General features: G+C 39.3%; 6 protein-coding genes across 12 annotated transcripts; 3 read left to right on the top strand and 3 right to left on the bottom strand.

Annotated features, from left to right (window-relative positions):
• The first annotated feature begins 26702 nt into the window (after window positions 1-26702).
• LOC105392875 (sodium-independent sulfate anion transporter) lies at window positions 26703-53185 on the top strand. 4 transcript variants are annotated; one of them, XM_011564559.3, is made up of 8 exons: window positions 26703-26731; window positions 46562-46644; window positions 47043-47148; window positions 47880-48402; window positions 48879-49059; window positions 50119-50589; window positions 50871-51016; window positions 51836-53185. In XM_011564559.3, the coding sequence occupies exons 1-8, from the start codon at window positions 26718-26720 to the stop codon at window positions 52214-52216; spliced, it is 1905 nt and encodes a 634-aa protein (XP_011562861.2). In that variant the 5' UTR covers window positions 26703-26717; the 3' UTR covers window positions 52217-53185. The 4 variants fall into 4 exon arrangements, with proteins under 4 accessions (XP_011562861.2, XP_011562862.2, XP_037964673.1 ...); XM_011564560.3 differs by lacking the exon at window positions 26703-26731 and adding an exon at window positions 38111-38323; XM_038108745.2 differs by lacking the exon at window positions 26703-26731 and adding an exon at window positions 40230-40735.
• A 537-nt stretch (window positions 53186-53722) lies between these two features.
• Window positions 53723-55070, top strand: LOC105392873 (autophagy protein 12-like). The gene is made up of 3 exons (XM_048626679.1): window positions 53723-53974; window positions 54194-54330; window positions 54598-55070. The coding sequence occupies exons 1-3, from the start codon at window positions 53854-53856 to the stop codon at window positions 54718-54720; spliced, it is 381 nt and encodes a 126-aa protein (XP_048482636.1). The 5' UTR covers window positions 53723-53853; the 3' UTR covers window positions 54721-55070.
• A 425-nt stretch (window positions 55071-55495) lies between these two features.
• Window positions 55496-70483, bottom strand: LOC105392880 (cilia- and flagella-associated protein 52). The gene is made up of 20 exons (XM_048626871.1): window positions 70339-70483; window positions 69874-70029; window positions 69578-69684; window positions 68662-68866; window positions 68054-68194; window positions 67511-67646; window positions 67005-67153; window positions 66507-66658; window positions 65981-66160; window positions 65394-65587; window positions 64688-64836; window positions 60076-60221; window positions 58902-59053; window positions 57917-58150; window positions 57613-57754; window positions 57220-57381; window positions 56732-56824; window positions 56317-56460; window positions 56048-56122; window positions 55496-55684 (listed from the first exon to the last, which is right to left on the bottom strand). Exons 1-20 carry the CDS (start codon window positions 70388-70390, stop codon window positions 55511-55513), a joined length of 2943 nt encoding a protein of 980 aa, XP_048482828.1. The 5' UTR covers window positions 70391-70483; the 3' UTR covers window positions 55496-55510.
• Window positions 70484-70841: 358 nt separating this feature from the next.
• LOC105392872 (baculoviral IAP repeat-containing protein 5) lies at window positions 70842-71641 on the bottom strand. Its single transcript, XM_011564556.3, has 2 exons — window positions 71346-71641; window positions 70842-71051 (listed from the first exon to the last, which is right to left on the bottom strand). Exons 1-2 carry the CDS (start codon window positions 71619-71621, stop codon window positions 70923-70925), a joined length of 405 nt encoding a protein of 134 aa, XP_011562858.2. The 5' UTR covers window positions 71622-71641; the 3' UTR covers window positions 70842-70922.
• Window positions 71642-71852: 211 nt separating this feature from the next.
• On the top strand, window positions 71853-107246 carry LOC105392879 (monocarboxylate transporter 9). Of its 3 annotated transcripts, none has more exons than XM_048626677.1 (6): window positions 71853-72198; window positions 100603-102165; window positions 103647-103768; window positions 104515-104626; window positions 106035-106317; window positions 106831-107246. In XM_048626677.1, exons 2-6 carry the CDS (start codon window positions 100693-100695, stop codon window positions 107037-107039), a joined length of 2199 nt encoding a protein of 732 aa, XP_048482634.1. In that variant the 5' UTR covers window positions 71853-72198; window positions 100603-100692; the 3' UTR covers window positions 107040-107246. The 3 variants fall into 3 exon arrangements, with proteins under 3 accessions (XP_048482634.1, XP_048482633.1, XP_048482635.1); XM_048626676.1 differs by lacking the exon at window positions 71853-72198 and adding an exon at window positions 93151-93344; XM_048626678.1 differs by lacking the exon at window positions 71853-72198 and adding an exon at window positions 93448-93468.
• Window positions 107247-113646: 6400 nt separating this feature from the next.
• LOC105392878 (3-oxoacyl-[acyl-carrier-protein] reductase FabG) lies at window positions 113647-114992 on the bottom strand. Of its 2 annotated transcripts, none has more exons than XM_038108720.2 (2): window positions 114881-114992; window positions 113647-114545 (listed from the first exon to the last, which is right to left on the bottom strand). In XM_038108720.2, the coding sequence occupies exon 2, from the start codon at window positions 114502-114504 to the stop codon at window positions 113734-113736; it is 771 nt and encodes a 256-aa protein (XP_037964648.1). In that variant the 5' UTR covers window positions 114505-114545; window positions 114881-114992; the 3' UTR covers window positions 113647-113733. The 2 variants fall into 2 exon arrangements, with proteins under 2 accessions (XP_037964648.1, XP_011562864.2); XM_011564562.3 differs by having other exon boundaries at window positions 114772-114888.
• Window positions 114993-120660: the final 5668 nt, after the last annotated feature.

The following is a 120660-nucleotide window of genomic DNA, read 5'->3' as shown; positions in this document are numbered from 1 at the left end:
TTTGTTTGTTTATAATTATATTTTTTTATTTGTAACTTTTTAGTGGTCTTTATTTTATGAAATTTTATGTCAGTAGTCTGGTTTTATTTTATGAACATTTTTTATTTCAATAATTTTGGTGTTGTGATTTAAATACCTACAATATGCATAGTTGTAATCTGCTTCACAAGCCCTTTCAATTGATATCCTACACGGCATAGTTGGAAAAATATTATTTTTTCGATCATCACTTTATGGCCTCTAGAGGGCGCTATATACATTTTAATTTAACGTCGCATAGCCTATAACCATCGCGCAATCAATACGCTTCTAACGATACCTCATACATAAAAATCTATCAAGCCGTTTAGGCTACATGAGGGAACAAAGAAACAGACAAACATACATACATACAAACATACAATCGAAAAACATTACCCTCCTCCTTCGGCTAACGATACCTCATACGTAAAGATCTATCAAGCCGTTTAGGCTACATGAGGGAACAAAGAAACAGACAAACATACATACAAACATACAATCGAAAAACATTACCCTCCTCCTTCGGCAGTCGGGTAAAAAACAATTAATGTAAATTAAAAACTTGAATGTGGAGATGGATTAGGAAAATAAATAGTTTATCCTAAATATGAAGGTTGTTTTTGCAGTTGCACTTGTTATAACATATTTTGTTTCTTATAAAAGCTATGTTTAGTCGATCTTATAGGAAGGTCATTGGTGGTAAATTTTTAGGTACCTACTCAGGAATTGCCTTTCGTAATCGTACATAAGATATTTGAGTCGTTCTCAAATTACAATAGTAATGTTTCTTGATTGAGACATTACAAGATAAAAGCCAAGCGAAGCGCCTGATGAATTCTTGCAGACATAACACACAACATCACTGCAAAGAGTACCAACACGTAAATGTTTCATTAAAAGATTTTAAGGCGCTTTTTTAATTTTTAAGCCCAAATGTACCTATCTGTACCTAATGACAATGGTATGTCCTAACCTAAACTGCTACTTATTTAGGTATATCTAAGCTATGCCCTTGATTATTAACTTAAGAATAAATTGGTATACGACCCTGGGAGCCTGTGAAACCTAAACACTGAGTACTAATAATAAACATAGTGCCTGTTTTTTCAATGTTGGGATATAAACAATATACACTTTTTTACCTACGCCAGATTTGTGCACCGAAAAACCACAACCAACGAACCAACTTGAGGCTATTCTATTCTATTATCTCTCTAACCTTTCTTTTACCTCTCTAACCTTTCTTTTGTAAGTGTATTGTAACATTTGTACTGTTGATGTACTCGTACCTTATATAAATATCTAAATAAATTATCTGTGGGGGTGTAAGAGCCTGCACCTGGTTCACTTGAATAACCTTTGTGCTATGTGCACGTACCCAGGGTCTTAACTCTTAAAAAATATACAAAGAAATGCTAAAAGTCTCTAAATTAAAAGGAGAAGATCTCAAACCAAAGGCAGACAGGTTCATCCCTTTCCAACTTTTAATTGAAAATGTCACAATTTCTAAACTTTATTAATTGACGTCACAAGATTTTCGCAAAGTTGTTTTCGTGATTGCGCAGACCTCTGACCTCTGAGAAAGAAGAGTCGAGGACAGTGTTGTGTTACGGAACTCTGGACCAATGAAGGTGGATTTACATTATAGATGTCCATGTATTAGTCATGACGTGAGGTTACTGCTGACGCGTTTGGTGAGAGAGGAAAGAATAAGATACTTACCAGATTCAGGAGGGTCACTCTATATCACGAAAAACTAAGTTTTGGAGCGCTACTGCGCGAGACTTGTTGTATTAAATGTGCCGTTCGTTCATTTTCGTCAGTTGAGTAACACTCCAGGCACATACTCCACCAATGTGGAGTTGTCAAAAATGGAGACGAGAAAAGTTGTTTTTGAGTGCAACTCTGCCGCAGTCGGTTTTTCTGAACAAGTTTTGTTGGAAATATTTTTCCTCGTTTTCGTAGACATTTAATGAGTGCTAACATTATTACAAGCTTGGATAAAGGTTTACCTATAGCTTTTTAGATAACAGTATTCCTAATTACATCATTACATTTAGAAATTACAAAAGGACATTATATTTGAATATATAGTGTCTATAAGACCTACGTATTATATTTATTGCTTTTGAAATCTGAATAGGGAAAGTCCCGCAGTCTGCTATTAAAAAGACAGTTTTATCGATTTAGTGTAATTTATATGCAAAATTAGCATTTTATGAATGACTTTTGACTGTCGTGACGCCATTAAAATTAGAGGTGTTTCTTTATTTTGCTTATTAATTATAGAACAAAAAAAACAAGGCACTATAATACCTTCTTTAAACCGTGGCATAACAACCATTCATTGTTGCGTAGTAAAAAAAGTTGTACTATCTCGGTAAATTTAGGTGATAATAATAAAGGCTTCAATGAGAGCGGTGATAGTTCAGTCGGGTAAGCGCGCGCTTCTCACGCCAGATATGCGGGTTCCAATGGATTGTATAAATTGTGCATCGTCCGTTTATCATCCTTGGTTCTAATCACCCCCTCACAGTCAAGTGGCAAGCTTGATACTTTCACCGGATAAATATATAACGAAGATAAGAAATAAATTGACAGTAAATACTTTTATAACGTCTTGTCCCGGGTTATCTTATCGCGAAACAGGATTAGGTGATACGCCGTACGCGTGTTTGTATAAAACCGTAATGATTGACATGACAGATGAAGATATTCGGTTTGTTTTGTTATTGTGAAGTTGATGATGTATGATAATGAACTATAAACTATAAACTAACTTTTACTTTTGTACGGATAAGATATAATATGGAGTAGGTAATGTATCCCGCCCAACAATCCTCTCTTGTTGGACTACCCCTAAACACTTCCTTCATTAATGAAAACCCGTGCCCCAGCAGTGGGGACGTGATGAAGATATAATATGGAGTAGGTAATGTATCCCGCCCAACAATCCTCTCTTGTTGGACTACGCCTAAACACTTCCTTCATTAATGAAAACCCGTGCCCCAGCAGTGGGGACGTGATGGGTTAGTTATTAGTATGATGAAAAGGTATAAAGATATCGCGACCAAAATCCTTAGCGGTTTCTTTTCTTTATTGTATTATTACTTATAATTTTATGCTATTGGGAACACAAAATAATTTTATAAGTAGTAAAAAATGTAAAGAAAAACTACTAAAGTTAACAATTTTTGTATGAAGATGTAAAAATAAAAAGTAGAATAAGTAACGCGTTAGTAAAGTGTGTGCCAAACTCGCTATGACTGGAAACAAAATACTGACCTAGGTAACTAGGTACTTGTACATAAAATAGTCGTTATTGTGATTTGTGAATAAAAATAATTACCTGATTGTTTTGTTTACGTAACCGAAACTCGGGACCATCACGACTTCTGTGCAATTTGAACATTGCGTTGGTTTGTTAAGTATCGTAACTAGCACCTCACACTCGAAGTCAAATTGTTCGTTATAAGTAGCAAATTATTAGATATTTTCGAGACAGACATAACATTCCTTGACTACCTAGTTCAGGATTCATTTTTGATTAGATATTATAACAGGGCCGCATGGGTTAGATTAGGACAGCTCGAGTTATGTCTAGGAAGATAAAGTGCTTTACTTACAAAGTCTATTTAAGTTAATTTGAAAATGATACCCGATCGTTAGGTCCGTTGATATATTTTTGCCAGTATTAGGTATATGTCTAAAGTCGTGTTGTAGGTACTAGTTAGTAATAACTTAATCTAGGACCTATATAGGAATCCAGAGTATCTAATAGTTGAACCAGCCCCTCTGGCTAATCCAGCTATAGATAAGAACACTAAGTTTGATGGCGAAGATATACCTAATTAATGATTCTTAACTAGGCAGTGATCTGATATAGAAGTGATAATTTAGCGGTCTCACATTTAATACCTGGCTAATGTTGTCTTTAAGAAACTGGCCTCATATGTCTACGAATACATAAATTGTACCCATATTGGTGTGAAGTAAATAGGTACATAACCTGTACATATTTATTCAAGTACATAACTTGTACATTTAAGCTCCTTATCATACTCGTAACGAAGAGTTTTGCCGTGGATCACGTGCATTATTACATCAACTGAATAATTAAATTAGTCACATGACATTGTTTTGTTTTGTGGATTTATATCTGGCAGGTGTTTGATCAGCTCTTAGGGAAGATCTGTTGAGGAAGACGTGTTTTTGAGTCTTTACGAGTATTGGCTTGAACCAACGACCTTATTGGCTTGAGGACCAATTCAGTACAAATGAACAATCAGATCTTGCCTCTATACGAGTATAAGATTACTATCTGTACCCGCGAGCTTCGCTTCGCCTTAAAAAGTTTTCCCGTGGGAATTCCGGGATAAAAAGTAGCCTATGTTATTTGTTAGGGTCTAGATCTAGACCATATGTAAACCAAATTTCATTCAAATCCGTCCAGTAGTTTTGGCATGAAAAAGTAACAGACAGACAGACAAATACAGTTACTTTCGCATTTATAATATTAGTTACGATGTAGATTCAGCAGTGGCTGGATGTAGAATGCCACAGCTACCGACGATCTTTGAAAATAAGGGAGAAGCATGTGTGTCTAGAGCACGTATTTTTGTCGATGACAATGCATAAAATAACTGTAAAAAAGTAATACATTACTAAGCCCTAAGATACGGAGTGCCCAAAAGTCTCGAAACATCCATTTCATATTTATTTTTGTCTTTTCAGATAGCGTACTTACTTTTTATCTTAGTAACTACAAGAGGTGCTAGAGCCTCCTAGATGAGATCTTGCACCTTGTTCAGTCAGCGACTGACGCTAATTTAACTAGCTTATCCTTAGTGCCAATTTCTCCATTCTCGGTTAGAGCATAACCAGGGAGTAGTGGTTAACTTTTGACATATCTGTCATGAATTTTATATGGAGATAACGTTTATTTTATAGATCAATCCCTGTCGGTTAGATAACCGACAACTGAGAAATTGGCACTTAGTCTCACTCATTCACTATACTCATTGTCATCGACTAAGCTCAGAAGAAGAAACAATTACCTTCTAGAACCTTCTTCAGGCGCGTGCCTTATTCTTTGCACTGAAATGCTCGGATTAGAAGGCTTAACTAACTACTTTAGATAAATCATAATGTTCTCTGAAGTGTGTGTTTATCTGCTCTGCTCGTAAGTCGTATGTAATTGCCTCTCATATCTCTAAATCAGAACAATCATGGCGGCAACTTTATAATTCCTACCATTATTGTTACGTTTTTGTTGACATTACGAGACGTTTTACCATTAGGAGCATTTTTACTAAGATTAAGAATTAAACTCGTATAATACGTAGTATAAAAACAAATTATGTTCCTGCTTATAGGAAAACATCTGTGTTGCTCGCTGCGCGACCTATAAGCGTTGAAAGTTCCTTAGTCGATATCACCTCAAAGAATCAAAGGACCTTCTATAATCAATTAATCACACCCTGTATTATAAATTTATAAGGATATTAATAATAAATAAATAATAAATAAATAGTCATTTATTTCAGGTAATGCAGTACCCATATTGTCTTAAAACTAGCTAGGTACAATGAAAAATCTAAAATCTAAGTCTAAGGTCTTCTGCAAATAACCAATATAATGTATAGGGTTATACTAGTCACTTGCAAAAGACAGTCATTTACGATTCGCGTCCTGTTGAACAGATATCCAATGCTTGTAAAAAGGATTGGTGATGTCTTGCGATACAGCATTCAAGATTGCATTTCCGGAGCTGCTCAGCCCCGACCAGAATGAAGCGATACGTGACCTGAGGACGGCAAAAAAGTCGGGCACCCCCGCCTCCGCGAACATGCTCGACGCGCTACAGAAGCGTGGCAGCCGCATGAGCGTGCGGTATGCATCATTATACTGCACCCTGATGGTGCTCATCGCCCTTCTGGTGTACTTGATCCACAGATGGCAGGTGTACATATTTTGGCAGTATGCTTTAAAAAGAGTGATTTTGACATCACTGCTGCATCTGTGGAATCTACGCGCGAGCATGTTTATTTATTTATTTATTTATTTATTTATTTAGGAAAATCAACAGCGTTACAATGGTACAAATACAAGGTAAAAACATAACAGTAAGGCCAATTACAGATTTCCTCTAATATTACTGTACTTATATATTATGTGTAGAAGTTAGTTTTATTATTAATTTTAATTTAACAAATTAGTGTAGGTACTACGTGCCTAGGTTTTACATCTTATTCTTTTAATTACTAGTTACAAACATAGGTTAGGTAAAATTAATCGCAGCTTGCTTATAGGATAGGTGGGAAAGGGGGGGGGGTAAATATTATATAATATGATTTTTATAAATATATATATATAAATAAGTGCAATATAACATATAACTACTTTATCCATATATTAGGTACATAATATGCATTATAGGTAATCTATAATTTTCTGCTCACAAGAGCAGAAAATTATAGATTACCTATATGTTACATCTGATTGAGAGTGCCCGCCTTTCCCGTTCGATGTCACACTCGTCTCTCAGGTCCTCTGTCAAAATATGGCCAAGGTACCTGAACCGCTGCACAACCCGAACCTGTGCACCATTTAGAACCACCTCAGGGACCCTCTCCGGACCCCTGCCAGCCCTAAACACCAACATCTCCGTCTTCGATACGTTATACTTCAGCCCGTGAGCATTGGCATAATGCTCACAGACTGAAATTAGCTTCTGGAGACCGTTGATCGAGGGGCTGAGCACCATGTCATCCGCATAACTAAGGTTGTTCATACAAACTCCCCCGACATGACAACCGACCTTGGTGCTCCTCAGACCCACGATAAGCTCATTGACGTACAGGTTGAAGAGGTCCGGAGAGGTGAGCCCACCTTGACGCACCCCGCAGTCTAACCTATACTCGTTAGATGTCAAGTCGCCCCACCTTACACAATTGGTTTGGTTTCCGTACCAGAATCTCAAGAGACCCACAATTTCTTTAGGAGTATCTGAGCGCAGCAATTTGTTCCAAAGAATATTATAATTCACCAGATCAAATGCCTTGCTCAGATCCAGGAAACAGGCATACACTGAGGTTGAACGCTTGACGTAATAGTTTACGGCATGTTTCAGACTCAGTATAGCCGAGTCTGTTGGCAGACCGGGACGGAAACCAAACTGAGCGTCAGCGATGTCAAGCTTACCTACCAGTTCAGGTTGTAACAGCCGCTCAAGCACCTTCCCAATGATAGTACCCAGGGAGATAGGGCGATAGTTGCCAGCAGATCCCAGGTCACCTGTCTTATTCTTTGCCACCGTCACGACCACAGTTTTCATGAGTGCCCTGGGCAGGTAACAAAACCTAACGCACATGTTGAACAGGCTGTACAACTTGGCGTAAACCTTGTTGCCCGCACACAGCAGATGCTCCACGCTCAGCCCGTCCAGGCCCGGCGCCTTGCCGCGCTTCATGCCGCGCACGGCGCGCGCCACGTCCCGCGCGCTGAACTGCAGCTGCACCTGCTCTGGGGCGGGCGGCGGCGGCGGGGCGGCGTGAGCGCCTTCCACCTGCAAGGGCGTTACCTTGAATCTGCCGGCAAACATATCGGCGATCTCCCTGGGATCCTGTAATCCTTCTACCGAGACAGGAAGTCCTTGTTTAAAATTTAGTTTGCGTGTTGAGTTCCAAAATTTTACAAAGTTTTTGTTCTTTCTGTGCATAGCAATGATATAAACTTTAATAGATTCTTCATTCTTTTGACACCATTTTAGTTTATTTTTGAAGTCGACTATTTTTCATATTTCCATACATTGTACCAGACTTTGGTTTGCCGGCGACTAGCCAGCACCGGAAATGCAATCTCGCCAGTTGATGGGCGTCTTTCACATGAAAGTTCCACCCTAAAACTTTTCTTCGTTTTCTACTCGGTTCATCAGGACGCGATCTCGAACTAACAATAGCGGCATTCTGAAATATATTTACAATTTGTGTATATAAATCATCAATCAATAAATTAAAATGTTCTGTCAGATTCATGCAACAACCTTTCATACAATCCACGCAGCTCACACTATCTTTCACACTGTCCAATTTATCATTACAGTAATTAAAATACATATCACATTGACTACTATCTCTATCACCCCATATAATACGCTGAGGTATCACCGTGGCTTGACTAGAGAACTTTTGGGGAACAGACTCACAGATATAGTGGCACTCTATGGCGAGCGGTAGATGGTCCGACCACGCCGCGTCGTACAGCACCCTCGCAGACAGCACGGTACTCCAGGCCGCTCCCGTCGTCAGGCAGTGGTCCAACCACCTACGTGTGCCGTGAGCCTCACTAACAAACGTGAATGTGTCTGAGTCTATTCCTAATAATTGCATATCCGCACAAGTCCATAGCACCTCATTACAAAAATTTGACATTTCATTTCCAAACAAAGTATAGGCGTGAGCGTTAAAATCTCCTAAAATGTAAACACATGGTAATTCATATGTGTCAATAATTGCACTAATCCGAGCTAAACAACTAGTAAATTCAGGCAAATTATCGACACAATCGGTAGGCATATAGACCGAGAATACCAAAAAAGAACGCATACCATTTGTTACTTTAATACCTATTATGCGGTCACAGTCACAGTCTACGATACTTGAGTGGATGAATATCAAACTGCCATATGTCCACCTACCCGAAAAATTTACTTTTTGATTTGGTCGTATTCTCCGTTAAAATGTCAGTTTGCCTATGCCCTTCAAGTTCCAATAAGTGCAAGGCATCCATGAGAAAAAAGCCGTTAAACAAGTAAGTTTTTTTCAAATCCTTTTAAGTCTAACCGTTTCGCATTACAAATTTTCACAAGTCCATTCCGGCCAATCACAGAGCGTATTTTTTTCAACATGGCGTCAGTCTTGGTGAGAATTTAGAGGCTGTGGTGTGTGCTCCCAGTGTTTTATAACGAATATGATTGAAAATGTTGAGGAAATTGTGATTGTGGACCCTGATAAAGCTCGGAAAAGGAACAGATTGAAGAGTGTAGCAAAAAAACGACAGAAAACTATGGTAAAGTAAGTTTAAAACCCCTTTTTTTCCAACCCACGTGTCAATCACAAAGCATTTTCGTAGTAAGCACAGGGCCGTATCGGGTAGAATATAATACGGTAGGTAGGTACTTTTCTATCGATAAATTTTGGTTGATTAACTTCATTGTATTTAATAGAATATAGACTATATTAGCCTTACTGAGTCTGGCCCATGATATTAGTATTTTTCAAACAACTACAAGTCCTTATGACTCATATCAAAACAGCATAAGTCTTGTATGGGCATATCAAACTGTTATAAGTCCAAACTGTTTATTAACTTTTACGCCTTTCTATGAGTGTTATAATGGATTTGTTTATTAAAATACATTCTTAAGGTCACAAGTCAGCTGATTAAATCACGGGGCAAGTTCTATGACCATTAAATAATAGAGAAAACAAAAACCTCCATTTCCCAAATTTTGCGTGGACGTGACATATGGCAGTTTGATATTCATCCACTCACTTACATTTGTAAACATTGATTTGCGCCATAACAGCGCCACCCCGCCGTAAGGTCTCCCGCGCAATATACCCACCGATGTGTCTACTGATGACTTAGCCTTACAGTTGAAGTCATCATCTATTTCGTTAACAAAGTTAAGCTCATGTGGAAGCAACCAAGTCTCCTGTAAAGCTAAGACATCATACGATTTACATAGCTCACGGATATGTTGGGCCGATCTCTTTATATTTTTACAGTTAAACGATACTAGATTCTTGGTCTTAGCTGTAATATCCATACTTAGTTAGTTAGTTGCTTTTTTAGCGTAGGCCGCACTATATTGATGATATTATCGTCTTGACAAATACCTATATACGAGTACATAAGGATAGGATACCTAATAACTGTCATGATTGTGAAGAGATAATTATAAATAAGTGCTAATTATGAACTAGGTCTTCACGATAGATAATTGACACTTAGAGAATGTTACCTATTAATAAATTCATTAAGTATTTTACTATTGTAGTAAACTAATTGATTAGTGAGTTAGTGAGCGAGAAAACTTCCGACTGCGATGTTTTTATTAGAACATCTTCGTCGGTTCCATTAATATAATCTTGCGAAAGTTAATCCCTGACAAGTTTTTTTTTAGATCCGTGTTATGCTACACCTATTATAAACTAATATTTATACTGCGGTTCTAATCTGGCTGTTACCTATATCCACACTAAAAATACTGCAATCCTTTCCTCTTCCAATACGCTTAAACAGTCAGTTCTATTAACATTCTTACTTTGCATCGATCGCTGCAATTGGCGTGTCATTGAGAAGTTAGGTAGATTTATTCTAGTGAGAAACTGGGCCTAAGTGAACTCTCGATTTAATTTTGAATCCTAATAATACCTAGACCTACCACTCACTTCGATGGCCTCGACATTAAAAGTGTATAAATATTCTGTATTAAAATATACAGTATAGTATTATTATTATATATAAAATATATTCCAGTTACGATTTGCGCCAAGAGCTTCCGCCATTCATTTGTTTTACTTCTATCAGCAGACCGCAGGAGTCGCAGGACCAACCTTGAACAAAACTTTCAGGTTAAGTTAAAACTGTATATTTCTGCGGGCCTAGTGTAGGTTTTTCTTAATTCTTAACCGCTCGAGCAGTGAAAATCGACTGTAATTTGTATGGCGCGGAGCTAGTGCAGCGAGTATACCGTATTAAGACGACCTAATGGCTTAATTAACCACTATTAATGACCCTGACTGCTAAGCCGAAGGTTCCGGGTTCGATTCCCGGCTGGGGCAGATATTTGTTTAAAAAACAGATATTTGTACTCGGGTCTTAGGTGTTGATAATTAATATACAGGATGTTGCCTTATGTATTTGTGTAGATATATCAGCTGTCCGACCGATCGATACCCATATTACATGCTCTGCCTAGTTTGGGGTCGGATGGCCGTGTGTGAGATTATACCGCTAGGTGGCGACTCGCCCGAGCCATACAAATTCGCCCGAACGTTGTAAATGCCGGCACTTCCCATGCTGATTTGATTAAAGGGCTACATGTATGATCGTATATTAGAATATTTCCTAGAAAATTCATATCTTCGGATCATCGGAAACATAGTATAGTACTCGTAGTAGATACATGAACGGTGTAAGAACTCGCACTCCGCACGCTGGAAAGGTATCTGTTTTGTTGACTGTACCTACACGACGCATTGTTTACCTAACCCATTGAACAGGCAGACACAATGAAGAGTATCGTAAAACTGGAACAAATGACTCGATTGTACAAGTCACTAAACTTGACTCTAGTTGACCGCTTTGAGTCAAGCTGTGTTGAGTAATGTCGGATATTTAGTGTTGTCATGTCAGAAACATCTAAAATTTTCAGCTTGAAAATAAATATTTTGTTATTTAACATAGGTATAATTTAAAAAATATGGGCTTAAGTAAGAATTTATCTTATAGGTAAACCTATAACAATAACATTATAATACTTAATGAATTTACACCATTTCGCAAACGCCGTACCGAAAACAAAGCTTTTCAGTACAGCCTTCAAATGGTGTGCAAATTTCTAAATGTATTTTCATGAAGGTTCAATAAATATATTTCAATAGTAGTTTATTAAAATAATATATAAAATATAAACACTCACACCTTGTACTAATGTACTCCCTTGCGGGGTAGGCAAAAGTGCATTGCTACACCCACTTTTCGCCAGTATTTATGTTAGTCCCAATGTATTAGGGGGCGGGCCTATTGCCATTTTACGGGCACATCCAAGACCCGAGAACAAATATATGTGTTTAGACAAATGTCTGCCCCAGCCGGGAATCGAACCCGGGATCTTCGGCTCAGTAGTCAGGGTCACTAACCACTACGCCATTCGGTCGTCGTCGTAGTAGTTTATTATGAAAGCGTATATAGGTGTCCCAATGAAATAAGTGTTTGCTTTAGCCAGTCTAAATGTGGGGAATATTTTTTTTCTGGTATCAATACACTGATCGAATCCTTCAAATGAATTTTAATCCAACTACTCAGTTCAGTTTTTATTCATACGAAAAAAATTACGTACAAAAACAATAATTAAAAGATTACTAAAAGGAACACCTGCTTAAAAATCCCTACCTGGCTCAACCCCTGCGCTTTAATACACCGAATACCTTATTTAAGTTGGTAATCTGATTTGTCAAACAAAGTTGATTCGTATTTTGAACGCATTACGGTTCTCGATGTCGACGCAACAATATTAAATTTGGAGGTAGAGCAAAACACTGAGGGTTTCTGTGTACCTAATGTACACCTATTGGTATGCGGTACCTGAGTCTCTACATATATACCTACCTACACTTCATTATATACTTTATTTCGAATGACATTAGATTTTTTTTTATTTGGTCAGTATTTTTTTGCAAAATCTAGTTGAAAACAAAATGCGAACCGAAATGCGTACACAACCTAGTAGGTAGTTCATATTTTGTAACTACCTAGTTTAATAATCTCCTTTTTGAAGCCGGTAAAAAATAGGTAGCTATTTATCACGAATCATGTCATGAAATGATTAAGCTATGATGATTAATTTCTTTATTTAGTCATATTATCAGGTATTTGAGACCTAGGTTTTACTTTACATGTAGTTACTAGTGAGCAATCTAAATACAAAAACCCAACCGGGAAAGCCGCATTAAAATCAGTAAATGGGTAAATCCATAACAGGAAAGTGTACTTATGAGTATTTTTACCTGCTGACAAAGGGCTATTTACTCACCACATTCTATATGCTCAATAACCTTAATGATTGGTCGCTGGATGATATAAATCAAAGACAGAGTGTTGTGGTGTGACACTCCTTGGGAGAGGCCTATGTCCAGCAGTCAACTATTACGGGCTGATACTGTGACTGTGCCGATTTTCCAGAAGCTACTTTCCTAAGCACCAAGAAAACATACCAGACATATGAAGTAATCCCACATAAGACTAAACTTTAAAGAAATTACCGAATTCTTTAACGTGGAATCTGGCCATAACTTACTTAGCATATCAATTGGTGAAATATCGGCAAAGTGACACAAAATTATGCGCACGCGCTGAATCTACGGAAGCCGGCTGTCGCCATTTGTCAACATAATTGTTTATCAACCCTGGTGACTAACTAACAGTTGTGTTTCAATAATATTGGCAACAAAAACGGAACTACGTGTTTGTCATGGCCGCCTGTCAAAATTAAGTTAGGAGAGTAATTACCTACCTTGTTCCTTCCTAATATAATAAATTAAAGAGGATAACGTTCATAATGATATTGACAGAAATTCGAATTGACATAAAAAAAAATATAAGTTACTAAGTAACAAGACTAGAGCCCGACTTACAATAGCAACAGAATTAAGTGTCAACACCAAAAAAGTTAGGGTGACAATTTTATTATTCATTTCTGGTACGTCTTCTTCTTGTTAATGATTTTAGAGATACCGGGCACTTAAAGAAAACGTAAACTACCATATTTTCCCCGCGGCAAGGTTATCATTGCATGCCTCTACTAGGCTACACTCTACACTCATAACGATCAGAATAATATTAAAAAACCTCTTAACAACAGAAGGAGTGGTTACCATACAATTTTCGGGGAAAAACATAGTTATAGGGGTCTCTTTATCGAAAGTGGCAGACTGACAAACATAGTCAGAGGTGTCTGTACAGAAACTGACTGGACTCCATAGTACGTTTAACTTGTTAACATTTTATGTGTACGAGACTTGGCTCGTTAAGAATGAAGTAACCAGTAGACTCCAGGTGTTCGTGAACAAATGTCTGAGGCGCATACTGGGGATCTACTGGCCACGAACCATATCCTATGTAAGACTGTGGGAGATGACTGACCAGACACCCATTGACAAGGAGATCCTACTCAGGAAATGGCGCTGGATTGGGCATGTGCTGCGGAGACCAGACAATCACCTGTCCAAACAAGGATTGAAATGGCAAGCGAAGGGGAAAAGAAGGCCGGGCCGCCCCCTTATCACCTGGAGGCGGTCAGTTGAAAAGGAGGCTGCATCAACTGGTCTCGGCTGGGACGACCTTGAAGATGACGCGCAGGATCGGGAGAAGTGGAAATCCTTTCTTCGAGCTCTATGTCCCTGATGAGGGATAACAGTATATCATCATCATCATCATCAACATTTTATGTGTAGTAATCTAACTAGGTACATGTTATGTACATAATGTTTATTGAATGGTTTGTCAGAGCACTAATAAATAGATCTATGTAAACGACCATAATAAATGGATATCGGTCAATACATACATAATATATCACGTGTATCTACATAGATTGACCACGTGCTTTGTATATTGAAAGATACACTAAATATTATGAGACTTGCAGTTAATTTTAATACTTAAGAGTCACGGATTAAGAACTCAAAATATGTAAATTCTGGACTGTCACATTTAGAGAGGACTGAGGACCCACTGTATATAAATAAGTATATAATTTACCATAACATGTTCTCGTCTGGTTTACCTAAACCGATAAAATACAATAGACGACTAATAATTCATATTAAAATGTCTGCTACAATTTTGCGTGACAGCCTATTGTCTATAAAGTCTATTGTTTTAGTTGAATTCAGGCATGTTGTTATGACTATCGTTCTGTTTTGATGGTACGGTAGGTAAATAAAAATAAAACTTAACATGTGGTCAAATATATTGTGAAAACCCGTTATAGGAACCAAAAAGTGCCTTCTTCTAGACATTTAGTAGTAATGGGAGGCACCACGCACATATAGGTTCTGTTTTAAAATACTCACGTTACATAGTTTACAAAGTGATGTTGGGTTTTTTTGCATGCGTGTTTATATTTATGAATACATAATAATAAATTTAGCCAGTTTAAGAGTTTCCTACCCAGATGCGGGTATTCCCACATAATTGCATATACCTGTTTTTGTTTAGTGCGTGGGCAAATTTTAGTACTAGTCACTACCCTATTTGAAGACCAGTCTTCTTTCGATCTCGTTTGCTTTCCATGCTTTGGTATCGCCGTGTAGGCACTGCGTGGTACTGATAGTTTTTCATAGCTTAACATTCTGGAGATAATCCGTTCTTTATTTTATATATTAAATTATTTTCAGCAAAAATAATAGAATAGAATAAAATTTGGGTCGGGTGCGTCCTGGGACTCCTGGGCGGGCTATTTGTATAATATTTAATTATGGTTTTCTATGTCTTTTAAATAAAATGTGTATTTTATATATATATATATTTTGCGTATATGCGATTTTCACACTGCCACGCAACATGATGTTGCGTGATCTGCTGTATGGTGTTCATGATTTGAGTAATACATAATTGTGTTTTAAACAATATGGAGCATACTGTCTGAGTTTGAAGTCTATTATTTTATTTCAGATACAAATACAACAAGGGCAAGTATCAAGTTGATCAAAATCTGGTGAATTAATTATTTCACAACGTGAAATTTCCACTTGTCAATTTAGTATTTGAGATAAAATAATAAACTTTAGTGAACGCACATGTTTCAAAATTATATGATTCCCATAAAGCGACGTCACGCACGGTAAAATAATTGCATCTCCTCATACTTACGTATTTATTTTAAACAATATTGATCGTACCTACTTATTATTTTATTGAATCATAATTCTGGAATAATTCTAAGGAGCGCCTCTGATACCCGATATTTTTTTTATTCTTATACCATCCATTCCTGGGGCCCTGAAATTATTTTTAGATTAAATACTTACATAAAACACGATACGTTTTATTTAAAAAGAACGTCTTGTTACCGATTTGATACTCACAACGCCCCCGAGGGGTTTCTAGGAAATATTCGCCGTGAAAAGTAATATCGCTGAACAAAGAAAACTTTCCAAGAAAAAATATGTTTTTCTCCGACAAACGAGTCTCAGAATATTCTGGAGAAGCTAACAAAAGATTTCGACCTAAAATAATAATTGATGTCGCTTCCTAGATGTTCAAACATTACCGGAAGGAAAATAATGCTCTACATACATTATGTATACACATAGGGTAGGTACACTTAAGATTTATTGTTTGAAAAGTTGAGGGATTGATAGTAAGAATAAGTCAAAAGCTTAGATCATACCAAACAAAAAATTACCACATCAAAAAAGTTTCGGATCACAGATTAGACAGATAAACCCATCAAACTTATGGGACCCTATTTTTCTGTCAAAGGGTAACAGAGTGCCATAGTACACTGATGTTTCGGTTAACCAGCCTAGCCCCTGTATTTTGTAACTCCAAGTGGAATCGGTTGCTATGAAATGGCTGTCAACTAAGAGCATTATTAATTAATGACTCTTTACAGATAAATCTGATTTTAAATGCGTTTGTGTGTTTGAAGTTTCCTTCATATTTTTTTAATAAGATTTGTTTTGTTGTTTTATTAATAAATAGCTAAAGCTGAGTTGCAGATAGCTGCCTTGCTTTGACAGTATATGGAGAGAAAGAAACAGGCATAGATTTAATTCTGACATTAGCATAAAAACTCTATCTGCAACACGTAAGCATTTGTAAGGTATAACGGCTTTTTAAGGTATAAGTTGGTTCCAGTTATCATGGGTTTCTAACGCCCAAAAAGTTACAGAATACAGGGGCAGCTCATATCGAACGAGAGTAATAAATGTTTTATTCCGGCTACAGTACGCGGCAATTGCACAAATTGATGTTATTATTTTCAGTTGATTGATACTTTCTGTATGACGTAAAGGGGAGTGGCTTTAGCGTTGTGTTATATTAACCTAGACCAAAAAAAAGAGTTGCCATAATTATGTTTGTTGTGAATTTGATTGGACACTTATTTAAACATAAATTTAATCACATGATCTACTGGTCAATCTAGATATCTACGTTGGATTTGGTTATAGAAGGTCATAGAATGTTGATGATGATCACCTGATTTCTAACCATTGATGATGATCCATGCTGTCGCATGGGCAGTTAGGCCTAGCTCTCTCCAGTCGTATCGGTCATCAGGTCATCATGAGGTCGTCTTCATCATCACAACCCATCACGTCTCTACTACTGGGGCACGCGTCTCCTTCTATGAAGGAAGGGTTTAAGGCCCAGTCCACCACACTGTCCTAGTGTTGAGATTATTATTATGAGAGTGATGGAACTGAGAGAGCTAGGGCACTATTATTTACTGCAGTATATTTGTAAACTAATCTTTTTATTTTTATTATTATTTATTAATTTAAGGACCACATAAAAGATAGTTAACACATTTAAATAACATTTGAGTGAAATACAGGACATATGCACTTCTAAATAAAAATGTAGCCACAGCATGTGTAACATTAAAGAGCGTTACCTAACTAAAAATAATAACTTAAATATAAAATAAGTATACAGATCACAAAATATTTTGTATACATTAAAAGTAATGTGTGTGAGCAATTGTCACATGGGCATGAGAACTATATGAGATATGAGTTAGTTTTTTTTTTAAATATAAATTATATAGATTATTTATCATGAGCACAGTTGGATAATTTTGAGTAGGTGGATAGTAGTGTGGTAAATGTCGATGCTATATTTTAAAGTATTATATAAAGCCATAATTCGGTTAATGGGGGCATGGTCTCCAACGTTTGTTCTACATATGGGCAGTGTAAACGGAGCATCTCTTATAACTCTAGCTGAGACTTTGGGGACATTTAGAGATATCCTCTGTAATAGTTCGGGACAATCAATGATACCGTGCATCAGCTTGAAAACGAAAATTAGGTCTGCGCGAACACGCCTAGTCTTCAATGATTCCATTCTAAAGTGATTAAGCCGAGCTGAATAGGATGGAAGGGATTTGCATAAGTTTTGAGAATAAGATAGGTGATACAGGAAACGTTTTTGCACTCTTTCAATACGGTCACTGTGCACTGCGTAGACAGGGTTCCAGGCAGGGCTACAATATTCTAGAACGGACCGGACATAACTATTGTAAAGAAGTTGTAGACAGGCAGTGCTGCGGAATACCTTTGTCTTGCGTATGACAAAACCTAAAATTTTGTTTGCTTTACTCACGAGGTGTTCGATATGAGCGGTGAATTTAAAGGTACTGTCCACTACAACTCCAAGATCTCGAGCAGTTTTAACACCCGGTAATATTTGGCCATTAATTATGTAGGACCATTCTGTTGGATGCCGTTTACGAGTGAAATTTATCTCAAAATCAAAATCAAAAATATTTATTTAAACACCTATGAATTTAAATGAGTAAGTACAATATTATGAAATTGAATTGGAAGTGTGTGAGTTAGTAAATTTACGAGTTTTGGTGGCTTCCACACTAGGCTCGGCCTGTGTCGTGGATGCCGGTGTACCGGTTATAAAAGGTATAATATTAACAAAGAAGGTAGGTAGCACTTACAGTAAAAACAAATGTAAACAATGTTTAAATTACTAAGACTAATCTGAAAGCACTTAGATGTGTTGAGAGTAGGGAATACAAGCCCGGGATCCCGCTCCCCGGGATCCCGGTCATTTTCCAGTCCCGAAATTTTTGGGATTAAAATTGGCTAATCCCGGGATTTTCGGGATTGACAAAAAAGGGTAAATTAGTATGTAAGGGTATTCTCGTAGCTTTGTTGTCATTAGTTAAATGTAAAATGATTGTTTTCTACCCGTGTGACGTCACAGATATGATAATTTATAAACAAATATGGCTGACACCGTTTTCGCCTGTTTATGAAAAGTAGAACTTTTAAGTTAAAGTTTTGCAATTGGCAAGGTCCAAAAAAATTATAGATTATTTTGTTTGGTCTAATACAGCAATTATTAATGATATTAGACCTGCTTTAGGGGCGTCTTGCACAACAAAGTTAAATAAAATTAAATAGTTTGTCTCTTGCTCTGACAGTATAATGTCAGAGCAAGAGGTCATAGATTTATTTTATTTAACTTTGTTGTGCAAGATGCCCTAAAAACTAGCCTATTGTTTATCTATATTTTTTTTAAGAAGTATATTTTTTCAACTAAGTATGGTCTGACAAAGTTAAATTATAAATACTGTGTCTCCAATAAACTTAAAAACTTTGATTCGTTAGACGTGTTTTTGTTAGTGACCTTAATCCCGGGACTATCCCGGGATCCCGGGATTGTCTTCATCCAGTCCCGAAATCCCGGGATCCCAAATAAAGGCCGGGATTGTATTCCCTAGTTGAGAGTCATGTTATTCGCCTCACACCAGTTTGCTAAGCTGTTGATGTCAGTCTGCAGCTGGTGACAATCTTCAGGTCTTTTTATTTCTTTATAAACTTTTAGATCATCAGCATACAAGAGAGATTTCGAGTAGGTGATAACTACTGGGATATTATTGATAAAAATGGCGAATAAAAGAGGTCCTAAATGAGAACCTTGTGCAATACCGGAAGAGATTGGAAGCTGCTTAGATTTATATCCGCAGAGTGCGACCAATTGAGAGCGGTTATTTAGGTAGCTGGCTATCCATCTAAGTAGGGAACCGTGAATGCCCAAGTAAGCTAACTTATTTAAAATAATATTATGGTCAACGACATCAAACGCCTTGCTAAAGTCTGTATAAATAGCGTGGACTTCGTTACCTCTATCAAGCGTGGACATTATATCGTCTGAAGGTAAAGCCAGCTTAGTAAGGGTTGATTTTTTGGGAAGGAAACCATGCTGTTCGTATGCAAGAAATGGTTTAACCTGCCAGTAAATTCTTCTTACTACTATGCTTTCTAGGAGCTTACTAATAGCACAAAGAATAGATATTGGCCGATATTTCTGAATGTCAGACGAGAAGCCGGATTTTGGAATGGGTACTACATGTGCTAATTTCCATTGTGCTGGGTATTGCCCTAGTTGTAATGTAAGATTAAAAAACCGGCCAAGTGCGAGTCGGGCTCGCGCACAAAGGGTTCCGTAGCAGCAAAATTACAGTTAAATCAACCTATCTCAAAAACTATAAGAGATACTTTGATCAAACCAAAAATCGTTGAAAGAGTTAATTAGCATGCATCACCTCTATTTTTTTTAGAATTTTATACCCCGTAGTTATAAAAATAGAGGGGGGGGGACATACTTTTTACGACTTTGAGAGCTGATATCTCAAAAACCGTTCACTTTAAGAAAAATATTTTTTAGAAAACTTTATATCATTTTAAAAGACCTTTCCATTGATACCCCACACGGGTATGTACATCGAAAAAAAAAATTTCATCCCTCAGTTACATGTATGGGGGGCCCCACCCCCAATTCTTTTTTTTACTATTTAGTGTCATATTTTTGTAGCGGTTCATACAACACATATTCCCATCAAATTTCATCACTGTAGTACTTATAGTTTCCGAGTAAATCGGCTGTGACAGACGGACAGACGGACAGACGGACATGACGAAACTATAAGGGTTCCGTTTTTGCCATTTTGGCTACAGAACCCTAAAAATTAGCAGAAGTGGTTTAACTAAAGTAGTGCGGCATTGTTTAAGGAAGTATGGTGGCAAAGAGTCTGACCCGGAACCTTTGTTTGCGTCCAGTTTGTCCAATGCTCTTTTAATTTCTAATGATGTGATTGTAATTGTTGAGAGAGTATGATTCGCAATACATTGTTCGTCAGTTGGCGGTGTTATACTAGCAGCAGGTTTAAACACAGAGTTGAAGTATTCACAGAACAGATCACAGATGTTTTGACCACCGGAGGCTGCTTGTTGCCCAAATTTCATTGTATGAGGAAATTGATGACTATTTTGTTTTGTGTTTTTAATAAAGCTCCAAAATAGTTTGGGGTTTTTGTCTAAGTTATTTTCAATGAAATTTTTGTACTGAGTGTAGCAATGTCTGGTTAATTTAGCACAGCGATTGCGGAGTAAGTTATAAGTTAATTTGTCTCGAGGGTTACCGAATTTCTTAAATTGACGATAGTATGAGTCTTTTTCTTTTAAGGATTTTATTAAAGCTTTACTGTACCATGTGGGATAATTAGCGTTTTTACGAGTTTTGATTGGAACGTGTAGTAGGAATAATGAGTGCAAAATGCTGTAGAAGTTATCTATAACTTTGTTGATATCGGTAGCTCCTTTAATCTCAAGGGCATCATGCCAGTCAATTAACGATAGTTCAGAGTTAATCGCTTCATAGTTAGCCTTATAAAAATTGAAAGATTTAGTGTAATTTGCCTGAAGGTTTTTTTTTGGCATAGCATGAACGATTATTTCTAGTGGAGGGTGAAATTTGTCTACTGTAGTGAGTGGTGCAGTACATAAGTCTACCTTAATGGTATCTGAGGAGTTGGTTAAGACCAAGTCCAGAGTTCGACCAAGTGAGTTTGTGACGCCATTACACTGTTCCAGGATATTATAATTGATACAGTCTAGGAAGCTGTTTTCAACTTGTGATGAGGAGGGTGCTGGGACAAGTGACCGAGAATCCGAAGACTGTAGCCACATAGTTTGAGACAAGTTAAAGTCACCAATAACAATGTTCAATGCATTTTCATGGACGCAATAATTAAGAGTTTTCGACAAGTTATTGCAAAGCTCATCAGTGTAGGATAGGTTTAGCGGTGGAGGATTATAAGCTACACATATGTTTAGAGTTATAAATTTGTGACGACTGTTGCTTTGTATCTTATTATCATTTATAGCCAATGTTACCCAGAGCAGCTCACAATTACACTCCCATTCAACATTTCTATTAGCTTCAATATCTGAGCGAACTGCGATCAGCACCCCGCCGCCATCAGTCTTATTTTTGAAATTATCAGTAGGTCGATCGCGTCTATAAACAGAGTATCGATGGTCAATAAATTCATAATCGTAAACAGAATCGTTAAGCCACGTCTCAGTAAAGACAATTATGTCGTAATTTGCACACAGTATAATTGTTTTGATTTTATCAGTTTTAGTTCTCATGCCTCTAAGATTTTGGTAATAAATTTTGACATTGAATTTAACTAAGATATAGGAAAAATATTTATAGAGTAAGGAGAAGTTACAATTGGTTTATCATTACATTGCTCTTTATAAGAATCGAAGGAGACACGTCATTTTTACGCACAAAAATTTGACCGTTACGGATCCAGCAGTATTTGTAACCCTTTTCTTTGACGGCGAGTCGAGTGGCAGCGTGCAGTGATTTGTTCAATGGGTATAGATGTTCCGAAACATAAATGAGTCGCTTATCCCCTTTCAGTCCCACATGCTTAGAATTGAGCCTCTCAGCCGAAGGTGTCTTAGTGTTGAACGACTTGACTGCAGCCAGCAGGTCATCCCTGCACCTGGAGCTCGGAAGTTTAACTACAATAGACCGAGGTCTGGGAGAGTCCTTGTTAATTTTGCTCACACGGTAGCAAGAACGTATTTTCTCTTCAGCAAGTTCATATGAGACGGTGGATGCAATCTGTTTAACGATTTCAAGGACGTTTTCATTGCGGTGTTCCGGCACACAGTCAATCTCCACGTTGCATTCCCTGGCGGTCTGTTCCGCAGATGCTACCCGAGAGGTTAAATCTGCAACCTTAAGTGACAGAGCGGAGTTCTCCGTCTTTAGGTATTGAATATCTTGATGAGCTTCAGCCAGTTTCTTCAAAGCATCTTTCAATTCAGCGGACAAAAATTCGATAGAATGCGAAAACTCATAAGCTATGGAGTCCAGGCCCTTTTTAAACTCACCCAAAACTGAATTTCTGAGCGTATCGACTAAGCTTTTAAGTTTGGTATCAATAAGATTTTCGAACGTCTCGGCATTCATCATTGTAGGATTTGTAGGTAAAAATAGGTAGGTATGTTTATTGGTGATACTTATTATGCTTGTGCTCGGTTCTGTTTTTCCATTCCGCCAAGATCACACGTCACGCCGTACTTAAACAAAGCAAACATGCTCAATATGAATGGCAGACAAAAACTGTATCTTGCGCTGATGTTATTTGAAGTTATTAAATCTAAACTACCGGAATATCTATATGAGAAACTCACCTGGCGCGCTAGGACAGGTTTCATCCCACGTGGCTCATCTTATCTCCTGTCTGTTCCCGAACATCGCACTGCAGCTTTTAGGGGCAGTTTCCGCTACTTGTCTTCAAAGTGCTGGAATGACCTTCCCCCACCACTGCGAGACCTTAAATCAAAACCAACATTTAAGAGAAGGTACCAAAGTTATTTACTTGATTTGCAAAAGAGACTCTAGTCTGTAAGTATGTAGCTAATCAGGAAAGCATTGCAAAAAGCACACAACAACACAACGTTTTCCCTAGTTTAATATAATATATTATTATATTTTTTTTTATAATTATTAATTATTACAATCGGATTCCAGTTTATACATAATATATTCTTATCATATTATATTGTACCTGTTATATTGGAGGAATGGAATTGTATTTCAATTACTTACTGTATTTTTTCTGAATACAAAGTTACATTGATACTTATAATTATCAATTTAATTTGGTACCTGAATTTTTAGATTTTTGTATTCCTCATAAGTGCATATGACAGCATGGATTATTAAAACAAACAACTTTGCCTTATCACAAATTTTGCATTGTAAAGATAAAAATAGAAATGGTTTTTCTTACTTACCTTTAGTTTATGTCCCAAATGCTTGTTATGTAAGTTCTTTTCTGTGTTCCCACTTTAGCACTTTTGTTCGCATTACAGCTACACTATTTCAACAACATTATTAGTGCATGTTTAATATATGGGTGAGAATAGTAATAGCACATACACAATGTAAATGTACATAAGTTTTCCGGTTCGGGCTAGCGACAGAATAACAGCGTCACGGGGCAGTTCTGTTCCGTGACAACAACGCTGAGTCGCCCGGCCCATTCACACTAACCACAACTACTGTAAACCGCCTGTTACAGTAATTCAGTAATTTATTTTACAACTACCCACACAATTGTGAAAATAATTATGTGTATTTATATTTTAATAATGTTCCAATTTATTAACTGTGTTCATGTCATGTATGTAGGTAGTTAGTCCAGTACAAATTTAATGTTTATGTTTTGTATTGTATTGTGTATGTTTGTGAATTAGTGTGAATAAATGGTATGAATTTGAATTTGAATTACATGCAGTATTCAGTAGGTACTAGGCGTTGACAATTATACTTGGGCTCGAGTCACTTGTCTTATCTGAGAGTTGTTGATCTATGCCCACTTGCTGTGACGTCGTTCGATTGCCTGCGAGCGGGCGGCTGCAGAAATTGCACGCAGATATGGCCCGGATGTCGTAGCGCGGCGTGTCAGAACAGTCTGGCGTACTCGAAGCTACCCGTAGTTCAATAATGTTTTGTCAAAAAGTAGCACGATCACTTTTTTGTTAATTAGTTCACTTGAAACCACTTTTCACGATTGTATATTATCGTTTTAAATATTATGTTAACTGGTATATTGTTTCGAGATAACTTTGGTGCGTAAATACGTTTAGAAGTAATTTTAATTCTGTGATCAAAGAATAGCGATGTTTACTACAAACAGTTCAGGTCAAAGATCTTATTGGAATCTATATCCAGATCACGAAGGTCGCAACTACACCAGGAAAACATTATTATTAATATGTCTTTTCCCTGATACCGGATAATTTACTATATTATTTAAACGGACCTTTTTACAGACATTATTGTTTATAGCATAGGGCAACTGAAAAAATGTTCACACGAAAACAATACAATGGGTCAACGTACAAACTTACAAAGGTATAAAGTATACCTAATCACATTTCTTTGAACTTAAATAATTGTAATTAACTGCTTAATTATACTGCCATTATTACTTACCATATTATGATAACTACTGATTTTTCTGTACCTCATACAGATTGACTCATCATCATCATCATCCTTCTAACCAAATTGGCAGCTATCGGCTGCACGACACATTCGCTGACCTTCAGGAATTACTTGCATAATAGACAGAAATACGTGGACTTTGGAAACAGATACTCAGAACCTTTTTCAACATACTCAGGAGTAAATCAGGGTAGCAACATGGGACCATTAGAATTTATTATAATGATCAATGACCTTCCCGAAATCCTGATGGACGCTACTTGTCTGTTGTTCGCAGATGAACTCAAACTGTTTTGAGAAATTAGAAGTGAATAAGACGCGATTAGGCTGCAGCAGGATATTGACAGGGTCGTAGCATGGGTTGCGACAATAAGCTAGAGTTTAATGGTTCGAAGTGCGTGCAGATGACGTTCAGAAGAGTGCGCGAGCCGCTGCGACACCAGTACACGCTGGGTGGCGGCGCGCTGGCGCGGGTCAGCTCCGTGCGGGACCTCGGCGTCAAGTTCACCTCCACTCTGTCAATTTAGTAATCACATTGTGAATATATGTAAAGGTGCTTTTAAAACTTTAACTAAATTAAATATAATCTCATGCTGGAGCGTATTCAAAATAAATGTTTAAGGTATCTTTACCTAAAAATGTACGGAGTGTATCTGGGCTATCCTTTGTTGTACCCATCTTTATATATTTTAGGTATGGTGGGGTACAGCAAGATTGAAGTTAGGAGAGACCTGGCTTTGACCAAAATGATATTTATGGTGTTTAGAGGATGGTTGTGCAATCCCACTGTGCTGGAGAGCATCGGGCTCGCGGTGCCGGCGGGCGGGCGCGGGCTGCGGCGGCGCGCGGGCCGGCTGCTCGCGGCGCCCACCGCCCGCACCAACCTGCTACATGAGGCTCCAGTCACTAGGGCTATTAGGCTTATCAACAAGGCATCTGAGAGGACTGACATTCTCACATGTTATTTGGGTGAGTTCGTAAAGGTTATGTTAAATATGTTAAGTGTTGGTTAGTTTATTGTGTTTATTATTATTTGTATATTTTTTATGAAAGTTTTTGTTATTAAATAAATAAATAAATAAATAATCATTTATTTCAGGTCATCATTTGTTACATTAAAATTAAAATCACTAAAAGTAAAATCAATAAATACCTACAATAAAAGTACAATTTTTAAAAATTGTTTGATGTTTCTGTATTATTGTGTTAGGTGTATCCTGTTAGATAATATAAGTATTAGAAATAAATAAATAGTTTTAGTTCCACAATTGATATAAAAGTATCAGGAGAGGGCTATCAAATTACTATATTTCTAAGATAGTGAGCCCTAGTTAGAAGCCGAACTCCGAACGTCCACTGCTGGCTAAACTAAGTTAGTTCGCATAGTTGAGCCAGTTTTTCATACATACGAGTACTTAGTGCATAGTTTGCGGTGCACATGTATATGAAATATTATGAAAAACTGACTTAACTATGCGAACTAACTTAGTTTAGCCGGCAGTGGACGTTTGGCTAGACGCTTAAAAACGTTCAAAGACGGAGATTGGTACCCTTACATACACGTACCTCTATAATGTATTCTTAGTACCCTAAGAACTAAATTTAAATGACTTGAAATTTCAAGGCTCCCATTGACGATGACTCACGGTTCTGCAATAGAAAATCAATTTTACGCATATTATGAACACTCCGTTGATACAATTTATTTTCAGTAGTTGGCTACATATACATATTGAGTTGGTTGTTGTTGGTTTGACTGGCTGGAGCTGCTTTCGAATTATTTTAAGTTATTATTATCAGTGGTTTTTGAACAAATGATTGTGAAATCGCAGAATTCCACCATGGGATATGAGATGTAAGTAAAAAAATAATCAGATTTATTTACATTTATTTATTCCAATCATTATGACTGCCGCGTTCCCAATAGTATTACATATTTACTTTTAAAGTCATGTCATGTGATGTAAACTTTACTGAAAAACAAAGATTGTGTAAAATTACTAAAATCACTGTGAAAACTCTTTTTCTTTGTAGCCCAAAATTATTTGTTACTGTTTTATCGCAACGCAAACAAAAGTATTTATTTTTTATGGTTCGATAAAACATAGTAAGTATACATGCTTAGGCCACGTGATTGTTTGTTGTTTGATCACATAATACGCACCAAGTTTGCAGAAAACCGTTTATTTAGTTAAAAGAGTGCCTGAGAATGAAACAGTTAAGCCTATAATTGCGTTGACGTTATTATATTCCACATTATTTAATTACTATAATCTGTATAAGTACTCGTGTGTTGTAGGATGTGCTTAGAAGCTTATCATAACATATTGGACGGTATTATGCAAGAATGGGTAATTGATCTTTTTCGGAATTATGTTATTTTATCATTCGTAACAGGTAATAGGCAGGTAATGGCAGATTGCTAAAGTAAATTTGTGCACACCTTACAAAAAATTCATTTGTAAAAATGAAAAATGCTATATGCATATAAGTTTCTAGGTAATTGTTAGTGGATTTCATGGTCCACTATTTTGTACATGAGTATTCGGATATTCTCTGGATATCGCATAACAAATAAGGCAAACTTCTTAAAAGACTAAAGTTACTCACATAGTATAAAAAAATCTCCAAGCTTTAAGCTGATAGCGGGAACAAAAGATAACATGGAACGCCCGCTAGACCGAGGACCTTTTTAAACTGGTCATTGATGACGAAGGTGAGAGAGAACTGAGCGGTGAACAATGAACATGTAGTCATCGATAGGCAGGTATGAAAGATTATTGGTGCCTGACAGTGATGATGACTTGCTTAGTGTTAACATCATGAACGTCAAAGTCCTGAACAGTAATGAAAGAAAGGAGGAATACTTGGAAAATAATGAATACCTGACTGACGACTACATGCATAACGCCCTCCATTGCTAAGAGTCTGCATAATATTTGCAAAGTTGTCACTCTCAGGGCGCATTGCCGCTCGCGTGGCGTGACTCACTCGGTGAAATCTACACCAAATAATACGAATGTTACATACATAACGCCTCTGTTTGCCAAACACAAACACCGTTATTATTAATGGTTCAAAATACTTTTTTTGTGTGAGCAGGGCAGGTACGTATGTACTTACCCACTTCCTTTGTGCGTTGTCAGTCTTTTTGACAACTGACGAGCCGTTTCGTTAAGCTGATTTGAATCTGCTCAATGCAGTGTTTTTGCCGTGATGTTTTTATAACTTCAGGTTGCTGACCTTTATGATAGGAATAGTAATTACAATATGTAAAGTGTGTATTACCATGTGGTCTTCTTTTTTACTGTAATACCGTAATTAGCTCTGAAGATAATCTTGGACGACGCAGACTTGAAAATAATCATACACTTGGAATCAGATAACGAATGGTTTTACAATGTTCCTTTGAATTAATTTCCTATAACTAACAATATTTCCTCATAGATCTTCATCTGAGTCCATTGCCTTATTCATTGGGTAAGGCAATGGTCTCCGGTAGTCATTAAATTTATAAACAAACCATCGTCCAATCTCGATGATAATCTAGCGACCTTCAGTGTGAGCTCTCTGGTTGTGTAAGTGTGATTCATAGTGAACGAGAGAGCACGTGTGCTTGTTGACATGGGGGCGGGCGAGGGGGGAGAGAGGAAGGCGCGGGGGGAACGGGTGCGCCGGCGCAGGTACCGGAGAACCGGTCCCAGACACCCCGAGCCATCTGCCCAACACATGGGTAGATGCTCCTGATCCTATGCCACAGGATAAAGGTTTAAATTGGAACGAAATCCGAAGCCAAAACTCGAGTTAGTATAGTGGTTGTAGGGAATACCCACAGACATAATCTTTACAATGCCGGTCCCAGACAGGTGCTGGCATTGAAGCCAAATCTCATGATGAGAGTGAGGGCGAATGTGTCTATAACTATCACGACCTATCTTATCTCCGCTTGTCTCCTTTGATTTCACTACCGGAAAGTTTTAGACTGATCAGTGTCAATGTAAATGGGTTTGTTTACGATTCCGCGGGCGTCCGATGGAAAATTTACATAGACTTTCTATGCAAAGAAAGGGATCTATCTGCGAGTCGAGATCTATAGTCGTAGAGTGTGTCAGCGATCTGCGCCGGCGCAAGGTAAGGAGTGTGGTGACGTCACAGAGCCTCAACCTGTGCTACACTGCTGACGCACTCCTAACTATCTTTATTGCTAATTTAATATAAAAACCGGTCAGATACAGATCCAAAGCGATAAGCATCATAGTTGCGCAAAGGAAATCATAATTAGATTGCAACAGTCAGGAAAACCTGATGAAGATGACCAGATAGAACACCTCAGCATGCTATCACCATTGAACTCTGCAAGCAACGACAATGACCCAAAATGGCGTGAAAAAGGGCTGCTAACTTAAGGAAAACGAGCCGCCAGCAGTGTACTTGCATATGTCACGTGACAAGCTTCAATGGAGTAAACCAGTCCGGCCTCACCCCGCGCCTCTCCCCCGGAGTCACATGACTGCGACCCTGCCCGGGTCAACGGCCTGCTGTTACACAAGACGAACCGGTCCTACGGGAAACCCACTTCTTTCACTTGCGGCCTTTTTCCCGAGCGGCGTGTCTCGACGGCTTCCTTAAACGAGCAAGGGCACCAAATTGACCCAATGGTCTATTGAACGCGAGGTGCTAGCGTGGTAAGGTTCAGTGTCTTTAGAGAGTTGTAGGTCAGGAGAAATTCTGTATATGACTATTTTAGCGTGAGCTTATTGAAACATTAATGCCATTTATACTTATAACAAAAAAAGACCAGGGATATTATTGGGTTAGTAACTCGTATAGTGGTAACTTGTTGGTAAAGTTTCTTGTTGCTCATTCAATATACCCATCGTAAGTATATGGCGAGAAGAAGTGCACGTGGTAAGTTCTGTACTCGGGGGGTGTTGAGGAATGGGGGGGGGGGGGGGGGGGGAACTTTCACATGCGAATAGCGCTTTGCAAATAGGGCTGCGTAAGTGTTAGTGTAAGCTCGAAATGAACTTAGGCTTCGTCTAACACGAGTAGTCACGGCTTTCGTACCTCAGTCAGCCATCCACTACTGGCGAATTGGTGATAACTGATAATAGGAAATGCTTTTTTTATAAAGTGTATAAAAAACTGTATTCTTAGATATACCTACTTGAGTTCATTATAAAAAATAAAAAGTAACACTATTGTGATACTAGTTAACAACGATTTTTAAGTTAACTATGATATTTGTAGTACAACATTGCTAATTGGTATATTTGCGTTCTTAAATACCTTCAAAAAGACTCATCAATCACTAATCAGACAAAACATATCGATATCACTACGTCGAAACCATCTAGAAAGCAGTATTGTTCATCAATATTTAAAGCTCTATTCCTGACAAGTTCCTCGAAAACCATTAGATCCCGACATCCCTAGCACGAGCCATTATTATCAACTGACGTAACTTGTTACCTTTCACGATAAGTACAGTAGCAGCAGTGTTGTTTACCACTCAGAACTTTACATCGATCTTATTTCTACCGACAGAAGAGTGCAAATTGAAGAGGGAATGTCGAGTGTACATTACACGAGTATAATCAAAGTTCAGCTCATGTCTACACCACACTCGACAGTTTGACAGTGAATGACTGATGCTTAGCTCAGGCTATCAATATCTTGAAAAGCAAATACTATTGACGATTTTACTGGTAGTCATAAAATAGAAAAAATGCTATACATTTTCTCCAACGATTTTGAATTCTTCTATGGAACTGCTCATAATCTAGCAACAAATTAGCAAATAACATCCACAAGCACACAATAACAATCCATAAGCACCGCCTGTTAGACATCTGTCAGATCCATACAAGTAATGTCAGATTTGACAAGCGAGTGAGGCTACTTATATACTTGCTTAGTGATTGTTGATTGCTAATGTTCGGTGATGGTAACCCAACTGGTCATCATCATCAGGATCGGTTGTTCTTCTCGATATCATGTATCTAAGCGGACCACTGCAACTTTAGCTTGCAGATTTTATAAGCTTTATCGGTAGCCTTCGTTTTCTGACGTTTGACCTAATTTCTGATAAGATCCTTCAGAGAAACAGCATAGCTCTTAACTATCAACATATAGGTAGCTATATGCGTTAAATAATTAGATTTCTTATCCAATATCAAATAAATTATGAAAATTACACAATCTAAATTCTAGATTGTAGGACATACTAGCCCTAGGGTTAAAACTCTCCTACTGTAACTGAAATCATATTAATACCAAAGTAATAAAATGAATTCTGTTGCCATATTTACAGAGAATCCTAGAAAACAATTATAAATACACATTTAAACCATATTCGAACCAAGAAACCAACAGGGATCAACGGGCTAAAAGTCGCCGTTGCTAACCAATGGGCCATCCAATCTCTTACTATATATACCTGTATGTTTCCCATGAATTAAAACGAATGTAAAACATAGAACCTACCTACATACATGCAAAGCGTTAAACGAGTTTTATAAGCGTAGCAGCGTTTTGTTGCTTAACGCCTGGCCTGTTGCGTGCAACCTTACCAATGTCACCGGGCGGGGGCGGCATCTGGGGACGAAGGGGGCGCCAACTGGGCACGAAAGGGGGGGGGGCAGCTAAATATAGCCCCACCTCGTACCTGAAGTTTATTAAAATATGAATAGACTTGACTCGGGAGCTTTGATGCGGTTATTGGTTATGTCGTTTTCAAGGCTTCAGCTATTAAGTTCGGAATTGGTTTTAAATGTACTTGGCTAGTACACTAACGTAGGTATGATCTTGTGCTTTGGCCTGAAATAAATGGATTTATGGTTATTATAATACCAACATTAAAACTTCCAAAATGTATTTACAATTGATTTTGATTAAGTGAAAACTTGAAAACTTGCGTATACCTACTTAACTGCAGTATTTATAATATTTTTAAAAACGTTTAACGATGATAGACCCTTAAGGGTGGGTTGCACCATTTAACTTTAACTATTACAAACGTCAAATGTCTTGAAGATTGATCTCTCTCGTCAAGGGATTTGACGTTTGTAATAGTTAAAGTTAAATGGTGCAACCCACCCTTAAGGAATCTTCGATATCACATACATACACACTCACGGGCACACACACATCAAAACACAAGTCAACATAAGGACACCCCACACCCCGCTTTTCGGGTGAAAACCGGACTTTCATCAATGACAATAAAACAGCCAGTAGTAATACTATGTGACCTGATGAAAATGAAATAAACACCATACATACATACAGAGTCATACCTACAGTACCTTTAGCCTTGAACGCATCAACACATCTGTGGAATATTACACTTATTGTTTCAATAGATCTTGTATCAACATCATAATCTTTCCGTGTATCTGTTTATCTATTTGCGGGACTCAGTATTGTTATTCGCTATGAATTCTGTCCGCGGGTTTTTATGCAAATAATTGCATGCTATGGATTAACGGGTTCACCTGCAAGCCAAGTCATAGGTTGTTTATATAGGATAAGTAATAAAAATAAGGGAATACATAAATAAATTTAATATAGGCACTAACATTTTCTGCTTACCACTCTGGAAATTGTGATTTCTATAATAAAAAGTTTTTATTATAGAAATCACAATTTCCAGAGTGGTAAAACGTAAAAAGTATAAAATTAGTAACCTTGTTAAAGAGAAACGACTGATAACAACGGTTCATTATGCTGTGCGTAAACTTAAGACATCAAGGTCCCAGGTTCTTCTTTAAATAAGTACCTACGAGTATTTGTTCTGTAGTCCTGGATGTGCCTGAAAAATGACACACAATTGCATTGCTTTAAAATAGAAACCAACAAAACTTGCGGTTTTCGTTTATGTACAAGTATTCACATCCATCAATGAGCGGTCACATAAATTGTACCATTTTATTTCCCATTATTCTATGTGACCATTCAATGAAATTAGTAACACTTCCTTATTGTATTCTACACTCACGAGCAATGAAACAGTTCCAGAGACAAAACGAGTAGCACCAAATTGCTCCTAAACGGAAAAGGCTGCTTAATGACGCTGTCTGTATAGAAGTAACAACGGATCAAAATACTATCAACTTCTTCTTCTTCTTTCGTGTCAGTGAAATGCGATTTTTTATATTTGTCCAGACCAAAAAGAAGCAACTTTGATAGCATTCTGGTTGGCCTGGAGTAAGTCTTCCCGTGTGCAGGTGGAAGGGCACAGGGGACAGGAGAGTAAATGCTCCATAGTCTGGGGGGCGGTACCACAGTCGCATAGGTTGGTACCAACGGTATAGCCCCACTTACAGAGATTGTCCTTGCAGCAGCCTACCTCTGCTCGCAACCGATTTAGAGTCTTCCAGATGTGCCAGGGAAGACTGTTACCGGGAGCAAGTTTTTCCTCAAGAGGTAGGAAAGGATCCTGGGGCTGCTTTTCCTCCGTAATATATCAACTGAAACGTAGATACTGTGTTGAAATTGTTATTTAATGTTTAAAAAAATTGGGCCCTTTGTCGACATTTTGTACCTAAGTAGATCTTTTACATTGCTCAGCCAGTATAGCACAGGCCGCTATTAAGCCGTGACAAAAGTTTTCCGTCGCGCTCGCTCTTGAGGCTGCGTGATGTGAGTGAGCGCGATGCAAAACTCTTGATGCGCCCCGTACTAGCCCTTCAGTCTGATTGTGCTGTAATACCCCCCATCTGTACTAAGGCCTATGTCCAGTACCTATAGTAGACGCATGTTGGCGCGTTGAAGGCAGAGTATTATTCAGTAACGTTTTTTCAGTCACAAAAAGCACTGATATTTCCAATTATCTCAGTGTAATAGCAACATAATGACGCTGTACATTTTGTGTGAGTTTTTATTTAATTCGCTACAGTAAATGGGATACAGATAATTACCATCGAATTATTTAACTTTTTGCTCTAAGTTATTTTATTATTCTATATCAATATTTATCATCGTCAACCTTGATAGTGGCCGGGCGGTCCATGTTGTTATTTAACACGTTAACAGTTTTGTGACTCCAATGAGGGTTGTCCGGTAGTGATTGCTATAAGCAATAATGCCGCCTCTTTGTATATACTATATTTATTTTTTTGTTCTTGGTGAAAATTATGTATATTTTATTGTAAGCATGCTGGTTTACCTTACAAGCCCACATTGAGTAATAAATAATACTCATAATTAACCCAGTATGCATTTCAGTTTTTAATTTTGAGTTGCTGACCTTTTGATACTTTTTGCACTGTCGTCTTGTAGGTGTTGTGCAAACCTTACAAATAACTCATGATGTATGTACCATCGAACAAAAAAAATTGGACCATCTTAGGCATCAGCCATCAAGTATACATGCCAGGAGGCTCAAAACAACTACAGGAATTTGCTAATGCTTCTCTACATGGTGTTGCAAAAATTGCTGTAGATTCTCTGCGTACTTGGATAGTTGCGTGTTGCTAGCTTTCGAGTTACGAGTTGAGTCCAATAACGTCTATCATCCTTTGTTTTTTGAGACAATTGCTTCATACATTTGGCTATCATTATCAATGTACGACTAACGTAGGTATTATTTCCATACTATAAAGTGAACCTTGGCTACTATTATCGTCATAAGCATCATCAATAAAGCATATCTGAACGTAATCACAACATGTAATGGTCATGTTTTGATTCGATCACAAACAGTAGCTCTTTATCTGCGTCATGTGAGAACAAGAGGCACCAAACAAGGCATCCGTCGTAGGAACTCGCTATCTCCCTCAATAAGACATTCAGATAGACAAACCAAATAGTCGTTGTGATTAAGTGCCTATAATATTATTTAGCTCTCATATTTGCCTATATCGGCGATACGGCTCGCGAGCTATCACGTGAGTACAAATGCACAGCGAATAGCGGGCGGCTCGCTTCCGATTCACCTCTGACTACTCCTTTGGGGATTACAGTCGTAAGCGTTTACCACTTTTTTGAAATAAAAATAAAAAAAGAGTCCAGGTGTTAGTACTCTGACTGAGTTTCGAATACCCCGGGTTCAAATATTAACAGTTTTTTTTTGGACAGATACAAGTGAAAAGATGCAAATGAATCTTGAATGAGATATGTATCGTGCAGTAACCTGAAGAAGAATACTATTTGTTTACTTTATTATATTTTTATACATACCTATGTTAATAATATGTATACTTACTGTAATTATTACACCTTTGCCTACGTATGAGTATTATTGACGTGATGACTTAACTTTAAACAAACAAAATGTTCTCGTAAAATAAATTAGCGTTTTTTAACAACAAACTGTTTAAATTTGATTATGTTTATGTATAAGTTCTATTTTTACCAAACCCGGCAATTATTTTTAGTTGATGGAGATGACGAAATTGTGAATAAACAATATGAGTCTTACTTTGTAATTAATGTTACGATGTTAGATTTTAGATTAGTTATATTTCTCGTGACTACAAATGTACCTACAGCGAAAAGTGGATGGCTCGCTTGCGAATCACCTCTGTCTATCCCTTTGGGGATAACAGTCGTGAATATAAGTAGGTATGCATGTTATAATTCTACCAAAAGATTTAAAATAAATCTGCTAGTAAAACTAAAAACCAAGGATCCTATGAAAGAGTTCAAACAGAATGGGCCCCGCCGCTACGTCGTAGCACTTCGTAGCACGTCGTAGCGCGTAGCACCCGGGTGCACCCTCAGAAGAATTCAACGCACGCTGCGCTTTCAAATTTAAATACTATATTAAACGAGCATTAAATTTTATTAATTAATTAAGCGGGTCAAGGAACATACTATAATCTACTGATGAACTTCGAGGCGATCATCCCGTCCTACTAATATCATAATAGCGATAGTTTGTAAGTATGGATATTTGTTATTTTGTCTTAATTTCGTATAGAGAAAATGGCATTTAACAATATTGCAGTGTCTTTCTTATAAAGTTAATTGGCCTTTTATACATATTAATATGTTATGTAAATGCATGTTACTTACGTAGTAGTGAATGAATGAAGTGAGTAGAAGTAAATGGCCTGAACATTGACGTTCCGATAATAATGTAATTTATGAATAAATTAAGTATCTAACACGTGCTGTTGACTATACTGTGCTATCCTAATATAAATAATGGCGGACAATACCTACTTGTGGTTTTCTATGTGTCGCAGTCGTATTATATACTCCTCTCAACCACTTTTGATAAACGCTAGCCGTTATGTAAAAAGAAAGAAGAAAGAAAGAAAAATGTAATACAATCCGACTGAAACAGTTAACTATGGCATTCTGCTGTACACATTTTGTGACATACTGGATAAAGTAGCAGTAGTATAAGTCTGAAAAAATATACTAAGCATTTATCCTATATGTGTTTACCTATACTAAGGTCTAATCAGATTACAATTTAATAGTAATCGGTTATAACTGCTTAGTTGTATTGTCTTTTTCCTTTGTTAGAAAACACCTGTCTATTCATTACCCAGAATTATTATTGAAAAAAATCGATCCGCAGACAAATACGTAATCAATAACTAATAAATAAAGACAGTTTGCTTTCGTCGTAATGATAAGTAAATAAATTATTGCATGTTGTTTGTTCATGTAATGTTTCACAGTAAACCTTTCAATCACAAAGAAACGGATGGAAACTCCACAGGTAATAATTAAGATACTTAGTCTCTATCTATTATATCATCGAAGTGTTACTGGAAACATTTTTTTGATGAGTTGACACCAACATCATATTTTGGGCTTAGCGTAGAACCGAAAATAAACAATGTGCCTCACTCATTGTTTATGTAAGTACTCCTCTTCACATCTCTCCCCAAAGTTGCTTCTTTTTGGTCTGGACAAATATAAAAATTCGCATGTTCACTGACACAAAAAAAGAAGATCTCTCCCCGGGAAAATAACAAACTTATTAATAGTTATTTATAACAATAAAATTTATTAATGTAGGTACCTATATTCGTTTCATGGATGAAGGTATTTTAAATCCATACTGTGATTACTGTTTTAGTTTGAGTAAAATACGCGTGGTAATTTGAAATCATGTAAATTAAATTGCGAGACAACTTGAAACTTTTCCACTTATGACAATAAATTACTTATAATATTATCGTATGTGTGCGTAAATAATACCCCAGTATTAGGTACATCCATTCAAGTTTTATTTACGTCGGAATATGAGTAATCTAACGTTATTAGAGTATACAAAAAATATTTAAATGACCGTAAAATTTAAATTTTTCATATTATGAATACCTCATGTGACTTAATATACCTACTATTATTATTAAACCTGAAAACTTAGGTCTTCTTCTTTAAGTAGGTGGGAATTATCATTAAAATACCAGTCTAAACTGGCAAAATGAAGTAAAATTTTAAAATTAATTATACATACTTAGTATACATGTAATAGGCTATATCTACATAATATCTAGCTCATTATAATATAGGCGTTTTATTTTACGAAGTTGAGTAAAAATTCCTCACGATGCATATCATCGATGACTACCTTTAGACATATTAGTACAAAATGTATTGTTTCAATGAAAACGTGAATTGTCACATACACGCAAACGTGAGACTCAGATACATGTGTGTGTAATGTAAATAACTTGTCAGAATAATCACCAGAAGCCAAGATTACTCCGAGACATATGGATTTTGTCCGAGTGTTTGAGATTAGATCAATTGTCTTGTCCTGCGTTTAAGTACCCACTTAGGTGTTATTTCGTAGTAAACCTAGGGATAATCTTTTTTCTTTGTCTTGGTGATATCTGTGTCTGGTTAGTATCTCTGCCTTCTATTGCTATCAACATGGCTTTATAGATACTTACCAAAAAACGAGTATCACAATGACGCTTACAATAAAAGCTTGTAAACTTGAAGTTCTTTCTATAAATTCAGAGTTATTGCTTTTTAGTAATTTATCTGTACATATTATATCTGACTGCTGAACATAGGCCTGAGTCCGGGTCTTCCTCATACAGCCACGGCCGGTCTATCGTGGATTCGCAATTTCTAATTTCTACCTTCGTATTTCTTTTTTGCGATGTGACGATTGTGGAATGTGATGTATCGTGACGTCACAAAGCCCGGAGCGACATTATAATGACAGCTGTCGCGATAAGCGCCCGCGCACTCCACCTACTTGACGTCTAATAAATCTCTGTGTGATTTTCTAAGACTTACGGGCTTACCGGTTTCCTGTCAAAACGCGCTCTGATAACAGACGTAATGTTTTCATTTTTTATTTGATCAAATAAACCTACCTTCTGACTGCAGAAAAATAGTGTACGCCTTATAAGATATGGTAGTTTCGTTTGCAGAGTCAAAGTGTTAAGTGCAGTGAGTGTTGTGAATAACGTTAACAAAACCGTCGCCATTCATTTATTGATTAGCTTCATATTTATATTTTTATGTAAGTGTATATTTTTACGTTATTTTATTTACAAAAGCTTTTTATTACTTACTTCCGGCACAATAATATAGTGATTGTACCTATGGTCATATTATATTTTATAAAAAAATATACGAGTAGGTATCCACATTAGCACATTCCCGATAAGGAATCAGTAAATATTGCAATTAGGGCTGATTTAAAAATCACTTACGTTTCGCGCACGCCTGGTGTTCATTTGTTGCTGTCGAATTAGTAATTACTAAGAGACGGTAATTAAAAAGAAACTTACACTCGCGAGCAATGAAAGAGTTCCACCTGTCATTACTGTTTCATTGCTCCTAACTATACATATTATACCTACATCATGTAAGTAGGTACCTACTTTTGTCATAGCATCTACCTATGTTGTTGTATCATGTTCTGTCGTCCGCCGACCACAAGCGTTCGTATCGGTGTATCGCTATCTGGTATTCCTGTTTCGTCACCACCACGCTCCTTCCTCGTGATTAGCGAGTACCGTCAGCAACGAAAACTAGTTTGATATTTTATGGATTTTATTAAAATGTATGTAAATTAATTTCTATACGTTTACGAGTTTTACCTAGCAGTTGCCGCGAGCTTCCTCTTAAAAAGGGGAAATCTTTTCCCTTTCCGGGAAAAAACGCCAATGTGTTCTAATCCAGGTTCTTGCTTACCAAATTTCATAAACTGCTCCTATTTAAGGTTTCTCAGAATAGGTAGATAACATTTTATTTTGGCCTCATTGTTAAAGAATAAAGGGGTGTCAGGACAAAGGCCTCTTTCCGATATATTATATGAGCGTAGATAATTCGAGTTAAGTATGATAGTTCCTATTAGTTAAGTTTAGACAAAACCTACCAAGACAAGGATGTACTAGAAATGTCTATTGTTTTTATGAAAATAGGTGAAACATAAGTTATTTTCGGTGATTTTTTTACTGAGGTCATTGTGATGTTTGAAGAGTTATAATAAGAAGAGACTTATTTTATTTATCCGACATATATTTATTATAGGTTATACTAAAGAGATTAAAAAGCTTAGGTACAATAAAAAATATTATGAAACAAAGAATCTGTCTTGTAAAATGTAAAATTATTGCCTTTTGAATCCTATTTATAGTAGGTATTAAAAAAACTATTTGCTTATCTGTGTAATGGTTTCAATAATTCTTGATTTTCTTTATTTAACTTTCTAATCAGACAGTGCGGTGTTAAAAATAAGCCGTTTACTGACCTGGCTTCATATTCAGAAGTGATACCGTTGGGTTTCCAAAAATAATACTCAATGAATTTGCGATTGTGTATAAAGAATAGTTAATTGGTAAGATAACTTATTGTTTACAATAAATTAATCGGTTTTAGCATTCTATTAATTGGTTGAAGAATTCCTACAATTAATTTATCAGTTTCAGTTACATACCTACTTTGGAGTAGTAACAAATAGATAAGCGGCCACTTCAGATGATGTAGGTACCATGTACCAACGGGATGCATATGGCATGCCCAAAAAATTAACAAAGTGATCGAAGGGTCATGCTGAACAACATTATTGAAAAATCCTCAGAAAATTCATAAATATTGCCTAAAAAATCATTGAAATTGCTGTGTTTTTATTCTATGACATTCTATTCAGTGTGGATAAATTACAATTTTAAGAACCCACATAAAGATACAGGAGTAAAATCTATTAATTATGAGTATAAAAATAATTCAATAACTACCTACATACAACGTTGCAAATCAACGTTGGCAACTTGGATACTCAATTCACTTAACCATTCCCTAACTCAATAGCATTAACACGTTTACTGCCAGCGTCGGGCGACCCCTCCGACTTCACAATACGCATTCGGCTACGACAGGGTCCTATAGGCGTGCGGGGTGGCTATACGTACATACGTACTCAACGTTGCTCTGTATAGCTACATTTCGCTACACAAGGTCAAGGCCAGCCGCCATGCGCCTGCAATCGATGATTGTGCAGCGAGCGCGGCACTGCGCGGGCCGCTGCTGTGCCGGCTCGGACCAGACACCTCCACGGTCCACGTGTCTCCAGAGCCACTCGTCATCGTCACCGATAAGCTCGAGATTAGATGGAGCTTGCGGCGGGAGAGAGGGGCGCGGGGGCGCGCAGCCTCCTCGCGCCGCGCGGGCTGCGAGCCGCCAGTTCACTGTCAACAGTGCCCCGCGCCGCTCGCCCGGCGCCCGCCAGCACGACGTCCGCCCCGCCCGCGCCCCGCGCCGCCGCCCCGCCGCCCGCCTGCCCCTGACACCGGCCGCGGCCTGACAGCCACCACTCGCAGTACAAGTGAGTGTCTGGACCCTGGCTCTTACCTAACCGGAGCTTTCGTTCTAATTGGCCGGAGAAATTGCGAGAACGTGCCGAGCTAAAACCTGCAGGAGTATTCAAGTGAGTCTGTGGCCGTGTTGGTGGTGAGGTCCTCGAGACGGGGAGCCGCCCCCGCCGGCGAGACAGCCGGGACGTCGCGCCGCCGCTAAAAATAAATTCGAGACCCTTTGTACATACCTAAATGTATCTGCCGATAATCTCGACCGCACTGCCTGCGCAAAAGCTTAGCCAAAATATTATCATGAATATTTTTAAATATCAAAGAAATTCTTCCAACTCTTTTAAATACTTAAAAGCTTAAGAATACGATTTCGAAAAAATATATTCGTGAATATTTTCCTCAAAAAACCGGTACTCCCCGAGCTACGTTTACATAAACTTTCTTTAAACATGGAACATTTTAGCACTCTGCTAAGTTTGAAAATATTTTTGTAAAGGCATAAATTTTACTGTTCGAAATATTATCTACGTATTAATAAGCAGAATATAAAATATTGATAGGGTTCTATCGACAAAAATAAAGTTTTGAAAATTCATCGAAAATATGAAAATGCTATATTTGTTGCCAAGCATCATTGTATCTATCAATATATTCTTATTAGTCATTACAATTAAGACACGGGATTAACAATTAAACTAATTACCATTTAATCATTTGTGTTCCACTATAGAATAAGCTCCACTCTACTTTCCCCGGACGGAGGTCATTTAAAAGCACTTTTCATTAGTTCTTACAATTGATTAATGATGCCTATTTAAAAACCTTATTCAAACGAATTGACAAATTTTCCTCAAACTCCACATGCATATATTTTTATTATTACTTGAAACTACAGCAAGCGTAGAACAAGATACATTACATGTGTGTGATGTGTGGTATGTGTATGAGTCATTAAAAATATGAACTAGCAAATAAACACTTGCGTCCAACTGATTATTAGCAGTGATAGCCACAGAACCGGCTGCGACATGGAGCGTGTACTGTCACGAACCTCCTGAAACATCGAGTTATTCATACGCTGGCTCGCAACGCGTAAGAGAAAAAATATGCGCATCGTAATGTAATCCGAAGCAAATTCAGTCTGGAAGCCTCGGAAAAAAGGTTCAGACGTAAATCGCCTAAAAGATACAGAAGAGAATGCAGAATGAGATTTTAAATGTGAAAGTAAACACACTAGGAGTCCAAGAAATTTTGCTGATTATTGATAAATTGGCCCTGACACAGAAATCGGCAGATGGACACAAACCAGTTCCGAGCAGCACCTGGCGAAAATACGGACAATGCTCCGAGTTGTAGAAGTGGTCCCGATTTACTGTCAACATAAACTTTAAAAGGGCAAGTTAAGTACTAAACAACAGCCGTGCCGAGTTGATTTAACAGAATGAAAGGGTGAATTTAAATAACTCTATTCGGTTGGTAAAATGTTGCACTCGTCGAATGAATGAAACCACCCACAGTTTTTGATAAGAAATTTAAAACAAAACAAATGAAACACACAGATTGAAATAATTAATGCTGAGATTGTGACATCGGTTTGATAGTTCAGTACCTATTTCATTTACATTGAAATAGAAAATCGAGTAAGTAACTACATTTTGTAATTATCAAAGTCTCCGTTTTCATAATGTTAACCTTTACAATAAGAAGATTCGGTAATTAATAATCCAAATGGAAGATTTCGTATCCTGACCTAGGGTAGGTAATTTAGCTAGGTATTATCTCCTACAGTTCCTATTTAGTAGGTTAATTGCTTTCGGTCCCAACGATTCCATAACAACAAATAATCAAATCCTTTATTCCATGAGCTCGCTCTCATTCCGATTCAATTTATTAGTCTTGATTTGTCGCGATCGATAAGAATAAATTATAACCTATTTTCGGTTTTACCCGCGTCATAAAACAGCTTACATATTCCCATGCTATGTCGTAGTTAAGAATTAAACTGTTTCCTTTATCTTACCGTACCAAAAGAATTAATATTAAAAAAGTGAATGTTAAAACAGTAGACAGATTCCGTCCTTTACGTAAATTCCAACTATTTACAACCTTTAATATGTTGATAGTGCGGGTAAGCGGCGACCTTAACCACGCACCGTTTCATTATTATCCAGTTCTTGTTCTAAAATCTTTTACAAATAATTCACCAATCCTATCTCTATGCTTCGATTTTCTGGTTAACTTCAACCTAAACGTTTGTTAGTATCACCACACTTTCTTCGCATGTATATCTTCCGATGTTATCGGGCGTATCGTGTGGCCAATTGAATGCAACATGAACCTCGAATGGGACACGTGGCACAACAACGTAATTATTAGGTCGAAACCATGCTAACTGTTATTACGCTCTAAAGTGTCTTAATACTGTACCATCATCATATTTACGATATGGTTTTATTTTCTTATCGTATCATCTTTTAATCCATTTCGCAAATGAAATTTAAGTAATCTTTGCGTTTGAAATTCTTGGGGATTGAATGAGATACATTTACAAAAGGTTCTTGAATTATTTATTTCGGTTTCTAGTTGCTATGTAGGTATTGTTATTTTGCTGAAAAAGGCAATGGCATTGACTTCTAGTGAATACCACATGAGAAAAGGGAAATAAATAAATATACAAGTAGCTGTCTCTGAGGCTTTTATCTTGATATACATACATATATGTTTGATCCTTTTATCCCTTTTTACACCTGCCCCAATATCTATCTACTAATGTACCGACGCACAACATTTTAAAGTTAAATTGATTTGCGTATGTCCATTTAAATAGCAATTCTGTGACCAGCAACAATAGCTACCGTTCCTTATTTATTGTCGCGTCTCGATCTCAGCATTGAGAGACTTTCATAGTTGGCAAAAACCAGTAGCGATGTGTGATTGTCATCGACAGTCGACACCCGTACAATGAGCCATGGGCGCTGTCTGCTAAATTCAAGCCTCAAGGTACAAAATTACGGTATCGATTGCCGATTTTGAAGAAGAAAAAGAGTCACTTGCACCCCAAAGATAAGAATTCATAACATCTCAGCGTAAACGCTTGCATTTGCATTGATTTGAATTTCGAAAAAGGGTATTTTTCCCTGGGATACATGGATTTTCAGGGACTATTCGAGAAGTTTCAGGACTCTTCAAGTAACGATACAAGATACGCAAAATAAATTCTGTCAACAGCGCGGCTAGTAGGTAGTATAGCTGCCCCAAAATCTTTCGCACTCTTCACATCAAAGAAATGACAACTTCTAGAGACCTATAGCAAGTATTTTTGCCACGTTGCATCCAGAGCCTGCTATCAGTGTCGTGGCAGTGGCGTGTCTGTGTCATTCAATCAGCAGACTCCTCACCCAGGAACAGTGTTGGGTAAGCGCGTGCGCGTCGCGTGGGAACCCCGTTTAGTGCATGGTATCGTACAGTGGGGCACTAGCTGATTGTAACCTTTACACTGTACTGAATCCCTACGTACTAAGGGTTAAATTTCAACTGCAAGTGTTGCCTACAGTGCTCATTGTAGAAGCATGCATGTGCGTTTTTCTGCACAATTTGAAATCCGTAATTGACAGCGCTTATGATAGCTCATAGATTTGCTAGCGGGAACTGTTGCGTTATTATTCAATTGTTTGCATTTCCAGTAATCTTTTTAAGTATGACCTATTTACTGCAGTTGGTATTATAGGGGCTTTAGTTGAATTAAGCAAATGTTAGTGGATTTGGTAATAGAATTTGATTTGGTACCTACGGCTGATATTCTATGATTTTCTTTTTGCTTTCTGCAGCTTCTATGCTTTTACTATAATATGTCTATTATGCGCTTGTGCACTACCTTTTGTAATGAGGAACATAAATCTGATAATATCAAATGCTCTTCAAATGAAGGATAACAGATAAGCATTAATCTTATATTTGTATTCAGTCCCTAAAGGTAGTGAGTATAGCTAGTGAACAAATAATGATAGTGCAGAAATAAACTACTTACCTACATATTATTGTAATGAAGGTTTTGAGATAAAACTATTGTAAAAACGTAACATTCTTAAAATTAGTGAAATTAAATTTCTTATCACGTTGCAGTAAACAACACAAAAATAAGCCATATTTTATCAATTTGCCATGAGAAAAATTTACTCAAGCTTGAGAAAGATTTTATTACTTCAGTGCCTGAATAATTTTTAAAATTATATCAGTTTTATGGTCAGTTAACTTTATACGTACTCATAATATAAACAAATAAATTGACAAAAATAGAATAAAATATAATTTTAATTGGGCTTACCTGCGTGTCTCTAAATTTGAAAATTATAATAATGTTAGCCATTTAAAAACCTGACAGGAAACTTCTAGAATTTAAAACGAAAAAAACCAGCCAGGTGGGTTTTGGGTAGGCATTATCTCGAACAAAACAAACCATAAAAATAACTTTAAATCTACGATGCGTGCCATCCAATCAAACAACTATAAAATCGATTAAACTTCTTCAATACAAAACACCGACCGGAGTGAGTTTAAAATATTTTACTGTCTCATTATCTGAAAATCAACATCGGAATTAGAGATTGATAAAAAATAACCGAATTGATTGTTTTTTTCCGCGACACTAACGATTTATTAATAGTAGGTAGTAGACACGCGCAGCGAATGTGGATGATCGACCGGTGGCTTCTCATCGAGCCTAATTGAAGTAGAAATCCGCTTCTAGGTTCTTAATTGTTCAGTGCGCCTGGTACAACATTTGCAATTAGAATACATTATTGTAAACTTTATGAAGTTAATGATACAATACTCTGGATGTAGTACCTACACCTTATGTTGCGATTGTTACGTTAATAAAAATACAGGCCGTCGCCAAGGTAATTGATTTTGGTGTTATATTTTGTAAAGTAATAGTTACTTAATACTAAACAAGTTGATAATATTTTTATTTATCATTAACACGATAAAGTTGAAAAAGTGCACTACACCTACACTTTTTTTCATACGTAAACAGGTAGATACACCTAGTTACCTATATCATAGGTAAGTTTAAGTGCATAAGTTAAACACCCCTATGAGTAGGCATCTTTTATAATGTCTTCATGATTAGAGGGTAATTATAAGAACTAGGTAGGTATCCAAGCACTTCATTAGAAGTCGACTGAAACTGAAACTTACGTAAGTAAATGTAAGTTTATAAGAACAGATCGCATGTCGCCGTCGTCGCTATACTGCAAAAAGCAATTAAATTACTTAAACGTAATTTTCCAGGGTTTTATGTATGGAATTGCGTGAAAGAAAACTGAAGTAGTATCGTATTTTTATGGCTTTTGAGCAAAATTTCTTGTTAATAGGTCTACATAGTTCTCTGACCTTTGTACATTTGAGGTATCATCTCCTCTCATCTACATAAATATGTAAACTAAGCATTTTTTCGCAATAATCGAATTCCAAAATAACACGATTTTTCAGCTTTCTGATACCGATATTTCCGATGTCAATTCGTACCATACGCTTAGTAGTTATAAGATAATAACATTTCTCCTAAATGATGGTATTGTCTCTTTAGTTATAGTACATCCTTAGTAGGTATGTACCGATACCGTAGGGCCTGCCATAAATATGTCAGGCTTTGATTGAGCATTTACCAGAAGCAGTGGCTCGGGCGCGACCTCGGCATTGGTCGAAGTGCGTCGCGGCGGCGTGTTGACCCGCACTCATTGATCCTCGTTGCGCACGCGCAGGGCTCCCATTGGGACGATTGACTGTAAATAATTGACCACACATCGATACCGTTAATAAGCCAACGTGGCCAGTCTAATTGGCGAGTCACATGACTTTACGAGTCTCGCGTCATGTAATTGAAGCCGCCATTAGCACGCTTTTAATCTTCTCCGGTAGTTAATGGTGTGTTCTTGTTCCAGGATGATCCCGAGACGCAAACACAACGCCTCCTCCGGCTCGCTGGCGCCCCCCGACGACAAGCACGCCAGCAACGACTACATACGTGAGTGTCTCACAACAACCGACACCCACCCCGTGGACTTTGTATCTTTCAAGCGTCGAATTCATAAAACAACAGCGATGCGAATCAAACTAGCCGCAACGTTTCAATATTACCCTCGTCTGGAGCGCCAGTGTTGTTTAAACCTGCGCACGCGTCGGTCGTGTTCAGATTTGTTTGATATTAATTGGTCTGAATCCTGAATTCACGATGGATCTTATAGACGAGGAGGATGCGGCGTCCGAAATCGCAGTTCGCCCGTCTGGTTGGCATTTTTGCTTATTTTCTTTATCAGTTCGATTTCTATAATAATATTTTCCCCATGGAAATATTTTACATTCCTCAAGCAAGGAGTTGAAGTGTTGTTATGAATGAGGGTCTGACGGTGTTGTGTGTTGCAGTGGCGGACAGCGGGGGAGCCCCCGAGGGCTGGTGCGCCGCGCTGCGACGGAAGCTCACGCGCAAGACCCTGTACAAGCGAGTCCCGGTGACGGCCTGGCTGCCTGAGTGAGTATACCTTCTTGATTGTTATGGGCTCCTGGTATTTGTGTCTTTGGTCAGATCTGAATTGCTTTGCGCAATCTAAACATTCCAGGATATGTAGGTGATTTTCTTATCGATATTGGCCGATGGTTGGCTTTTTTATCAATTTAAAATACAGACCTAACAAGGTGAAACTTTTGCAATGCGTATGAGGTAGATCAGGTGACTGAAATAATTCAACTCCTTGAGTTGAATTATTTTAGTCACCTGATCTTCAACTGTCTAAACATGAATTACGGCACACTTACGAACACTAATAAGGCCACTTATGTTTTTTGTCCTCGAAAATACCTCTCTGACTCAATAGTATCGATTTAATTTAAACTAATAACCACATGTCCGTGTCCAAACAAATAAAACAATGAACGGTATAACCGCAATTCCGCTTTGTCATTATTTTATTGCAAATGCCGTTATCCATCAGCTGACCAAATACTTAATTAGAAATGTGTTTTCCTGCAACTGTAAACTGTATGATCAATTAATCATGTAATGCGATGCAATACCTTATAATGCCTTATATTAATAAAGGTAGTAAATAAGTACGACGTAATCGAGAAAATAAGTAGGTTGACTTGAGCCAGGTGATAAAAATAGTTACAACTAGGCACTTAACTTATATTTTAACTACCTTGCAGTGCAAACAGACCTACTTACCTGCCGTTTAACTACAATATTTCCCGTCTCAATTCCAGATACAACGCGGAAAAAGCAATCGGAGATCTCATAGCGGGGGTGACCGTCGGTCTCACCGTGATACCTCAATCCCTCGCGTATTCTAACATCGCTGGCCTGCCGCCCCAGTACGGGCTCTACGGGTCCTTCCTCGGATGCTTCATCTACATCATCCTCGGCGGATGCCGTGCTGTCCCCGCCGGCCCCACCGCCATCGCCTCACTCTTAACCTGGCAAGTCGCCGGTGGAGTCGTCGAAAAAGCCATCCTTCTCACATTACTCGCTGGAATCGTCGAACTATTAATGGGAGTTCTCGGCCTCGGCTTCCTGATAGACTTCGTGTCAGGGCCGGTGTCCTCAGGCTTCACGTCGGCCGTGGCACTGATGATCGCCACGTCGCAAGTGAAGGACCTGTTCGCCATCACGGTTACGGGAAACACGTTCCTGCAGCAATGGATCTCCGTGTTCGGCAACCTGCACATGGCGTCTCTCTGGGACCCGGTGCTCGGGTTTATTTGCATCATCGTGCTGCTTAGCTTGCGGGTGAGTTGCGTCTCATTTGTTTTATTCCATGATTTCCATGATACGTATACTTAAATATAAACCATCTTCCTTCTTCAAAGCCATAAGCACTACCAATCACTTTTTCAACATCACCAAAGGTTAACTGGTAGAAAATGCTGCTAGCATTAAGTTCGCCTTTGTACCAATTTACTTTGTGCAATAAAGAATTTAATAATAATAATAATAATAAATCTATTGTAGTCTACTTTTAGACCACATCTATTATAGCATTGTGTTGCTCTTTATTCCATAATATATTATAGCCATCTGATTCTGAATCCAGCAACTCAGCAATGCAACCACAATGTCAGCAATTATCAATCTATCCCCATGTATTTGACACTTTTTATGTAAGCGTGCCACAATACAATATCATATGTATCTGATTACCTTTCAAACTAGCAATAGCAGCAAAATCCCTGTCAAAACTAACCAAACCCCATGGAATCTTCCAGAAAATCGGCATGGTGAAGCTAGGCGCAAACCGCGAAGGCGGGCCGAGTATCCGTCAGAAGGTGATCATGAAGTGTCTGTGGCTGCTGGCGACCTGCCGGAATGCCATCGTGGTGGTCGCCACCGGCGTGCTGGGCTACTGGTTCGTGGCTACCCAGGGTACTTCTCCTGTGAGGCTTATGGGTAAGTGCATTCATCAAAAGTGATTCAATCTTAAGATACGAGCACGGCCAGATTAAGAGCTGTTCTACTTTTGAATTCTTGTGCAGTTTTTGATCGCTGCGCTGTTGTGAGCTTCTATTCTATTCTATTCTGGTAGGGGGTAAAGTTCCTGTTGTGGGCTTATATCCCGCCATAAATATAGGTACTTACCTATATATTTTTGAAAGTGGCTATTGGGAGCTGATTGAGTCCTTGATCTGGATGTGCCCTTGTAATTTTGGTGTTACGTGTTGTCACGTTGCTCAAATTGTGTTTTCTGTTTGTGCCTTCCTCAGCTGACAGCGTTAGAGGCGGTTAGTAGAGAACTTACTTTATAAATAGTTAGCCATTTCAAGTAGTTTAGTTCTAAACATACTGGGAGTATCGTTAGAACTCATGCATATTATCATTTTAATTTACCTATATCTATGAGTGAGCGACTTGGTCGTTCAACGTGTTATTGTCGAAAATATTTCTGTAATTACGTGAACTAATTAAATATTTGCATACCCATTTCCATCCATATAACATGCATATCGGTAAAGGTACACAAATGAGAAAATTTGCTTAAAAATAAATTATGAATATTTAAGCACGATGCTAAGAATCATCGTGACACATTAAACCGTGAAGAGCATGAATATTGGAGCATTAATTTACTTAAGTAGGTAATAGTTATATTTATTGCATGCACAATCGTATCACCGTAAATTATAGGGAAATTGTATTCTCAGTGAAAACATAAATCTGTTCTATTGTCGGTATACACTGCGATAACCAGCTCCATTTCTAGAGATTGTGAATTTCAACTCTTCCAGTTTTCAAATTGAAAGCGATATATCTAGACATGAATATCAGCACTCTTCCCACAAAAAATCAATATTAGCAAAACAGTTATTTTTGCGTCAAACATCTTTTGTATCACTTTTTTTATAATGTGTTATACATTATACGGCTATTATTAAGCATGGCATTTACATATTTTATGCTAGTTAGTAGACAGTGATATTATCGTAGCCTAACTCCCACCTCCCTCCACAGGCGCTATTCCCTCCGGCATCCCTTCAGTCCAACCGCCTCCGTTCAGCTACGTCCGCGCCGACAACACGACCGCAGACTTCCTCGACATGATCTCCGAACTCGGCTCCGGGATCATCGTCATCCCCCTCATAGTGCTGCTGGAAGACATCGCTATCTGCAAGGCGTTCAGCGATGGGAAGACTATAGATGCAACCCAAGAGATGATAGCCATGGGAGCGGTTTCAATCGGAAACTCTTTCATGCAAGCGTACCCTGGTGGCGGGTCTCTAGCGAGATCTGTCGTCTCCAATGGCTCGGGAGTTAAGACTCCGTTCAGTGGCTTGTACACTGGATGTATGGTGCTGTTGGCTCTCCAGTTCTTCACGCAATACTTCGAGTATATCCCGAAGGCGGCGCTGGCTGCCGTCATCATATCAGCTATACTGTTCATGGTGGAATATGATGTGGTGAAACCCATGTGGAGGGCTAAGAGTGAGTACCGACGTTTTTGTATTACTTTTATTCCAATATAGATAAATAAGGCTGTTAAACTTTTAGGTATTTCTGTCTCTTTGGCCACATAACTCTGTAAATGTATGTAGACTTGAACATATCGTGGCTTATGACTTATGAATCACATAATGAATACAATTTTAATATCTAAATGGACAGCCAGTAAAAAAGTAACTTTTAGCACAACTACCTACTTAAAAACTTAATACCATGTATAATATCACCATCCTTCAATATTTTAACCCCTCACCCGTCTACAGAACTGGACCTGATCCCCGGCGTGGGCACGTTCATCCTGTGTCTGACGCTGCCCCTGGAGCTGGGCATACTGACCGGCGTCGTCGTCAACATCATCTTCATCCTGTACCACGCCGCCAGGCCCAAGTTCTCCGTCGAGATGCTCAAGGTAAGGGTTGTGGCGCCATCTAGTTGGAAAAGCTGGTGATATTATGGCAGTGAAGCTTAAAAACCTGTATTATTTTGAGTCATGATAGCTAGTGCCGATAGCAGTAATAGACATCGTCAGCATGCCAAAATAACTTAATCCAGGATGTAGGCCTCATCTAAAGGGCTCCACAAGTCTTTGTCCTTGGCTTAACTGATATAAGCACTCCATCTTCTGTATCCTTACTAATATTATAAATGCGAAAGTAACTGTGTCTGTCTGTCTGTCTGTCTGTCTGTTACTCTTTCACGCCAAAACTAATGAACGGATTTGATTGAAATTTGGTATACATACGGTTTAGACCCTGGGAAAAAACAAACCCCCTTATTCATAAAAATGTTACTGGACGCTTTAGCTAATGAACTGTTCTGTCACTCTCTGACAGAGAACAAATTGTTCTTTGACAGAGAGGGACAAAACAGTTCAATAGCTAAAGCGTCCACTAACTTTTTTATGAATAAGGGGGATAGGCTACTTTTTATCCCGGAATTCCCACGGGAAAACTTTTTAAGGCGAAGCGAAGCGCGCGGGCCAGCTAGTATTATATAAGATCAGATACGGTGGGCGGGACAGTGTCATAGCTATGTCTGCCTATATAGTTACTAAGAGTTCATCGACATCTATGATCACATGATCAGTTCACTGCTTATTAAGCTTGGAGATTTCTAGACCTATGAGAATGTATAATTCAGAGAAACCTTATATCTCCAAAATACTGTATATTACAAATTACTTACATAATTCTTGACCATATTCTAAACATCCCTTCCTTCTTTACAGACGGAACGCGGCATAGAATACCTGATGGTGACACCAGACCGGTGCCTCATGTTCCCTTCAGTGGAGTACGTGCGTCGCCTCGTCACCAAATGCGCGGGCGGCGCCGGCGGCGGATCCATGCCTGTCGTCTTAGAGTGCACACACATCTACAGCGCAGATTATACTGCAGCCAAGAGCATTGAAAGACTAACTGCCGACTTCCACGACCGCCGTCAACCTCTTTACTTCTATAATGTGAAACCGTCAGTCTGCTCAATATTTGAAGCCGTTGCCAAGCCAGAACACTTCGTCGTGTTCTACGAAGATGAGGAGTTGGATAGGCTTCTAGCGGCTGATGACCGTCTCCCCCCACTACCCAACCACGACAAACCCCCCGTCTGAGCCGTACCTGAACGATATGACGATTATTTTTGAGATTCAGATTCACGTGTGTGATATTTTGAGATGCAGATGTGTATTTTATGTATTTGTATAGACAGAAACTCGTATTTACTAAGTAGGTTCTCCCCCTGTAAATATTTATGTCTTGTAAGTTCGAATTTATCAAGTGAGTAGTTTTGTAAGTCTCCGTTCGGAGAGCGAGGGCGCTGGCCTCGACAATATCAGTATTATGTACTTACTTCAGCGCGCAGAGCGTTATTTTTGTAATATTTTTCGAGCGGGACACCCCTGCGTCCGCTCCCTATCGTTGTGATCCTAGCCAATTAACGTAGCCCGCGTGGCGAGCCGTGTCGCCCCGTCACGTGCCGTGTCGCCGGCGCCACGGGTCCCCACGCGGATGAGAGGTGCAGATTATAAGAAATATTATTATAAAATACGTTTTAGCGTCGATAGTCTATTTATTGTTAAGACGGTGATAATTAGGTGATTACTAAAGTACAAGTCGATTAAATAGAAACAAAATAAAATACTTACTTATGTGTATAGTTAGTTAGTTTAACGTGAAGCTTTAAACGGCCTAGCCAGGGGCGGGCAAGCGTTGCTCGTCAGAGGATAGACAGTAGCAATAACTTGAGTGAAAGACTCGCGCGCGCCGTGTGAGACGCGGCCGCGCGGCCCGCACCGGCGACCCTCCTGACCCACCGTGACCCTTACTGACCCATCCTGACCCACGGTGACCCACCCTACCGTTGTGCATCCCGACCTATCCTTACCCTACCCTACCGATCGGGACCCATCTGACCCACCCTGACTCACTGCGAGTCTTCCTTACCCTCCTGACCCCTGAATGCAACCCCTCGGCGCCGGTGCGGGTGGATGATGCATGTGATGAGAAGCCTATGTTAATGATGTTGATGACACACTGAGTGAGAAATTCTAATAGAATGTAAAATAAACTCTGTGAGAGTCTTTGCTTGTTTTATTTAATCCCGCACTTTATGTGGTAAACCAAACTTGCCTGCTGCCTACCTACGTAAGGTAAACCCTGGTAAACAGAGGTTGGAATGGACTTAAAAATTCATTGCGGTTGCGAATGAAACAAAATGTCTTACCTTTCATTCAGTCAGTCTATATAACGTAACTATAACTATTACAAATAGAGAATTATAAAACGGTCGGATAAAACATTACAGACGAGAGTGTAGGGTGTAGTTAGAATTAGAAACAATTTTATTATCTAATCAAATGATGTAAGTAGCGTCATCTGTTGAGCGGCCACACACGACTGAATAGAATATGGATAAAATGATGTAAGTAGGGACATCTGTTAAGCTATGACATACAACTGCTCATACATTATTGTGAATTCTTAGAATAAAGGTGTCAGGTCACTCAGCCAATCATGCACAGAATCACGGAACGGACCCACTTATACCTGCTGTCAGAAATGTCGCACTGTCAGCGCTGTTCATTTTTCAATGTCAGTGTCAGGTGTCAGCTGTCACCTGTCAGCCCAGTCCAAATTTTGTTGTCAAACAAAATTAACCTGCACTGCAAGATTTTTACAAATTTTCCTTTTTTCTTGTTAATTTAACAGGTAATTCCAAGGTAAACAGGAACTAAGACAAATTAAAACAATGAGCGAAGAAAAAGCATCAGATGACAATCAATCGGATTTGTCAGCCGCTACGGAGAACTTAAAAATTGAGGCCGAACCGAAAGACAGCGGAGACCAAGGAAAAACTGATAAAGTGAAAAGTAAGCATAAACACTTAAATCGGTACCTATTGCTTCGTAGTTTTGTAACTAATTCTACTTTTATTAATTCAATTTTCAAGACTTCAGTGCACTTTTGGCCTAATATCATTTATGATCTAAAATGAAGCAGTTCTCGTTTATTGTTTTTCATAACCCCACTTGTATAAATAGTGAACTAATGACATACTAATTTAATATTTATGTAATGGCTAATTCCAGTTGACATACTTCTGAAAGCCACTGGTAATGCTCCAATAATGAAGAAGAAGAAATGGGCTGTGGACGCAGAGAAACCGATCGGGTGGATCATGGAGTTTGTCAAGAAATACCTGAAGTTGGAACCTGATGAAAGACTGGTAATTTGGCATATTCATATCTAGTAATAAATAAATATGAAAAGACTTTACACAAAACTAAAGTGTAGTGCATTGTCAGGTATGAAAAAGCTATGATCACAGTGTGAATTCTTGATTACTGCTGTTGTTTTGTTTTTAAGTTCTTAACATTGAATTATCATGTATATCTCATAATGTATTGGTACTTGGTAAATCACATCAACTCAATTTAGATGAATAAGATGATGAATGTATGTTCATTAGTATAATAAGTATTATTTTTTACAGTTCCTGTATGTAAATCAGACATTTGCGCCATCACCTGACCAAATAGTGAAGAATTTGTATGACTGCTTCGGAACTGACGGTAAACTAGTCCTACATTATTGCAAAACTCAAGCTTGGGGGTGAGAATATATAATGTATGGTAAATTAAATAATGTAAATATGTTTTAGCCACTGTATAGGAATATGTTTAAAAGTGATGCCTGGTCAATGTGTACATAAAGAAAGTGTCAAGGAAGTACATAAAGCTATAATCAAACTTTATGTAGCAAGATTTAAATAATGTATATTTCACACCATTATTTTATTCCTGCTTTAATATTTTGCTACATGTCATTTGATGAGCTATCGATCATCTTCTAATTTATGTTTTGTGATACTTATTTATTGAGATCTACTTGTATGTATTGTATAGTTATAAGATAACATGTCATTCCTACATTATTTTATGAATAAACACACCAAATAACCCACAATATAGTTTATTTCATAATAGTAAGAAGTATTAAAATTAAATAGGAACACACACACAGTCATATAAAAGACCTATAAGTATTAAGCTAAATCTATTTTCTTTTATCGCCGCCGCCGCTATTGACGGACTCCTTGCTTGGTGTTTTTTTTGGAAGATTGTCTTTAACTGGAAACAAAAGAAAACTAATTACAGCATATTTCATGGTAAGTATAACACTCCATCCTTCTCTACTTTTAAATAAGTACTTAACACAACTCTTTGAAATAGGATATAGGTAGGCACACTCTTGGTAAACAAATCAAGACACAGTTAACCAAACCAACCTAAAGAATACGTGAAAAAATATATGTAAGTATTAGTTAGGGACAGGCTCTTCCACAGCCTATAACCGCACGAAACACATACAAAGGAAATCTCAGGAGACCAAAGTAACACAACAATCTAGCCACAAAACCAGTCATTACCTCCAGAGCCCTTGCTGCCCCTACTGCCTCCAGACTTGGCCGAGTCTCCGCTGCTCTGTACCGAAGCCCTGGACGGGTTCTTCGGAGGCTCGCACGGGCAGCACGCGTGCACGCTGCTGCGCGATGTGTTCATCTTCTCTATCTTTTCGTCCTGGGAAAGGAAGTGTTGGGTTGGTAAATTAGTAGTTTTAAAGCTTATGGTGAGCTAGTGTCTTTTTTGATGCTCTGGAAAGCGCACAGCCTGTTACAATCCACTGCTGGAAATGAGCCTCCTTCAAGATTGGATGCTTATTGCATAATCTCGCGAGTCGGAGATAATGAAATATACTCTGAATAGAAACTGGAATGAATGGTGGCTGTAAAATACCTTATTGTTTGCTGTGAGTAATTATGTGCCGTTGTCAGTATTTCAAGTAAATGTTTCTTTCTCTAATTTACAAGAAATAAACATGAGGATTTAGTTTGGCTCATGGAATACTTGATGTTCTCCTGTTGTGTAGAAATGAGGACCAACCTTAGAAGGCGCTGAAGGTAGTTTTAGCGAAATTTCACTAGCCGGCGTAGGTGGCGGCGTCTTTGGAATATATTCCTGTAAAAATACATTAATTAAGTTGTAGTTCAGAATTATAAGAGAGGCTATAAGTTTTCACAAGCTAATCAGCTCATAACTTTACTATTTACTTTGCACATTGGCACAAATATACTTTTTTAGGTACAAAAGTAAAAAATACGCAATCTTCTGTCCCAAAAGTACCAGGCTCACAGAAACAGCAAAGAGCTCACCGCCGGCATCTTCCATATAACGATGCTGCCGGCCGCGCAACAGCTGACGATGTACCGCATGTCCGGAGAGAACCGCAGGCAGGTGACCGCGCCCGCGTGCCCAAGGCCCGTGTGCGTGTATATGCCCTCCTGGTACTTCCATAGCTGGAATGAGGAATAGTTGGTGTTATAATAATAGTAATAAAAGGTGTTTAAGTCAGCAAAATGGTTTGTCACGTCAGTCAAGGATGCATGGCATCTTTATTGACGTAGATAAACGGCACTATAGAGTGATTCGCGTAAAAAATACGTTAGGTAGAAAACTCCGACCACCAGAAAAAGCGTAAAATAAACTCATAGCGGCAGAAATCGGTCTTGATTATACACAGCCATGTTTAATTCTTGTTGAGGTATACCAGGGAGACCAAATTCTTACCTTCACCATCTGATCGTTAGCGCCAGTGGCAAACAGCTCGCCGTTGTATGAGATGTCCAAACCATTCACCGCACCCACCTTACTCGCTTCCAGCTGGAAAAAAGAACAAAAATAAAATTAATAATCGGAATGATACGAGTTATCAAGTGTAGCATCGACTTTACCATTGAGGAAATCCATGCTGGCTTGATTTTAGAACAGAGCAGATAGACACACCTACACCTTTGTAACACGATGAGTTGTGTAGTCGTCCACCACTTAGGTAGGTAAGTCATTTTAGATAATCGTGTCACCGGCATAGTAACCTGTACTCGTTGATAAGCCATCAAGAATCCTGATATGATTTATCCACCCCTCTAGCATGGGGTGACTCTCCGGCGCATCCTGGGTAGTCAGCGACTGACTGGACAATCCTTTCACCATGGTGAGAAACACATAGTGTGGACACTCTAGTGTTTGTCACCGCCATGCTAAGAAGAACAATATACCTCCCTGGCCAGGGTGCCCGTGGCGGTCTCCCAGCAGGCGACGCGGCGGTCCGAGCCGGCCGTCAGCAGCTGGCAGCCGCCGGGCTCGTAGCGCGCGCACGAGAACAGCGTGTTGGCGTACAGCACGCGCCGCCGCGGGGAGCTGGGGGGGGGTCTCTGCTTCTAGCCGCCCGAAGGCTTTAGAGGACATCTTTGGAAGGCTTTTTGCCAGTCCCTACGGTCTAAGCGTATCGCTCATTAGTAGTCGCAATGATTTATAAGACCAATGTATGGAAAAGCGAGTGTTCTAAGCGTACCTACTTACATAATATTCATATTCAATATAAGCCGCTCCCGCTCCGATCCAGACTCAGCTACAATAAGAATCCTGCAGTCACTATAGATAGCACCCACCTCCCTGGCCAGGGTGCCCGTGGCGGTCTCCCAGCAGGCGACGCGGCGGTCCGAGCCGGCCGTCAGCAGCTGGCAGCCGCCGGGCTCGTAGCGCGCGCACGAGAACAGCGTGTTGGCGTACAGCACGCGCCGCCGCGGGGAGCTGGGGGGGGGTCTCTGCTTCTAGCCGCCCGAAGGCTTTAGAGGACATCTTTGGAAGGCTTTTTGCCAGTCCCTACGGTCTAAGCGTATCGCTCATTAGTAGTCGCAATGATTTATAAGACCAATGTATGGAAAAGCGAGTGTTCTAAGCGTACCTACTTACATAATATTCATATTCAATATAAGCCGCTCCCGCTCCGATCCAGACTCAGCTACAATAAGAATCCTGCAGTCACTATAGATAGCACCCACCTCCCTGGCCAGGGTGCCCGTGGCGGTCTCCCAGCAGGCGACGCGGCGGTCCGAGCCGGCCGTCAGCAGCTGGCAGCCGCCGGGCTCGTAGCGCGCGCACGAGAACAGCGTGTTGGCGTACAGCACGCGCCGCCGCGATAGCGAACTGGGGAATGAGTTGTTTAGCATCAGTCTCGGATGCACGGGTCCGTTATCGGCGTAGATTAACGTTACTATATCGCGATTCACCATGAACACGATTATCGATGCCGATAACAGACCCGCGTCGCAGGGCCAGGATTTGAATTTTACTACTTAGGAAGTAGGTAACTAGCTATCAGGACTTTTTTCTAAAAAAAAACACGCACTCACGCCTTGTACTAATGTACTCCCTTGCGGGGTAGGCAGAGGTGCATTGCTGCACCCACTTTTCGCCAGAGTGTTATGTTAGTCCCAATGTAATAGGGGGCGGGCCTATTGCCATTTTACGGGCACATCCAAGACCCGAGAACAAATATCTGTGTTTAAACAAATATCTGCCCCAGCCGGGAATCGAACCCGGGACCATCGGCTCAGTAGTCAGGGTCACTAACCACTACGCCATTCGGTCGTCGTTTTTTCTATACCTACTTAAACTATACTACTACTATCTATTTTATAGGTTAGACACTCGGTTTTATGCAGAATTAGATACTTAGGTATGATTAACTTTACCTACCACTATGTATTTTGAATCAACAGAACTATAAATAATAAATATAAGTAAGAAACTAAATGAAAGTAGTTACTTACTTAATTAACTTATAAGAAGTTTATTTCTTTTCATGGGTAGTTATGCTATTATAAATTTTCTGCTGCCAATCTTCCACTACAACAACTACCAGTTCAACAGCAAAATCACACATAAACCAACTCACATAAGGTCCCAAATGATGCAGCTGCCGTCTGTCCCCGCGCTGACTGCCTCACAGTTGTTGGGCGACACCTGTATAGCCGACACGGGACTCTTGTGTTCTTTTAGGACCTTCTTGAGCGTCTGGCATTGAGGCTTTATGTCCCAAACGCGGACCTGACGGAGAGATTATATTATAAAGCATTGGAGCAGCATAAGTAGCTGTACATTTGTATATACCTTATATACCTTGTCAAACTCACAAACTGCCTATTAAAGCATTGTCAGTTTGTTATGTCGGTAGTTTGACAATGAATAAAAGGGTATAGGTACTTATGCAGCTGACCATACCTATCTATATCGAATTTTGAAGTTAATAAGTAAATGTTCCACCACATAGCAAGCGGTGTAGAGTGCCGCATGTGACTTGACACAGTGCATAAAGTGGCGCGATGTCAGATCTGGAATTCCATGTACACTTAAACACCCGCTAGAGGCGCCGCTGTCTATGTATAATATCTATAGTTTCTCTCTAGTTACCGCTAGAGGCGCCACTTTCTATGTAGGAAAGAAACTCGGTAACTAAGCTAGGCCCAGCAAGGTTCTACCGACCTGTCCCTCTGTGCCTCCGGAGACGAGCGTGGCCCCGTCGGCGGTCATGTCCAGCCCGACGCGCCCTTGTTGTGTGTGTTGAGGATGCAGTACATGAGCCGTTATGTATTCTACCTCTAGTTTCTGTCTAGTGGCCGCTAGAGGCGCCACTGTGTATGTATTCTACCTCTAGTTTCTGTCTAGTGGCCACTAGAGGCGCCACTGTGTATGTATTCTACCTCTAGTTTCTGTCTAGTGGCCGCTAGAGGCGCCACTGTGTATGTATTCTACCTCTAGTTTCTGTCTAGTGGCCGCTAGAGGCGCCACTGTGTATGTATTCTACCTCTAGTTGCTGTCTAGTGGCCGCTAGAGGCGCCACTGTGTATGTATTCTACCTCTAGTTGCTGTCTAGTGGCCGCTAGAGGCGCCACTGTGTATGTATTCTACCTCTAGTTGCTGTCTAGTGGCCGCTAGAGGCGCCACTGTGTATGTATTCTACCTCTAGTTGCTGTCTAGTGGCCGCTAGAGGCGCCACTGTGTATGTATTCTACCTCTAGTTTCTGTCTAGTGGCCGCTAGAGGCGCCACTGTGTATGTAGGACCGCTGACCTGCCCCTCGCAGCCTCCGGAGACGAGAGTGGTGCCATCTGTGGTCATGTCCAGCGCCGACGCGCCCTTGTTGTGTGTGTTGAGGATGCAGTACATGAGCCGCCCTGTCAGCGGGGTGAAGGCGCGGATGCAGCCGTCGTTCCATGCTGGAAGAGTTATAATAGGTTATGGTTTGTGTTGGAATTTAATACTACTATTATTTATTTAATTACTGTGGTAAATACAGAGAAAACTCAATTAAACTTTTAATAGGTTATTTATTTATTACGACCATTACTTGACGCAGAGAAAAATCAAGAGTGACAGTAGTGACATTGACGTGACAGCTGACATTGACATGACAGCTCATTGACGTTGACGTTTTGTTGACGTTTCATGATGAGTTGCGTTCCATTTTTCCATCATCCTCTCCTGAACGCAAACCCATGGCTTTACAGCAAAACTCATGCTTGGTTCGGTGAAGTCCTTTTGTGAGGACGTCAGCAGCCATCTCATCAGTACTTTTGTAGTGGACTTCGATCTTCCGACTAGATACCTTCTCTCGGATGAAGTGGTACCTCACGTCAATATGTTTACTGCGGGCATGGTAAACATCACTACCTGAAAGCTTAATTGTACTTTGATTATCACAATACATGATAAATGGCTGGTCCGTTTGTTCAGACCAGAGCTCACGGTGTAACTGGCCGAGCCACAGTGCCTCTTGTACTGCAGAAGTTAGAGACATGTATTCAGCCTCTGTGGACGATAGGGCCACGGTCAACTGCCTTTTAGAAGCCCAACTTATAGCAGCTCCCTGAAACAGAAAAACATGACCGGTGCACGAACGCCGGTCTTCTATATTCGATGCCCAGTCTGCATCACAGTAACCAACAACATTTTCTTCATTCTTCTTGTATGTTAGTTTCATGTTTGATGTTCCTTTTAGGTATCTGAGCACTCTTTTTAATGCTATCCAGTGTTCTTTAGTGGGCTTGCTATTGAAGCGGCTTAACATATTCACTGCATATGTTATATCTGGTCGTGTACCTTGAGACAGATATAAAAGACATCCAACTGCTTCATGATATGGTATGTCAGTCCTGACTTCATCATCACTCTTGGCCGGTATCAACTTCATGCTGACATCACAAGGTGTGTTGACTGCTTTGCTTTCTGCCATTCCAAAGCGTTGTAATATTTTCTCAATGTACAACGACTGATCTAATGAAATTTCATCTTCTTTTCTTGTTATTTTCAAACCAATACAAAATCTGGCTTCTCCTAGATCTTTCATTTTGAATTTTTGAGTTAATTTTTCTTTTACAGTATTTACAGTTCCTTCTCTGCTGTAAAAGAACAATAAATCATCGACATACAATGTTATGAACAGTATATCGTTCTCGTTTATGCAATAATATATGCAGGGATCAACTCTACTCCGTGACAAGCCAATATCTTGAAGTGCAGTATTCAATTTTATATTCCACTGTCGGCTCGCTTGTTTCAGACCATAGATGGATTTCTTAAGGTGGCATACACTGTTGCTGTCCTTCTCATACAAGGGTGGCTGGGTCATGTAAAGTTCCTCCTCTACATCTCCTTGCAAAAATGCTGAAATGGCATCCATTTGATGAATTTTGAGATCATACTTAGCTGCTGTAGCTACTAGACATCTGAGGGAAGTGTAACGGACCACTGGGGCAAATACTTCTTGATAATCTATATCTTTTCTTTGCTTATACCCTTTTATTACTAGCCTGGCTTTATATTTTGCAATCTCTCCATTTTCATTTCTCTTAGTTTTATACACCCACTTGCAGGGTATGGCTCTCTTTCCTTTAGGCAAGTCAGTGAGAATCCAAGTATCATTCTCTAACAGTGACTCATATTCTACATCCATGGCATCTCTCCATTGCTGAGCTAGTTCGCTTTTCAATGCTTCTTCAGTACTCTGAGGATCACAGTCCAGCACACTCATTGCGGATTCATTGCTTAAGCACATGTATGACACAGGATCTGATTGATCAGCTTGTTCTCTTAACTGTCTCCGTGTTCTTACTGTGACATTTGTTGATGGTGACAATGGTCTGCTTGGTACATAGTCTGTGTCTTCGAATTCATCTGATGAACTAGAAACTTCTATAGTTGCATCTGCGACTGAAACATTTAATGGGGCTCTATTATCATCATGGGTATGTACAATTTCAACTGCAGCTGGTTTACTCGGTGTACAAGTTGTATTTGACTGATATCTTTCATTAGTGCATGTTTTATCTTTCACGTTGTCTGTTTCTATGGAGATTTTCGTCTGTTGGACCGTATCTTCTAGAAATACAACGTCTCTGCTCATTATAACGCGCTTATTTTTCGGGTCTATGAACCTGTAGCCTTTTGTAGTATCACTGTACCCAACAAAAATTAACTCACGTGATTTGGGGTCCCATTTCTGCCTCCTTTCCTTGGGTACATGTACCATAGCTCGACAGCCAAATACCTTCATGTGACTGATGTTGGGCTTTGATCCGGTCCATACCTCATATGGAGTGGCATCTGACGACAGCCCCCGACAGGGAGAGCGATTTACAATGTATGCAGCAGTCGATATGGCTTCTGCCCAGTATTCTTTCTGTAAACATGCATTAAAAATCATACATTTAGCCTTTTCTACAAGTGTACGGTTCATTCTTTCTGCTAGCCCATTCTGCTCCGGAGTGTATGGGTTTGAAGTTTGATGAATAATACCTGCAGATCTCAGAAAATTATGGAAACTGTGGTTAACATATTCTTTACCATTATCGGACCGAAGAATCTTTATCTTTCTGTTTAACTCATTTTCCACCTGATTTTTAAATTCCTTGAACTTTTCTAAGGCTTCACTTTTGTGGGTCAACATGTATACATACACTTTTCTGGAATAATCATCTATAAAGGTGAGAAAATACCTGGAACCTCCAATAGACTTGTTCTCCATCGGTCCACATACGTCTGAGTGGACTAGCTCTAGCAGTTCAGATGCCCGGGAGCCCCCATGGTTGAACGGTTGTCTGGTCTGTTTCCCTTCCAGACAGGAAGTGCATGCTGCGTCTTCTTTCTGCGTGGATAATTTCATACCCTCGGCACAGATCTGTAATTTATCTAGGTCATTGTAATTAATGTGGCCCATTCTTTGGTGCCACAAGAAGTTACTGTCCCCTTTTGAAGTTACTGATGATAGGGCTTGGTGTAGATTGGTGTTAAGTCGATATGTGCCATTTACACGATCAGCTGTTGCTGCAATCTCACCATTGCTATTCCTTATAATACAGCCTTTCTCATTAAACTTGACAGTACAGCCATTTTCAATAATTTTACTGACAGATAGCAAGTTTGTAGCTAAGTCCGGTACATAAAGAACATCTTTTACCTGTATGTTGTTGAGCGAACTGTTTGGGCCCTTCACCCCTATGATAATGTTCCCAGTTGATATAACTTTTAGCACCTTATCATCTGCCACTCGCACATGGGGTACCTTGGGTGCCGTTTCATTTTCCAGCCACACTCGATGTCTAGACATATGTGCAGATGCTCCAGAATCAATATACCAGTTGTTTTCATCGTTAACTGAAACAGCTGAAAAAGCAGCTACAAAATTGGTATTAGTATTTTGATTACCATTCTTTTTATTCTTCTACAAAACTTGCTATAGTGACCATATTTGTTGCAATTAAAACAGCGGGGACCTTTTGATTTTCCTCTAGAATTTTCTCCATATTTATGTACAATGAGTGCTGAATTCTCAGTCGGCTTAATGTTTACATCCTGTAAAATCTTAGTTTTGACAAAGTCTGCTGTTATGGAAGTGCCCGAGCTTTCTAATGCCATGAGCATAGGTTTATATGACTCCGGCAGCCCAGCTAGTAACAATGTACCCAGCCATTCATCATCCACTTTGAAGTTAATGTTACGGAGCTTGTGTGCAGTGGACATAATTTTATTTACATAGTCCTCAACACTTGAACTGCTATCTAAAGTGGTTGTTATCAGAGATTTTAGTAAGCCAACCTTTCGTGTAAGACCTGAGTCGCTAAAAGCTTGTTGCAAATTGAGCCATACCTCTTTAGAAGTGGTGCATTCCTCGATGTGAACATAATTTATCGGGTCAACTAGCAGGATTATCTTCGACTTTGCCTTTTTGTCCTTCTTCTGGTCAACGTTGGTTCCTTCAACACACTCCCAGAGCTCTTCATGCTCTAAATATGTTTGTACTGCAAACTTCCAGGTCGAGTAGTTGTCACGGCCAATTAATTTGTCGATGCTGAATGCACTTGCATTTGACGACATGTCTTGATTGTATTACAACAAATAACTTAAATGTCCTGTTTGCTGAAATTTCGGCAATCAAGTTGTGCCGGCCGGCGGACAATAATGTTATCTCGTGATATTTTTGCAATCACGCACTTAATACCTGAAATTTGTTAAGAACCACGCTCTGCTACCATCGTCGAAAAGAGGTGTATGTAGCTGTTGTTCAACATAGTCGAAAAGCTGAGAAAGCAGTTCAGATTGACCCCCTGAATCACCCCCTTTACCGGCTTAGTACACCACTTTTGCCACATCCTGTAGACTTAAACCCACACTTTCGTAAACTCACCAGTGACCAGCGACTTCCCGTCGGCAGTGAACAGCACGGCGGAGCACACGAAGTTGGGCACCTCTATCCTCAGCAGCTCCTGTGCCGAGGCCGCGCTCCACACGCGTGCTGACCCCGCGCCGGCGGTCGCGAATACGCCTGACATTCCTCTGAGAAGGGATACAATATGACTAATAAATGGCTAAAGCCATGGCCACTCTAATAACTACCTCTGGAGAACCGGCGAATGAAGATGTATAATGGTTCTTTAATATAAGATTATCCAAGGAACTAGAGAACCGAGTGAGGACCACATAAGTACACCTCGAATACACCAATCATACCTTTGAGGAGGAAAGAGGACTACAGTTGGGCACCTCGAACATGCCAGTGAGGAGCAGGCGAATGGGGATGTAATGGTTCATTAAATTCGATTAACCAATAATAACAATATTTTGTGGACAAAACGTTCCGAGTGAGGGCTTATGAATCAATGGACTGTGGATGAACCGTTTCATGTTCCAGGCAAATAGGGCTATAGCGAAAACCGCGTTCGGAGTTCATAATACGTAATATGTAGGTATGCGGACAAGCTATAGATGTCGGAAATATGGGCAGCTGATTGGGCTTAGATATCTAACGATGGAAGTTATTGTGGGCTACTTTTACGCCAGAATTACCAAGGGAAACAGTTATAACACTATTGTATAAACTATTAAACACTTACTTAGGAAACGCGATATCATTGATAGCGCACCGATGGCACGTCACCACGAGTATCGCCTCGAACGTCTTCACGTTTATAGCGTAGATCTCGCTGGTTCGAGTCCCGGCCAGCAGGATGCGGTTGTCTCCTTGCATCTGGTCTGATTCCATCAGCTCTAGAGACGTGATGCTGCCCGGGAGCTTCACGCTTCTTAGCTGTGGGGTATGATATAACATATACAATTATTATGTATACTGTGAGTATATTCTTTAATGTGAAAGCTCTGTGAAATTGCCACACTATAACGTCTATAACCATGTCAACTTGCCCAAATTGGGGCTAGGTAACTATCTACGCTTGTTGCATTTATTAACGAACGTTAGGTGAACGTCCATGCCACAATAGACGAATGGCGGCGCAAAAATTGTTGTCGTCACATTAGTTGGCGTATGAAGAAGTACTGACAGGCCTACGAATAGGGCGAGATACTATGAGTTCGTCCACCATTTTTCTGTTTCTTTTACCTTCACTCGTTATACAACGTCAACAGCAGAAACATTTTGTCCACAAGAAATCTCCATCCCTTCATCATCACAGTACAAACTCACGGCCTTGTAGCTGGGCGCGGTGGGCTGGCACAGCCTGGTCTTGGGCGCCGCCCTGCAGCCGCCCTCGCGCAGCGCGTCCACCGAGCCGTCGCCGCCGCCCACCACCAGGCACCCGTCAGACATTAGTAGTATTGTACCTACACTAGCGACCGCGGGGAGAGAACAAGATGGCGGCTGTCTCTTTATTGATTAATATTATTTATTTATTTATTTAATACTTTATTATGAGAGGATTCAGATCAGAGCGCTTTTTTGCCGCAATAAGTAATATCTACTTACCCAGTGTCATAAAGCGCGCACAAATGGCGTTATCGCGTGGTAATCCATAGTATATAATCCTTGGATAGGTATAGAAACCAGTGTCCTGGGCTTCATATGCAAGTTTTACTAGCTATTATAGCGCGCGCAGATAAAGAAAAAATATTAAAATGGCGACCGATAGATAACAGTTGATCCGCCATTTTCATATACTTTCTTCATCATCAGCGACTTGACTTATAACACCAACTACCTAGATACATTAGTACAAACTCACGGCCTTGTAGCTGGGCGCGGTGGGCTGGCACAGCCTGGTCTTGGGCGCCGCCCTGCAGCCGCCCTCGCGCAGCGCGTCCACCGAGCCGTCGCCGCCGCCCACCACCAGGCACCCGTCAGACATTAGGAGTATGGATTCTACACCTGCGTAAAAAGTTATAAACCGTGAAGGAAATAGGTTCTGTCGTTTGGGATCGAGTTACGCTACAAGAGATGGCAAACATCTTATAGACCCTATTTTTTCGAGAGGGATTAAATATTTATAACTGGGTTTAGCGTGACTGCAATATACCTATAAGGGAATTGACGGTGCTTAAGATGAACGACCCAATGAACTAATCACGCCACTAATGCTAGTAGGTTCTGGCATTGCTAAGATGCTGTTGTACGTTTCTTGAGCGATACAATAGCCAATTTACTTATGTTGATCCTAGCTTGTTTTGAGTTTTACCGTGCTGCCAATGTTAACATATTTCACATTTATACTCACCCTGACTATAACAAACGGCCTCCGGCTTCTGGTTCTTCTTCTGCCGGCCGCACTTGGCGAGGCAGCCAATGAGCGCCGGCTTGCACGTGTCCACCGGAACAGCGAGGTCCGCCGGATAGTTGATCGAGAACTTTATTATGTCGCCGGACCTGCAAGTATTAGGTAGAAGAATAATATCATGCTTTGAGACGCATGCGGCTTACCTTCTAGCTTCTTCTTAATTTCTTCAGCCTATAAAAGTAAATGGAAATCTGTTCAGCCGTTTGAGGACAACGCTACGGTTTATACTCTAGCCACCTTTCGCAAGTCGTCACCCCATCGTGCTGCACAGGGCGTTTGCCTAGTCACGGTCTCTACTCCAGAACACGTTTATATACCCCATCGGTTTTCGGTCCTGCGACAGATGTGACCAGCAGTTGTTCGGAATGACCCTCTGTCAGTCATCCCCTTTCTGCTTACTTTATGATATACCACTTCTGCAACACCCTGTATAATGTATAACTCACGTGGTACCAGCATATCCGATGCTATCATCATCTGCGATGGCAAGGCTGCGAACACAGCGGCGCAGCTTTCCCAGAGCCACGTCCACCACCTCTAGGGAAGAACTACCCGGGTGCATCGACCACACGCGGAGATTCGCTGGAATATGTGCAGAAAGTTCATTTATTTATTTATTTTAATATTTTACGAAGCCTGTAATGCTAGCACCAGTCACTGGCTGGAAATATAGCGGTACTCTCTTGAAAAACTGTGGACCTATGACCTTAGACAGGTAGCAGGCATTGTCTGGGTGAGGAAGGCCGATGGAAGACAGTCTTGCAGCGCACTCTCGTGATGATTAAGGGCTGATGATGATGGTTGATGATTACTTCTCTATCTTCGTTGCTCATTTAACCCTCGTTAAACTTATAGTTTACAGCACTCTACGTATCTTTGGCTGTATCTGGCTCTGACGTAGGCCTATGAGCGGCGGCGGCGAAGCGTTGAAACAGCACCTATCTAATCTACCTTTCACTCTACAAGCACCCTCAACCCATACCACTCACAATCGCCGCCAGTAACAAAAGCATTAGGCCTCTTATTAAGGCTGGCCGCACAGGTCGCATCCCCAGTAGTCAGTCTCGCAGCCGGGGTGGTGGCGGTGACGTATTCATATTCATATTCACTTTTATGTTCGCATGCCTTTGCTATAGCATAGACTAATTATAGGTTCCTATAATGCGCTTTATATAGTGAGAGGTTTGTTGATATTTGTTATGGCTCAATAAATAAATATAGTGTCTACCTCCTATCTTCTAAAACATAACAGTTAACAGCAGCAAGGCAGGGTTATCAAACTGACTCCCAGCCCAATAGTCAACCCCTACCACTCACAATCGCCGCCAGTTACAAAAGCATTCGGCCTCTTATTTAGGCTGGCTGCACAGGTCGCATCCCCAGTAGTCAGCCTCGCGGCCGGGGCGGTGGCGGTGACGTAGATAAACCCTTATGTTCGCATACCTTTGCTATATTATGAGCTTTATAGCTAAGTGAGAGGTTTGTTAAGGTGGTTCGCACGTTTGTTATGGCCCAATAACTATTTATAGTGTCTGGTGTCTGCCACCTATGTATGTTCTAAAACTCTAACTCCCAGTATTCAACCCCTACCACTCACAGTCACCGCCAGTAACAAAAGCATTCGGTCTCTTATTAAGGCTGGCCGCACAGGTCGCATCCCCAGTCGTCAGTCTTGCAGCCGGCGCGGTGGCGGTGGCGGCTCCGGCCTCGCAGTTCCACAGCACCAGGGCGCCATCGTCTCGACCGCCGAGAGAAATGAGGAAACGGGCGTCGGATGAGAAGGTTAAAGCTTCTACGCGGACCTGAGAGGAGGAGATTGATAGATAGATAGAATACGCTTTATTTGCACACCAACAAAGAATCATATGAATAACAAATTACAACTTAATTAGGGTACAAAAGGCGGTCTTATCACTAAAAGTGATCTCGGCCAGACAACCTTTGGATGGAGGGAATAAGACATAAGATTGGGGATTGAGGTGTAGGTAGTTAGAGATTTTAGTTTAAAGGGGGGTCTTCTTCTTCTAGCACCGTCTCCTATCGAATGTTGGCAATCATCCTGCTGATTTCCGTCTTGGAGGCCGCCGCACGAAACAATTCTCCGGTGCTCAGCTCAGCGCTGTGTAGCAAAATTAATGGCTAGGTACACCAAAACTTAAACTGGTCAGCTTTGCTAATTTATTCATTATGGCTTTATAATCCAGGAGGTGGATAGTGTGATGTAGGTAGATGGAATTTACTCTAGGGTGAAATAGTGCCGGTGAGGTATCTATTTGGGCACAAATGTATTTAGGTACTAGGTTTCCTGAAAACTATAAGGTTCGGCGCAAATTGGGCCACCGACCACAGCCACCGGTGGCCACTCACCGGTTGTATTTAATAGACACGCCGCACACTTGTGGCCGGTGGCGGCCACTCGCTACGGTAGTGTCAGCGCGCGACGGCTGCCGGTGGCTGTGGTCGGTGGCCCAATTTGCGCCGAGCCTAAGTTGTTTAATATTTATAGGCATTACCTTGTGCAGCTCATGGCTTCCAATTTTAATCTTCTTTTGGAAATCCCACAAAATCACCAAAGCTTTAAATCCGATGTGATTGATTTGTCCGGAACCAATGTATTTTCCTGAAATCATAAAAAAACGGAAAAATTAGTGTCTTCAAAGAAATATAACTTGTAAGTCTAATCATAATCTGCCAGGACCTTTAACAACTGGGGTAAAGAGCTCTTTGGGGGTCTATATCCAGCAGTGGATGATTATGGGCTTATGATGATGATAAGTTAATAACAAATAAATACTAATTAAATACACACCATCAAATGACACAGCAACAGTAGAAACACTGTTAGAGTGCCCACTAAGGAAGTGCATCTGCTTCGACTTCCAATGCTGTATGCAGACCTTGTTGCCCATCGGGTAGATGATGTGTTCCCCGTCCGGGTGGACCTTCAGGCCTTTGATTGCTGACCCTGGAAATATTAAGTTAAGGGCGTTAGAGGGTTCTATTCTATTCTGAGAGGGTCGAAGTTCATGAACATGGGTCTTATGACTGGAATCTTTGCCTAGCTCCCGTCCAGTTAGGGTGTGACTTGGTTGGCTTTGGTGCTCAAGGATAAGAAATTTTGAAGAAGTTAGATAGGGATGATGAAGATATGCTTGATTTAGCTAAGGAACATTGTATTTGCAATACAATAAGTTAGGTTAAAATGTTTAACACACAGTAGTAGTTAGGGAAACACTTTCATTAACATTGGTGTAGAAAAAAATATTAAACTTACCATCAAATCCAATTATAGCATGAGCCTCTAAGGATTTCACTTCTTTAGCCATGTTGATATCAAGCAAAAAGTATTTTCAACTAATAAGAAATCACTTAAGTAAAGTAAAAACTATAAATTCACTGATTTCCCAAAAAAGTTTCAGATGTTGTTGCTAAACAACAGTAAACAGGATTGGTTGCCATGGAAACCAAACTAATTTTTTTTAAGACTATGGAATTTTATGATAATGCCCACATTAGGACTAAAGAAGGAACCAGAAAAGTTAGTATGATGAAACTGTAGTGCACCAGAGTGCACACTAGCATTTAAGCAGGAAGCAACTTGCATTTACAATCATCTGCCCTAAATTATCTACTGCAGGACATAGACCGATCCTAACAAGCATCATACAACACCTGGCCTTAGGCCTTAGAATCACCATTGATGTGTCTAATGATGGATATGGCAATAGAATACCAATTTTTAGAATAGGTAGATATTGGTAAAAAGAAAGACTTAAAAAAACTACATACCAATCTTATATTTAAAATCAAACACACTAAATTAATACTAGTATCAGTAAAGTTATTTAAAACTAATGTTCATTTTGCCCGCAAGCACTTTCTCTTCACCAGCTTGCACTTGTCATCTATCTGCCCGATCGCCACGTCTTCTACTCGACTGGTCTCATTCATCATGTACTGCTTCACAATGGACAGGAACTCCGGTGCCTGAAACAGGAACTATAGTTTAATACCTATAACCTAAATTTTAATGTGTAAATAGGCTTTAGGTGGTTTGCCATTATTTTATGTTTATATAAACTAGACACTAAAATCTACAGAAACTAAAGCTCATCTAGGGTTTGCCTCCCAGTGAAATGATAAGCCAGTCAGAATAGCATCATGCATGCTATGCATAAATGTCCAGGGTTACAGTTTACTATATCACTTAGGGACGCTCATTTCGTGAACCCCACAGTAAATCCCTTAAACATTACAATATTACCACATTTCTTTGTTTACCAGTAAGTCATCCTCATTCTTGCCAATTTGCACAAAGGCACATTTGGCGGCGTGGCTCTTGTGCTCCAGCCAGGGGTCGTCGCTGGCCTCCCAGCCGTCCAGCTCCTTGCCGCACAGGAAGCACTTGGCAGCGTCAGCATCATCAGCTCCAGTGGCCACCGAGTAAAAACCAGCTTCGGCCATATTATTTACGTTGCACTTTTTCTTCTCGTCGAACGGCCAGTTCTTGAAAGTTTTCTTCCTCTGTTCTACTAAGAAGAGTGGTCGGACATCCATTTTATCAAATGTAACAAGTTAGGAGTGGTGAAAATTTCGAAATTTTGAATTTACGGGACGTTGACTTGACGTTTGCGTCAGGATTTGACGATGACATTATGACATTGATCACAGAGTACTGGAGTAGGAACAAGTGAAGTATTATTCTGAGGATTTGACAGTTTATACCCTCTTGAATTCATTCATTTCGTTTCATTCACACACAGTTCAAATAATTTCATTCATTCATGACAATCATAATTTCATTCACTTCGGTTTGGTTTTCGTGGGTTCTTTCGCCTCGCTTTGCTAAATTTTTGCATTTTTGACCAAAAAACTATAAAGATAAACATAAAAATAACAGAAATTCATATTTTAACTGTTCAATTATAGTCTATGTTTTGAAAACAGTTAGATTTTAACAAAACCACATAATTTTCCTAGTCGTGTGCTAAGTGTCCCATTTCTCTATTCTTTTGTTATTTTGCCTAATTACTGGCTGCTTTCTTTTGTTTTTGTAAGTGCTTTGTGATTTTGCAAGATCCCTGCGATGTACGGCGCTGTTTTCTAGCATCGACCAGCTTTATCCATTGTCTTGGTGAGTTTTTTCAAACTTTACTTTAGGATATTTATTTTAGGTTACGAATGTTACGATACAAAAGTGAAAGGATATGGACGTGGGTCATGGACCGTAGCCTTATCATCCTCAAAGCATAACCTACCTAATATGATTACTACGCATTCGTTATCATAAGACTATAAAATATTATATCTATTTTTTTATTCGATGAAATACCTAGCTCAGTGAACACTACCTGAACTACCTCTAACTAGATATTTACAAATTTAATTAATTTCTCATTATTATCTTCACTAACCTTATTTATTATTGAGATTCAAAGCCCCTCGGTATAATATTTGTCTTACTAAATGTCTTCCAATGAAATCATTTCCCTTCTGTATGTCATTTGGTTATTAATTAAGGAAGGTTTACCTACTGTTTGAAATTATACGATGAGATAAAGATCACCAGTGGCGGATTTACCTATAGGCCAAAAAGGCCAGTGCCTAGGGCGGCAGATTGAGAGGGGCGGCAAATTTGGCAAATAAGTAGTTTTTTTTAATTAATTATACGTGTATCATCTGTACCATCCATGTATAAATTACTATTATAAAATACGAAAACGATTAATAAACGCTTTGTAATATTTCGTTAAAACCAGATCCTGGATCATTACATAGGTACATTTATCTATCTTTGCTACTGCGAAAACAGAATTTGGAGCATAGGTATAATAATTTATCCAAACTTGGATAGCACTTCGCATTGCACACCGCTGCCCCCCTACTCTTGAAAGGCAATGTATTGCGTCCGTCTTGCGTTGGCAACATTTAGATTTTGGCCAAAAAAGTCTTTTGGCGTTTTTGTAAAATAACTTCTAAATTGTATGCATTATATTCTTGTTTCTAGGTTCTTAAAATAGGCATTACCTAGCTGATTACATAAGTATTTTTAGTATTTTTTTAGTCCTCGAACAGCTCCAGAGGCTCTTCAATTCGGTTCTACAATGGCATTACACCGGAGGCATGGTCTGAGAGCTTCGAGGTACTGTTCTTTAAGAAGGGTGACAAAACCCTTCTGAAGAACTATAGACCGATCTCGCTTTTAAGCCATGTATACAAGCTGTTCTCAAGGGTTATCACGAACCGTCTTGTCCAAAAGTTAGACGAGTTTCAGCCTCCAGAGCAGGCTGGGTTTCGAAAAGGCTTTAGTACAATAGACCACATCCACACAGTAAGGCAGATTATACAGAAGACCGAAGAGTATAATCAGCCTCTGTGTCTAGCCTTTGTGGACTATGAAAAAGCCTTCGACTCCATCGAGACCTGGGCAGTTTTGGAATCCTTGCAGAGATGCCAAATCGATTGGCGCTATATCAAAGTGTTGAGATGTCTGTACAATGCCGCTACTATGACTGTCCAAGTACAGGACCACAAGACAAGACCTATCCAACTGCAACGTGGAGTGAGACAGGGGGATGTGATATCTCCGAAACTGTTCACCAATGCATTGGAAGATGTCTTAGACGTTGGACTGGAAAGGACATGGCATATGTATAAATGGCGAGTACATGTCACACCTCCGCTTCGCGGACGACATCGTTATTATGGTAGAATCTCTGCAGGAACTCAGCTGGATGCTAAGTGGCCTAAATGCTGCTTCCCGACGTGTAGGCCTCGGTATGAACTTGGACAAGATGAAACTCATGTACAATGCTCACATCAAACCGGAGCCGGTCGCCGTTGGTGAGGCAACAATCGAAGTTGTGCAAGAATGTGTCTACCTCGGGCAGACTATTCGGCTAGGCAGAAGCAAACTTCGACAAGGAGGCTGCAAGGCGCATCCAACTGGGTTGGGCTGCATTCGGGAAACTTCATCGCATATTCTCCTCGGCTATTCCTCAGAGCCTGAAGACAAAAGTCTTCCACCAGTGCTTCCTGCCAGTGATGACGTATGGTGCAGAGACGTGGACACTGACGGTAGGACTGGTCCACCGATTTAAAGTCGCTCAGCTGGATGGAGAGAGCTATGCTTGGGGTTTCTCTGATGGATCGTATCAGAAATGAGGTTATCCGTCAGAGGACTAAGGTTACCGACATAGATGTCAAAATATGCAAGCTGAAGTGGCAGTGGGCTGGTCATATCTGCCGAAGAACCGATAACCGTTGGAGACCACGAACAGGCAAACGCAGCGTGGGACGCCCTCCTGCCCGCCGGACTGACGACGTTAGGCGGGTGGCGGGTAGTGGTTGGATGAGGGAGGCCGAGGACCGAGTGTTGTGGCGCTCCTTGGGAGAGGCCTATGTCCAGCAGTGGATGATTATTGGCTGATGATGATGTAAAAACGCTTTTGAAGAGAAGTTATGTTTTTTTTTATGTTGACAACGAAAGACAGACGCAATACATTGCCTTTCAAGAGTAGGGGGGGCTGAACGAATGAACCGATTTTAATTTTATTTTTTTTGTATCACATGTCTTCTACGGGAGAGTGTTCTTAGACAATAAGTTTGCTGAAAATCTATTTTTAAAAGTTACAGATGTTTTACGCTTTAAAGTCTTTTTACGGGTTTTTTATTTGCCTGTCAAATTAAACTTTTTAGGTTAACATTAAACTCTTCAGTACATAGCAAAAATAATCTAATTAAATGACAGAAATATTATAAAGTTCACAATCGTACTAATAACGATAACGGAATTAAACTAACGTTTTGAATTTCAAAAGTCAGTAGGGGCGGCAAAATATTAATGGCCTACGGGCGGCAAATTTGTAAATCCGCCACTGAAGATCACCAAATCGCAACTAAGTTCCTAAGTATTTAAATCACAATCTGAAACTGCAAAATTTAATTTAAAAAAATGATTACTAAATGCCATGTGGCGTGAAGTAAAGCAATTAATTTTAACCTTACTTTATTTATCCGATGTATCGAAATATCGAAGGTACAGTAGAGTACATTAGGAAGTTCTCAGCTTGAGACTTAAATCAGTTCAAATGAGCATAAGCAATTATACCATCCCTCCTGACTGCTGAAATGCCTGGTTGAGGAAAATCAAAGACAATGGCTATACTTCAGCCATAATAAATGTGCAAACCATTTAATCAGACCTCTCGCTGGTACTTATGTTTGAATTCCTTTTTATTTGTAGCCAGCGAACAACACATATATACATATTTAATAATGTTTATACTATTTTTCAAGGTTTAATAATTTACATTGTGTTCAATGTTTTATGTCCTTTATGAACCAATGATTTATACTGTATGGTGTACCGAGAATCTACCATTGTTATTAATTTCTGTACTGTAGATAACAATAATTGTTGATGACAGGAAATATAGGCACATAAATAAATTCATCTGTATTGGTGTAAATTGCAATTTGATTATATTTAAATGAAATATATTTCACTTCTACACATAGACACACATCTGATATTCCTTATTTGGTAACAGAAGTGCATTGCCCTTTTCATCAGAATTTTTAACTATAATAATAGTAAAATAGCCTGGGTAACTGCATCCACCTCCAAGAAAAAAGTCTATAGGTAGACAACCACTTCTAGCATGGCAACAGATATTATGGATTTTTTGTAGGTATTCAAATGAAGTCTACTGAATAAATAAACCAGCATTAGTAATTTAATACACCTACCTATTACCAAATCTTAGGTAATTCAAATAGCCAAATTACACACTTATTATGATGTAGGTACAGGCCATACCTATTTCTGTTTATTTAACACCAGAAGGTTAAGTCCTAGCAAACTGAATCCCTTTAGTAAGAACATGAAATCTTGGGTGAAAGAGTAATAGTCATACTTTTACAAAGTTTAGAAGGTATGAAAATCCTTTCAACAAAAAAAAGATTGTTAATAGTAGGCCAGCTAGGCCGACCCATGGGTTTGGGGAGCTATAATGCTACAGACAGGACAACGATAAAAAAACCCACCACTCTAATTTTTTGTCCTGAAGGGACAGCACAAAAAATTAGGAAGTTACCTACAGTAATAAACAGAAACCAGACACTTGGTTATTCCAACGTCTTTGCTATTCACGTAAACTTTGCTATTTCGAAGTCCTCAGATATTAGCGTTATTAATACCTATTAGTTGAAGAGCAGAACATGAGATAGTACGGAAGGGCTACTCTAATTTGTCGAAATGCGAAGTTTCGGAGAGCTTGTCATGCAACGAGATAGAGTCGCGGTTAGCGCAACGGCGCTCCAAAACCTCATCTTTCTTCGAGCAGGAGTGACCCTCCAGTTTATATTGAGAACACGTGGCATATGGGCTGTGACGTGACGAATATGAAGACCTTGACGATACCTAAGCTAATATCGTGAAGCTACAGACTGCGCCAATATGTCGGAAGACTGGACTAATGCGAAAGCTGACACGCTAATAATGGAATATGGCTCAATAATCGACTGACGGTTATAGGTCTATGGTGGTTAAAGACAAGCTTCTATCTATCATGTAAATCTATAATTAATTTAATTTGATTCGCCAAAACATGCCCAAGGAACATATTCTATTCCTCTGATCACTGATCATGCCTATCGTCCAATTTATAGTATGTCAATTGGCTACTATTAGTTATGCCAAATAGTGTAAAGGCTCAATGGGACATTCAAGAAATACGTCTACTATCGCTATGTTATAGGACTTATAGGCCCTCTCTGATACGTCATGTTAGTGTGTTACTTGCAAATTCCAAAAAAGGGTGCATTGTGTATTGCCACAACCAGATTTCCTCAAAAACTTCAGTTAAATACATACATACATACATCCATCCTGACGTCCCTCAGCAGGGACAAAGGGCCTTGAGTAGATTTCTCCATCTGGCTCGATCTTGGGCAGCGGCTGCGAGATCCTCCCACTTCATTCCCACAACTTTAAAATTCAGTTAAATACTATTTAAAAAAAACAGTTATAATTAACAATGTCTCCAAACTCTCGATTGATTGCTCGTTTAATCCCGCTACATAGAAGGCTGACTCGTGGATATCGAAACCACTAAACAGCTGTGGTTGCGGTAATTGAAACCGCTTCCACAAACTGCCATCTACTGTAATGACTGTGGATCGTTTATGTCTGTTGTCGAGCATGTACGCATCGCGACGTATCACGTGGGTGCAAATCTACAGCGAAACGCGGATGACTGGCCTGCGAGTCACCTGTGACTACAATATCGGGGATTACGAGTATATTATTTTATTTAAATGTATCTCGACCTACAAGACGCTGCCGCTGCCGCTTGTCTGAAACGGATGCTCAGATACGTACCGAATTCAAAAATAAAAATACTGTGAATTGAAAAATCAAACCATAATGCATGCTTACTGTAAAAAAAACTGCATCAAAAAGCATTGAGGTGCAGGGGTTTCATCGCCACACCACAACTCTAGCGGATACAATTGCCGATTTCATTGTCATCAAAATATTCGCTTTGCGACTGGATAGGCCGGATCGATTCCCGCGCCGCACTGCGGCTCATCCCAGATACTGGATTATCTCCACACAACCACGTTACATAGGCCTTCAGAAAGAAAAGGTTAGTAATCCCAGATTAACATTGTCTCTGGCCTTTGCTGCCGAAGTATCGAGTCAGGACACTTGAGACCACCTTGAGACATTTGCGCTCGGCTTGAGAACGCCAAACGGTAAATTGTGAATATTAATTATTTTTGGCTTAGGTTTAACGTACAGGTTAAGCATGTTCAAAACTCTTTGAAACTAATTATACAATTTCTGCGGCATTGTTAATAGTTTGTTAATTCCTCCTCATATTAGGAATACTAACGCCGACTTGGAAGAGGTAGACTTAAATCTCCATTACAACTTTTTTTTTTAAAGCGGGCTCTACGAGGGCTACACCGAAAAGATCGGGAATAGAATACTTAGGAATAAATTAGAGTGAAACCTTTTTGGTGTATCAAATGTAGTGTTTTTTCAAACATAATTCCATTTTCGAATTTTAAAAAAAGTAAAAAATAAAAGAGTATTGACCATTTGAATTTGACAAGTTGAGTGACGTCACGATCGTATACGAGTGATGCTTGCTACTGTTTACTTCCGTGTTAAAAATTAAAAGAACGAAGTATTAAGTAACAAAAAGTTTATTAAAAGCTTTCTGTGGTTACATATATGTGCATCAACTGTTATCTCGAGTTTCTGTGCTGTATATCACCTGTATTTAGTGTTACAAAAAGTGCCTAGGGGATACATTGTGTACACAAATTGTGGGTACCTCAGTTGCTTGCAGTGTGTTTACCCCATAATCGAAATTTAAACAATTCAAAAAATCACTAGCAGCGCCATCTAGGGATCCCGATTCGTAACCGACGCTAGTGACATCTATTAGATTCATAGTGAATTTGCTATCTCGGTGGTAAACTAATTTCCTTCCATTATGACCAAGTGCGGTGGTTGCAAGAAATATATTGCTCGGGCTGATATAGCTAAGTGTGCGAAATGCGCTAAATGCGGTACCGTGTACCACCCGTTCTGCCTTAAGGGAGGCGAGGAAGGTACCCCTAACTGGGTCTGCCCGGGATGTGTATCCGGGAACCCGCCACCCGCGCCCAACATCGATGTTCCCGTTGCTGAAGGGATAGACTCCCTTGAGCTGCCTGAACCGGTCGTGTCCGACGGCCGCCACAACTCCACTGCGAATGACACGACGGAAGAGTTCAAAGTGGAGCTCGGGCTGGAGATCCGCTTGTTCCGCGAGGAGCTGAGCGCCGTGCGGGAGGAGATCCGCCTGTTCCGGGCCGAGGTCAAGGACCTCAAAAGCTCATTCTCCGCAACAGAGGAACGGCTCAGCACCCTGGACTCGAGGGTGGACGTGCTGGAGAAGCGGGTGATGGAAGGAACGGGCTCCCGACTAGAGTCCGTCATCGCTGAGCTAAGGTTAGAGCTCAACGAAAAGGACCAGGAGCTTCTGGGCAACGACGTGGAGGTCAGCAACCTCCCGGAGGAGAACGGGGAGAATGCCACCCATATGATCATGGCGGTGGCAACCAAGCTGGGTGTCACGCTCCGAGAGAGCGACATAGTCAGCGCGGAGCGTGTGGGAGCGAGGCGCCGGGCGCCGGGCGAGGGGGGGGACGCGGGCGCGGGGGCGGCGGGCCGGCCGCGGCCGCTGGTGGTGCGCTTCACGCGGCGCGCCGTCAAGGACGAGCTCACGGCCGCGGCCCGCGTGCGCCGCGGAGCCACCTCGGCCGACCTCAGCCAGTCCTCAGCGCCGCGCCCCTTCTACGTCAACGAGAGGCTCACCAAGTACAACCGCCAACTGTACTACCAAACGCGGGAGGTCGGGCGACGTCTGTCCTGGAGGTTTCTCTGGACCAAGAAGGGACGCATATACGCCCGCCAGGGACAGGACACACCTCGACACTGGATACGGTCAGCTGATGACATTAGCCGGGTATTCGGAGTCGCTTCTTAAACTGCCGGTTGATCTTAATGGTGTAAAAAACCACACCCATACAACCTTATTATACTGGGTGATGATATTTTTATGCCTATTTATGTCTTTGTTCTGTGTTACATGTACTACGTGCATATATAGCTTTGTTGATGTCTATCATTTATCTTGTACTTGTTATTATTCTCTAGTTATTGCTTTAACTGTGTTGCTACCCGGAGATCAAACTGTGCCCCAGCTCACTAATAACTTAGTGGCATTTAATCATAGCAGTATAATATTTATAATCTATACCTATCACTTTCTATTTCCCCCATTACCATGCCCAAGCTCGAATGCAAACTTACGCCATTTCAAAACTGTCCCCACGCATACATCATACATACATACATATCCTATATACAAATTATATAACACCTTATACCCTATATACATCATAATATTTATACAAATTACCTACACCTTCATAAGTACAAAATGACTGGTAAAAACAAGTCATTATTAGTTGGACTCTTTAACGCGGGATCATTGGGCACAGGGCATGATGAACTCATAGCCACTGTACTACGCTATGATGTTGACATAATGGCTATTAACGAAACCTGGCTCAGGGAGGGGGAGATAGACCGCGCGCCCGTCATACCCGGCTACAAACTACGCCACACGCCGAGACCCCCAGGTAAGCGCATGCGAGGTGGAGGCGTAGGTATGTATGTGAAAACGGGTCTAAAGGTAAGATTTCGCACACATCCCGCCGCGGCCGGCGTCAAACAAATGTGGTTAAGCTGTACCGTTAACACAATAAAACTGCTTATCGGAACAGCCTATAGACCGCCGTGGCAAGACTGTAGTATTTTCTTTGATGCATTAACGGACAGTATAACATCTTTCACTAATTACGACCAGATGATTGTGCTTGGTGACTTCAACATTAATCTTTTACCTAATAGTACTGACTACAAAAGGCGTCATTTTGATGATTTTGTACAAACGGTTGATTTAAAACAGTACGTAACCGAACCTACGCACTTCACTAGCAGTAGCGAAACTTTAATAGATGTCGTTTGCTCAGACTTGGATATTAAATGTATAAATGTCGACTACATACCTACCCTAGGACATCATGCATTCATAACAGTAGGACTGAATGTTAAAAAACCTAAACCGTTGCCCCGATGGATTACATACCGGCCATTAAAAAATATTATTTTGGAACAATTTAACCTTGACCTTAACTTAATTAATTGGGAACATATTAAAAGTTTTGATGATGTCAATCAAATGGTAGCCACATTTACTGATTACATGATAAAATTATTTGATCTACATGCTCCCGAGCGCACTGTCCGTGTGAAGGCGGCCGACTACCCGTGGATCACTGATAACGTGAAGTACATGATGAGTTTGAGAGACGCAGCCCATAAACGGTTTCGTATCACTAACTCCGCTTCAGACAACAATTATTATAAGGACCTGAAACATTTAGTAAATGCAGCTTTACACAATGAAAAGCGAGCATATTTTCAGTCCAACATTAATAACAATATTAAAAACTCGGCGAAATTATGGCAGAATCTTAAGAACACTGTACTCCGTAAACATAAAACTGACTACCTACCTGATAGCTTTAATGACCCCGATATGATTAACAAACACTTCCTTGACATTCCCGGTAACAATAAGATAAATTTATCAGATATAATTTATTATGAATCTAACAGACATGGCACATACACATTTAATATTTCACCTATCGACGAGCTAATGGTTGGCAAAATTATCAACAAACTTAAATCGAATGCACTCGGGTGCGATGGCATATCATTGGCTATGATTATGCTGACGCTACCGCGAACCTTAGATATTATCACTTTTATAATTAATTACTCTATTAAAACTTCTACATTTCCGGACCCGTGGAAAATTGCTCTGGTTAGTCCTATACCTAAAATACCTACTCCGAGTCAATACAAGGACCTACGTCCGATTAGTTTGCTGTCATGTATGTCAAAGATTCTTGAAAAAGCTGTGTATAACCAAATGTCGCACTACCTGGAGGTAAATGGAATTCTGCCTGATGTACAGTCCGGCTTTCGTCGAGGCCGCAGCACCTCTACTGCCCTGATTGACGTTGTAGATAATATACTGGCTTCAGCGGATAAGGGTATGTCTACCATTCTCACTTTGTTGGATTTTTCCCGCGCATTTGACACTATTAATGTTCCGCTACTGATCGCAAAGTTGACATTTTATGGTTTTGATGCTAGTACGGTCAAATGGTTTTACAGCTATCTAGATCAACGCTCACAAATAGTTAAGCTGAGAAAATGTGATGGCAATACAGTTGCTTCTGCTGAGTATCCAGTATCTAGAGGAGTCCCGCAAGGATCCACCCTAGGACCATTGTTATTTATCCTTTACGCTAGCGATATCACCAATGAGATTGTAAATTGCAAATACCATGTCTATGCTGATGACTTACAATTATATCTATCAGGATCCCCATCTGACGTTAACAATACTTGTGATCTTATAAACCAGGACTTAGATCGTATTGCGACCTGGGCTAATAAGCATATTTTAAAGCTAAATCCCGATAAGTCGAAGTTTATTATTATTGGCACAAGGAAACAAGTTCAAATTACTAATACAAATAACCCTACCATAAAACTAGCAGGAGTAGATATTGAACAGGTAACCGAAGCTCGTAACCTAGGCCTAACATTCGACAATTATTTACGGTTTGAAAAACACGCAATTGAAATGGTCAAAAACTGCTTCTTCAGACTCAAGACTCTTTATAAAATTAGACGGTACATTAATGTTGACCTGCGTATACAGTTATGTGAGTCGCTTGTTCTGTCTAAACTAAATTATGCGGACACTGTATATGGCCCATGTCTTTTACGGAAAACGGAAAAGCTACTGCAAAGGGTACAAAACGCCTGTATTAGATTCTGTATGGATATCCCTCCCCGCTCCCATGTTACCCCTTATCTCAACTCTTGCGGGCTACTGAAGGTAGCCGCCAGACAGCGGCTGCACCTTGCCGCGCTCCTGTTTGGCGTTATAAAGTTCAAATCACCCCAGTACCTTTACAATAAACTTGAATGGTCTCGTAACCATCATACAATAAATACTAGGGCGTCCACTTATCTTATGGTCACTCCGAAGCACAAAACCGCACTGTTTCGCAACTCGTTCCGTTATGCAGCCAGCTTCATATGGAACACCTTGAGACCACCCCTCCGTGACCTGAAATCAATATCGACTTTTAAATTTCATTACAAAATGATCCTACTTGATGATCAAAGAAAAGGGCTTTAAGAAGTTATACCTACTTCGAATGTATTCACGCGCAGTATTGGCTCCGTGTCCCGTGGTTGGCTGCATGGTGCGGGCTGCACGCTGTAGTACATTATAATCCATCACCTCAACATCCTAAACTCTGGTGCGTGCAGCCATGCTGCTTAATTTGTCCCTGAAACAAAATATAATGTATAGTTATAGTTTATTAGTTATAGTATATTTATAGTATATTTGATAACCTGTAATAACGGTATTACATATCTATTGTCCCACCCATAGTCGTCCACACGTACCTAGTTAATATACTTTATAATATCTATGTATGTTTTTTATCGCAGTAGAAATATAATAATAAGAAAAAACACTTACCTTTTTTTTATCGTAATGCTGACTTAGTAACAATACGAACATTATGCATCACTTTTGCTGCTGATAGTGGTTGTTATTGTGATCACTGCACGCATTGTACGAACTAGGTGTTCGTGGGGTGCTTCATTTCGTATCCGGGCGTGGGTGCGCGGGCGCCGCCTCGTCCCGTTATCTATGAATGGCTTGCGGGATGACGCGGGTACACTGAACGGATCGCGCCCGGTTACTGAAATTTATTTTAGGCTGCAGGTTGTGGGTGCGTTCGCCGTTTCATTATGGCTACCCACTACTTTTTCGCATCGCACTATTACTATATTTATTTTGCTCTGTATTTAGTATTTATGTTACTGATACCTTTTGTAATATTTATGCATTATTAATGGAATTAGTATATATATTATTATTATTTTTTAACAAGTACTATTTATTTTTTACAGAATTTACACACACATACCTATATATTTTTAATGTAAGCTGCATTATTTATTTACTTACCATACACACTCATAACAGTAATTCACACAACACACACGTCCCCTATACCTATACTTATATATTATTATTTTTTATTTTTTTTATTTTTTTTGTTTGTACATAGTTAAGTAGGTACTCGTGTACGTGACTGAGGTCACTTAAAAGGGCCAGCTGAAAATCAGCGCTGTGGCCTTACCGTCCACAGCTCATGCTGAGCTGGTGCCGTTTCGACACTCCGGACAGCAACCCGTTGTGTTATTGTTTTATATTTTGCCTGTATTTTTGTTTTTTTTTTTTTTTTGCCTCATGTTAATTTTTTATTATTATTTTTTTGGCCTTGTTATCTTGTATATGTATTTCTTTTCTTTAAGTCTGTATTTTTCTTTTTGTTGTTGTTGCTGTCTATGTGTCGAATAAATGTTTCTTTATCTTTATCTTTATCTTTACAAGTCGGTGTAAAAAATGGAGCTTATAGTGCCACAAACTTATCTGTTCCGGTGAGAGCGAACTAAATTGGTCCATATAATCTATGTCAATATGAAATTCATTTAGTAAGTAATGAGGTATGGACCAATTTAGTTCGCTCTCACCGGAACAGATAAGTTTGTGGCACTATACGCGGGAACATTTCCGTGCAATAATTTTTCACAACTTTCGTCGAGGTTTATCTCAAGAACAATGTCTCGCCGAGCTTGTTTCTATTTATAAACTTGAAGCACCAAGTAAAACGACTATATATCGTTGGTATTCTGAGTTTCGCCGTGGACGTTCCTCTCTTACCACAGTCCCTTCTACTGGTCGGCCAAAAACAGCGGTAACACAAGATAACATCGATGCTGTACGCCAGTTAATAAAAGAAGATAGACATGTGACATACGAGCAGATTCGGGCTTCTCTCAGCATTGGTATCACAGCCATTCAAACCATTTTACATGAAGAACTGGGTGTCAAGAAGTTAGTTTCGCGCTGGGTGCCCCACCGTTTAACCGAGGAACAAAAGTCGGCTCGTGTTAATTGGTGTCGATCTGCTCTGCAACGGTTCAATGGAGGCAGTTCAAATGCTGTCTACAATATCGTCTCTGGTGATGAATCGTGGATTTATTCATATGAGCCCGAAAGAAAACATCAATCGGCAGTTTGGGTCTTCGAAGGTGAGGTCAAGCCAACAAAAGTTATTCGCTCACGCAGCGTGTCGAAAAAAATGGTCGCTTCGTTTGTATCGAAAACTGGCCATGTGGCTACGATTCCATTACAAGAACAAAGGACGGTTACTGCTGATTGGTACACAACAGTTTGTTTGCCGGAAGTCGTAAGAGAACTTCGTAAAACTAACCCGAATCGTCGTATAATCCTTCACCACGATAATGCAAGCTCTCATACCGCTCGCAAAACAAGAACGTTTTTAAATATGGAAAACGTGGAGTTGATCGACCATCCTCCGTATAGCCCTGATCTGAGCCCCAATGATTATTTTACATTCCCAAGAATTAAAGATATGCTACGTGGTCAACGGTTTAGCGGCCCAGAAGAGGCGGTCGAAGCTTACAAATCAGCTGTTTTGACAGTATCCACTTCAGACTGGAATTACTGTTTCAATGATTGGTTTAATCGAATGAAAAAGTGCATTGAATGTCACGGAGACTACTTTGAAAAACAATAAAAGTAAATAATATTATGATATCTTTGTACTTTTTTCTATTCCCGATCATTTCGGTATCGCCCTCGTACGTAGTTGATTGGGAATAAAAGTATTCATTATCATACACTGATGAATATATTATACCGTAAAAACCACCAAAGCACCGTCACCATCATCAAAAAACCATATACCATCAATGTCACATAAAATGCCAAGTATTCAGGGCATGAAATGAAAAGTAGACCAAGCCTTGAAGGTAGTGGCGTATCATCAGTGATAATTGCCAATCAATTGGCATGATTGTGTCCAATTGCTCTAAATGACCCTTCGCTTGGTCGCTTAAAGATTTGCATAGGAGTGCGTGGGCGGCCAGGAATTCCAGTAGATTATTTTAGCTAACACGTGGATGTTAAAGGACGGTTACATCATTATGTTATTATAACAGTCTTTTCTGTAACTGTTACTAACTTAAATTATTGCCACATCGTTACCGGTACCTATTTAAAGTTTGTTGGTCTGTCTGTACATTAAATACATTGTGCACTTGGGAATAATAGCCAGATTATGATTCTATTTTGAAAACAGTTTACTTGATCACCAAGCAAATCCAATCAGAAACTAATTCCATCAATTTGAATACACCCTAGGGGCGATCCATGCGTGTCTGTTCTAGCGGTCTTCCCATATCTCTTGATTACAGTAATTGGAAAAGCCCCTTTTTTCCAAATGTTTTCAGTCTGTCCTCCAGTCGTTATTTCAGTGAGGTCAGCTCGTCTGGAGCTGAGCTGAAATCAGGTCAAAATGGCTATTTCCATCCGCACTATCGCCATAGCGGATGATCTGAACTGGGACTGTATTTGTCAGCCAAAAGTTTTATGTGACTAATGTGTTTACTACAATGGGTGAGCTGGAGTAGTTTTAAAGAGAGATATACGGTTATATTCTAAAGTTAAAACTGGATCGGTTAAACGATCGGTAGTTGCCAAATGTAGCTTTGTTTTATTATATTCCGTTGCGTATATTGAGTAAGGATGAAAGACTCGTAGACATAAATCCACGAAGTTCAGCGGTAGCGTAGTTAGACGGTCGAAATTGCCTACTTAACATACCATTACAATAATATTATCACTTGAAGTGAGATATCAATTACACATAAGGTGTTGCGTCCGTAAGAAGATGGTGATGTGGTGACTACTTACCGCAAAAGGATGATCCGATAACGTTTTATTTTACGGACTTAGTACCTACGTTGTATGTCTAGGTTTAGGGAAAATTGTTAAAGAAAAAACGTAGTTATATCGAATGCGATTGTTGGCAGACTATTCAATAAACCATAGCAATAAACAGACTTCAAGTATGTGATTAAATTGTTTTCTATTAAAATGAGGATAAAGGAGACGAATCAAAAATATGATTTAATTAGGCTACAACTATGCAAGACAATGCTTCCCTTGTGTTAGCAATTTTAGAATGTAATTTTATTTTAAGAAATGACGAGAAAATATCCTAGAAATAATGATTTCAATGTAAAAATTTGCGTAATTACTTGAGGTTTTCTTTTGTTTTGTTTACGAGTTTGAAAAGAATAAGCAATTAGCACATTTCTTGTTCTTGGTTTTCTTTATTTAGTACTGCATAATGTTCTCGATTGTTTTGTATGAAAAACAGGGATAATAATATATTAAAACACTAGAGTTAGACTAGGGTTTTCCACCGTGGTGAGTCTAGTTAGTCCCAGTCACAATATACAATTTTATAAAAAATTGAAAATGAACGATTTTTACCTTAATTGTAAATTGATTTTTTTTTATCAAGCTACGCTAAGTATTATCTATCTTTGACTTCATCCATCTGACGGTTGCCTGAGCTGAGCAATCGTACACACATACATAATAATACTCACGCCCGTCTCCAGAGGGGTAGGCAGAGGCTATGGACCTCCACGTGCCATCTATTCCTTGCAAGATGCCAAATTCGCAAGAAATTTTGGAATCAATGTTAAAAGCGACTGGGGTGCCATGGCATTTAAACAGCTATATCTAATTCTAACCTTAAGTGCAGTTAACAAAAGATAGTATATCTATATATATCCAACTATCCATAGACTATTATACAGTTCCATTCTAGTTCGGTTCAATGGGTGCTTGACGGGACTAACAATGAATCGTAAACAAAGACGCGGCTAGAGCTTGTTTTTGTGTAGTTTTTTGGTATCATTAATAAAATCCACGTCTAACAGCTGACTGAGCATCCGCATATTGCAATATGCGGATTATCATCGCCAGCATACAGCTACGTAATTATATGAAAATCATCATCGTATATACGCTTTACGAGATCACAACACTGTATCTTCAACGGACCACTACAACTGTCTAAGGTCTAATCTTCGGATTTTTTACGCGTCACGCGTCGCGCCTTGCCTAGTCACTGACGAAAAGATTGCCTACTGGGCAGCCTGAAATAGTATCTGTAAATAATATATAGCAATTAAATAGTTCCACTTACATAATGCCGACACCAGGTAACCCATATTTTTCATAACTTATTTAGAGTTTGATCATAATATTTACGTTTTTAGTTGGTAATATTCTGATGCGCTGTTAAATGTACTTACTTCAATATTGCAGACGGCGTCATTTAGCTAGCCTTTTCCGTTTCGGAGTAATTTGGTGCTTTTGTTACTTGAACTTTTTCATTGCTCGATTCGATCGAATGTATTTGAAAACGCTGTAAATTTTCATCATTTCAGTGAGTTCAATAAAACTAACTCAAAGCAATGGTCCGCTAGGTCCCTCATTGGAAATTGACCTAGCTCGGCCTTTTCCCACATTTTTCTCTTTGGTTTGCGCTGAAGGGGACCTTGCGAGTGACCTTGACCTCAGCCCAGGCGGCCCAGGCTACAATTTACTTTCGTAAAGGGCCAGAGCAGAGCTGTCGAGTCTCGATGTGATGTAAATTACTTAAGCACTGTGACTTTTGATTATCTTTCTGCCATAATTAGATTAAAAATCCGTTGCCACCACTACCTACTTTCCATTCCACTAGGGATGCATCGTATACTTTATTTTCCTAGCCTCCCAAAATATACAGTGACATGTGGAACGTCAATGGCAGGTGGAACTTTTTCATTGCTCATGACTCGTGAGTGCAAAATGTTTAGATTGCGTTTAGATTGGAACACATAATTGAAGAGGGGTACAGCCTATCTTTTATTTTATTTTTGTGAAACAGGCTCTTATTGTGGTAACGCAGTAAGTGGTAATAGCTACACGAGTCACGCTCACGACACACTTACAACGCCGACGTTATCTTATCTCTCTATGGCACTTACGATACAATTATTAATATTATACTCTATTAATTATGATTAGTATTGTCGTACATCAATGTTATGGAATTTGGAAAACCATCTCTTATACATATTTTTACATTATGTTAAATTTACATATTGTGGTTAAAACTAGGTTTACAATGGGTTAAGATTAGAGAAGTAATTTACGAACAATGGTACCTATCTAATAGGGCTCTTTATCATATCGTACAAGCACTAGTCGTTTCCTGATTCTGCTAATGAGAGGGGAGGTTAGCAACACTTATCTCGAGTGTGCCGGTTTCGGACCTCTGACGGCACGCGGCGTCGTCGTACCGCTAACGTCCACGCACGTAGGAATGTGTAGGATTGCCTATTTAGTGGAATAGTCTACAAAAGTTGTACTTAAATGTAATTTAAGGGTCTGCAATAGGGAATCGAGGGTTGGCATTGTCATAGAATTATGTAGTAAATGATGCTCTACAGCCTTGAAAAAAATCACACAGGTAGTTGAAGAGTCTAGCTAGGTGCTGAATCATTCGAATTTAAGTAAATGATTATGGATAACTGTAAATTAATTTCAGAATATCAAGAAAAACCAGTCAATCACACTCCCGTATTGTAACAACTGTGTCGTAATTATAAAGAATTTTCATATGATTTTTATCATATTATAAAGTTAAAGGCTTGGACTAGGCGCTAAATACCTTGTTTTTTAATAAACACACACTTATTTTGTGTAAATTAATCCCAAACTTGAGCAATTTTTTTCCCTCAAATCTTCATACAAATATCTATGGCGGCTTTCTGTGTTATAAAATCATAAACACAAGTGACGTTTGACTCAGTTGGCCGCTGGCCTCCAAAGAAGGGTCACGTCGGTTTAGGCAGCACTGACAGCTCGCGATCTTATCGTGTACAGATACAAAATCACTGCACATTGGTTGTCATTGCACTTTTTCAACTTTTATGACACCAACATAATTTGATTTGAAATTGAGGAAGCATAATTCTTCCAGTATATTCAATACATTAAATTAAATTAGATAGTGTGCAATATTCTCGTGATATTACAGTCTCGTAAAGGTCTGATGAGGAGCAGGAATATAGCGAATGGATCTAAGTGATGACAATACGCACGAACATTAGGTTAGGGATCAAAAATACAGTCTCTTGGTGCTGGTTGAGGTATGGTCTCGTGAGGATCTGATGAGGGCAGTAACACGGTGGTGGCTCAATTTTATTTCAAAGATGTTAATAGCTAAAAGCATCGAGTTTGGGCTATTAAGTATGTTTTTCAGAGAGAGAGAAAGAGATTTTGTTTTTCCTCTGGATGTGTTAGGTTTACTGGGTTTACTAAGTTCATTCTGTTAATGGCATCAAGTTGTTATGTGTTCATAAGTAATAATTATTTATTAACAAAATGCTGTTGATTCTCCACGAAAATGTAAAAATAAAAATAAAATAAATAAAAATAAATTCGTAACGTAAAATTGTCAATGACGGAATTTCTTCTATAGACAGTAGCCACAAAAAAAACAAACGATAGATGGCGTGATTTGAAGATAAAGATACATTTTTTCGACACATAGACAGCAACAACAAAAAAAATACAGATTTAAAGAAAAGAAACACATACTTATACAAAACAACAAAGAAAAAAAAAGGATACACATCAAAATAACTGGAAAAAATATAAGCCCCAATTTACTTGTGTGGGACAGGGAGTACCATAATATTTTTTTTGGGGTACTCCCCATCTATGCGAAATATAAGCTTGATATCTTTACCCGTTTCTGAGAAAAAGGGCGGTGACAGACAGTCAGTCAGACAGACGGACAACAAAGAGATCCTATAACGGTTGCTTTTTTTCTTTTGACGTTCGAAACCCTAAAATTAAGTAAAAATATTATGCTGCCTAAAAATGTACTTACAGGTATTGAAAAAGCGGTATATAAACAAATTATACCAGCAGAGGGTTCACCATTTAGCTGAATGTTACTTAGAAAACGGCCTTGAGTGGCGGTCAAGTTGGTCCCCGCCTGCGATACTTTCCATTAACATTGGGACTCGTTTTCATGTTTTTAGCGTACAGTCAGGTTTTTAGTTTTTTATAATTGTATTTTTTTATTTGTAACTTTTTAGTTGTTTTTATTTTATGAAATTTTACATCGGTAGGTAGTTCATGATCATTTTTTATTTCAATAATTTTGGTGTTGTTATTTACCTGTTATTTACCTTCAATATGCATATTTTTGTAATGTGAAAATCAAGTCCTTTCATTTGATACCTTACACGGCAAAGTTGAATTATTATTTTTTCGATCATCACGTTATGTCCTCAAGAGGGCGCTATGTACATTTTAATGGAACGTCACATAGCCTATAGCCATCGCGCCATCAATACGCTTCTAACAATACCTCATACATCAAAATCTATCAAGCCGTTTAGGCTACAGGAGGGAACAAAGAAACAGACAAACATACATATATACATACATACAATCAAAAAACATTACCCTCCTCCTTCGGCAGTCGGGTAAAAAGGAGTAAGACAGGGGGTCATTCTGAACTTTTGCTCTACGAGTTTTGGAAATTAACAAAAAAAAACCTTTTTCATAGAAACTTTGTTGGACATGTGACTTTTTACCATGGAAAACGAATTTTTTTCGCGAATTTGCGAATCTCGTAGAACAAAAGTTGTTCAGAATGACCCCTTGAGTCATCCCCTTTTGGCTTAGTATAGCCCTTTTGCGACACTATGTATTTACTTTGCTTTGTCGTCGGGGTTCAGTTGGCTGGAGGATGCCCGAAACTTATTATCTACACTTTAATACTTTTAGTTACCTTTCTACAAGTAAATACCACATTTGTTTGAGAAAGCTAATCGGGTTCCGAGTATAGAGTAAAGTGGCACCCCTATTAATATCTATTCTCTTTCCTGGTGCCTACCAGTGTAAGTAAGAATTATACTTACTTACCCTAAAATCACCCAAAATGTACTTGAACATAATTGTCAATAAAGTTGGCGAGTAAAAGTTTATCGACCCACTGTGCAAACTTACATGTGTGCGTGTCACTGCGTGTGCTGTGTGAAGAGCATTGAAAACCCAAAATTGGCGCGGCACGTCACCCTGTACGGGCCCTTAAGCTCTCTAAGTTGTTCTGGCAAAATTAAAAGTTTACTAATGTTATATCAAAATGTCCATGCGTTGCACAAATAAAATATTAGTTAGCTGATCTCATCTCGGTTTTTCCAGCCACATTGTAGATTCTTCGATCTTCGGTAGTCATGGATTTAAAATGACTGACAGGTTATTTATGGCTGAAAAGATAGTGAACCTAAATTTACTTATTTATTGGCAAGCTTAGAGAGACAGTGATATTTATTTGTTTATTATTCATTAATAGAGATACGGCGAGCTGCCTGCCAGCTGTGCAAATAAAACTAACGATAGCTCCATATGCTCTTTCTTTGTTCTTCTCATTATGGATAATTACTCACTGAATTGGCACAGAAATTACATCACGAGTAAGAAGCTATGCTTATCTTATACCTTATATCTGACACAATAAGAAAACGTGAATTCGACACAGAACGTCAGTCGTCAACACAAAATCCGCGCGTAAAAATCTCCTTATATTTATGCGGAGTCGCCGCTTGCGCGTTCCTCGCTCTTACACTCGGTCATTGAGTGATAAATACTTAATTTAATGTCGTATTGGCCGAGGACGCCTCAATAGATAATCTTTTATCTGGCTATTAAATAATGAGGCTCGGAGCCGCAGTCGCCTCGGCCAGTTCGCGAGTACCCTACGCTCAGTGCGTCCCGTCCCGGTCACTACTCGCGCGAGTCTCAAACGTCCGACCGCTTCAAAAACCTTTTGTGCCGCTCGACTGCACTTTATAATAGCCTCAATTGTCCCCTGTGTGTTCCAAGTAGGGCATGCAATACCGGAACAATTTTCAATACCGGTTTTGAGTTCCGGTATTACAACTCAATACCGGGATCCCGGTATTAATACCGGTATTAGACTTCCTTGTAATAAATGGCATATACTGTGTTTAAAGGTCGTATACGTCAAAATAAAACAAGAAAATGCAATCATATTCTGTATTTTGTTGTAGATTATTACGAGAATTAAGTTTTCGAGTTTAAATTTTAGAATAAATTATTTTTTTACATCCGGTGTCGGTTTACGCATGGTCAAAAGTAGATTTGTAGCAGCCGAAAACTGCATTGAACGGTTGGGAACAAGTGTGCTTTCACAGTATATAGGAACACAAGGCTAACTAAATCTTAATCGCTTTATTTATAGCCTAAAAAAGTCCGATTCCGGTATTACTTCAATACCGGTATTAACTTTCAATACCGGTATTGAAAAAAGCGGGAATTTGGTCCGGGATCCCGGTATTACGGATACCGGTATTACGGTATTGCATGCCCTAGTTCCAAGTGAATAATTTGCATTTCAACGTGATCTTTTAAGTGAACAATATTAGTATCTTTTCGTTCGGAATATGACGTGCGATGGTCGCTAAATGAATTTGGTGTTATTGCGTGGTTGGTACAGAATGTGGTTACGTTTCTCCCGGTGACAGTTGGCACGTGGCCCGCTGCCGGTGGTGCCAACATGACGACCCACGAGGTGTGTGCTTCAGTATTCACATTCACCAGTTTCAGACATCACTGTAAATGTAGAGATAGGTGTACCGTCGCCAAAAATATACACGCTCATGGAAAGTTCCTTAGTTCTTCACCAGTTTTTTAAGGTCTTGACGTAATGTGTGATTGGAAAATATTATTGTCGTCACTTTTGCTATCGTTATGAATAACGTAATGTGTTTGTTTAGGTCGATTAATTAATTGCTTTCTACTTTTGCTATATTTCTCTATCATGCATTAAGTATGCTTTCTAAATAAGGCTATTTTCGTATCGTTACTCACCCTATGATTCAATTATACAGTCCACTATCGGGTCAATATTCACTATGCTTACAATAATTCCATAGAGTATTGATAGTATGAGTTTTAAACACCTTCGACTGTACCAAACATAGTTCTATGGCAGTAGTATTTACTATGAGGTCGGATATGTTACTGCCCTCTGTGTTGCGAACAATATTCCACATTTATTATTCCTACCTAGGTTCAAACAGTGTTAATAATTTCCTTTGACACTGGTATCAAGAAGTTATTGTTTTAGGCTAACCTCTTATCAATACGGTTATTTTAAATTCCCGTCCGTGTATCTCCCGTTTAGAAGTTGCTCGAATAAATGTATGCCAATAAGGTCATCGTATCTTTCTATTTGATTACAATGTTTATTCATAGTTATAGATAGTACATAGTACCTACTAATTAGGTATATGTTATATGATAGTACATAAGCACGTACTGTAGGTTGGATGTATATTTAGTCAATTGTTCATCGACAAAGGTTAAAACGTGTCATTGTGATTACTATTAGGTATTACTTACAATACAATGATTAAATGATCATAATGGAATCCTATGAGGATTCGTTGTCATATGTTCTTTGAATATAAATCACATAGAACAAAAATGCGCACAAAATATTACATTAAATTCGTGTATGGGTTCCGCTCATCTCGCATAATCTTTATTGACCAAAACTCATTTCGCATAACTCGTATGGTCTAAACTTTTTTGGCCGAACCATCACTTTGCCAAGACTTATGTGGCATAAGGCTCGTTTCGTCTAAAACTCTTTAGGCACAATCTTTAAACACCTAAGTTTCGTTTGCTCAAATTTATGTTCGTCTATACCTATGCATAATCTTGTTTCTCCTAATGTTATCTTAATAAATAATATATTAAGTATGTAGTAAATGTACAAATTGTGGTATTTTTCTCCTACATCCCGAAAATCACGATATTGTATGATCAAAAAATCGAAAGTTAACGACCAATATAATTATTACAAACCCCATGAGATCGAAACCTAAAAATAGGTGCGACGACGAGCAAAGCGAGGAGGAGCGTGTTAGGTGCACATGTTCATCAAAACCAAAGCGGAGCGCAGCGAAGCGGAGCGGAGCGTTTTCCAAACAGCGGAAACAAAACAAGGCACCAGTTTGCGCTATGTAGGGAGACGCTCCGTCAAAGTTAAAGCCAAACGAATATTATTACTTTGTATAAACCTATGCCATAGCATTATTAGGCTATTCAAGATTTGGCCATACCATTATTAGGCTAAACAATGTTATGTGAAATAACTTTTTACTAAACGAGATTTATGCCATACGATTTTCGACGTAACGAGACTTTGACCAAACGTTACTATGCAATACGAGATTAGGCAAATAAATCTTATGCCAAAAAAGGTAGAACCTTCGTGTATGTATATTGTATACTTATTCTTATCAAATAGTTAAGAGAATGAAATCCCACTTCCCTATATATCAGTTTTATAACAGCATAATGGATCATCTCAGTGCTAAACTGCTAACAACTCAATAAAACAATTGAAGCAACGATCTAAGCGCCGGCGTTTCTAGTCGAGTTTATCTCTATGTGGCGGGCCGCTATGCGACAGGAAATATTTTAGTTTTATTTTGTTCGAAGCGTCCGTAGTCGAGCGGGCCTCAGTGATCGTAACTGATCGCTGAGGTTAAGCAACAACTGACACGGTCAGCCATTGGATGGGTGACCAATTTCAAGTGGTGCTTTTCTGGACGCTTCCGTGCTTCGGACGGCACGTTAAGCCGTGGGTCCCGGTTGCTGCTTCGGCAGCAGTCGTTAAGCCTAGTCAGAGGCCTTCGGGCGGCTTGAAAACATCTGACAGTCGGGTTGCCCACTTACCCGACAACTCTCTCAGCACAAGCTTGCTTGTGTTGGGGTCCACCAACCCGCACTTGGCCAGCGTGGTGGACTAGGCCTAAACCCTTCCTTCATTGGAAGGAGACCCGTGCCCCAGCAGTGGGGACGTAATGGGTCGTGATGAATGTCACTGGATTTTTTTCATTGCTCGCGTGTATACTACTTACTTCAGTTGGTTGTTGTTAGCTATAAATGGAAATGGCACAGATGCGCCATATGCTAATGTCCTACAAAGGTTTTTGATACAGTTGACTTTATGGATAGTAAAGAGCGAACTCTGGAACACATCCAACGGCAAGCCCAGACGCTGTCTAGACGAGGCTGTAAAACAATCACACAATAATGTTATTACTAGAAGTATGTACACAATGTAAGTACATGCAAAAAGAAACACATTTCATAATTATATCATCAAAACTCGTGAAGCTTATCCCAGTATTTTCCAGAAATCCATGTGAACATGTAGAGCGACTGGCTGCCATCCAGATGGCTATGCAAGTTTTGCGTCAATCCTTATAAATAATTCGAGTGTTGGCCAAGAGCCGCGTAAACTGTGCCCACTTTGGTCGCTCATATTTTCACGCAGAAAGATATTATATTAACTTCTTGTTTTTGAGTTAATCTTGGATCGGATTTTCGGTTGGCACGAAATAATTATAGGGATACCTAAGTTTAACGAATAATTAAGTATGATGTCTTCGTGATTATCCTGCTAGGGCAAATTCTGAAGAATCATAGACTATCATGACCTTTGCTATTTGTGACTTTCAGTTAGCTATTAAGATGTTCATTTTCATAATCTATTCGTTGAACCTAGTAGGCACCAAGTGCTAAAAGTTACGGGTACATAAATCTGAAGTTCAGGGAAAATTTGATGAAACAAAATGGCTTTCAGTCTGTTTGTAGCCGCCATGTCTCGTGGGATTGTGGGAAACAAGATTACTCCATTCCACTCTACGTCTCGTATGAGCAGTGTTTATTGTTTGTTCCTGAACCAAACATACCTTACTACCTGTGTAGTCTGTCTATCTGAGTTTCAATTCAAACGGGAAATCGAGAGTAAAGTTTATTTGTTTTGACGAAATCATCGTTATAAAAGCCTATAGGTACTCATCTACTGCTGTACATAGGCCTCTTACAAGAGACTGCCACCTAATTCAGTCCTCGGCCGCTGAACCAACTCATACGGGTCTGCTGTTTATTTTACTTTTATATATTTATTTTATATATCAATAATAGTATCTACATATTTTTAATGTATTTCAATACGAGTATATTCTTTAATGAATAAGCCACCTGTCAGACATTGGTAATTACTTTAGAATTAAACTCCTTAACAGACTACTCACGATACAGGCCTGGCCTAGTGTGAGGGTCACTGACACACTCATAGGAAATACATCACCAATATTATTTTTTGTATAAAGTTCTCTTTTTGTTACTTACTCGAATTTTTATTGTAATTCTTAAGTTTTTTATTTTCTTTTGAATACCATTTCATTTTTAAGCTAAGTATAAGTACAAATTTTTTTAAGTTCTTAAAAGTATTAATTTTTTAAGTTTTATGTTTTAGAATTTTAGATGTTTAATGTTTTAAGTTTCTCAGCTTAGATTTTTTAGTTTAAGTATGGTGTCAATAAATAAATTTTTAATTTTTTAATTTTTTTTTATTTTTTTTGTTCAAAGCCTAACAGTTTACCATGTAATAGCCAAATAACTAATTACCACCATAAACTCTTTAGGTTTCTACTAATATACGTACTCACTTGTGAAGTAACTATTCAGAGGTGCATCATTTGGTGTTATGTACCTAAGCTTTAGGGCACATCTGTGTTTAAACACATATCTTCCCGACCAGAATCGAACACTGGACCATCGGTTCTTCAGTCTATCTCTAACCACTGCACCTGAATTGATGTTCAAACTAATCAAGGAAATAAAATGACACGAGCCGACGACGGTTCACGAGATGTACGGGTCTAGGCTGTTGCCATTATTAGGGTCAACTGGCATTAGCAACCGGTTTCCTTGTGGCATCGACAGTACGGAATACAAGGTCTATCGTAGTATTGTAGACCTAGGTTCTAGCCAATATAGTTAAAAAAATACATGAAATATCTGCTTATGCAATGCAGATCAAAGTGAAAAAAAATTATGTCTATGTAACTTTTGGTCGACTGAATTACGATACTTGCTACTGACAGAAGCACTGATGTGTGCGTTTATAATTATAACACTTCTCATGTTCAATTGGTGCTCCAACACCATCGTGCTCGTGTTTTCAACTTAGGAAACCTTCGGTTCACATAACAATAAATAATAATTAACCCCTCAGAATCCTCTACCTACATACAACTTTTTCCGTCATTAGCTGGTTTTTGCCACGACTCGCGTGACGGTCGCGTACATCACGCGATGTGATTGGCCGGTGGCTATTTTTAGGTCTGTTAGTCCCTGAGCACGGTCAAAGGGTTAAGTAATGTATCATGTTATGAAATAAGTGTAAGTATCGTTATGTGATTTGTGCAATAGTATTCATTCTTAAGTATCCTAAATACTTTTTTTTCCCTCAAAAATACAATTACTGTAGGTAATTCATAGAAAAAAAATGTCCTTTTGCTAAAATGAAAACGAAAACATTCGACCTTGTGCAAATATCAAACCGGTCTATCACTGTTAAAATATCATGCACACTCTATCTATCGTATCGTATCAGATGATGATTCGATTTCCTTATTGCGACTTATATTATAAATTATAACATACTTAATCGTAATTAATTTATTGATAAAGAGTATTTAGTAGATAATAATTTTACTAAAAAGTATTTCATCAAATAAAAATTAAAAGACAGGAGGTGTCCACATAAAAGCTGCGATCTTATCGAAAAGTCGATTAATGAGAAAGGTCTGGTTGCTATTCTGGTCCAGATATCACTCCCATTCCAACAGCACTATCAATCACTACAGACCACTCATGGGCCGTCTCCGAATCAACATTAATTAATAGGACGATTCATGCCCGTTGCACAATCCAATCGAATTCGGTGCTTATTGTACACCGAGTTGACCGACATAGCATCGACGGCGTTGAATTCAATAAATGAATTGGCCAGTTTAAATTCCTTAATGATTGGACACCAAGCACATGTTATACCTAAGCTTCGGATTGGGGTACACAAAATAAGCCTTCTCGATGTATGACGTTACTTATAAACGTCCACACCCTGAGCAATCAGCGAATGAGGGTAATCCATTGACAAAGGAATAAAGAGAGGACATGGCATATCCACGAAAAAAATGCGCCTACCTAAACTTTGGTTTCAATTCAAATGGCGGCTTTTTTCTTGAAAAATGTAAACAAACAAATGGTTTGACAGCTGAAGTACCTTGTGTTTGGATGTCAATCAACATGGCGACCGGTCGCAATGTTGTAATTTTAGGCAAAGACAAAACTACTGTTGTCCTTTTTTACGTAGGATAACACCAATAAGTTAAAAAGAGACGACGATATATTTTTAAGTACCGATTTTTATGCCAGGTCCTGGCCCTGTAGCACAGGGTGCTATTAAGACGTGACAAGAGTTCTCCGTCGCGCTCGCTCTTGAGATTGCACGATGTGAGTGAGCGCGATGCAAAACTCTTGTCACGTTTTAAATGCGCCCCGTACTAGCCCTTCTGGGTAATCTGACTGGCCAATCCTTTCACCACGGTGACAAGCTCTAGTAGACAGCTCTAGTGTCACCAATATAAATATATGCTAAGAAGAAGAAGTAGTTTGAGGTTGAACACTGATGACCATCAAGATTGAATTTAGTGGTGCTTCGTACGGAAGATATCTGTTCCGTTGTGAGCGTGTTTGTTGATTTTATCAAACAAAAGACGGATGGTCTAATTAGAACACTATGTTCGTAACGAAACGACAGATAGGCAATGGTCATTTTATGATGATGGAAATAGCAAAATGTGTAGAGTGAACTCAAAAGCTCAAAAGCGTTATGGAAAAACTCATTAGATTGAAACAGATAAAAGCTATAGATAGGATAGCTTAGCTGCATATGGCCCAGTTTCTCACTTGAGTAAATCGAATGAGTTACGTTACCTACCTTGACGTCCTCTGGTGTGAAATATCAGTTTATACCATGAATACATCATTGATTACTTCCGTAATACTAAAACTGCCATTTATTTTATAGGAATCATAATAATAAATCATAACAGGTAGGGGCGGTGTTCAGGGAAGGAAATATTTTAATAACCTCCATTCCCGCGTTGACCTTTTCTAAAAGACCTATTTTACATTTTGGCTTCGTTTATTACCTACTTCATAATACAGCATTTATACAAAGATAGGTACGGTCAGCAAAATAGATGTGTAGGTATGTATACCCTCCAAATCAAGCAGTGATAAGTGACTCGACTCTTGTGAACCTACGTATACTTCTCTTGAAAACTGATACAGATATTTTACATATGATTCAAGTTCAGACTATTTATGCTGGGGATGGATACATATCTTTTTGTTGACTGTACATAAAGAGTTTCACCTTTGTTCCTGCAGCCGGCCCCCCTCCCCGCCCCCGCGCCGGGTCAGCGGGGAGCCTGCATTGCAGGATGCATATGTTTTCAACGGAGATGCCCTATTTTTGTTCTACTCTGCTTTAGTTGTAGCTGGCAAACAGCTAATGGAAATAAAAGTTAGACTTGGCAAACGTTGCCATTTTATTTAGAGACTTGTTGGTTTTGTTACAATAACAAACTTACATTTTGTAAGAGCAAACAAAGAACAAACTCATAGTTTATCTTTTGCTTTTGTGTATTCTCGATGTACTCATTCTTGATTGACCAACATCCACTTACGTCTATAAATACAGCCTATCTGCGGACTGTCGCAACGTATTGTAACCCAATCAGCCTCCTCGATTTAGCACTTTGTCGCATCCTGTGCGCTCGTAACAAGATGCGTCGCGGTTTCCACAACACTATTGATAACATTATACATACCAACTAATGGTGCGTGCATTTAGAATGATGTGTCGGTAACTGGATGATGTTTTGTTGCAGCATGAGGTCGCGACGGCGGTCCCGTTCGCCCCGCATGGCCGCGCGCGCCGCTAGCCCCGCGCCGCGCCCGCGCGCCCGCCCGCTGCAGCCATGGAGCGCGCGCTCCAGCCGCCGCCCGCGCAGCTCGCGCTGTGTGGGCCGCTCCAAGGAGGACCCGGCCAAACCGACGAGACCGCGGCCCGCGCGGGCGGACTGAGCGTCCCCGCGCCCGAGAGCCAGCCGCTGCTGCGCGACAAGCGGCCCGGCGCGCTGCACGTGCAGTTCGACGCCGCGTCGCCGCCGCCCGCGCCCGACTGCTCCTCCTCCTCCTCCAGCTCCTCCGACGACGAGGATGTCTGCCTCGCCGAGGCGCGCCCGCCCGACGGCGGCTGGGGCTGGGTCGTCGTGTTCGCCTCCTTCATGGTCAACCTCATCGCCGACGGCATCACCTTCAGCTTCGGCGTGTTCTACCCGCACTTCCTCGAGTACTTCGGCGAGGGCAAGGGCAAGACGGCGTGGATCGCCGGCATCTTCATGGCCATGCCGCTGCTGTCCGGCCCCATCGCGTCGTTCCTCACGGACCGCTACGGCTGCCGGCGCATGACCATCTTCGGCGCCATCCTCGCGTCCATCGGCTTCGTGGTCTCCGCCTTCGTGGACAACATCGAGACGCTGTTCCTGACCTTCGGCATCATGGCCGGCTTCGGGCTGAGCCTGTGCTACGTGGCGGCCGTGGTGATCGTGGCCTACTACTTCGAGAAGAAGCGCTCGCTGGCCACCGGCATCTCGGTGTGCGGCAGCGGCATCGGCACGTTCGTGTTCGCGCCGCTGAGCAACGCGCTGCTGGACGAGTACGGCTGGCGCGGCACCGTGCTCATCCTGGCCGGCTTCTTCCTCAACATGGCGGTGTGCGGCCTGCTGTTCCGCGACCTGCCCTGGACCACCACCATGAACGAGGAGAAGGCCAAGGAGCGCAAGCGCCGCCGCGAGCGCAAGCGCCTCAAGCGCTACGCCGGCTCGTCCGCCGACAGCTTCTCCGACAGTGTGTCAGCCGTGGGCTCCACCAAGCAGGAGGCGGAGGCGCCGCCGCCCCCGCCCCCCGTGCCGCAGTTCAGCTCGCTGGTGGACCTGCCCACCTACATGACGGCCGGCGACGGCATCTCGCTCGAGGTGTTCGAGCTCATGTCCAACAAGGGCCGCGCGTACGCGATGCTCGCGCAGAACTACCCGGGGGTGATGCTGCCGTCGCGCAGCTTCAGCGACAGCGGGCGCCTGCACGAGATGTCCCCCCCGCGCGCGTCGCCCGCCGCCGCCTCGCCCCCGCCCGCGCCCGCACCGCACGCAGAAAAAACCGCCTTCACACTCTGGCTCAAGAAGCAGGCCACCACCGCCGCGGAAAACGCAGTGGAAAACTCACACACGACCGTCGCCAAGAAGCCCACAGCCTTCTTCAAGGATCTGCGCATGCACCGACACTCGCTCACGTATAGAGGGGCCATGCTCAATATCAACCGGTATAGGCTGCGAGCGTCGTCCTGCCCGAATATCTTCAGGAATTCCATGACCACCATTGCTAAAGAGAAGGTAAGATGTCCTATTTCTTTAGATTTTAATCGACACATTTTACACTTAGGTACATTATTGCAAAATCCTGTATTGTTATATTTAGATCAACACATTTTACACTTATACTAATTACGAAGGATATAGTCATATGTACTGCATAGTAAACATGTGTAACTTACGTGTGCCAGTTATATTTATAATGTATCCATAAAAATAAATATAAAATATTTACGTAACATCACATCAATTAATAATCTGTGATGTGACGCGCGTAGTTACATGTGCACTCTATCTTTGTGACTCACACTTCATAACATCAATGTAGATGAGTCTTCTGAATGAATAAATTTGCATGTTCTGCCGTGACCCAGTAACGCTAGCTACAAAGGGAGGCTATGTCTATACCTGGCCGGAAGCGAAGCTACTGAAGTGTGATATCTTTGCCCTACTCCCTGAATTTAAGTGGGTTAGCAGGTTGCTTCTGAAACCACTTACTACGTAAGTTGGGTCTTAAACTTGAGCCGCTTAGCACCTATTTTCTTCTCGTTCGTGTTTTATTATTTGGTAGGGCATAGTAATATTATGGTTATAGTATACTTATTACTTACATAGTTACCTTAAAAATATTAATAACAATATCAGTCAAATGTATCAAGGGATCATAGAACAAAGAACACACCTTTGTATATATTATGCGTATCGCTTCTACCATTATTGTGTGTAATCCACAAAAAGGTTCTTATGTTTATTTAGTCCCTTTCGTAACTTGGGCCTCCACCGGCCGGTAGTGACATGAATAGTTAAAATGGCCAGTTTACATTTATGAAAGTTAGCTTTATTTATTTTACATTTGAATTGAATATTAAAGTTTTAGTTCGCGTAGGACATAAGTACATTTATGTACAAAAGTGTATACTTTCGTACCTCGTTTTTTTATCAAGACTTGAATTTACGAATTGACGACCGAATGGCGTAGTGGTTAGTGACCCTGACTACTGAGCCGATGGTCCCGGGTTCGATTCCCTGCTGGGGCAGATATTTGTTTAAACACAGATATTTGTTCTCGGGTCTTGGATGTGCCCGTAAAATGGCAATAGGCCCGCCCCCTATTACATTGGGACTAACATAACACTCTGGCGAAAAGTGGGTGCAGCAATGCACCTCTGCCTACCCCGCAAGGGAGTACATTAGTACAAGGCGTGAGTGCGTGTGTGTGTGTGTGTGTGTTGAATTTATTATATAATTATGTTGAAGAATATTTGACAAGGTACAGAAGTGTATTTGTATTTAATATCGTAGACTACACTATAGTACAATTTTTTACCTTTTTACAAATCACATCTATTTCAAAGTCGACATTAAAATACCAAATACTTTTGCCCGAAAACATTCGAGTTGCTATGCTGTATTACGTGTTACCCAAAAAAATTTAGCATGCCCTATTAAGGGTTAACCTCTTCCCCAACAACAAACACTAATTCCTCCCTTAACCCTTCCAGCTGCAGTGGTACGCGGGTCTGTGGGACTTCTGGGACCTGGTGGTGGACGTGCTGGACTTCTCCCACTTCCTGAACCCGGCCTTCGCGCTGTTTGCGCTGTCAAACTTTCTGCTGTATATGTGGTATGTTACATACAATTTATTTATATTTATATATACTTTATTGTACATATACATAAGCAAACATAAAAGAGCACAGTTACAAATCAAAACACCAAACGTATACAAAGGCGGGCTTATTGCCAAAAAGCAATTTCTTCCAGCCAACCTACGACTGGGTGAAAGATAAATGACATTAGATCCTTTAACTAATTTGAGTAGGTACAATTAATAATACGATACGAATAAACTTTATCTCTAGTCATATACACCGTATGTATTAGAGATAAAGTTTATGCGTATTGATATTGATTCTGAAGAAACAAATCGTGATTTTAATGCTGAAAAATAATTAAATTCTTACACATAAATTCATAGACCGTAATAAAATTTTTAACCTTGTAAAGGTTAAAATTGGCTTTGAAAAGCACGAGTTTTGACTCTTCACGTACCTGTCAAATAGTTTGAAATTTGTATATATCACAACGTCAATTTTAAACCAGTCAACTTACAGGAGGTACAGGAATTTCAGTAGGTAATATCGTTTTAAAACATAAAACTTTTCTATATCTTGTTTTTTTCTATTAGTGCCCCAATCATGTTCAAGTAGCGAGATTATTGTTAGGAATAAGCGTTGATATCTCGAATAATAAGGTCATATTGCAATATTTTATTATGGTCACTCTATCATCACTACACGTCATGACGTTGACTTATGAGACACCCTGTATACTCCAGTTATTCATACCTATTTGGTTATTTCTTCACAGGTACGACGTGCCGTATGTGTACATGGCGGACCACGCGCTGGGCATGGGCTTCAACGAGAAGCAGTCCTCCATGCTGATCTCCATCATCGGCATCGTCAACATGTTTGGCGAGGTGAGTGCGCTTTTTTATACAATACAATAATTGCACACCAAAAACCAAACTGAAATCTTTCTTAAATAACAGAGATGCACAAATGACGGTCTTATCTCTAAAAGCTATCTCTTCCAGACAACCGTTGTAAAAACAAGATTAAAACAGAGGAAAAGGGCATTCAGGTGTATTTACGGCTATTAATATGCTCACGAGATTAAAAAGATAGTCGTGAATATTCCGGGATAAACAGATACCTTATGGGTTAATCCAGGGTTTCAAGTAACTGTATGCCGGTTAATTTGTGAACATACGTTCAGTACTTTTTACCGGAAAGAGTAACATGTAGTTTCTGTCATTTGTTTCCTTATAGTGTTATAGTGATACAACCAACGCCGCCGCTGCGTTGTGTATAAACTAGCAATCATGATAACAGCATAAAAAAACGAATAGTTATTAATTCGGTACTTTATAATAATAATCTCATATGTACGGCAAATTTTAAACGAATCTATTGAATGTCGGGTGATTGAAATTAATAGTGAAATATGGTTAGCACGAGGCCGCTACTATCTACTCTCATTCATATCTCTGAATTTTACTTGGTAGTTAATACCTATAGCATTGATAATAATTTGTGTAAGAAATCAAGATGTCTAATTGCTCCCCGTGTTTTTTTCAAACACTATCTGCACTTTTGATAAAACAAAGATAACAATCAACCTTTTTAAATCACAGTTACTAACCGAAACACTAGAATACCTTCTAGCCGCCAACCTTTAAAATATCACGGCCTTTTCGTACGCGGTACTTTAAGCCTTATCATTTACGTAATACGGTGATAAATTGTAATTACCCGGCACTTCACTTGACCCACTGATGGCAGTGATTTGATAAGCAGTTACAAAGATAACGGCTTTTGTACCGCGATTTATCTGACTCGTGTGCCACGTGGCACACTTTACGAGGTTTATAAAAATAGACACTTCATCATTATTATAATAGTAACTACTATATACTACTTACATGCTTTGTGTATAATTATCTGATCGTCGCCGGAAATTCATTTGTAGCTCTATTCACTTATGTTCAGATTTATTTACACTGTCTTTTTTATAAATTTAATACTTAAGTATTTATGTTTTTAAAAATGATTGCGATTTCAGAAACCTGTTTTACTTAGGTAATACGTTTCAGTAAGGTATTTAATCAACTTCTGAATAAAATTGAATTGAAAATCCTAATTACGACTGCATGACTGTGTCTGAATGTTTTTAAAAATGAATGCTATTTTAGAAACCTAATTTACTTAGGTAATACGTTTCAGTTAGGTATTTAATCAACTTATGAATAAAATTGAAAATCCGAATTACGACTGTATACCTACGTGTCTGAATCTTTTTATAACCCCACTATTCTCCCATTCCAGATCCTCCTCGGCTGGGTAGGCGACTGGGAGTGCGCAAACCCGAGCATGATCTACGCATTCTGCATGGTTCTCTGCGGAGTGGTCACCGGAATACTCCCCCTACTCACCTCCTATTGGACACTCGGGTCTGCCTCGGGCGCGTTTGGAGCATTCATAGCTGCCAACTACTCTCTGACGAGTATAATACTGGTGGAACAGATCACGCTGGAGAAGTTTACGAACGCATACGGCTTGCTGCTGCTGATACAGGGGCTGGCTAATTTGGTTGGACCGCCGTTGGGAGGTGAGTTTGTTGGGTAGTTTTTAGGGTGGACGGTAGATAGGGCTGGGGGTGGATAATGGAGGCTTTATTTGAGTGCTAATTAGTAGCGTTGGTGATAGTGGGTACGAAGAGAGCCTTCCCGAGTGGCGTATGATATGTACTTTATATACGTCCTGCGCACCCTGGGTATTCAGCGATTGACACTATTCTACCTGGGTAATCCTTTCACTATGGTAACTAACCGTCTATTTTTTTCACCGACACGCTAAAAAAAGAAGCGTTTATTACTGAAATAAATGGAGCCTTTGGAGATTAATCCATTTTGTGATGGTGTTGGTCAACACACTGTCGATGTCTGCTAGCAAACGAGCGCTCTAGATTAGTCAAGCCAAATCTTACTATAGAACCAAATTAGATTGCTCCAACATAAATACAGCACATTTAAGTATTTATAGTACTTCGCTAACCTCGAAACGCTGTAGCCCCCTGCAACCTCCCCGACACCTTACTAACCCTTCCGTATTTCATTTCCAGGCTGGATCTACGACGTGACAGGCACCTACGACCTGTCGTTCTACCTGTCTGGGATCTTCATAGCCCTGTCGGGAGTGATCCTGGTGGTGTTACCTGTCTACAGCCAGGCGCGCCGGTACAACCAGATGAGGAAACAGAAGACGGAGACAAGCGAAAACATGAACGGAACGATACAAACGGTACAAGCCAACGGTAAGATGCCGATATAAAGTGATGAGACGAGATAAGAGCTCGCAAGAGTGACGTCACGCTCTTTCCTATGGAACAGATGCGAGTGGGAGGGAGACGGAAATATACTGTGCGACATTGCTTACATTGTGTTCAAGAGCATAGTGCCTACACGTTTAGGTACGTTTTTGAATGCGCGGCGAAGTGTCGACGATACTGGACAAAACTATGAGCATAAATTGATGAGGATTGTGCAAGACTTTCGGACAATCGACAGTGTTGCCAACTGGCAAACACTAAAAGTAGACAAAAAATGCAAATGAAATAGTATTAAAGTACGCACATTGACGTACTTGACCAAAATGGTGTTTAAAACAATAGGTTTTCTTAATATTAAGGTTAACTAGAATTTCAAACTTGGCAGTAATATGGATGGTAAATTAATGGAATGGTGTTAAGAGTTATGTAGAATGTCCACGATATAAAGCAATAAGCTACTAGATGATGGGAATATTACTGCACTACATAGTTTGGCAGTGAGACATGACGGTTGTAAAAGTTCACTATAAGATTTCCTAGAATATTATAACATTATTCATTGAGTGCATTTTTAAGATACTTCGTGAGAAAGGAGTGTCGGCTATCGAAGAGGCTATATTAAAGTCAATCTAAGCTTAAGACGTTACGAAATCATGTATTATTCTAAACAGTCATCGCTACTAGAGAATAAGGGTGCGTCCTAAGTGGACTATGTTTCCCAGAATTATACACGGAATTCCATTACTGAACCATCACAAGTAAAATAGCATTTTAAAAATGCAAGTACTTGACATGATATACTAATGCCTCATCCAGACTCACGCCGAGAAGATACGAGAACATCCGAGACGCGAAATTGTGATGAGTTTCTCGCCTTCTCGTTCTCTCGCTCGGGTATTCTCCGATCAGTGTCGGTGTTTTAGCCCGAGACAAAGCGATTTCACGGGCGAGAAAGAGAATGACATCACACTCTCTATCGTTCTCGCGCTAATGCACACAATAATATAGCAGCTGCACCAAAGTCGACGTCCATGCCGGATAGCGACGAGAACACAAGTGAGACCACACCGTGAGTGTGGATGGTTTACCGAGAACGCGAGAACTCTCGGCGTGAGTCTGGATTAGGCATAAAATATCTTCCAATAATACGAAATTCTTGTATATGTCAACTGTCGAGACTTTCACTGAACAAAATACTGTAATGAGACGTTAAGAGCCCCCCTATAAAAAAATCGAAGTCGAAAGTTATATCAAAAACTTTGCATCTTAGTTTCAGTCTAATATGGACTCTAATCTCTGGACGTGCCCTTATAATTTTCAAGTTGATTCACTCAAGTAAATTAATTATATAAATAAAAACTATTTATGTATATTGAAAGAGTAAGTAATGTAAGCTTTTGGTTGGTGAGAATAACACCCCCAAAACGCACTGCCAATCAAGTGAAGATATCAAAAAAAAGTTATTGAAAACGAAATCTGTCCTTCCTATAATGTTTCGAACTTGTAATAATTATTATGTATGCCTTAAGCTCCCAGTAATGAGTAGTAGTGAATATAATATTAAATTCATCGATTGAATTACCAAAGACTGCCGGTGAATAAAAAGATCTTCCCATACTATATTTGTAGGAGTTATTAATTCACTGAAGGCTGAATGAGACTCTATCTTACTATAGCACAGAAATTTATTTTTAAACTGTGTGAGTGCTCGGGCTATATTCTTCAGTCAATATTTGCATAAATATCTTGAATACTGTTAGTATTTTGAGTTATTTTTACCTAAGCTAGATTCGATTTCAATTACCAAAAACGAGAGTTGAAGAGTTCTCTTAGATTTAGTTGTAGAAGATGAGGATAGAAGAATTATTATGATTAAGATTAATACTTTTAAGTAGTAACTATACCTAATGTTCACCCTAAATTATCATACTGTGCCTGTTATACTTGACCCAATGTATGTATGAACAATTCATATTTATGTTATTTATAAACTATGTCATACGTAAATGATTACATATTACAAACAGGCTACCTATTATATCTCACACACATATAAGTACATGACAAACTTACATTAAATTTCTATGAATAATACAATGTATCATTTGTGATATTACTTTGAGTAGTTAATTATATTTGAATGCTTATAATAACAATAGTGATTGCCGAACTAAACCATCACGCTATTACATCACTAGTTTTTGTATTCTTACTAGTTTCTAGTATATTTTCGAATTTATAGTGTTTTTTGAATTGTATTTTTTTTGTTGAACTTAGTATTGCTTTCGAATAATTATTATGATTTGTATATAATGTTAGTTTTGTAGTAAATTTTCTTCATAACCTTGTACTGTCCAAGTAAGAACAGCTAAGTGTTATCCTTATTAGCCAATTTTCATTTTAGAGTACTACTCATAAAGTACCGACCTACCTACCTACCTTACTAGTTATTAGTATACGTAAGTTATTTGTTAAAACTATCAACTGTTTCAATTTGAGAAGGTTCAGCATGTACGACAGTTTTATTTAAAATATATTTTTGTATAATTAAGTCTTGTACGACTATAATTATTATCTGCTGACAGCCACAGGTTTTTTTAAAAATGTATGCGAAATCTTTAAAATTATATTGGTAACAAACAATCTCCTGTGAATGTATGGCTACTATGAGTTGCTTAAGATCCCCATTAGTGTTTTAAATGAACAAACAAACAAAAATTATGCATTGAATAGTTTTGACCCAAATTTTCAAAATCACACAGCCTCTGTTCTAACTTTGGTAAGCCACTATTTGATATACAACTGCACTCTAAGTAGCTATGCTGTAAACTGTTGTTGCCATTTGTGTGTTTGGCACTTACGAGAGTGATCGAAAGAAACGGGTATAAAATGTATTCACCGCACCTCTAGCGTTAATACCACTTGTAGCTGTGTGCATGTCTTAGTAAATTATTTTTAAATTTATTTCACCTTGTTTTATTTTGCACGTTTCACGGACACATCGTCACCGAATCTCATAACGTGTAGTGTAGATCGTGAACAGGCATTGGTTTTACTCAGCAACAAATTGATCTGAAATTTTAGTTTTTTTAGTTTGTATCTACCAAAAATATAAATAGGTTACAGTCAGTTACATCCATAGTCGTTTTTATAATTATAAAGTAGCAGCTTATAATCAACTTACTTATTGCGTTTGTTTTACTTTAGTTAAATGAGATGTTTTTATTAATAAGAACGTAATCTAAAACTGTTTTAATGAGCAATGCAATCTGCCTTATCTATTCAATCGATAGTAAGTTAGTATAATAATATTTACCCAATGTTAAAAACATATTAAGTAAATATTTATTTCACTTTCAGCAACTAATTCATAAATTATCAGGTACTTACTTACTTAAAATTAGACTTATCAGAAGGGCTAGTACGGGGCGCATTTAAGACGTGACAAGAGTTTTGCATCGCGCTCACTCACATCGCGAAGCCTCAAGAGCGAGCGCGACGGAGAACCCTTGTCACGTCTTAATAGAGCCCCGTGCTACAGGGCCTGATCAAACTAGCTCTCACACGACGACGACGCGACTCTCAAGCGACGCAACTGGGGGATCACTCCCTACACCGACCAACGAACGAGATTAGTATTTTTTAATACTTTAAATTACTTTTTTAGGCGTTGTTTTTACAGCGATGTAAACTATCGAATGAAAATATAAAAAAACACATGCATATTTTCTATTCTCCTCTTTTTCCCAAGCTTGGGGGCGCTGCGCGAACCACGGCTCTATCTCGTTGTATTAAGGCGAGCCGATTGCGTGAAAATATTTGTTCGTTCTTCGATTTAGAGAGTGACCCCACTGTGATGTGAAAAAAAATGACTTAAATTACTCTTCCAGTGCAATCTAAACGACTACGACCGTAGAATTGAAAATATGTGATACTTAATGAGAATAGTGTTAGGTAAATACATCTGTAACTACCTATCTATATACATATATTTACGACACACCTACCGTAATATATGATATGTACTGTAGTGTAATTTAAACTCACTAGGTACACATGATACTCCGAAAGAATAAGGTAGATACACCAATAAAAAGTACCTACTTTAACTAATAAGCACTTACCTCTCCATTAATATTGTATATAATTTTAATATATATTACGTGTATCACGTATCTTTCAAATTATTCATTTTAATATATTAGTAATAATAAGTAGTCGGAGTTGTAATTCAAGTTAACTACTTACCTAAAAGATTTGCAGTAGAAGGTCTTGTTACCTAGGTAGGTAGGTACTTAAAAAAGTTTGTGAAGAAGGCAAAATGTTAAGGAGTCTACACACCAAACCCGCCGACCCGCCGACACAGCCCGGCGGCTTGGTGTCGGCGACCCAAACCCGCCAACCCGCCAACATGTGTCATGGGGCTGTGTCGGTGAGTTAGTCGGCGGCAAGAAATCAGTACAACTTTTTTAGTTAGTGATTGCAGTGTTGTACGAACGTGGACGTGTCGGCAGGCAATGGGCGTGCGCGTACGCAAGTCGCCGGCCATGCCGCCGACTTGCACGCGCGGGTACGAGTCGCCGACATGATTCTTGAAACAAAGTCGCCGACACCAAGCCGCCGGGCTGTGTCGGCGGGTCGGCGGGTTTGGTGTGTAGACTCCTGTATGTTTAAATTAATAAGTATGTAAAACCACATTACTGCTTAGTGTACTTGGATCTGAAACATTTAGGAGTAATAAGTAGCTTGGTTTACAACTCCCATGCCAAGAAAATACCTCATTCTAATGAAACCTTTTCTCTACATTTTCTTAGAATGTAGCGTAAGTACCTAATCTATCTCCATAGTTTTGTAATTCGTAGTACCAAAGGCAAACCTTATTTCAAGTTGAGACCTTCAATAAAATTAGATCCTTAAATTAAAAATTGTTTTCATTTCAGTACTTAGGTACCTAATAAGTAAGTTTAATTAATTACTACTTAATTAAGCGTGGTTTCTCCATATAACACACTCCCGAGCAAATAAAAAGTTCCAGAGACCATACCAATATACTTCTAAATGCAAAAGGCTAACTTATTAATGACGTTGTCTGGCAATTTTTTGTATGATTTCACTCAATTCCAGGTGAACTGAAAAAAAAAATAACTTCTAGTTATATCGTCGGACTCACACCGCTGCCTCACTCTAACGCCGTTTGTGTTGGTGATGAGCTTGTGAATACCTACCATTAAGAGTTTCTTAAAACGTGCACTTATTATAACTACTTACTATAATACCTCTCACCCTTTTAGCGTGACCATTAGCATTCATAAAACTTTTAACTACTTATTCCCCTTTTGGTACACAAAACTACATTAAGATGTACGAACTAAGTTTCCAAGGGACTAGTTAAGTGAAGAAAGCCCTAAACTTTCCTTTCACTACCTTCTGAACAAGGCACTTTTGAAACCGCTATCCGTTTTTATTGACATATCTAGCTGTTGCCCTCGAGCCGCCCTTAAAAGCTTTCCCGTGGGGATTTCGGGATAAAAACTATAAAAAGTACCTAGTAACACATAGGGTGTTAACTTCCTGCCTGCTTCCTGCATAGGTACGGTGGCCTGCGCCTAAAAGTATACAGGCGGAGTTTTTAAAATAGCGATCCCTGATGATGAAGGGACCAGCTACATCTGTTATAAATCCGGGGACGTGTTGTGTGTGATGTGTGTAGCAGTGGTGTTTATGTGGATGTGCTTGAACAGCATGTACCTAAGCTTGAGATCGCTATTTTAAAAACTCCGCCTGTATACTTTTAGGCGCAGGCCACCGTACTTGCCAAATTTGATGAAATTTTCTTGGACCATATTACCCAGGTTTTATTTTTATTGTTAAGTATATCAAGTATTGTATCAAGTTAGTATCAAGTTATCAACATAGTGATAATGCTGTTCATGAAACATTTTGTTTTGAAAAGCCCATAATTTATCTACTAACGCCCGCGATTCCACCATTGAAGAAATACTTAATGCTATTCCGAGAATAACAACGTCATACGTCAACTTGTTCTTGGATTATACCTACGAGTACTTATTCTTCAATGTTGAAATTGGGCTTAAGGTACATAAGCCTCCGAGCAGAACTAAATGTAATTAGGTACTTATACCTACCACTTTTAGGTTCCACAATTCCCTCTATCTTTTATTTGCAGTATAGAAACCCGCGGCTCTGCCTGTGACAGCGCGAAATTAAATCCCTACTTCAGCTTGAAATTTATTAAAAGTCTACCAAAAAACTGCTCTTTTCTGGGCCCGCGTAATCTGTGCTACAAACGAATATTAATTTTGTACGAAGAGTTAAATTGCAATTCCTTTTTAATCTAGTGCTGGCGGCTATGATTGCTTTTTAGGTAAATCATTGTAGCCTCGTGCCTCGTGCGGCATAGTGCCCCGCTCGCTAGCCGTTTTTAACAAGATACATAACATGTAGAAGCATGTTTTATACTTACAGGGTATTCGGTACATCTACCAACCCCACCGCTATCCTACTGTTGCTATTAATTGCCATATCGAAGTCATACTTAACTAGTCGCCCTTCATTAATCGCTTCGAAAATAATAAGCCTTATAAGAAATTACTGAACAAAATCTGTTTTAATCTAGAAACTACATTTTAACAATGTGAAAAGCAGAGATTATCTTTATATATGCCAATCAGCAGATCAACACAGATCATATCCGTTATCGACCAACCAGCTGGCGCCAGTCACACCCTTGGCTTTGTCACTGGCCAGAAACACTATGACATCAGCCACCTCCTCAGCCTCTGACACTCTGTTCAGCACCGTGTGGCCAGCCAGCTTCTCCAAGCACTGCTGCTCGATGTCCTTACAGCCGACATTCTCCAAAAACCTTGTCCTGACAGGCCCTGGGTTGACGCTGTTAACCCGTATCTCTTTCGGCGCGAGCACCCAAGCGATGCATCTAGTGAACTGGTCTACCCCAGCCTTGGCCACGCAGTAGGACCATAGGTTCGGCCATTCAGCGGCCATGTTGTTAATAGCAGCCACGCTAGACACGTTCACCACGTTGCCTTTAGTCGCCGCTAGATGGGGTTCAGCGGCGTGGGTCAAGTTGACGACAGCGCGAAGGTTTAAATCCATGGTGCGGTCGAAGTCTTTCATAGCGTCTTCAGTGTCGAAGTAGGCGAGGGATCCGAAGCCAGCGCAGTTTATGAGCACATCAAGTTTCCCGTATTGATTGATGGTGTTGTCGATGACGCGTTTGACGTCGTCCTTTTTGGTGAGGTCAGCGACGACGAGGAGGGGCATCTTGCCGAGGGTCGCGCAGTCCATGGCGACCTGGTTGAGGTGGTTCTGGTTGCGGCCCACGGCCACCAGGTCTGCTCCAGCAGTAGCCAGCTGGCGCGCGGTGGCGGCGCCGATGCCTGATGACGCGCCCGTCACGATCACCACCTTGCCCTTGAAGCTCATGGTGGACTCTTGCGGTGAGAAATGTACCTTTTTTATGCTGCCTGCAAAAAAAATATTTTCTGTTATGGTTAGGGTTTTATTTGAATAGAGAGGATTTCATTATTAAAAATCTACTTAGATATAAAATGTAGGGAGCATTTTCATGCAAGATAGTGAGGTAAGTACGTTTAGAAACCTATAGGTACCTATTTTACTTTATAGGTATTTTGTCAATGAGCTTATTTGGTTCTTAGATAAATTTAGTAAGAATTTTATTTAAACTCTCACCAGCACAGCCCATTTGCAGATGAAAATAATATGTTAAAACTAAATTACTTTAAGGATTTAACTCAAAATAGGATTCAAAATTGATAAGGCGGGTAGATAAAGTACCCACCTTACTGCGTAGACTGTAGTCCGGAACTGTGCACTCAAAGGACCTAGACTACCTAGAACCTAGAGCGTCGTTCTATAGAAATAATTAATTAAGCAGGTTACATACAACCTTTAATTATACCTGCAGCGCTGCATTCTGTTTAACTAAGTATAATACCTACAATTCATTATTAAAATATTAATAACACGTTTTAATAAATCCTTTATAAGACATCTAAGTTTATTTTCCCAAGATAGCCACCCCGCCATCCCTCCTTGCTGTATAGTTACCTACGTAGGTACTTATAAGGTGTACTTATAAATTCACGGGCAAAGAAACAGTTCCACTTGCAAAATGCTGACAACAATTAAACGACCCCAAAATAAATTTTGAACTTTTCGTGCAGAAGAAGGCCTAAAGAACTGAAAGTTAGTTAGTTAGTTATCACCCTGTTTTGTTTGGACCATAACTTCTTGGGCAACCCTGTATGTAATTCTACACGTGTGACAGTACCATAATTAGAGGGCAGTATAAATGAGTAGGTAATTAGTTAGCGACTTTAGCGTCACAAAGTCTCCCTAGAGTCACAACCATATCATTAAGTGCCCATACCTACCTCCATAAAGGTAAGTGTCCACGTATCGGTATATATTATTTGTCATCAGTTTCAAATTGGTAACTTTTAAAGCTTAAATTAATTAACTAATTCTACTAAAAATGTCTGTTCTACCAAAGTGGTAAGTATCGAATATATTGAATGCCCAAATTAACAATGGGCGAAACATATCAAATATGACACTAATACCTTACGAATTAAGAGCGAATGCACTCATGTGATCCCAAATTCTCGTCAAAGGGGTAATTTCCCTATCTGCGACATAATGTAGCGAACGATATATCTTATTTTACGAGCTCCATAAACAGTTTTCAAAGAACTTTATGAGGATCCGATATCGCCTTATCTGAAATGTTTGGTAAATGGTGTTAATGCAAGAATAGATTTTCTTAGAAAAATACTTTTCAAAACATCATTGTCAGCCCATAATCGTCCCCTGCTAGACATAGGGGCGGGCGGTCTCCACAGGCGAGACAATCGCGACGATTATAGTTACTTATACATTTCAACGCAATCAACCACTCTGCTATATATCTAAATATAACCGTGTGGAGACCTTCTATGAGAGTTTATAGGAATGCGTTATACGGCGATAGTATCGTCGAGATTTCCTCCCCTGTGGAGACCTATATAGACGGCCCTTTAGGCCTCTCGCAAAGAGCGCCGCAACACTCTATCCTCGGCTTTCTTTATCTAGCCTCTATCCACTAGGTAAAGTAGGTAAGGTAGGCCTAAGGTTGTCAGTCCAGTGGGATTACGATTTTTAAATGTGAAGAATTGATTTGATGTTGACTATTCTACCTTGGTGAACATCGTAAACCGATAGATAGGCGTCCTAATGCAGAAATGATTGAATACCATCTACATGCAGTAGGTAATCGTATTACTATTTAGGATGATTACGTTCCACATACCAGTAGCAGGTAACTAGCTCTCTACCTTCATATTATAATACTATCGCGCCGCTTAATATAGTCGGTATAGAGACGATACAGTTAGATCAGACGTTCTTCCTGGGGTAAGTAGACCAAGGAACATATGACATAGAACCAACCATAGTATGTAATTAAATAATTATTGGTTAGCATTAGAAAAAAAATGTGCTTTTCTATTCAGTCAGAATACCTATACAAAACCAGTTTCCCGATGGAAAATTGACATAAGTATGCCCCCTCCATTCCCCCGTTTTTACCTTGGCCAAGGGTGCTAATGTTATAAATTTCGTAGATTTTTGTAAAATTGCAATTAAAAGTCGCGTTATAATCTCCGACTATTATCATTATGATCTACGTTAATAGTACGATTAGCTAAATTATATTATATAAGTACTAGAAAAGTTTCATAATCACTGATACAACCACCATTTTATAGACCAGTTATTAGTGACTTTGACTGCTGTGTCAAAGATCCCGAAATTCGAACCCTGACCGGAGCAAGTAATTGTGGTTGGTTGTTAATTAAGTATTTGTTTTATAGAATAGAATAGAATATTTATTCAGAAAATACTTAATGCTAAATGTGATTTACAATAATAGGTCAACTCTTAATGCTAAAGGTAGTTTAAAATGCATATCTGAACTAGGAAATAACAGAGTTTTTCCTGTATTTCAGATGGAAAAGCTCTATATTAAACCCACCTGGCAAGCTTGGAGGTTATGAAAGTGTACTTCAGTGGCCCATTTTCGGATTGTGTGTTTGTGTCTGGTTCTACAGTGCTTTTGATCTTGAAGAAGCCGAAAAAGGTACCTGGTATTTATCGAAGTACCGACTTTGTAATACTACAGACACGTTAAACTCATAACACTAGACCTTCTCTATAATCGCTGGCACTCAACTCGAGTTCCGTTTTCAGTTTCATGGTTCATTATACTCCATTGTAAAATTAAGTTTTGTGCATAAAATTGTGCAGTAACTACTTAACTGACGGGTCGATGGAAGTCAACATTGTAGCTCATTGTGAAGCAATCAATTTAATGTTTAATGTTCTTTAAATCTAGTAGCAACTCGTTTACATAAAAAAAAAACTCCTATTTTCTTCTTCTCATAACAGTGGCTACGCTAATCGGCAGTATAATCTGGAACCCGTTTTATATGGTCCACATTAACCTCTTGGAACGCATTCAGAGAACATTCTTAAGAATATTATCCTTCCGTTTTGGTCTTAAATACAAGTTACCTTCATATGAAAGTAGACTACTTCATTTTGGATTAGATTCGTTAAAGAATAGACGCTGCGCTACAGATATTTTGACTCTACATAAAATAATCCATGGAAGTCTTCATACGTCACTTTTGTCTGAAATTTACATAAACTTTGTCACAAAAGCACCAAGAGCGGGTAGAGTATACAAGACATTTCATATTAAGGCACGTAGAACAAACAGAGATTCGAACTCTCCAATTGCTCGCATTTGTAGGCAGTATAACGAATTAACCATTCGTGAACCAAATTTAGACATATTTGTTAGTAATAAAACTATATTGCGATCACTAATTTATTCTTCCTTTCACTAGTTTATATTATATTTTATACTTATCCAAAATTATATGAACCTGAGCTTTATATGGAAACTGTTGGTTAGTAATAAATTTTACTAAACTAAGTAAGTACTTTTGTAACACTAAAACAAATAATTTAAACTTTAATTTAAGTATAACTATTTCAACCTTAAATTCTTAACTTTTGTACTTATATGTATCATACTATGTAAGCAACTAACAAGACATGTTGTCAGTATCTGCTATTGTGGGATGTTAATTAGTTAAGTAAGTTAGTCATGTTTATTAATTTGTGACATGTATTGTTAACAACCTGTTTGATACTGCTTTAAAATAAAATAAAATAAATAAAATAATTACATACGGGTAGGCTACAGAAATTAGCCCAGGAGATCAAGTCGATCAACATGAACTGGCCAGAAGTTGTGGCTGTTGCCTCTGATCGTCAGATATGTAAATCTGTAGTTGTGGCCCTATATGTTCCACTAGGAGTTAAAGGACTTAAGAAGAAGAAGAAGACTACAGAAATCTGGGCGGATAAAGATAGTGAACCTGAATTTAGCAATTGCTCTCTAAACCTATGCCACTTGAGACTTCGCTATAAACTTGCCGTAACGTTTCTTTAGAAGATTTTTTAAGTTATCCATGATCCATGAAGTAAAATCGTATATTTATTCCTGAAAATGGGCCAACAGACAATTTTCCAAAATAATTAAAAAATCTCATTGTTCTGTTTCGAACTCTCGACGCTGCGCTGACAAAGTCCGCTCTTAAGACAATACAGAGCAATACCATGATTAAATTAATTAAACTGCTCAAGCCACATCTTGAGCACCTCTTATAATGCGATGCGATCCTGGTAGAAATATGAATATCTGGGCTGGACGTGGCTTCGCTTCGTTCATTATTGCCTCAAGGAGATAAAATATTGAAATGGAAAACAATTTTATTTATAAATCCCGGGTGTCTGATTGTATATTACCTACCATTGTATTTTTTTATATTTCATTATGACATCATGTAAATTACGTAGGAGCTACTTGTAGTATTGGACATTGGTACCTATTATATTCATAGAAAAGCTACAGAACGTTCTAGCTGTTGATCTGTTTGGTCCGTCTCTGTCAAATTGTTCTTTCTCAAAGAGGGACAAAACAGTTAAATAGCTGTGAATGTAAACGTCGTGATACTTTTCTATGAATAAGGGGGTAAAACTAGAAATAAGTAACTACAGCATGATAAAGCTATTTACCTAGATATGTTCTAGGTACTATATAATTAACAACGCTGCTCTCACTCTACAGATACCTACTATTGGCACGAAATGCTGAAATAATACCAGCATGAAATTCAGTGTTTATTACTGTAACTCGAACTGTAATTAACTACCAGGAAAACAAAAACGCAACTAGCTATCGTTAATCTATAAAAACGCCGCTGCCAAGAAACTGAATTTACATAAATTTATTCAGTGAATAACAAAACAGTAGTCGGAAGGTCGAGAAAGTTAACGTAAGACTGATTACAGCAAAAAATGTTGCATTGCATAAAACGTAGATTTACTTTGTTTATTTATTTATTTATTTATTTATTTTATTTATTTATTTATTAACAAACACATATTGGTACATATAATTAACAGTATACAACACCACATAAGCCTTCAAAGGTTTGTGTGTGATGCGATTTTAATCTACCATACAAGTTATTTTTAAGTAATGATTAACGTAGTCATACAATATAAGTAGGTATAAGCCATATAAGCAAAAATATTCTAGCACATTAACATACGATCACAAAAAAATACAGCGAGCGAGACCGTGCCGGCCGGCAGATAACACTATTCATTTCTTCATAGCTCTTGATAGAATAGTAATAAGAGTGGTTTTTAATTACACTTGCAGGACGGGCGATCACACTAAAGAAACTACCGACATTGTAAAATTTATCACATTGACGACATATACAGGGTGCTAATTATTTTCTAATGATTGTAGGAAAAACTCTTTTAACTTTATTTTTATATTTAAGGGAGGTTAAAAGCTTATGTGGTTCTGGTAGTATCTTATATGGTGCAATTTTAATTGTGGTTCCCGACGGCACACTAAAAAAATGCTTTCTGTACAATTTGGTTGAGTAGGTAGATGTTAAACTTTACTATGAAATAGCTGGTTTTTTTTCGTGATTGGTGTTGATCCCACAGTGAAAATTGCTCAGTACGATAGTACCCTAAGCACGTTGGGTAATTCGAATCGTCCCTTCGGAAAGCAAACTGAAAATAATCCGCTCCACATATAGTTGCAATTGCACGTGTCGTTAATAACTTCAGAAATTCTACTGCCGCTACACGAATTCGTTATCGACAAAGATAAATGTCACTAGGTATATCGCGATTCGCCATAAATAAAGCGCTGTGACTGGTGTAATGCGTTATTAAACGAGCTCATCGACGTCGATAACGAGCCCATGTAGCGGGTGCTGACAGGATGTTTTCCAGATCCTCGTCGATATAACAGATCATTAACGTCTCCTACGATTAAGCGCGGTTATAATCCTGCACTTTTATGACGATGTTCGAAAATGTCCGTGATAAACTTTTTTATGCGCAGTTTAATGACAAATTACGACCCCGTTAGCGCTGCGATGTTGACATCATCTCTATTTTGTATTTCGCTTAAGCTTATGC

This window comes from Plutella xylostella, chromosome 17, assembly GCF_932276165.1.
Source record: "Plutella xylostella chromosome 17, ilPluXylo3.1, whole genome shotgun sequence".
Lineage (NCBI taxonomy): Eukaryota > Metazoa > Arthropoda > Insecta > Lepidoptera > Plutellidae > Plutella > Plutella xylostella.
This window is presented reverse-complemented; position numbering and strand designations above follow the sequence as displayed.

Coding starts and splice junctions, on each gene's coding strand:
- LOC105392875 (XM_011564559.3), top strand. Junction 46,645..47,042: donor CGCCAGCAACGACTACATAC/GTGAGTGTCTCA, acceptor TGTGTGTTGCAG/TGGCGGACAGCGGGGGAGCC. Junction 48,403..48,878: donor TCGTGCTGCTTAGCTTGCGG/GTGAGTTGCGTC, acceptor GGAATCTTCCAG/AAAATCGGCATGGTGAAGCT.
- LOC105392873 (XM_048626679.1), top strand. CDS start 53,854: ATGAGCGAAGAAAAAGCATCAGATGACAATCAATCGGATTTGTCAGCC. Junction 53,975..54,193: donor AAAAACTGATAAAGTGAAAA/GTAAGCATAAAC, acceptor GGCTAATTCCAG/TTGACATACTTCTGAAAGCC. Junction 54,331..54,597: donor TGGAACCTGATGAAAGACTG/GTAATTTGGCAT, acceptor TATTTTTTACAG/TTCCTGTATGTAAATCAGAC.
- LOC105392872 (XM_011564556.3), bottom strand. CDS start 71,621: ATGGATGTCCGACCACTCTTCTTAGTAGAACAGAGGAAGAAAACTTTC. Junction 71,052..71,345: donor AGAATGAGGATGACTTACTG/GTAAACAAAGAA, acceptor TTCCTGTTTCAG/GCACCGGAGTTCCTGTCCAT.
- LOC105392879 (XM_048626677.1), top strand. CDS start 100,693: ATGGAGCGCGCGCTCCAGCCGCCGCCCGCGCAGCTCGCGCTGTGTGGG. Junction 103,769..104,514: donor AACTTTCTGCTGTATATGTG/GTATGTTACATA, acceptor ATTTCTTCACAG/GTACGACGTGCCGTATGTGT. Junction 104,627..106,034: donor TCGTCAACATGTTTGGCGAG/GTGAGTGCGCTT, acceptor CTCCCATTCCAG/ATCCTCCTCGGCTGGGTAGG.
- LOC105392880 (XM_048626871.1), bottom strand. CDS start 70,390: ATGGCTAAAGAAGTGAAATCCTTAGAGGCTCATGCTATAATTGGATTT. Junction 66,161..66,506: donor GCTACAAGGCCGTGAGTTTG/TACTAATGTATC, acceptor TAATCAATAAAG/AGACAGCCGCCATCTTGTTC. Junction 59,054..60,075: donor CCGGAGGCTGCGAGGGGCAG/GTCAGCGGTCCT, acceptor TCTCTCCGTCAG/GTCCGCGTTTGGGACATAAA.